The sequence below is a fragment of the Silene latifolia genome, chromosome 1 (genome assembly GCF_048544455.1).
Source record: "Silene latifolia isolate original U9 population chromosome 1, ASM4854445v1, whole genome shotgun sequence".
In the NCBI taxonomy this organism is placed as follows: Eukaryota; Viridiplantae; Streptophyta; class Magnoliopsida; order Caryophyllales; family Caryophyllaceae; genus Silene; species Silene latifolia.
In genome coordinates, this window is record NC_133526.1 from 84419080 (window position 1) to 84563258 (window position 144179).

Consider the following 144179-nt stretch of genomic DNA (forward strand, 5'->3'; position numbering starts at 1 on the left):
AGCTTGATTTCACTACTTTCGGATCCATACCTGCAAATAAGACATAATAACCCAAAGTAGCATATTCGGGGCATTTCGTAGCAATAAACCACGATAAAGGCATAGAAATACGTGCATAAAATAGGCTAAAAAGACTATATAAAATGCACGTATCAAATCTCCCCAAACCAAACCTTTACTCGTCCCCGAGTAAACTAAAATGCAACTAAAGGAACGGAAAAAGATAACTCAGAGCTAGCTACAAATGCCCTTTTAAGCCAATTTAATGCAAGCAAACTAACACTTATAGCAGATAGTCAAATGCAAACGAGTTATAGGATGTTTATAAATAAAGCTGAACCGTCGACCTTGCAAGACCTTTAATAATGGACTCTCACGGGTCACTCTTTCTCTCATGAAGCAAAGGGCAAGCATATATATGTAAGAGAGGAAGAAAAATAGTCGCTCACCTAGACTACGACCTACATAGCATGCATGCAACTAATATGATAGACAATTCTAGCTACCAAACGTACATTCCAACCAAACGAGGTCCTGTCACGGTAGGGCTTACAAAAATATGGTAAAGTGAGGCAATGGGTAAGAAAAGGCAAAACATTTATGGGAATGTGGAGGTATAGGTGATCAAGCTAGTACCTAAACAAAACCATATGAACCATATCCATTTCCAACTCAATTATGAATCTAAGCACATGCCCTTCAATTGGCACAAAAATCTCACCAAACCAAACTGAACATACTCCTCAAATGATATAAGATAGAACATAGGGGCAGAAACCGTCTCAAACAACATCTATTTTTTTTTCTTCTTTTTCGAATTTTCTATTTCTTCACATTTTTCATTTTTTTCCGATTCTTTTTTTTCTTCAACTTCTTTTTTTTTTCATCTCACGTCTTATTTTTCTTTTTCATTTCTTTTTTTCTCATCCTCCTTCTCTTCATAAATTACCAACTCCGAATCAATAGATATAAGCCGAACTTGATACAATAGACAATATACCGCAGAAACAATCTAAACTAGCTTGACAAGGCAGGCTAAATTTGGATGTAGCTAAGGGTCAACTGGCAAATTTGGCTAATGTGGAGTTTATGGGTAAAAATGAATGGAAAGGGAAATGTAAGCACCTCCCTGCATGTGACACCAACCACTAACCCGAATGTATGACGGCAAAAAGCAATTGAATTTCATATACGTGCAAATTAATGAACATGCTATGCAAGGAGTAACTACTCACAATCCTACATGAACCGGTCGTAAATGACACCAGTTTATAAGGCTCTAGTTCTTAGAAATTATAAGTAGGTTGCCAAAATTTCAGGTCAAGTCTATTCGTTCAGCGAAATTAAACATTAACTCGTAGATTATGCAATAAGACAAAGCTAAAAGGTAACAGTTCAATGCAAGGCTTAAGCAAAAAGACAAACGCAGTGCAATATCATCATGGAAATCTACCGTTCCGACTCAACCTATATGCTAAAATAAACGTGAATATTTTTGAATTTTTGAAAATTTTTCATTTTTTTTTTTTTGAGATTTTTGATTTTTATGAAAATAAACAACAATGCATACTGAAATTGAACGTGATAACAGAAATGCAATAAAAACAAGATGCAGACACAGATATGGATACATAACCTCCCCAAACCAAACCGTACAATGCCCCCATTGTACCAAAACATGGAAAGGAAATGCAAACTGAAGGAGAAAGAGAGTAAATGCGGAAAGACTCACAAAATAGCGCGAATAAGGGGACCTCCCCAAACCGACCATGAACATGGGAGGTTGCTAAAGGCCCGGAAAACCGTCTCAGGAAGCTAATCCAAGTCAATAGCACTCGATCAAGAGGAATAGTAGCTGATCGAGTGAACTGGGCATTCAAAACTGCTCGACCGAAAGGTAACTAGGTCGATCGAGTGGTTCTCCTTTTGCAGGTGGTCGATCGAGTAGAGGAAATGCTCGATCGAATGGATTTGGCAGCAAAAGTGCTCGATCGAGTACAACAAGTACTCGATCGAGTGATCCTCAGCGTATTCCTGCAAAATGCAATGAAAAACAGCCCGCAAACTAACAAGACAAGCATACTGAGATCGTCTATGGTATAAAAAACCATTTATTACAACTGAAATTAAATAAAAAGCAAAATAAAATCGCCGGGTTGCCTCCCGGGTAGCGCTAGCTTCAGTCAGGTCCCAGCTTGACCTTCTTTTCTTCAAGCCTTTGTAATCAGCTACAATCAAAACAGCTCAAAGCGCGCAAAGAACTTTGTCAAAAAAAGGCTGCGCATGTGCTACACAACAGCATAAGTAGCACCAAAGTGGAATAACAGAATAGGAAATAAAAATATGTAAATATTTAAGTCTAACAAATTTCCTATGGGCGCTCCTAAATTTATCCACCAAATAAAGGAGCGCGGGAGCAATTGTCAATAATTTAGGGCTCCAAATTAGATTAACAATTTTAAAATGACAAGGATGGTGAGAAATTGCTAATTTATGTGTCCATATATGAGGGGGTATAGCTTTGAAAAAGGAAGCATGAATAAGACGAGGCAATTTACAAATAATAATGAAATTACCGTTTACTACCTCAGGTTGATCACTCTTAATGACGGAATCATAGATAAAAGAATTCATTACCTCTTCCGTGCTAGGAGTAATTACCGACTCAGCTGTCCTTTTGTCATCCTTAGTGGAGTCTGTCCCGTAAATCTCGGCCTCAAGCGCATCTAACTCGGCTTTGAATAAGGGAGACTCACCATAACCGTTGTCATCGTCAAAATCGTCATCAAAATCAAGCCCAAATGACGAACCAAAGCTCCCAATGGCCAAACTACTCGATCGAGTAGAATCGTCATTCGATCGAGCGGTTTCCTCCGATTTCCACTCGATCGAGCAAAGCAATTTCACTCGATCGAGCGGTCTCTCTGGAAAATCACTCGATCGACTAATATAAGTCACTCGATCGAGTGATTCCTCCTGTACAGCGCTGAAATCTTCGCATGAGGCAGTGAAATATGATAGAAACTCGTCATCCGAGTCATAGAGGTCATCCTCAGCATTGGGCAACACGGTTTTCTCAGGGGAGAAACCGCTCTCAGCAAGGTATACCTCTTCTTCTTGCATCTCAGCTGCTAACTGAGCAACTACAGCCTCGAGCTCATGGAATCGAGCGTCCATATTTTTGTTGCACTCTTGCATTTGTGATACAAGCGTCGCCACTGAATAGTCCACTCCGCGATCTCTTCTATCTCCATCTCAGCTGCTAACTGAGCAACTGCAGACTCGAGTATATCAATTCGCGAGAAGTATTCTTGCGCTTGGAATGCAAGTGTCTACATCAAGGATTTCAGCTCCGCAATCTCTTCTTCTTGTATCTCAGGAGGATCTTGTTGCGGTGGCCATTGATAGGATGGATGTGGCGGCACAACTACAAACGCATTGTGCTCGGCGGACCACATCTCCCTTGACGAGATCACCTATGCTTCCATATAATGGGACATCGGTGACGGGTCAAAGGTACTCAAGCCTTCCCTTTGACGGTCTTTCACCTAGAACTGTCTAGGTAGTACCTGTAAGGCCTATCAAAACAGCACTCAAGGAAAAAGATCAGAACGGCCTCAAGGGAAAAATCCCCTGAGGCTAAAAACAGATAAAATTTAACAAAAAAATAAATAGATTGCCTCCCCGGCAACGGCGCCAAAATTTGATACTGTCGAGAAGGAAGTATGCTAAGAGTCGGTCCACCGTGGCAGCTATCAGATCTTATACTATCAGGAATACTAAGGTGATTAGACTATTGATAAGAAGAGCTATGGTCATCACCTTTCGGTCCTTAAACCGCCCTAGAGCGTAAACAGCTTAACTTTCGCCCTCACTGCAATACCCTATTGTACTTAAGCAAGCCTTCCCTTCCAATCTTTCGATCTAGGTCGGGGTTAACTAAATTTATGGTCTCCTGCATGCATTCATTCGACCGGATAACAATTAAATTGCCTAATACAATTCCTATCGCAAGACTAATCTATATAAGTCAATTAAAACATCGCTACCACGGCTTCCCTAATCCTAACATACTAGGGAGATTTAGGTAGACATGGAGTAAATAAGAACAATAAATAAAGAGGGAGAGGGAATAATAAACATTAAATAAAAAGAGAGAAATAAACATTAAATAAAAAGAGAGAAAGCAGAGAAGAAATTACTGATATAAATGATCCGGAAAACAAAGTAGAACAAAAGTAACAGTGTATGTGAAAGTGATAAAAGAGGAGAAAGGAGAGAGTCTCCGGATAAAAGTCTAACATAACTGACGACCTAACTCTTATTTATAAGAAATTAGGAGTTTAATTAAACCTAATGACGGAAAATAACTAAAAAGCCCAGCCCGTCAGCAAAATCCACTCGATCGAGTAACTAAATCACTCGATCGAGCAAAGGCATAAAAGGAACTGGTCGATCGAAAGGAAAAATAGTCGATCGAGTACTTATTCATCCTAAAACCACTCGATCGAGAAGAAGTGGCTCTCGATCGAGCAAATGGGCTCTCGATCGAATAGAAATAGTTCTCGATCGAGCACTTCTCAGCGCGTAATTCCTGCTTCGCGCACTGAACTTCAAACGGCTGCCATTTCTTCGTTACTTGGACAAATAAGGCGTGGTTAGTGGCGTTGGAAAGCTAAGAGGATAAGCTTTCACCTCCAACTGGAATTACCTTAATAACTGTTGTAGAACTCGAGATATGGCTCTTACAAGCAGGAACTAGCAAATTAAAGCACTCTCTTGGCTCGCCTAACTTCCTTACTCCAATGCGCATCTCAAAATAGCACTTTCCAAGCTCCGAATTATCTCTTCCTCTAAATGCATGCTAAACAGACGGTAAATAGCTTGATTTCACTACTTTCGAATCCATACCTGCAAATAAGACATAATAACCCAAAGTAGCATATTCGGGGCATTTCGTAGCAATAAACCACGATAAAGGCATAGAAACACGTGCATAAAATAGGCTAAAAAGACTATATAAAATGCACGTATCATGGGCCATCAAATGGGCTCAAAGGAACATATGGTTCTTGAATTCTTCTGTTAGTGTTCTATGGGTGTCAGATTCCTATCTGCGGTGGAGGAAAGCTAATACTCCGGAGGAGCGCGAGAGATTGAGGGAGCGCGAGCCTGTTGACTTCAAGGTTCGCGAGGTGGAAAAGGAGAAAGAGAAGCATCTGACTGAGGGAGAGGAAGAAGTCGGATTCCGAGTTGTTCATCCTTCGAAGAAACCGAAGACTTCTTCTGCCGTCGAGATGGTGGTTGAGAAGAATGGCAAAGCAAGACCATGAGAGAGACCATTGGTGATTAGGTCTGAAGTGGCGCAAGAGCGTCCGGCTCGAGGTCGGGAAAAGAAATTTGACAAAAATGACAAAGGCAAAGGGAAAATGGCGGAGTAACCTAAGTCTTTATTATTATTTATTATTATTATTATTGTAAGAAGAAGTTGGGGTTTTTAGAATCCTAGCCTATTTTATTTTAGCATTATTTTTATTACGTAACGTACTATTATTATTATTATTAGAAATGAAATAAAAAAGGTTAATTGGTTATGAAACCGTCGTGATTTTCTTTATATTATTCTTGTCGAATTTCAAATGCAATTGCAAATGTCCTTCTATTTACATTTAAAATAATTAAATGGGTTGTATCTCGTGAAGGATTGCCTACGTATTCATTTAAAAAAAAATGAAATCAAACCCTTGCGTGTAGTTCAAATAAATGTAAAAGAATAATTGTTCTAAGCAAGAGCTTGTAATGAACTTAGAAAATAAGCATGAGCTTTTACTTACTCCTAAAATGCAATTTAGTTTGTTTGATGATATGAGGATGACAAATTGTCAAAATAAAAGAGCAAGATGACATTAGTTTAATTCAGCTTGGCCAGGGGCCGTTTATTTCGTGCCGCAAGAGCGACACGTGAGGTTACGCGAGGCGCGTTTTTTTTTAGGCATAGTAACGTTTCAGTTGGTCAAGGTTTATCGGGTTGGCAAATTCGTTCCCATCTAGGTCTGTGATTCTAACCGTACCCCCTGGAAGTATGGACTTGACTAGAAATGGCCCGGCCCAATTGGGTTTGAATTTTTCTCGTGGATCGACGGGTAAAAGAGCTATAATTGATTGGAGGACCAAGTCTCCTTCTTTTATATTCCTTGGCTTAACCCTTTTGTTGAAGGCTCGTTTGATACGTGCTTGGTATGTTTGCACATTATGTAATGCACGTAACCTTCGTTCATCCAGGAGGATGAGTTCTTCATATCTATCCCTCTTCCACTCGGCTTCTGGGATTTGACTTTCGAGTAAAATACGCAAGAATGGTACTTCTAGCTCGACTGGTTGTACAACTTCCATGCCGTAGGTCAAATAGAAAGGGGTGGCCCCACTGGGCATCCTAACAGATGTACGGTATCCGCATAAAGAAAAGGGTATCTTGTTTGGCCAATATCTATAGTTGTCAATCATTTTCTTCAGAATCGTGACAACGTTTTTGTTTGCCGCCTCTACCGCGCCATTGGTTTGTGGTTTATATGGCGATGAGTGGTGATGCTTGATTTTGTACTTGGCTAGCAATTGTTCAGTCTCATATTGAATGTGATCCATTGTCACTGATGATCTCATGTGGGCAACCATATCGACAGATAACGTTGGTTTGTATGAACTTTGCCACGTTCTTGGCTGTAAGACTGGAGTAGGAAGCCGCTTCTACCCACTTGGTGAAGTAATCGATTGCTACTAGGATAAAACAATGACCTCCTGTTCCGGCTGGAGTGATCTTGCCGATGATGTCAATTCCCCAAGCAGAAAATGGCCAGGGAGATGTCATGGTGTAAAGCAATGAAGGAGGGACATGTTGTACATTCCCGAAGATTTGGCAATTATGGCAATGTCTTACATATTTGATGCAATCGGATTCCATCATGGTCCAATAATATCCCAAACGTGTGATTTTCTTTGCCATCATGGGTCCACTCATGTGAGGGCCACATTCTCCATCATGGACTTCTTCCATCACTTTCCGTGCCTGTGAATGATCAAGACATCGTAGGATTATACCAAGAGGTGTTCTTTTGTATAATTCTCCTTGCATGAGAACGTATTGGGAAGCTAGTAAGCGGATAGTGCGTTGTCCCGTTTTGTCCATTTCTGGTGGATAGGTACCATTGAGTTTGAAGTTTAGGATCGCTTGGAACCAAGGTTCCTCTGTGATTTCTTCTTCATCGGTGATTTAGTGCACATAAGCTGGCTCTGATCGTCATTCGATGCATAAAGGCATTTCTACCATGCTGTCCGGCATGTTAATCAAAGACGCGAGTTTTGCAAGAGCATCTGCAAATTGATTTTCTTCTCGAGGTACATTTAGGTAGGTCACTTAATCGAAGAATTGGGCAACTTGGTCTATTCTGGCTTGATAAGGCGCTAAGCTTTCACTCCGGATTTTCCAAGATCCCGTAATTTGGTTGATGATCAAAGATGAATCCCCTTGCACTCGAAGATTCTTGATGCCTAAACCTACTGCTGCTTGTAATCCAATGAGACAAGCCTCGTATTCTGCAGCGTTATTTGTCACCTCGAAGTCGAGTTTGACAGAGATTGGTGTATGCTCGCCTTCAGGAGAAATGAGCAACACTCCTATTCCGAATCCTCTTAAGTTCGATGCTCCATCAAAATAGAGGTCCCAGGAGTCTACATCGGTTTGGAGTATATCCCCATCCGGAAACGACCAGGTGTCTATCGTTTGTGTATCATTAATGGGATTTTCTGCGAAGAATTCGGCAACGGCGCACCCCTTTATAACTTTCAAAGGTACATACTTGAGATCGAACTCAGCATCAAAGTCCATCTCGCTAAACGTCCATTGAGAACGAGTTTCTCGAAGAGGTATTTGATAGGATTCATTTTGGAGTGTATTTTGACGGAGTAGCTAAGCATGTAATGGCGTAGCTTCTTCGTTGCCCACACAAGAGCGAGGCATGTCTTCTCAAGTGGCTTGTATTTGAACTTGTACTCCAAGAACTTATTACTAAGGTAGTAGATAGCTCTTTCTTCTTTCCTACGGTTTGAGCTAGCATGGCGCCCATGGCCGTTTCAGTTACCGTGAGATATAAACTAAGAGGTTAATCTCGTTGAGGTGGCATGAGCACTGTTGGTTTGTCTAGTATTTCCTTGATTCGGTCGAAAGCCTTCTGACAGTCATCATCCCACATGGTGTGATCTTTTTCTTTAACTTCTAGAAGATAGGTTCGCAGATCATGGTGAGTTTCGATAAGAATCGACTTATGTACTGCACCTTACCTAGGAATCCTCTAATTTCTTTCTCCGTTTGAGGTTGCGGCATTTCTATTAGAGCTTTGATTTTGGAAGGATCTATTTCTATATCTCGTTGGCTAACAACGTATCCCAGGAGTTTGCCAGATGTTACTCCGAATGCGCATTTATGAGGATTGAGCCTCATGTTGTACTTCCGCAGCCTTGAGAAGAATTTGCGAAGGTTCGCAATATGCCCCTTTCTATCCTTGGACTTGAAAATCATGTCATCTACGTATACCTCAACTTCTTTATGCATCATGTCATGTAAGAGCATAATTGTGGTGCGTTGGTATGTACCTCCGGCATTGATTAACCCAAATGGCATAACCGTGTAGCAATAGGTTCCCCACTGAGTGACGAAGGCAGTCTTATGCATATCTTCTATGGCAATCTTGATCTGGTTATATCCTGCGTATCCATCCATGAAGGATTGTAACGCGTGATCTGCTGTATTACCCACCAATATGTCAATATGTGGTAGAAGAAAGTCATCCTTAGGACTTGCTTTGTTTAAGTCTCTAAAGTCAACACAAACACAGATTCTCCCATCCTTTTTGGGTACGGGTACTATGTTAGCTACCCAGTCTGAGTACTCGGAAACTTTGATGAACCCGACTTTGAATTGTTTATCGACTTCTTCTTTGATCTTGAGAGCCCATTCTGTCCTCATTCGATGAAGCTTCTGTTTCACGGGTTTGAAACCTGGTTTGATTGGGATTCTATGCTCTGCGATGTCCTTGTTGATCCCTGGCATGTCTTTGTATGACCAAGCAAAAACGTCTTTGAATTCGTGCAGGAGGTCTACGAAATTGGCCCTTTCAGTAGGGCTCAAGGTCGTCCCTATCTTAAGTGCTTGGGGTTCTAGTTCAGTTCCTATGTTGATGGGTTCAGTATTTTCTATCACTGGTCCCCCTTCCCCCTCTTGTAGTATTTCTTTGGCTATGTAGGGAGGTATTTCGATTGAGTCTGGATCTGGGTCATCCTCATTATCATCGTAAACAGAATTGCATTCAAGATAACACGAAGAGTAAGTAGAACCTGATTTATTCATATTAAAATTTGAGAAAAGTTGAAACAAAGAAGCCATCAGATCTGTAGTCAGTGGCGGTAAAGGGACATCCGTTGGGACATTTCCCGAAAAATTGTTACTACTTGACACTAAGCTAGGAGAAACAAGGGGAGTGGGAATGACGACAGAAGGAGACTCTCTAGGATCTTCTCTAGACTCTGACTCTGACTCCGACTCTGACTCTGACTTGAATTCATCGTCTTCTGGTTCCCCTTTGAACATCTCTCCTTCTCCAGTGGTGAGCTTGAAGAGTCTTCCTTGATTGTTTGTCCACTTGATCGATTTTCTCCATCCTTTCTGCTAATTGGTGTTAGTTTCTGTGATTAACGCGCTAGGGTTGAAGTGATCGTCTTGAAGTATCGTGGTAATGATCTCATCCTACGCGGCTCTAACAAATCGATCTTCTCCAAATAGTAGACTCACAGCTTGTTCGTCTAAGCAAGGTGCTTGACGAGTCTTTACGGTAGGAACCGTTTCTGGAGGAATGAAGTAGCAATCGTGAAAGATCTCGATTTCGGCTAGCTTCCTTTCGAGATAGTGCCAAGGCTCAGGAAATCCGTGAAAGATATCTTGACTTCCTTCCCTAACGAAGTATCCATTTAGGGTAGGGAGGTAGGGTCGTATTTGGATTCCCACGTTCTTACTGTTTTGAACTTGAGCGAGCATCTCGAGAACTTCCTCTTTAGTGGGTTTGTATCTTAGTCCAAAGGGTATTCTTTGTGAGTTACCCTCTTTGTAGGGTGCAAAGGTGTTTCTTTGGATAGGATTCAAAGGCATTCCCGGGAAGTATCCCTGGGATTTGAGTATGTGGTTGACCACTAAATTAGAGTAGGGATTGAAGTACAAAGGTGCCAACTCACTTTCTATGACGCATATGCTATGGAAGCCCCCAAGTTCATGTACTGGATCCGCAAGGACTTGATTACTTGACTTCTTTTCGATTATTGCCTTGATGGGTGACGAAGTGATCGTCAAAACCTTACCATTTAATGGGATTTTGATTTTCTGGTGGAGGGTGGATGTTACTGCTTTGGAAGCGTGAATCCAGGGTCTTCCTAGAAGTATGTTAAAGGATGCATTAATGTCCACTATTTGGAAGTTAACCTTTCGCTCAATCGGCCTTGTGGCTATGGTTAGGTTAACAAGTCCTACTACCTTTCGTCGTGTACCATCATATGCGCGAACACCTTGATTGGTAGGGGTCCAATCCGACTCTTTCATGCCCAATTTGTATGCCGTTTTCAAGGGTATGACATTGACTGCGGAGCCATCATCTACCAAAGTCATTGACACATTCTTCTTTAGGCAAATGACAGTGATATAAAGAGCCAAATTATGACTGGCACCAAAGGGTGGCAAATCTTCATCCGAGAAAGTAATAGGATTACTTAGCTTTGGTGATTCTTGGAAGACCAAGTTGACCATGTCGTCGGGTGTGAAGTTATGTGCCACATTTAGTTTGGCCAAGGCTTGCAGTAAAGCTTGGCGATGTGGGAATGAGCTTGCCACTAGTTACCAGATTGAAAGATCAGCCTTTGTCTTCTATAGTTGCTTTGGCAAATGGTCAGTAGAGCCATCTTCATTATCATTTGGTGTGACCACATTGGTCGGATCATTTTCTATGGGGCCGCTTTGAGAAGTGTTTTGGTATGGGCATCCCGAACGAGTAAGGTGGTCTACATCTTGATCTTCACAATTTTGGACTATTTGCTCACTGATTTTAACTAGGTAGTGTTCAGTGAGATACTCGTCTTCATCATCATCGGCCCATATCCCATTGATGGCAGCAAGTTCCCTCATTCTTATGATTTTGGCCTCCACTTGGATAATTTGGTCGACTAGTTCATCAACCACAGCTACTACTTTTTGCATTATAGTGTTTTGAGAGAAGACTAGTGGTGCACGTTCTTTAGGTGTGGCGTTGGGATCACGTAGGGTTGCCACTGCATTCTCTAGTTCCATGACTTGCCTATTCACACTTTTTGCCCATGCAATGAAATCGGTGATGGTTGGAGAAATGGTAGAGTAGTTCCCTTCATTCTCTATTGCATGAATTTCATCTTCGACTGGAGAAATGAGGTGTGAACAATCTATGGTAGATTCTTCACTTTTAATCACTAGAATTCCAAGAGGATTCTGAGTGTTGTTAGGCTTACCTCCAGGTGGTATTGGTAGGCGACCGTCTTCAATCATATCTTGAAGTACATTTTTCAGTTTGTAGCATTTTTCTGTATCATGTCCCTTGCCTCTATGGTATTCGCAGTACGAATTCTCATCCTAGAACTTGGATTTCTTTTCTGGTTCGGGTGTAGGGCATATGGGTTAAAGTTTACCCACTTTCATCAACCTTTTTAGAGCGTTGGAATACGTGTCCCCTATATTTATGAATTTCCTTGGTGGGGTACTCTTCTTAGATGGCTCGAGAAGGTTAACTTCATCGGTTTTGCTAGTAGAGCCGTAAGAACGACTTGTTGAGCCTTGATATCCACGACCTACCGTTTTGGACAAGAGCCCTTTACGGATGTCATCTTTGATCCTTGTCCCTAGTACGGTTAAGTCTTTGAAGGTCTTAATGTTTTGATACCTCAAATGATTTGCATAGATGGGCTTTAGGTTGTCCACGAATTTCTCCACGAGGCTGTCTTCGTCTGGACGTTCAACAAGTTGAGTACTAGTCTTTCTCCACCTACTTAGGAAGTCGGTGAAACCTTCTTTGTCATTTTGGGTAAGAACCTCTAAAGTGCGCATGTTGACTTGGATTTCAGCATTATCCGCGTTTTGTTTGGCAAACTCAATTGCGGCATCATCCCAGGTAGCGATCTTCTTATGTTCTAGAGAATAGAACCATTGTTTTGGGATGGTGTCAAGAGATGAAGGAAAGATCCTTAATAACATCTCGGGTTTAATGCCTTTAATAGACATGTAATCCTTGAAAGCACGGATATTGTTCAAAGGGTTTTCATGCCCCTTGAATTTAGGGTATCTGTCATGTTGAAGTTGGTTGGCAACTTGGAACTCACGGCTTCATATTTGCGATTATTTTCCCTATAAATGTCATCCCCTTTGAGATACATCAATTGTTCTTCCAAGTATTTGAGTCGTTTCTCAGCTGTAGTCATTCCTATGGGAGGGTTTTCGTCTCCGAAGTTATTCACAAATTCATCAGACACTTCACTTTCTCGAGGAGGCATCCTCATTTCTACAGCATATATTCGGCCCTCGATTGTGTCAAGGCGATCGTATACTTGGTCTTGAGTGACTTGGAGACGAGATAGCGCAGCTAGGATTTGATCATTACCATTCAGGAGTTGGTTGAAGTTCACGTCGCTTGTTTCAGGCATCTTGGGAATTGGATAAGAGATCGACGACGAATCAAAACACGATCGACCATTCTAGCACACTTACTTGAAGAGAGATGTTTTGACTTGTGAAGTGGGAGTGTGCCACTTATGTCAAGTGAGTTTTGAGGAAATGACGATGTTTGAAAATGTTAGTCCTAGTCAACTTTAGTGTAGTTGTAGGAGGGGACTCGAAGTGAGGTTCTGAAATGGGTTTTAAGGCCCGAATTTTGACTCTACAATTGGACAGAATTTCGAGTGGTTTTGCGCTAATGTTAGGCCTAAGTTTCGAAATTTTTACATTTTAAAGAAGGATTTTGATTTTACAAAAATCGTCATGGTTTTATTTAAAAATGGTGATCACATAAGATACAAGCATTATAACGGGATGCTGAGTGCATTTAAAAGGGTTTTGGTTTAAAGGGTGGGTTGCCATACCGAACAATCAAACCCGAAGTCTGTGGAGAGGCTCGTACCAAACAAGAGTAAGGCCGATTCCTAGTCCATTTCCTCAAGTAGTGAAAGTCCTTGATACAAACAAGAGTAAGCACCATGGTATGGATGACGTCAATCGCTATCCATCCTTAGGCCCAAATAAGAATTAGGACCGTTTAGACGGGACGATTGGTCGAATGGGTTGGGTTGGGCCTAAGAAGGCCGAATGAAACGATCTAGGAAGACCGAGTTATGAAAACCGACAATTATCTTGTAGAAACCCTTCCCTAACCTTGTTCAATTTTCACCATTTTGGCTACACGTAAGTGTATTATCCCCAGCGGAGTCGCCAAACTGTGGACGCGGGCCTACGGTGGCGAAAAGCGAAGCAAGCTTTTCACTCTTTGGTTTATTTGCATTTGTGGAGTCGCCAACAATTTATTGTGAAAAATTGGAAACCGTTCGAATACCTCGTGTCATGTCAAGACACAAAGTAATGACATGAACACTAAGCACCCGTTAACCTTAGCATTCTATGTCTAGAATGACTCTCGTGAATGCCAATGAACACGGATATTCACATAGATCTGGAGTAAGGGGTGAGGGTACGTATTAGGAAGCTCTTTTGATCGAACACCTAATCCCGCCCGCCTCGATAGAGGCCTCTACTAATGATCAGGGAAGTTATTCATACTCGATATGTTGACGATTATATGCATGCAATGCAACATCCAACGTTTTAATCCTAACATGTGAGAATTAGACTAAGTCGGTTAACACGTAATTTATCATACAAGTGAGTCGAAGTAGAGATTTAAATCGATTACATGTGAAAACATACAAGCAATAATAAAAGGAATAAAATAATGAAAATTACAATAAAGAAAATTACAATAATTACATCGGATTAATGATTTATGTCGAAAATACTTTTAAAACGGATAATTTGAGAAAGAATAAATAAATAAATAAACGAACAGGAATTAGGGTGATAATACGATTAATAGTTAATTAATACGTAATTAATAAACTAGGTCAAGGCAAAACGGGAGTTCAGAGACAGAAATCAACCAGGAACAGGCGTAGCAGAGCTGCGTCCCTTAGAAGAGGCGCAGCAGTTGCTGCGTCCGTTCCTCGGCTCAGTTCTGGCTGTGAAGCCGGAATTGCAAATTGTTAATATTCGTTGGTGATTTTAATGATCTATTATGATTAATTGACTCAGATGAAAGTGATTAACAGATTATTTACATATGATTGGGGTGACAAAGCATGAACATGGATGGAATTAAACAATACGAGTTAATTACAAGATTAAAAGGTTAATCAATGAATTAATTAGGTTAAAACAAGTTGTTAATAATGAATTAATGATGGATATGATAAATAACAGATGGGAATATATCAAAGATCGAATTCCAGAGACTCAATATTAATGAATCGAATCTCTAAAACCCGGATTGACTTTAATGACGAAAACCCGCAAATATTGGTTATAAGGGATTTAAGTCGGGATTTAATGACGAATTCAATACTAATGATGATGAATAATATATTAAATTACTATGTTTAAATCGTTATATCAAATAATCGAAGAACAAACGAAAGAAAATAAAAGAAACGAATTGACAAAAGACGAAGGAAGAAAAAAGGAAGCAGGAACTGCGGCAGCCTCACGAAGAGGCGCAGCAGTTGCTGCGTCCTTTCTCGACGCCTGTCTTCTGATAATTCTTAAAAAAAAGGTTTTAAAACATGGTTTTACAAATCGGTTTTAAGAATACTTTCGACATAAACCTTACATTTACAATAAATAAAGAACAATAAATAGAATAGGATTTACACCCTCAGACTTACATGTTTGACGAAACGAGATGAACTAAGTTAACGTTTAGTGATGCTCGACTCGAATGTACGACGAAAGTGCCCTCTAGGAGGAAAACGAATAAGATTGATTAAAGTTGATTATTGTGGAGTTGGTCAAATTGGTCGGTCATGCAAAATGAGGCTGGTACTCAGAAAGATTCGAGCTTACGTGGTCGAATGTTCAAGCACGTAGACGCCAAAAAGTAAGAACGTGGTCTAGAATGCAAAGGGAGAAGAGAAGGGCGGACACTCGCGTGAGAAATATGTGAGATCGAAGGTCTCTATTTATACTAATTACACGACGGAAGTAGGGTTATTCGGAGAAACTTTGGAAGTGAATCTCGAAAAGATACGAAAAATACGCAGAAAAGGACTTGGGAAGAGGCGCAGCAGGCACTGCGTCTCTTGGAAGAGGCGCAGCACTTGCTGCGTCCTTTCCCAAGTGGTTTTCTCCTGCGGAAGAAAGATTTCCGTGTTTTGATTATGGAATAACGGATTAATCTTGTTTTCCTTAATATTTTGTGTGAATATTACGGGAAATTCTTTACCAAAGATTAAAAGATTGCAAAATATGGAATAGAAATATCCGGAACATTCCAGAACATTCTGACTCGGTTTTAGAAAATGAAGACGGTTTTTTACCCGGACTCCAAATGTACTCTAATTACTGCCAAAACGACCGTATCGGCGCGTAGCTGAAAATTAAGAGATAGACACAAGTGTTTGAACGATCACTTGACGATAAACTTACGAACTGTCACAAATCGTTTCGCGTACCAAACATGCGGCCCAATCATCACCGGGTGGTTTGCGGGAGGTGCAGAAATGAGGTATCTACATATAAGCAAATCTATGTTACCTGCAGAAACCAGGTACACATCTCTAGAAAAACTCGTTTTAGCACTTGTTACTGCTTCTTACAAATTGCGTCCCTATTTTGAGTCACGTACAATTTCATTCGTGACCAACTACCCCCTGAGAACCATAATGAGGAAACCCGAACTGTTAAGGAGAATGGTTAAGTGGTTTGTCCACTTAAGTGGGTACGACCTGAAATTTGAACCCCAAACAGCCATAAAGTCCCAAGCCCTAGCTGACTTTGTGTCAGACTTTAGTCCCACCCTTCAAGAACAAGCCGACAGTGAAATCTTGACCCTATGTGAGGCTAAAGGGGAGCAGGTATGGGAATCATGTTGATGGGGCATCCAATACGAAGGGAGCAGGGGTAGGGCTGGTCCTGAAATCACCTCAGAGGGAACAGATAATACAGGAAGTACGGTGTGAGTTCAAAGCAACGAATAACGAGGCTGAATACGAGGCCCTAATCTTAGGACTCCAATTAGCCTTAGAAATACAAATAAACCACATCAAGGTGTATAGTGACTCCCAACTGATTGTCAACCACGTGAATAACGTGTACATGGCCAGGGATCCTAAAATGGTAGCCTACCTGGAGGTGGCGAAGGAGCTCAAACTCCGCTTTGCCTCCTTTCACATCCAGCAGATACCAAGGGACCAGAATGTTGAAGCAGTTGCTCTCGCCACCCTGGGAGCAACCTTCACTCCAGGGGTAGTGGGCTCTATACCATTCATCATGTCATGAAACCTGCCATACGCCAGAAAGAACAACAGAGCGCCAATAAGGCTGCAACCACCCAGTGGACATACGAAGCAGGGATACTGAGTACTGCCACACCCCAGGAAGAACCTAATGATTTGCGCAAGCCTTACATTAGTTGGCTTCGTGATGAGGTATTACCACCTGACCAGAAAGACGCCAGGAGTTTCAAAATGAAATCCTCCGGATTCGTACTCATTAACGGTATCCTATTTAGGAAGTCCTCGGCAGGACCCTATCTGAGGTGCTTAAGCGCATAGGAGGCACAGGTAGTAATGTGTGATATCCACAGTGGTGATTGTGGAAATCACACATGGGGTAGGAGCCTGTCCAACAAGACACTAAGGCAGGGTTACTTCTGACCTACCATGAGGAAGGACGCCATAGATTACGTCAAGAAATGTGAAGAATGCCAGAGGCACTCCCCTATCAGCCACCAGCCAGCAGAACATATGCATCCGATCATCTCGCCTTGGCCTTTTATGAAATGGGGAATGGACATTGTGGGACCATTACCCCGTGCTTCTGGAAACAGGATGTACATGCTGGCAATGACGGACTACTTCTCTAAATGGATAGAGGCAGAAGCTTTCTCTCAGGTCCTGGAGAAGCATGTGATATCTTTCATCATGAGGAACATAGTCAGCAGATATGGCATCCCTTCAGAAATCATATGTGACAACGGGTCAAAATTCATATCCAACAGAACGGAAGACTACTGCGCCAGGTGGAACATCAAGCTGTTTAAGTCTACTCCTAGGAATCCACAGTCCAACGGTCAGGCAGAATCCAGCAACAAGATAGTTATGAACAGCCTGAAAAGAAGGTTGGAGGAGATAGGAGCCAACGGGGCCGATGAGCTTCCCTTCGTACTATGGTCTGATATAATCACCCCCAAAGTGGCAACAGGTCAAACACCATTCAGTCTGGTATATGGGGCCGAGGCAGTTATTCCCTCTGAGGTGCAAATGCCGACGCATCGATATGCCAATACCACCGAAAAAAGGAACCATGTAGAAATGGCCAGCAGCCTGGAAACCATTGATGAGCTAAGAACTAGCGCCCAAATTAGGATGGCAGCCTACAAGCAGACAGCAGCCATGAGTTACAACAAAAACGTAAGACTGAGAACATTGTAGGTAGGGGACCTGGTACTCAGGAAGGTATTCCTAAACACCAAGAATCAGAGTGCAGGTAAATTCGCCTATAACTGGGAAGGTCCCTACCGCATATAAGGCATTGTGGGTAATGGTGCATACAAGTTGATGACTATGGACGGGGAAGCTGTCCCTAGATCTTGGAACATCATTCACCTTAAAAAGTATTATGTCTGAGGTTCCAGGTGCAGGACCCAGAAGTTCCACCTCCAACAAGTACACCCCAGGACCCTTGAATCCCAGCATTCAGTACTCCAGAAACCTTTGAATAGGAACTAACTTGCTAAAAGTGTCTTTGACTAAGCAGCTATCGCTTGAAGGGGAACAACCCCAGAACCCACTTGCTGGAGCCACAGCTCACTCTCTCATAAGGTACATATGCAAAGAACTAATCATTTTGTTTCGTACCGCCTGACTGTACCACTTGCATTGGTCTAACAGCAACATCTCTTTTGACAGCAGGAACAACTAAGTCACCAGGCAAGGTCTTTCGTTCAGTACGCACGCGCTAAGTCTCCTGAATTCAGCAGGTACTACTAAGGAAATGACAACTTACAACGTATCTTTCAATCCTTTGAGTCAAAACCCTTTTTCTTATTTTCCCTTGGTGTCAACTTCACAGGTGTCACAAGGAGCAAAATGTGGAAGCAGCGTACTTAGTATTTTAAACGGCCAAAACGAAACTCTCTTTCTTTTAAGTTGTTGTAAAAATTCTGGGGGAACACACTTTGTGCTCCCTAAACTATTTTGGATTTATGAAATTGCTTCCATTTTTAAGTTTATCGTTGTTTTTGGATTGAATGTGGATATGGTAAGTTGAATATTAAGGCAATGTCCTAGTAGGCTAACTGATGAACAGGAACTAGCAAATTGTTCCTCCTGCAGGAAGTACCCAGTGTGCGCGTGGTCGAAACAGAGGGATCCGAGCATCCTGATAGACAGAAAGCTCCCTGAACCACCAAAGGCACCTCAACAAATATGAAGCCAGCACACAAACATAAATAACAAAAGAATTGCTAGCAAAACGACAGAAGGAACAAAACGAAAACTTCATAAAACACCCCCTCAATAGGGGGAACTTGAAAAGCAAATATTTTTGCCCCTCCTACGATGCAAAACAAAAGTACCAAAAGGTGCCAAGCACCAAGAGTCAGATTACAATGGGCCACCACACAGGGTGCCCAACAAAACGTCAAGATAAAAATTAAAATTTAAATGCCTAAACTAGGCAGCAGCAGCAGAATCTGGGGCGGCATCAGCAGGAACATCCACTGGGATGTTAGGCTCCACAGCAGCCTCTCCTCCAGATGGGCCTTCTCCTCCCTGGGCGACAGGGACCTCCTCCCTGACCTCCTCAACTGACACGACAGCTGGTTGCTCAGTCCTAGCACTGGTCTCTCCATCGTCACCACCCAGCGAGTCATTGACGAGGCTGAAATCCGGCTTGACTGGATATGCAGCGTTGAACAGCCGTTCTTCCTCAGCAAGGTCCCAGCTGGAGTGCTCACCCACCTCAAACTCCTTGATGCATTTGATCTTTGTTTCCCAGGCGGAAACCAATGTAGAGTCCAAGAGTAGGTGCTTCAACAGCCCCACCTCCTTGTGAGCCTCTTTCATGCGCCCTTCTGCCACCCTTTTCTCAGCATTCAGCTGCTTTTGGGTAGCTGCCTTCACCTCCGCCAGCTTCTTCTGAGCAGCCAACTTCTCCCTCCTAGCCAGCGCCAAATCTGCATCCACCTTAGCCAGGTTGACATTGAGGTTGTTCACCTCCCCCATCAATCTGGCGACCTCCCTGCGCTTGAATAGGCCGTCCTGCAAAACCTGCCAGAGGAACAATAAGCAGCACGAACAGAATAAACCAACAAAACATAAAGGGAATTAAAAGGTACCTGCAGGGCGCGCCCAGGAGCTTCATCTAGCACAACAGGGAGGGGAGTATTTTCCAGAGAATGGGCAGCAACCGGAAGCAGGAACTGTTCCATGTGAGGCCAGAGAGGTACCCCACTGGAGCCATACCCCTTGGGAAGGCGGATTAAAGTGGAAGTATTGGGCAGGGGTGGCCTAGGAGCCACTGCGGCCAGAGGAGCAATCTCAATAGGGACAGGCGTGCTAACCGGCTCCATTTCAGCAGGGAGCGATGGCCTCTTCTGTTGGGGCTGGTGTCCTCTACAGTTAGTGCAATAACATTTAAATCTCTAAAAGTATCAAAGGGTATACTTTTGTATTATTATCAGTTGGTCCACGTTTATCAATAACGGTTGGCTTGCTAGATAAGTTTGACGTTATTGTCATACTGATGGCGGTGATCAACTGGTCCCTAAAAGTCACACCTATAGGATACGTTTGAGAGATGTGACGGTATGAAAATACAGTCATGTTGATGCCTAATATGACTAAACAGTTAGTCGGAGTTATTGACTAATAATTAGTCAAACGCGATGTTGAGATAATTATTTAATACGGATTAAATAATAATGGCTAAGACGAATTAAGCGGTTAATTCGTAAATTGAATATAAACGATTATATTTAATTGATGTATATTGAATTAATTATACAATATTGTCTTTGTCGGACATGTATTAATATATCGACTGAGTCATGTTACTAGTTGATATTTTAATAACCGATAACCGATGACGATTTATAATAAAAACCCGTCATATACATTTTAGCAATTTCGAGTCGGACCATGGGTTAAAAATAAGGAGAAAGTGGAAAGCCCACTCCCTCCTCTTGAAGCTCACGGCTGAACCAAACAAAAGGAGAGGCTCCCTCTCCTTTTGACCTAATCATCTCATTTGCAAACAAATTAGGGTTTCGGGATAATTTTCTCTGAAATTTCTAGATCTCACATCGAAAAACCTCACAACAACTCTCTCAATATTGCAAGTCAATTAGAGAGTATTTCTAGCACAAGGGGCATAGTCTCAGACGGTCTTGGGTGCAACGATTAGGAGGAAATCTACTTTGATTTCTGTTCTTAGGCCGCATTCACAAAGCACCCGAGGTTGATTCTTGTTCTTTATCGTTTTCTCTTGTATTTTTGTTTTATGACGATAATCACATGTTAAAGATACGTTATAGTCCTAAAATTTAAGGGTTTTATACGGATATTACCCCACAAGTGGTATCAGAGCGAGGCCACGTAAATTTTTCATGTTGATTTTCATTAAACAAATTGAATCGATATTTTTTTTTTTTGCATAAAAAAACGTGCGGCATCAATTTTTTTGTCTCGGCTGAAATTTTTTTTACTCGGCTGTTGCGTTTTTTTGTCTTGGAAACCGTGCCATACGGTTCATGTCTGATCAGACGGTCTTTTGTTTTCGATTTGTTCTTTGCATATTGTTATTTTAAACGATTATTATTGCAATATGTTTATGTTTTATCAATTGTAAATTCATTTCTATACGGATTAGGTTTAATTTGCAATTGGTTTTATCAAATCGATTTTTGTTTGGGACTGTTGTGGCTCACGGTTTAGCTGCTGAAAATTTTTTTCTCTCTTTTTGGTCTCGGCATTTCTGCTGGAATTTAAAAAGAAAAAAAAAATTTTTGCTGTTTGTCACGGTTTAACCGTGAAAAAGAAAAAAAAAATTTCGTGTTTTTTTTTTTTTTCGGCCATGTTTTATGCATAATACGGACTTTATGCATTCGCTTAATAGTGAAACGGTTCACTCACGTACCATTTAGTTATTTTAAAGCGATTTAAAGTAACGGATTGTAATGAATTAAAATTAAGTTGATTAAAGCGGTTTTGTCACATAATTTTAATCATTAAAGGTGGTTTGGATAAATTTAACATAATTACGGAATTATGTCACGAATAAATTTTATTTTAGTTGATGCATTTTATTTATCGTTTTTTTGAATGCCTTGAATGTTTAATTACGTATTTAATTTTTACAAACGGTTGTAACTTAGTGTGGCCTTAGTAGAACGTGTTACCGTAATGATGGAACACGGTCTTGGTTGTATTTTGAGATCTTGTATCTCCGTTTTGGTTTTTCCTTGCAATTACAGTTTTTATTTAGAATGTAAATAGGTTTATATTTTGTAATTTTAAATTGTAATTTTGAGAAGACCAAAGATGGAGAATCGGATGCTCACTCCCGCTACATGGATCAAGATGGAACATCAAGACAAGCTTCTCGGGTCCAACGGTGGATTCCAAAGTTGTATTATGTTCTTTTTGCTAGGATAGGCCACACTAGGACGTTTATTTACGTATTGCATTTTATTTATGTTTTCATCGTAACGATAGTTTGCATCATATTCCGCCTAAAACCAAACCACCTAATAATTGCATGAAAACTGACTCATATAGAGGTCACGCGTTAGTTTTCTTTGATATACAGATATCACATGTTTTTAATTAAGCCATCACCTAAGTTAATTCATTCACGTAATGCTAGTTTTTCGTTCACTTAAAATGAATTAAAACTAAGTTGATGGGATCTTCCTCGTATAAACAAAAATTGAGAACAGTCTTTATAGGTCAAACTCCAATGAATCCCTTCTTTGTCGGTAGGCATAATATGACTCCTTCTACGTCGGGTAAGTTGGAACTGATTGACCTATTTTATCTCAACACTATGGTCACTCGTACGATCCTGTAATTATGGTGGACTATAGATAGGATTTACGGAAATCTATCGACCGAGAGTTCTAACGGTAGAACTAGCTAAACAGTTAGCTTATCAATTTACGGAAATTGAGTCTTGGGATCACTTGTATTATTCTTGAGGGAGATCAATTATGCAAGTGTAATGAGTCTACACGTTAAAATGAGTTTTAAATAGACTTAAATCACCTCGATGAGTTGCTTATTTCGTTTTGTTTTTCCTTTCTTTTTCAGTGTAGAACACGATCATTTAAACTGCTAATAACATAATGGCTGGCCGTTTGAACGACCCAATGCCAAGTGCCACATTGGACCGTGAGTCCTGGCTTCGGATCTTCATGAATCAGATGAATCAGTCTACTCGACTGAAGAATGATGGATCAAACTTCGCGGACTGGGAGGCGGCATTACGGAATGCTGCCGCCGCCGACGGAAGCTCAAATATCCGACGAGCCCATCCCGTCAAACCCAGGCCCCACGGCTGGAGCTAACGAGATCGCCAAGTATAACGATTTCGTCATGGAAGCGGGTGCACTTAAAAACGTACTCATTTTTGCAATGGAATCCAATTTGCAGAAACGCTTCATAGCCCAAGGTGCGAACAAGATTTTCACCACGCTCACTAAGGAATTCTCGAAAGCACCGAGAAACGTGACCTATGAGCATACCACTCGCTTCATTGATGCGAGACTCCAGAAGGGCCAACCGGTTAGCCCACACATTCTCAGCATGATTGAGAATGTCGAGAAACTGGAGGCGCTTGATTGTAAGATCAGCGAGAACATTGTGATTGACCGCATGCTTCATTCACTCCACGATGGTTTTGCGCTCTTTAGAGCGAATTACTATATGAATGATTTGAAGAAAAGTCCTCATGAACTACACTCCCTTCTCGTACAGACCGAGAAGGACATGAAGTTTAGTGGGAGCCTGAAACAGGATGTTCTCGTTGTGTCAAACAAGGGCAAGGGTAAGGGAAAAGCTCAGGCAGACCTAGCAGTAGGTAAACCGAAGTTCAAGAAGTCAGGGTCAGGTAAGAGTGGGCCTGGTGAGTCGAGCAACTCATCAGGCGCGACAAAGAGCAAGACTGGTAACATGGAATGCCATCATTGCCACAAGACTGGGCATTGGAGGCGTACATGTCCTGTATACCATGAGGACATAAAGGCAGGTCGCGTTAATCCTGTTGGTATGTCTTCTTCTTCTTCTTCTTTTATTCATATGATTGAGATTAACCACGCAAGTTACGGAACTTGGGTACTAGATACTGGTTGTGGTTCTCATCTGTGTAATCATGCGCAGGGCCTCCGAAACCTCGAGCCCCTCGTAAAGGGTGAGGTAGACCTGCGTGTCGGGAATGGAGCACGAGTGGCTGCCGTCTCGAGGGGAACATACGTGATCCAGCTTCCTAGCATATTTGAGTTATTTTTATATAACTGCTATTATGTACCCAGTCTTTAAAAAAACATTATTTCAGTTTCTGCACTTGACAAACTTGGTTTTTCATTTGTAGTAGAGAATAATAGTTGCATTTTCTCATTACACGATATGATTTATGGCAAGGCAGTCTCCATGAATGGAATTTATGTTTTAGATCAGACCACCGAAATATTACACGTAATGAATAAGAAGTTAAAGGTTGGTGACAAAGATCAAACGTATCTATGGCACTGCCGTATGGGACACATTAATGAGAAACGCGTAAAACAGCTCATAAAGAATGGAGTTATCTCGGCCTTTGATTTTCAATCGTTTGGCACGTGTGATTCATGTCTCATTGGCAAGATGACTCGGATTTCCTTCAAAGGTGTTGGAATGCGCGCTGCTGACCTATTAGGACTCATACATACGGATGTGTGTGGACCTATGTCAATCACCGCACGAGAAGGCTATAGGTATTTCATCACTTTCACGGACGATTTAAGTAGATATGGCTATGTCTACTTAATGAAGCACAAAAGTGAATCCGTTAAGAAATTCAAAGAATACCGAATCGGGTCGAAACCTCATGGGTAGAAAGATTAAAACACTGCGATCAGACCGTGGTGGCGAGTATCTTTCTCACGAGTTTGATAAACACCTTAAGGACTGTGGGATTGCCTTACAGTTAACTCCACCTGGAACACCTCAGTTGAAGGTGTGTCCGAACGGAGAAATCGAACACTACTTGATATGGTTCGATCCATGATAAGTCACACCGTGTTGCCTGACTCATTGTGGGGTTATGCTCTTCTCACCGCTCTAATACTTAACCAAGTCCGTCTAAAGTCATTGACAAGACTTCATATTAACTATGGAAGGGAACGGTCCCTAACTTGTCCTTTATACGGGTTTGGGGCTGCGAGGCTTATGTCAAGTGGAGACACGAGGATAAGCTCGGCCCGCGATCGGTCAAGACATACTTTATAGGTTATCCTAAAGGAACGCTTGGTCATTACTTTTACTCGCCAACCGAACAACGTGTATTTGTTGCGGCTAGTGTGACATTCTTAGAGAAGGAATTTCTCGAGAATGCAAAGAGTGATAGAACCTTCGAGCTGTCGGAGATTCCAGAACCAAATACCGAGCAACCATTGGAGGAACAAGTTCCTTCAATCCCGGCTGCGGTGGATATTCCTGAGGAACATAGGAGGTCGGGAAGAGTCTCTATTCCTCCGGACAGATACATTGGTATGGTCGAGGAACATGACATAGATGACATTCTACTCTTAACGAGTAGTGAACCCGCAACCTATAAAGGTGCCATGACTAGTTCCGACTCAAAGCTATGGCTTGAAGCCATGCAATCCGAGATGGACTCCATGTATGAGAACAACGTATGGGATCTTGTTGACTTGCCTGCTAAGGTTCGTCCCCTTCAATGCAAATGGCTTTACAAGATAAAGCATTCTGTGGAAGGTCAACAAGATATCTATAAAGCACGACTATTTGCTAAAGGTTTCACCCAAGTGCCAGGTTTGCACTACGATGAAATTTTTGCACCCGTAGTCATGCTGCGTTCCATTCGGATTATCTTAGCGATTGCCACTTTTCATGACTATGAAATTTGGCAGATGGATGTGAAAACCGCCTTCTTAAACGGTTATTTGGAGGAAGAGTTGTACATGGTACAACCCGAAGGTTTCATCGATCCTGAACATCCTAAGAAAGTGTGCAAGCTTAAGCGTTCCATTTATGGACTTAAGCAAGCTTCTCGGAGTTGGAATCATCGTTTCGACCAGGTGATAAAAGAAAATGGATTTACTCGATCGGTCGAGGAACCATGTCTATATATCAAGTCGAGTGGGAGCAATATTGTCTTCCTAATATTGTATGTTGATGACATACTCCTGATTGGGAATGACATACCTCTCTTAACTTCGGTAAAAGTATGGTTGAAGAACCATTTCCAGATGAAAGATCTGGGTGAGGCACAAAGAATTTTGGGCATCCGTATCTATCGAGATAGATCACGACGGATGTTATCTCTCTGTCAGGAGTCTTATATAGATAAGATACTAGAGAGATTCAGCATGACTAACTCCAAAAAGGGGTTTCTTCCTATGGCTCCAGGGGTGCATTTGAGCAAGTCTCAGGCACCAGAGACACCGGAAAAGAAAGAGCGCATGACACGGATTCCTTATGCCTCGGCTATAGGATCAATCATGTATGCCATGATATGCACACGTCCGGACGTGGCATATGCATTGAGTATGACAAGTCGATTCCAATAGCATCCTGGTGAACCACATTGGATGGCTGTCAAGAACATTCTTAAGTACCTACGGAGGACTAAAGATTGGGCATTGACTTATGGAGGCGAACAAAAGCTATGCGCAACCGGTTACGCAGATGCTAGCTTCCAAACGGATCGAGATGACTCGAAATCTTAGTCTGGATTCGTTTTTACTCTTAATGGCGCTGCATCACCGGAAGATTTCCAAACAAAGTGTTACAAAGAGATTCTACGATCGAGTCCGAGTACTATGCCGCGTCTGAAGCTGCAAAGGAAGCGATATGGATGCGTCAATTCTTACAAGGACTATCTGTAGTGCCTAGTTCGAATGACCCGATCACCATCTATTGCGACAATAGAGGTGCCATCTTCCAAGCTAAGGAGCCTAAGTATAGCAACAAGTCTAGACATGTACAACGGAAAGCTCATCTAATCCGAGATTACGTGGAGCAAAAGGAGGTAGTGATAGAAAAGATTGCTACAGATGATAACATAGCAGATCCTCTCACTAAACCATTACGACAAGATAAGCATGAAGGGCATGTTAATTCCATGGGAATTAAATGTGTTTCTGAGTTGTAGTACTCTTTTGTGGATTAGATTCATTCTCTTTTGTACTCTATACGACATCATCGTTTTGATATTTATATATTCTGTTTTTCATGTGGATTTGTACGATAATTTTGAACACCACAAAGTGAACTGAACAAACATTATATTTTTGGTCCTTAATTGCCCACGTGAGCTGATAACTCTGGCAATTATTTTGTGACGTTGGTTGATGGTGGGTTCAACGAGCCATAAGTCAAAAGGTTGACTGACCAATCACAGAGGCGATTTATACGGATATCTCGTAGGACACAATTGTGACATCGACGTGGAGTCCTAAATGTTTTATAACATTCGGTGCCAGGTCGTGGATAGGACCTCCATGGTGATCCTAAGAGTCGATTCTTTTGACTATCGACTGTCTCTTGAGACTAAGGCAGATTTTGGGTGACTTTGGTTTCTTTCTCACGGTCATCCGTAACAGGGGGCCAAGTAGATTTTTTCTGGGTCATTTCATGTTGTGCTTAGATCGGAAGGAGTCGAGTTGAAGGAAATATTCAGCCTTTATCAGGTACTCGATATTTCTCGGGGCCACTCGAGGAGTCAGAATCGAAATGCATGGCCATGCTCGAATACGAATTCGTTTTATCAGTTGAGTTACTCTCTAGTCGGGGTAACCACTCATGATACAGATCGATTGTAAAATACGACCTTTGCGGATCCGGATCTGCAAATTGTTTTACATTGAGTGGGAGAAATTTTAAATGAATATGAGAATCGGTTATCGCACATACACTTGTACGGACAAGTGGGAGTTTGTTGGAGCCGTGTCCTCCAATTAGTGCGGATAACGTTATTGCACATATACTTGTACGGACAAGTGGGAGCTTGTTGGGGCTGGTGTGCTCTACAGTTAGTGCAATAACATTTAAATCTCTAAAAGGATCCAAGGGTATACTTTTGTATTATTATCAGTTGGTCCACGTTTATCAATAACGGTTGGCTTGCTAGATAAGTTTGACGTTATTGTCATACTGATGGCGGTGATCAACTGGTCCCTAAAAGTCACACCTATAGGATACGTTTGAGAGATGTGACGGTATGAAAATACAGTCATGTTGATGCCTAATATGACTAAACAGTTAGTCGGAGTTATTGACTAATAATTAGTCAAACGCGATGTTGAGATAATTATTTAATACAGATTAAATAATAATGGCTAAGACGAATTAAGCGGTTAATTCGTAAATTGAATATAAACGATTATATTTAATTGATGTATATTGAATTAATTATACAATATTGTCTTTGTCGGACATGTATTAATATATCAACTGAGTCATGTTACTAGTTGATATTTTAATAACCGATAACCGATGACGATTTATAATAAAAACCCGTCATATACATTTTAGCAATTTCGAGTCGGACCATGGGTTAAAAATAAGGAGAAAGTTGAAAGCCCACTCCCTCCTCTTGAAGCTCACGGCCGAACCAAACAAAAGGAGAGGCTCCCTCTCCTTTTGACCTAATCATCTCATTTGCAAACAAATTAGGGTTTCGGGGTAATTTTCTCTGAAATTTCTAGATCTCACATCGAAAAACCTCACAACAACTCTCTCAATATTGCAAGTCAATTAGAGAGTATTTCTAGCACAAGGGGCATAGTCTCAGACGGTCTTGGGTGCAACGATTAGGAGGAAATCTACTTTGATTTCTGTTCTTAGGCCGCATTCACAAAGGACCCGAGGTTGATTCTTGTTCTTTATCGTTTTCTCTTGTATTTTTGTTTTATGACGATAATCACATGTTAAAGATACGTTATAGTCCTAAAATTTAAGGGTTTTATACGGATATTACCCCACATCTTCCTGGGAGAAGGACCGGAGGAGGCAGAAGCGACTTGCTTCCTCTTTCTATCCAGCAAGGAGAGGGAGGAAACAGGACTATTCCCTAGTACAGGAAAACAGTTAGAATATAAACACAAAATAACCAAGTAGCAAGAACAAATACCCAGGAAAAACAAAGCCTTACCAAACGACATCTGGAATTCGGCAGCTGGGGGTTCTTGCTGACTGGTGGAGGTACCAACTTCCTCTTCCTCTTCCTCTTCTTCCCCTTCTTCTTCTTCTTCTTCTTCTTCTTCTTCTTCTTCTTCTTCTTCTTCTTCTTCTTCTTCTTCTTCTTCTTCTTCATTCTCTTCTTCCTCTTCTTGCTCTCCTCCACTAATGTCAAGAGGTACGGAGGCAGATGCACCAACAAGGGAAGAAAGTACACCAGGTTAAGAACGAGTTGCAACAGGGAGAGCGAATAAACAATTAACCACACTATGATCTCTTGATAGAACTGGCTGCTTCAAACATGCAGCAGTACACCAGTAAGAGCATTAAGATAAAAGAAAAACAACAGACACCCAGAAATTAAAATTACCTTTAGAAGCCCCCCACTTATCAAATAAGTACTCGGAGGTGGGGGTAAGAGAGTCAATCTTAACAAAGATGAATATTGTGTTCCAACCTCCATCCCTCACTTTGGGAGGAAAGATAATGCTAGGGTTGCTGCGGTCGCAAGACTTCAAAGTAATGAGCCCGACAACGAAGGGCCTGAAAGTATAGAGCAGGGCAAGGTCACCCAGACCAATCCCAAGATCGTGATCCTCAACAAGGATACTGAGAGATACCAGGATGGGCCATGCATGTGGCGCAAGTTAGCAGATCGCCAACCTATAGTGGCGCAGGATCCTTTGCACCAAAGGAGGAAAGGGAAAAGACAAACCCTATTTAAAAGGGTACTCGTACAGGCACGCCCAACCGGGATTATGGGCATCCGGTGCCTCCCGAGGCTGAGGAATGTGAATCACGACCTCCTGCCCAAGGCCAAACCTTCTCTCTCACCTCCTCGGGAGGGTTGTCAGCAAAACTGAAATCACACAGATAGTGGTCTGCGAGAATCCCAGAGGATCGGAAGGGAGAGAGAGCAGTGGCAGATGGACCCCCGCGGGGAGAAGGAGGAGGAACAGTACGGAAGACGGACTTTTTGGCCATAATTGCGGAGTTTAGAGGTGAAAAAATTAAGGGAGAGAGTAAAAAGTGAAAAGTTACGTGGTAGATAGGGAGATTTTATAAGAGAGGGAAGGTAATATGGTTTTAGAAAAGAGGTTAATAAAAGACGGAAATAAGGGAAGTAAGAGGGGGAGAGGTGTATTTATAACAAAAAGAGGGAGTTAATAGAGGGAGGGGAGGTTAGCAGAAGAGAGTTAAGGAAGGAAGTTCGGTTGGGGAGCAATCGAGGAAAGGAGACGTGGAGGAGGTGGGGAGTTACTGAGAGAAACTGACTGATTGGACCGCTAACGGTTAGTCTCATTGGATAAGAGTGCAAATGAGCTAACATCACATTATAACATCACCACTACATGCAAACATCCATGAGGGAAGCAACTCCCAGCATCCATCGAGCAAGAACAGAACCTGACAGTTTCTTGGGGGTAATTGTATGGGTAAAAATACCCTCTCATTTTCATCATGACGTGGCAATTCACCATTGGGTAAAACAGAAGCACACGGATCAATAACAAAGCAGCAGGCTGATGGACGCAAGGAAGAACAAGGGGGGATGAACCTGGACATGCAAGTAGCACAAAGACCACGTTTGAATTAAGTAACAAACAGCCAGTAGGAACATTGAAATGGTCAATAGGAACATTGAAGTGATCGGCAGAAACATTACAGAGATTAGCAGGAGCTTTGACAAAGTCAGCAACCACCTCTTATTTTATAGGAGTGGAGCGTATGGTTGAGAAAATATAAGAGCACGTGCAACCACCCCGGGAACGGCTATAAGATAGCACCAAACATCATATTCTAGACACTCTAGATCCCCCATTCATACCACTCGAAGAAATATCACTCATCATCTGCAATACTCAACATCATTAACACACTAGAATTTTATCCATTGTCTATATCTTTTGTACTTAGTCATTTGGAGATCGCATCTGTACCTCCTGATCGTTCCAGCTAGGTTCACCCTCAAATACTATTACTACTAGTGGATCATTGGTGAGATACCATTCCCGCCGTGGTTTTTCTCACATTTTGGGTTTCCCGCGTCACCATTTTACTTGTGTCGTTTGTCTCTCTTTCTTTTCGTCTATTTCTCTTTCGTACTATCCGTTTACTTTCGTTCTCGCTATGTTCTTGCTACTTATCCACTTAAGTCTTCATCTTCGTATTTTAACTAGAATAGCCGCATTGACTCACAAATCTTTAGTCGGTAAAATCTTACCAAAACACCGAGCTCGAGCTTGAGCTGGAGCCGAGCTTGGCTAAACACGAGGCGAGCCCGAGCTCAGCAAGGCTCGGCTCGAAAGCTCGTTTATAATTCTTTTTGTATAACTGCAATATTATTTTTATTTCAAATTATATTATTAAACCCTTATAAAACTATATTATAATATAATATTTTTAGTATTTTATAATTTTATTTTTTTTAAAAAAAAATATTTATATTTAGTTGGTCAAAAATGAGAAAGTGAAAATATGTAATGACAAAATGAGATCGTGTATTTCTAATACAAAATAAATAAATTAATTTAGATTCAGAATTAATGTTTCATCACATTAATGTAATATGAAAGCTTTTGACGCCGTCTGTGGGAATCGAACCCACGACCACATGGTTAAAAGCCATGCGCTCTACCAGCTGAGCTAAGACGGCTGTTTGATTTAATATTGTGTTTTACTCCAAAGAAGATATTTTATTAAACTTAAGTGTAACATAACATAAATCTTTAGATTATGAGTATCATCTTTCATGATTCTTACCAACTAAGCTAATTGATTTCTTAGAAATTTCATTCATTAAATTCTCCTTTCTCGTTGATTACAAGATAAGAAAAACCTTAATTATATTAAATTGATTTTTAAAGTAGAGAACCAATGTCATTCATATAAGGAACTTTTTACTATTGACGAGAAAGAAGAATTTTGTTGTGTGACGAGGCGGAAGTGAAATAAAAAGGGATGAGGCTTCTAGCATTGTTATTTGGAAGTGAAATAAAATGGTGTGAGACTTCTAGCATTGTTGTTGTCCTTTAATTGTACAAACTGGGATTTACACTAATTTTATTGTTTGACAGTGATAGGGCGCCACCCGGTGACGCCCAAATAAGGTGCCACCCTCTTACATGCATTCTTAATTGAAGGGGTTCCCACTCACCCCATGTGAGAGGGTGACGCGCAAATTGAGTGCAACCCGGTGGCGCTATTTCATTTTCCAATTTTATTTAGTCTCGATACACTTATTTAGAGAGTCAAAATTTATTTATCATTTTTTAATCCCTTGATGATCAAGAGTAGAGGTGGACAAAAGTGTCGCTCAACTAGCCCGGCCTGATCCACCTCATAGACTGAAAAAAAAATTCACGGCCCATGATGATGGAAAAAGAACTCTTACCACTTGAGCTAACTCTTATTCTCAAGAAAACTTCAAAGCTTTGATATATCATCGAAGTGATAATTATCATAGAATTTAAAACTGTTTTATGCACTATCACAATGACATTTTATATTTGAATACGTAGAAGTAGGGATGTCAACAAAATCCAGATCCTACTCAGATCCTACGGAGTGGATATGGATCGCAATATTTAAGATCCAGTGGATAATGATATGGGTATGGAACGTGTGGTCGGAATCCAGATCGTACCCTTGGATCCATTTTTATTTCATTTTCTTAAACAAAATGTTAAGTTAAACAAATAGTAAAACTATATGCTTTGTTTTTCTAATGTTTTTTTTATAATCAAACCATGACTTTTTTTTATTAAGATTTTTCGGTTAAAAAAAAATACTTTTTTAGTGTTATTGTAATATCATAAGATTTTATTTTTATGTCTTTAGAATTTTAGTTTTATTATTTGTATTTAATAGAGAAAAATAGTATGTTAAGTTGCAATAAAATTCAAAAATTAATATTTTCATATTTTAAGGGAGAATTTTCTTTTACTATAAAAAAGATAGGATATATCCTGATCCAGCCCAGATCTTGCGGATCCGGATATGGATATGGTAATTTCAAATTTTGTAAATATGGACCGGATATGGATCTTATAGGATACTATTCAAATCCTATTCAATGCCATCCCTATGTGGAAGAGCTTAACGACCATCGATCACTTCAATTTTTTTTTATTCTTTTTAATAAAGGGGATATTCTTAACTCAGGAGCTTTCGATCCTAACACAATTACTCAATTAGTTTTAAAGTCCATGAAAATTCAAAGGGTTGATTACTACGTGTAGCAGAGATAGAGCTGTTAATAATATGAGCTACTCATTGAGCCCTCGGAGTGGGCTCGGTCAAACCGAGCTCGAGCTTGAGCCGGAGCCAAGCTTGGCTAAACACGGGCGAGCCCGAGCTCGTGAGGCTCGGCTCGAAAGCTCGTTTATAATTCTTTTTGTATAATCTTTATATTGTAATATTATTTTTATTTCAAATTATATTTTATTTAAACATTTATATAAGTATATTATAATATAATATTTTTAGTATTTTATAATCTTTTTTTGTTTTTTAAAAATATTTATATTTAGTTGGATGAAAGATGAGAAAGTGAAAATATGTAATGACAAAATGAGATCGTGTATTTCTAATACAAAATAAATAAATTAATTTAGATTCTGAATTAATGTTTCATCACATTAACGTAATATGAAAGCTTTTGACGCCGTCTGTGGGAATCGAACCCACGACCACATGGTTAAAAGCCATGCGCTCTACCAGCTGAGCTAAGACGTCTGTTTGATTTAATATTGTGTTTTACTCCAAAGAAGATATTTTATTAAACTTAAGTGTAACACAACATAAATCTTTAGATTATGAGTATCATCTTTCATGATTCTTACCAACTAAGCTAATTGATTTCATAGAAATTTCATTCATTAAATTCTCCTTTCTCGTTGATTACAAGATAAGAAAAACCTTAATTATATTAAATTGATTTTTAAAGTAGAGAACCAATGTCATTCATATAAGGAACTTTTTACTATTGACGAGAAAGAAGAATTTTGTTGTGTGACGAGGCTGAAGTGAAATAAAAAGGGATGAGGCTTCTAGCATTGTTATTTGGAAGTGAAATAAAATGGCGTGAGACTTCTAGCATTGTTGTTGTCCTTTAATTGTACAAACTGGGATTTACACTAATTTTATTGTTTGACAGTGATAGGGCGCCACCCGGTGACGCCCAAATAAAGTGTCACCCTCTTACATGCATTCTTAATTGAAGGGGTTCCCACTCACCCCATGTGAGAGGGTGACGCGCAAATTGAGTGCAACCCGGTGGCGCTATTTCATTTTCCAATTTTATTTAGTCTCGATACACTTATTTAGAGAGTCAAAATTTATTTATCATTTTTTAATCCCTTGATGATCAAGAGTAGAGGTGGACAAAAGTGTCGCTCAACTAGCCCGGCCTGATCCACCTCATAGACTGAAAAAAAAATTCACGGCCCATGATGATGGAAAACTACTCGGGCGGCCCCTATCCAACATGTGCATCCCTAGCCAGGTTCATCTTGTGGCCAACCCAACCATACCCGATATCCAGCGCTAGTCAAGTAATCTAATTTTTTTTTAGAATAGTTCTAACATGAGTTATCAATGACTTTTTTACGTGTTATTTTAATGAGAAACAACAATAATTTAGAAAAAAGTTTCAATAGGTAGACTACACCTTAGTTAACTAAATGAGGAAAATTTCGAAGTTTTTTTACACCATATATCGGATAAATAACGAACTGATATAATTAGGGAAAAAGAACTCTTACCACTTGAGCTAATTCTTATTCTCAAGAAAACTTCAAAGCTTTGATATATCATCGAAGTGATAATTATCATAGAATTTAAAACTGTTTTATGCACTATCACAATGACATTTTATATTTGAATACGTAGAAGTAGGGATGGCAACAAAATCCAGATCCTACTCAGATCCTACGGAGTGGATATGGATCGCAATATTTAAGATCCAGTGGATAATGATATGGGTATGGAACGTGTGGTCGGAATCCAGATCGTACCCTTGGATCCATTTTTATTTCATTTTCTTAAACAAAATGTTAAGTTAAACAAATAGTAAAACTATATGCTTTGTTTTTCTAATGTTTTTTTTATAATCAAACCATGACTTTTTTTTATTAAGATTTTTCGGTTAAAAAAAAATACTTTTTTAGTGTTATTGTAATATCATAAGATTTTATTTTTATGTCTTTAGAATTTTAGTTTTATTATTTGTATTTAATAGAGAAAAATAGTATGTTAAGTTGCAATAAAATTCAAAAATTAATATTTTCATATTTTAAGGGAGAATTTTCTTTTACTATAAAAAAGATAGGATATATCCTGATCCAGCCCAGATCTTGCGGATCCGGATATGGATATGGTAATTTCAAATTTTGTAAATATGGACCGGATATGGATCTTATAGGATACTATTCAAATCCTATTCAATGCCATCCCTATGTGGAAGAGCTTAACGACCATCGATCACTTCAATTTTTTTTATTCTTTTTAATCAAGGGGATATTCTTAACTCAGGAGCTTTCGATCCTAACACAATTACTCAATTAGTTTTAAAGTCCATGAAAATTCAAAGGGTTGATTACTACGTGTAGCAGAGATAGAGCTGTTAATAATATGAGCCGGCTCATTGAGCCCTCGGAGTGGGCTCGGTCAAACCCAGCTCGATCTTGAGCTGGAGCCAAGCTTGGCTGAACACGGGGCAAGCCCGAGCTCAGCAAGGCTCGGCTCGACAGCTCGTTTATAATTCTTTTTGTATAATCTTTGTATTGTAATATTATTTTTATTTCAAATTATATTTTATTTAAACATTTATATAAGTATATTATAATATAATATTTTTAGTATTTTATAATCTTTTTTTGTTTTTTAAAAATATTTATATTTAGTTGGATGAAAGATGAGAAAGTGAAAATATGTTATGACAAAATGAGATCGTGTATTTCTAATACAAAATAAATAAATTAATTTAGATTCTGAATTAATGTTTCATCACATTAACGTAATATGAAAACTTTTGACGCCGTCTGTGAGAATCGAACACACGACCACATGGTTAAAAGCCATGCGCTCTACCAGCTGAGCTAAGACGGCTGTTTGATTTAATATTGTGTTTTACTCCAAAGAAGATATTTTATTAAACTTAAGTGTAACACAACATAAATCTTTAGATTATGAGTATCATCTTTCATGATTCTTACCCACTCAGCTAATTGATTTCTTAGAAATTTCATTCATTAAATTCTCCTTTCTCGTTGATTACAAGATAAGAAAAACCTTAATTATATTAAATTGATTTTTAAAGTAGAGAAACAATGTCATTCATATAAGGAACTTTTTACTATTGACGAGAAAGAAGAATTTTGTTGTGTGACGAGGCTGAAGTGAAATAAAAAGGGATGAGGCTTCTAGCATTGTTATTTGGAAGTGAAATAAAATGGCGTGAGACTTCTAGCATTGTTGTTGTCCTTTAATTGTACAAACTGGGATTTACACTAATTTTATTGTTTGACAGTGATAGGGCGCCACCCGGTGACGCCCAAATAAGGTGTCACCCTCTTACATGCATTCTTAATTGAAGGGGTTCCCACTCACCCCATGTGAGAGGGTGACGCGCAAATTGAGTGCAACCCGGTGGCGCTATTTCATTTTCCAATTTTATTTAGTCTCGATACACTTATTTAGAGAGTCAAAATTTATTTATCATTTTTTAATCCCTTGATGATCAAGAGTAGAGGTGGACAAAAGTGTCGCTCAACTAGCCCGGCCTGATCCACCTCATAGACTGAAAAAAAAATTCACGGCCCATGATGATGGAAAACTACTTGGGCGGCCCCTATCCAACATGTGCATCCCTAGCCAGGTTCATCTTGTGGCCAACCCAACCATACCCGATATCCAGCGCTAGTCAAGTAATCTAATTTTTTTTTAGAATAGTTCTAACATGAGTTATCAACGACTTTTTTACGTGTTATTTTAATGAGAAACAACAATAATTTAGAAAAAAGTTTCAATAGGTAGACTACACCTTAGTTAACTAAATGAGGAAAATTTCGAAGTTTTTTTACACCATATATCGGATAAATAACGAACTGATATAATTAGGGAAAAAGAACTCTTACCACTTGAGCTAACTCTTATTCTCAAGAAAACTTCAAAGCTTTGATATATCATCGAAGTGATAATTATCATAGAATTTAAAACTGTTTTATGCACTATCACAATGACATTTTATATTTGAATACGTAGAAGTAGGGATGGCAACAAAATCCAGATCCTACTCAGATCCTACGGAGTGGATATGGATCGCAATATTTAAGATCCAGTGGATAATGATATGGGTATGGAACGTGTGGTCGGAATCCAGATCGTACCCTTGGATCCATTTTTATTTCATTTTCTTAAACAAAATGTTAAGTTAAACAAATAGTAAAACTATATGCTTTGTTTTTCTAATGTTTTTTTTATAATCAAACCATGACTTTTTTTTATTAAGATTTTTCGGTTAAAAAAAAATACTTTTTTAGTGTTATTGTAATATCATAAGATTTTATTTTTATGTCTTTAGAATTTTAGTTTTATTATTTGTATTTAATAGAGAAAAATAGTATGTTAAGTTGCAATAAAATTCAAAAATTAATATTTTCATATTTTAAGGGAGAATTTTCTTTTACTATAAAAAAGATAGGATATATCCTGATCCAAATCTTGCTTGGATCCTGGATATGGATATGGTAATTTCAAATTTTGTAAATATGGACCGGATATGGATCTTATAGGATACTATTCAAATCCTATTCAATGCCATCCCTATGTGGAAGAGCTTAACGACCATCGATCACTTCAATTTTTTTTATTCTTTTTAATCAAGGGGATATTCTTAACTCAGGAGCTTTCGATCCTAACACAATTACTCAATTAGTTTTAAAGTCCATGAAAATTCAAAGGGTTGATTACTACGTGTAGCGAGATAGAGTCAGTGTTAATAATATGAGCCGGCTCATTGAGCCCTCGGAGTGGGCTCGGTCAAACCCAGCTCGATCTTGGTGGAGCCAAGCTTGGCTGAACACGGGGCAAGCCCGAGCTCAGCAAGGCTCGGCTCTGACTCTGCGTTTATAATTCTTTTTGTATAATCTTTGTATTGTAATATTATTTTTATTTCAAATTATATTTTATTTAAACATTTATATAAGTATATTATAATATAATATTTTTAGTATTTTATAATCTTTTTTTGTTTTTTAAAAATATTTATATTTAGTTGGATGAAAGATGAGAAAGTGAAAATATGTTATGACAAAATGAGATCGTGTATTTCTAATACAAAATAAATAAATTAATTTAGATTCTGAATTAATGTTTCATCACATTAACGTAATATGAAAACTTTTGACGCCGTCTCGGGAATCGAACACACGACCACATGGTTAAAAGCCATGCGCTCTACCAGCTGAGCTAAGACGGCTGTTTGATTTAATATTGTGTTTTACTCCAAAGAAGATATTTTATTAAACTTAAGTGTAACACAACATAAATCTTTAGATTATGAGTATCATCTTTCATGATTCTTACCCACTCAGCTAATTGATTTCTTAGAAATTTCATTCATTAAATTCTCCTTTCTCGTTGATTACAAGATAAGAAAAACCTTAATTATATTAAATTGATTTTTAAAGTAGAGAAACAATGTCATTCATATAAGGAACTTTTTACTATTGACGAGAAAGAAGAATTTTGTTGTGTGACGAGGCTGAAGTGAAATAAAAAGGGATGAGGCTTCTAGCATTGTTATTTGGAAGTGAAATAAAATGGCGTGAGACTTCTAGCATTGTTGTTGCCCTTTAATTGTACAAACTGGGATTTACACTAATTTTATTGTTTGACAGTGATAGGGCGCCACCCGGTGATGCCCAAATTAGGTGCCACCCTCTTACATGCATTCTTAATTGAAGGAGTTCCCACTCACCCCATGTGAGAGGGTGACGCCCAAATTGAGTACAACCCGGTGGCGCTATTTCATTTTCCAATTTTATTTAGTCTCGATACACTTATTTAGAGAGTCAAAATTTATTTATCATTTTTTAATGCCTTGATGATCAAGAGTAGAGGTGGACAAAAGTGTCGCTCAACTAGCCCGGCCTGATCCACCTCATAGACTGAAAAAAAAAATTCACGGCCCATGATGATGGAATACTACTCGGGCGGCCCCTATCCAACATGTGCATCCCTAGCCAGGTTCATCTTGTGGCCAACCCAACCATACCCGATATCCAGCGCTAGTCAAGTAATCTTATTTTTTTTTAGAATAGTTCTAACATGAGTTATCAACGACTTTTTTTTTTCAGGGTATCTGGGTTTGCAGAAGGTACCTTACCTTTTAAATACCTGGGGATGCCAATTCAAACTACCAGATTGAAGAAGAAAGACTGTGAATGCTTGGTGGAGAAGATATGCAGTAGAATAAATGGATATGGGGCAAGGAAATTCTCTTACAGTGGGAGACTAGTCCTGGTGCAGGCAGTGTTGTCTTCCTTACATTTATACTGGGCTTCTATGTTTGTTCTACCAAAGCGGATCATCAATAAAATTGAGGCTACTTGTAGGAATTTCCTATGGGACAATAGTGCAGAATACAGAAGGGTCCCACTGGTGGCATGGGACAAGATCTGCAGGCCAAAAGAAGAAGGAGGTCTTGGGCTCAAGAATCAGGAAAGCATGAATAAAGCAATGGTTGGGAGACTAGTGAATTGGGTAGCAGAAAAAAAGGACACAATCTGGGTAAATTGGGTGCAACAAAACTATCTGAAAGGAACAGATTGGATGGACTACACTCCTGTTGCTCAGTCTAGTTGGGTTTGGAGGAGAATTTGTAGGGTAAAACAAGAGATACTCCCTTGTTATACTGATGGACAGTGGAATGTGCAGGGGAAGGACTTTACAGCTGCTGCCTGCTATGACTGGCTACAAGGGACTGCTCCAAAGGTCCCATGGGCTAGCTTAATCTGGAATGGGTGGGTGCTACCTAAGCATCAGTTCCTTGCCTAGCTGTATGCACAGGGAGCACTGAGAACAAATGATAAGCTAGTGAAGTTTGGAATGGATATAGATGCTACCTGTTTCCTATGTGCTCAAGATTCTGAAGGGGCTGAACATTTTTTTTTTGAGTGTATTTACAGTAAGCAAGTAATTGGTTGCATCAACCAAAGCCTGGACTGCCACATACCTGACAGACAAGTTCTTGAATGGTGTTTGCAAAGGAATGGGACGAAGGTGAGAAAGGGGGTTCAAGCTGCTACGGTCTGGGGGGCTATGTACCACATTTGGCAGGAAAGAAACAAGTGCAGACTGGAAGGGGTACTAGTTAGGCCAGGAAGATGTGCTGAGAAGGTCATAGAAGATGTGAAAGCTAGAATCAGGGGACGAGATTTTCAGCATGTGACTAAGGAAGATATAGCTTGGCTTAAGCATAAGAAGTATATGTAATAGAAAGCTCTTTATTGGCTACATGTAATCAACCTTCTTGATATATATAATACATACTCACATTTCACCAAAAAAAAAAAAAAAAAAAAAAAAAAAAAACAATAATTTAGAAAAAAAGTTTCAATAGGTAGACTACGCCTTAGTTAACTAAATGAGGAAAATTTCGAAGTTTTTTTACACCATATATCGGATAAATAACGAACTGATATAATTAGGGAAAAAGAACTCTTACCACTTGAGCTAACTCTTATTCTCAAGAAAACTTCAAAGCTTTAATATATCATCGAAGTGATAATTATCATAGAATTTAAAACTGTTTTATGCACTATCACAATGACATTTTATATTTGAATACGTAGAAGTAGGGATGGCAACAAAATCCAGATCCTATGGAGTGGATATGGATCGCAATATTTAAGATCCAATGGATAATGATATGGGTATGGAACGTGTGGTCGGAATCCAGATCGTACCCTTGGATCCATTTTTATTTCATTTTCTTAAACAAAATGTTAAGTTAAACAAATAGTAAAACTATATGCTTTGTTTTTCTAATGTTTTTTTTATAATCAAACCATGACGTTTTTTTTATTAAGATTTTTCGGTTAAAAAAAGATACTTTTTTAGTGTTATTGTAATATCATAAGATTTTATTTTTATGTCTTTAGAATTTTAGCTTTATTATTCGTACTTAATAGAGAAAAATAGTATGTTAAGTTACAATAAAATTTAAAAATTAATATTTTCATATTTTAAGGGAGAGTTTTCTTTTACTATAAAAAAGATAAGATATATCCTGATCCAGCCCATATCTTGCGGATCCGGATATGGATATGGTAATTTAAGATTTTGTAAATATGGACCGGATATGGATCTTATAGGATCCTATTCAAATCCTATTAAATGTCATCCCTATGTGGAAGAGCTTAACGACCATCGATCACTTCAAATTTTTTTATTCTTTTTAATCAAGGGGATATTCTTAACTCAGGAGCTTTCGATCCTAACACAATTACTCAATTAGTTTTAAAGTCCATGAAAATTCAAAGGGTTGATTACTACGTGTAGCAGAGATAGAGCTGTTAATAATATGAGTCGGCTCATTGAGCCCTTGGAGTGGGCTCGGTCAAACCGAGCTCGAGCTTGAGCTGGAGCCAAGCTTGGCTAAACACAGGGCGAGCCCGAGCTCAGCAAGGCTCGGCTCGAAAGCTCGTTAAAAATTCTTTTTGTATAATCTTTATATTGTAATATTATTTTTATTTCAAATTATATTTTATTTAAACATTTATATAAGTATATTATAATATAATATTTTTAGTATTTTATAATCTTTTTTTATTTTTTAAAAATATTTATATTTAGTTGGATGAAAGATGAGAAAGTGAAAATATGTAATGACAAAATGAGATCGTGTATTTCTAATAGAAAGATAAATAAATTAATTTAGATTCTGAATTAATGTTTCATCACATTAACGTAATATGAAAGCTTTTGACGCCGTCTGTGGGAATCGAACCCACGACCACATGGTTAAAAGCCATGCGCTCTACCAGCTGAGCTAAGACGGCTGTTTGATTTAATATTGTGTTTTACTTCAAAGAAGATATTTTATTAAACTTAAGTGTAACACAACATAAATCTTTAGATTATGAGTATCATCTTTCATGATTCTTACCAACTAAGCTAATTGATTTCTTAGAAATTTCATTCATTAAATTCTCCTTTCTCGTTGATTACAAGATAAGAAAAACCTTAATTATATTAAATTGATTTTTAAAGTAGAGAACCAATGTCATTCATATAAGGAACTTTTTACTATTGACGAGAAAGAAGAATTTTGTTGTGTGACGAGGCGGAAGTGAATAAAAAGGGATGAGGCTTTTAGCATTGTTATTTGGAAGTGAAATAAAATGGCGTGAGACTTCTAGCATTGTTGTTGTCTTTTAATTGTACAAACTGGGATTTACACTAATTTTATTGTTTGACAGTGATAGGGCGCCACCCGGTGATGCCCAAATTAGGTGCCACCCTCTTACATGCATTCTTAATTGAAGGAGTTCCCACTCACCCCATGTGAGAGGGTGACGCCCAAATTGAGTACAACCCGGTGGCGCTATTTCATTTTCCAATTTTATTTAGTCTCGATACACTTATTTAGAGAGTCAAAATTTATTTATCATTTTTTAATGCCTTGATGATCAAGAGTAGAGGTGGACAAAAGTGTCGCTCAACTAGCCCGGCCTGATCCACCTCATAGACTGAAAAAAAAAATTCACGGCCCATGATGATGGAAAACTACTCGGGCGGCCCCTATCCAACATGTGCATCCCTAGCCAGGTTCATCTTGTGGTCAACCCAACCATACCCGATATCTAGCGCTAGTCAAGTAATCTAATTTTTTTTTATAATAGTTCTAACATGAGTTATCAACGACTTTTTTACGTGTTATTTTAATGAGAAACAACAATAATTTAGAAAAAAGTTTCAATAGGTAGACTACACCTTAGTTAACTAAATGAGGAAAATTTCGAAGTTTTTTTACACCATATATCGGATAAATAACGAACTGATATAATTAGGGAAAAAGAACTCTTACCACTTGAGCTAGCTCTTATTCTCAAGAAAACTTCAAAGCTTTAATATATCATCGAAGTTATAATTATCATAGAATTTAAAACTGTTTTATGCACTATCACAATGACATTTTATATTTGAATACGTAGAAGTAAGGATGGCAACAAAATTCAGATCCTACGGAGTGGATATGGATCGCAATATTTAAGATCCAGTGGATAATGATATGGGTATGGAATGTGTGGTCGGAATCCAGATCGTACCCTTGGATCCATTTTTATTTCATTTTCTTAAACAAAATGTTAAGTTAAACAAATAGTAAAACTATATGCTTTGTTTTTCTAATGTTTTTTTAGAATCAAACCATGACTTTTTTTTATTAAGATTTTTCGGTTAAAAAAAGATAATTTTTTAGTGTTATTGTAATATCATAAGATTTTATTTTTATGTCTTTAGAATTTTAGCTTTATTATTTGTATTTAATAGAGAAAAATAGTATGTTAAGTTGCAATAAAAATCAAAAATTAATATTTTCATATTTTAAGGGAGAGTTTTCTTTTACTATAAAAAAGATAGGATATATCCTGATCCAGCCCAGATCTTGGCGGATCCGGATATGGATATGGTAATTTCAGATTTTGTAAATATGGACCGGATATGGATCTTATAGGATCCTATTCAAATCCTATTCAATGCCATCCCTATGTGGAAGAGCTTAACGACCATCGATCACTTCAATTTTTTTTATTCTTTTTAATCAAGGGGATATTCTTAACTCAGGAGCTTTCGATCCTAACACAATTACTCAATTAGTTTTAAAGTCCATGAAAATTCAATGGGTTGATTACTACGTGTAGCAGAGATAGAGCTGTTAATAATATGAGCCGGCTCATTGAGCCCTCGGTGTGGGCTCGGTCAAACCGAGCTCGAGCTTGAGCTTGAGCCAAGCTTGGCTAAACACGGGGCGAGCCCGAGCTCAGCAAGGCTCGGCTCGAAAGCTCGTTTAAAATTCTTTTTGTATAATCTTTATATTGTAATATTATTTTTATTTCAAATTATATTTTATTTAAACATTTATATAAGTATATTTTAATATAATATTTTTAGTATTTTATAATCTTTTTTTGTTTTTTAAAAATATTTATATTTAGTTGGATGAAAGATAAGAAAGTGAAAATATGTAATGACAAAATGAGATCGTGTATTTCTAATACAAAATAAATAAATTAATTTAGATTCTAAATTAATGTTTCATCACATTAACGTAATATGAAAGCTTTTGACGCCGTCTGTGGGAATCGAACCCACGACCACATGGTTAAAAGCCATGCGCTCTACCAGCTGAGCTAAGACGGCTCTTTGATTTAATATTGTGTTTTACTCCAAAGAAGATATTTTATTAAACTTAAGTGTAACATAACATAAATCTTTAGATTATGAGTATCATCTTTCATGATTCTTAACAACTCAGCTAATTGATTTCTTAGAAATTTCATTCATTAAATTCTCCTTTTTCGTTGATTACAAGATAAGAAAAACCTTAATTATATTAAATTGATTTTTAAAGTAGAGAACTAATGTCATTCATATAAGGAACTTTTTACTATTGACGAGAAAGAAGAATTTTGTTGTGTGACGAGGCGGAAGTGAAATAAAAAGGGATGAGGCTTCTAGCATTGTTATTTGGAAGTGAAATAAAATGGCGTGAGACTTCTAGCATTGTTGTTGTCCTTTAATTGTACAAAATGGGATTTACACTAATTTTATTGTTTGACAGTGATAGGGCGCCACCCGGTGACGCCCAAATTAGGTGCCACCCTCTTACATGCATTCTTAATTGAAGGGGTTCCCACTCACCCCATGTGAGAGGGTGACGCCCAAATTGAGTGCAACCCGGTGGCGCTATTTCATTTTCCAATTTTATTTAGTCTCGATACACTTATTTAGAGAGTCAAAATTTATTTATCATTTTTTAATGCCTTGATGATCAAGAGTAGAGGTGGACAAAAGTGTCGCTCAACTAGCCCGGCCTGATCCACCTCATAGACTGAAAAAAAAATTCACGGCCCATTATGATGGAAAACTACTCGGGCGGCCCCTATCCAACATGTGCATCCCTAGCCAGGTTCATCTTGTGGCCAACCCAACCATACCCGATATCCAGCGCTAGTTAAGTAATCTAATTTTTTTTTAGAATAGTGCTAACATGAGTTATCAACGACTTTTTTACGTGTTATTTTAATGAGAAACAACAATAATTTAGAAAAAAGTTTCAATAGGTAGACTACACTTTAGTTAACTAAATGAGGAAAATTTCGAAGTTTTTTTACACCATATATCGGATAAATAACGAACTGATATAATTAGGGAAAAAGAACTCTTACCACTTGAGCTAACTCTTATTCTCAAGAAAACTTCAAAGCTTTAATATATCATCGAAGTTATAATTATCATAGAATTTAAAACTGTTTTATGCACTATCACAATGACATTTTATATTTGAATACGTAGAAATAGGGATGGCAACAAAATCCACATCCTACTCAGATCCTACGGAGTGGATATGGATCGCAATATTTAAGATCCAGTGGATAATGATATGGGTATGGAACGTGTGGTCGGAATTCAGATCGTACCCTTGGATCCATTTTTATTTCATTTTCTTAAACAAAATGTTAAGTTAAACAAATAGTAAAACTATATGCTTTGTTTTCCTAATGTTTTTTTATAATCAAACCATGACTTTTTTTTATTAAGATTTTTCGGTTTAAAAAAGATACTTTTTTAGTGTTATTGTAATATCATAAGATTTTATTTTTATGTCTTTAGAATTTTAGCTTTATTATTTGTATTTAATAGAGAAAAATAGTATGTTAAGTTGCAATAAAATTCAAAAATTAATATTTTCATATTTTAAAGGAGAGTTTTCTTTTACTATAAAAAAGATAGGATATATCCTAATCCAGCCCAGATCTTGCGGATCCGGATATGGATATGGTAATTTTAGATTTTGTAAATATGGACCGGATACGGATCTTACAGGATCCTATTCAAATCCTATTCAATGCCATCTCTATGTGGAAGAGCTTACGACCATCGATCACTTCAAATTTTTTTATTCTTTTTAATCAAGGGGATATTCTTAACTCAGGAGCTTTCGATCCTAACACAATTACTCAATTAGTTTTAAAGTCCATGAAAATTCAAAGGGTTGATTACTACGTGTAGCAGAGATAGAGCTAATAATAATATGAGCCGGCTCATTGAGCCCTCGGAGTGGGCTCGGTCAAACCGAGCTCGAGCTTGAGCTGGAGCCAAGCTTGGCTAAACACGGGGCGAGCCCGAGCTCAGCAAGGCTCGGCTCGAAAGCTCGTTTAAAATTCTTTTTGTATAATCTTTATATTGTAATATTATTTTTATTTCAAATTATATTTTATTTAAACATTTATATAAGTATATTATAATATAATATTTTTAGTATTTTATAATATTTTTTTGTTTTTTAAAAATATTTATATTTAGTTGGATGAAAGAAGAGAAAGTGAAAATATGTAATGACAAAATGAGATCGTGTATTTCTAATACAAAATAAATAAATAAATTTAGATTCTGAATTAATGTTTCATCACATTAACGTAATATGAAAGCTTTTGACGCCGTCTGTGGGAATCGAACCCACAACCACATGGTTAAATGCCATGCGCTCTACCAGCTGAGCTAAGACGGCTGTTTGATTTAATATTGTGTTTTACTCCAAAGAAGATATTTTATTAAACTTAAGTGTAACACAACATAAATCTTTAGATTATGAGTATCATCTTTCATGATTCTTACCAACTAAGCTAATTGATTTCTTAGAAATTTCATTCATTAAATTCTCCTTTCTCGTTGATTACAAGATAAGAAAAACCTTAATTATATTAAATTGATTTTTAAAGTAGAGAACCAATGTCATTCATATAAGGAACTTTTTACTATTGACGAGAATGAAGAATTTTGTTGTGTGACGAGGCGGAAGTGAATTAAATTGGGATGAGGCTTCTAGCATTGTTATTTGGAAGTGAAATAAAATGGCGTGAGACTTCTAGCATTGTGGTTGTCCTTTAATTGTACAAACTGGGATTTACACTAATTTTATTGTTTGACAAGTGATAGGCGCCACCCGGTGACGCCCAAATTAGGTGCCACCCTCTTACATGCATTCTTAATTGAAGGGGTTCCCATTCACCCCATGTGAGAGGGTGACGCCCAAATTGAGTGCAACCCGGTGGCGCTATTTCATTTTCCAATTTTATTTAGTCTCGATACACTTATTTAGAGAGTCAAAATTTATTTATCATTTTTTAATGCCTTGATGATCAAGAGTAGAGGTGGACAAAAGTGTCGCTCAACTAGCCCGGCCTGATCCACCTCATAGACTGAAAACAAAAATTCACGGCCCATGATGATGGAAAACTACTCGGGCGGCCCCTATCCAACATGTGCATCCCTAGCCAGGTTCATCTTGTGGCCAACCCAACCATACCCGATATCCAGCGCTAGTCAAGTAATCTAATTTTTTTTAGAATATTTCTAACATGAGTTATCAACGACTTTTTTACGTGTTATTTTAATGAGAAACAACAATAATTTAGAAAAAAGTTTCAATAGGTAGACTACACCTTAGTTAACTAAATGAGGAAAATTTCGAAGTTTTATTACACCATATATCGGATAAATAACGAACTGATATAATTAGGGAAAAAGAACTCTTACCACTTGAGCTAACTCTTATTCTCAAGAAAACTTCAAAGCTTTAATATATCATCGAAGTGATAATTATCATAGAATTTAAAACTGTTTTATGCACTATCACAATGACATTTTATATTTGAATACTTGAAAGGAGGGATGGCAACAAAATCCAGATCCTACGGATCGGATATGGATCGCAATATTTAAGATCCAGTGGATAAGTATATGGGTATGGAACATATGGTCGAAATCCAGATCCTACCCTTGGATCCTTTTTTATTTCATTTTCTTAAACAATATGTTAAGTTAAACAAATAGTAAAACTATATGCTTTGTTTTTCTAATGCTTTTTCATAAATCAAACCATGATTTTTTGTAATTAACATTTTTCGCTTAAAAAAAAGATATTTTTTTTTAGTGTTATTGTAATATCATAAGATTTTATTTTTGTGTTTTTAGAATTTTAGCTTTATTATTTGTATTTAATAGAGAAAAATAGTATGTTAAGTTGCAATAAAATCCAAAAATTAATATTTTCATATTTTAAGAGAGAGTTTTCTTTTACTATAAAAAAGATAGGCTATATCCTGATCCAGTCCATATCCTGCGGATCCGGATATGGATATGAAAATTTCAGATTCTGTAAATATGGATCGGATATGGATCTTATAGGATCTTATTCAAATCTTATTCAATGCCATCCCTATGTGGAAGAGCTTAACAACCATCGATCACTTCAAATTTTTTTATTCTTTTTTTATCAAGGGGATATTCTTAACTCAGGAGCTTTTGATCCTAACACAGTTACTCAATTAGTTTTAAACTCCATGAATATTCAAAGGGTTGATTACTACGTGTAGCATAAATAGAGCTGTTAATAATATGAACCGGCTCGTTGAGCCATCGGAGTAGGCTCGGTCAAACTGAGCTCGAGCTTGAGCTGGAGCCGAGCTTGGCTAAACACGAGGCGAGCCCGAGCTCAGCAAGGCTCGGCTCGAAAGCTCGTTTATTATTATTTTTGTATAGTTCTTTATATTGCAATAATATTTTTATTTCAAATTATATGTTATCTAAACACTTATATAAGTATATTATAATATAATATTTTTAGTATTTTATAATCTTATTTTTTAAAAAAAATATTTATATTTAGTTGGATGAAAGATGAGAAAGTGAAAATATGTAATGACAAAATGAGATCGTGTATTTCTAATACAAAATAAATAAATTAATTTAGATTCTGAACTAATGTTTTGTCACATTAACGTAATATGAAAACTTTTGACGCCGTCTGTGGGAATCGAACCCACGACCACATGGTTAAAAGCCATGCGCTCTACCAGCTGAGCTAAGACGGCTGTTTGATTTAATATTGTGTTTTACTCCAAAGAAGATATTTTATTAAACTTAAGTGTAACACAACATAAATCTTTAGATTATGAGTATCATCTTTCATGATTCTTACCAACTAAGCTAATTGATTTCTTAGAAATTTCATTCATTAAATTCTCCTTTCTCGTTGATTACAAGATAAGAAAACCCTTAATTATATTAAATTGATTTTTAAAGTAGAGAACCAATGTCATTCATATAAGGAACTTTTTACTATTGACGAGAATGAAGAATTTTTTTGTGTGACGAGGCAGAAGTGAATTAAATTGGGATGAGGCTTCTAGCATTGTTATTTGGAAGTGAAATAAAATGGCGTGAGACTTCTAGCATTGTTGTTGTCCTTTAATTGTACAAACTGGGATTTACACTAATTTTATTGTTTGACAGTGATAGGGCGCCACCCGGTGACGCCGCCACCCGGTGACGCCCAAATTAGGTGCCACCCTCTTACATGCATTCTTAATTGATGGGGTTCCCACTCACCCCATGTGAGAGGGTGACGCCCAAATTGAGTGCAACCCGGTGGCGCTATTTCATTTTCCAATTTTATTTAGTCTCGATACACTTATTTAGAGAGTCAAAATTTATTTATCATTTTTTAATGCCTTGATGATCAAGAGTAGATGTGGACAAAAGTGTCGCTCAACTAGCCCGGCCTGATCCACCTCATAGACTGAAAAAAAAAATTCACGGCCCATGATGATGGAAAACTACTCGGGCGGCCCCTATCCAACATGTGCATCCCTAGCCAGGTTCATCTTGTGGCCAACCCAACCATACCCGATATCCAGCGCTAGTCAAGTAATCTAATTTTTTTTTAGAATAGTTCTAACATGAGTTATCAACGACTTTTTTACGTGTTATTTTAATGAGAAACAACAATAATTTAGAAAAAAGTTTCAATAGGTAGACTACACCTTAGTTAACTAAATGAGGAAAATTTCGAAGTTTTATTACACCATATATCGGATAAATAACGAACTGATATAATTAGGGAAAAAGAACTCTTACCACTTGAGCTAACTCTTATTCTCAAGAAAACTTCAAAGCTTTAATATATCATCGAAGTGATAATTATCATAGAATTTAAAACTGTTTTATGCACAATCACAATGACATTTTATATTTGAATACTTGAAAGTAGGGATGGCAACAAAATCCAGATCCTACGGATCGGATATGGATCGCAATATTTAAGAACCAGTGGATAAGTATATGGGTATGGAACATATGATCGAAATCCAGATCCTACCCTTGGATCCTTTTTTATTTCATTTTCTTAAACAATATGTTAAGTTAAACAAATAGTAAAACTATATGCTTTGTTTTTCTAATGCTTTTTCATAAATCAAACCATGATTTTTTGTAATTAACATTTTTCGCTTAAAAAAAAGATATTTTTTTAGTGTTATTGTAATATCATAAGATTTTAATTTTATGTTTTTAGAATTTTAGCTTTATTATTTGTATTTAATAGAGAAAAATAGTATGTTAAGTTGCAATAAAATCCAAAAATTAATATTTTCATATTTTAAGAGAGAGTTTTCTTTTACTATAAAAAAGATAGGCTTTATCCTGATCCAGTCCAGATCCTGCGGATCCGGATATGGATATGAAAATTTCAGATTCTGTAAATATGGATCGGATATGGATCTTATAGGATCTTATTCAAATCTTATTCAATGCCATCCCTATGTGGAAGAGCTTAACAACCATCGATCACTTCAAATTTTTTTATTCTTTTTTAATCAAGGGGATATTCTTAACTCAGGAGCTTTCGATCCTAACACAGTTACTCAATTAGTTTTAAAGTCCATGAAAATTCAAAGGGTTGATTACTACGTGTAGCATAGATAGAGCTGTTAATAATATGAGCCGGCTCATTGAGCCCTCGGAGTGGGCTCGGTCAAACCGAGCTCGAGCTTGAGCTGGAGCCAAGCTTGGCTAAACACGGGGCGAGCCCGAGCTCAGCAAGGCTCGGCTCGAAAGCTCGTTTAAAATTCTTTTTGTATAATCTTTATATTGTAATATTATTTTTATTTCAAATTATATTTTATTTAAACATTTATATAAGTATATTATAATAAAATATTTTTAGTATTTTATAATCTTTTTTTGTTTTTTAAAAATATTTATATTTAGTTGGATGAAAGATGAGAAAGTGAAAATATGTAATGACAAAATGAGATCGTGTATTTCTAATACAAAATAAATAAATTAATTTAGATTCTAAATTAATGTTTCATCACATTAACGTAATATGAAAGCTTTTGACGCCGTCTGTGGGAATCGAACCCACGACCACATGGTTAAAAGCCATGCGCTCTACCAGCAGAGCTAAGACGGCTGTTTGATTTAATATTGTGTTTTACTCCAAAGAAGATATTTTATTAAACTTAAGTGTAACATAACATAAATCTTTAGATTATGAGTATCATCTTTCACCATTCTTAACAACTCAGCTAATTGATTTCTTAGAAATTTCATTCATTAAATTCTCCTTTTTCGTTGATTACAAGATAAGAAAAACCTTAATTATATTAAATTGATTTTTAAAGTAGAGAACTAATGTCATTCATATAAGGAACTTTTTACTATTGACGAGAAAGAAGAATTTTGTTGTGTGACGAGGCGGAAGTGAAATAAAAAGGGATGAGGCTTCTAGCATTGTTATTTGGAAGTGAAATAAAATGGCGTGAGACTTCTAGCATTGTTGTTGTCCTTTAATTGTACAAAATGGGATTTACACTAATTTTATTGTTTGACAGTGATAGGGCGCCACCCGGTGACGCCCAAATTAGGTGCCACCCTCTTACATGCATTCTTAATTGAAGGGGTTCCCACTCACCCCATGTGAGAGGGTGACGCCCAAATTGAGTGCAACCCGGTGGCGCTATTTCATTTTCCAATTTTATTTAGTCTCGATACACTTATTTAGAGAGTCAAAATTTATTTATCATTTTTTAATGCCTTGATGATCAAGAGTAGAGGTGGACAAAAGTGTCGCTCAACTAGCCCGGCCGATCCACCTCATAGACCTGAAAAAAAAAATTCACGGCCCATTATGATGGAAAACTACTCGGGCGGCCCCTATCCAACATGTGCATCCCTAGCCAGGTTCATCTTGTGGCCAACCCAACCATACCCGATATCCAGCGCTAGTTAAGTAATCTAATGTTTTTTTTAGAATAGTGCTAACATGAGTTATCAACGACTTTTTTACGTGTTATTTTAATGAGAAACAACAATAATTTAGAAAAAAGTTTCAATAGGTAGACTACACTTTAGTTAACTAAATGAGGAAAATTTCGAAGTTTTTTTACACCATATAACGGATAAATAACGAACTGATATAATTAGGGAAAAAGAACTCTTACCACTTGAGCTAACTCTTATTCTCAAGAAAACTTCAAAGCTTTAATATATCATCGAAGTGATAATTATCATAGAATTTAAAACGGTTTTATGCACTATCAGAATGACATTTTATATTTGAATACGTAGAAATAGGGATGGCAACAAAATCCACATCCTACTCAGATCCTACGGAGTGGATATGGATCGCAATATTTAAGATCCAGTGGATAATGATATGGGTATGGAACGTGTGGTCGGAATTCAGATCGTACCCTTGGATCCGTTTTTATTTCATTTTCTTAAACAAAATGTTAAGTTAAACAAATAGTAAAACTATATGCTTTGTTTTCCTAATTTTTTTTATAATCAATCCATGACTTTTTTTTATTAAGATTTTTCGGTTTAAAAAAGATACTTTTTTAGTGTTATTGTAATATCATAAGATTTTATTTTTATGTCTTTAGAATTTTAGCTTTATTATTTGTATTTTATAGAGAAAAATAGTATGTTAAGTTGCAATAAAAATAAAAAATTAATATTTTCATATTTTAAGGGAGAGTTTTCTTTTACTATAAAAAAGATAGGATATATCCTGATCCAGCCCAGATCTTGCGGATCCGGATATGGATATGGTAATTTTAGATTTTGTAAATATGGACCGGATATGGATCTTACAGGATCCTATTCAAATCCTATTCAATGCCATCCCTATGTGGAAGAGCTTAACGACCATCGATCACTTCAAATTTTTTTATTCTTTTTAATCAAGGGGATATTCTTAACTCAGGAGCTTTCGATCCTAACACAATTACTCAATTAGTTTTAAAGTCCATGAAAATTCAAAGGGTTGATTACTACGTGTAGCAGAGATAGAGCTGTTAATAATATGAGCCGGCTCATTGAGCCCTCGGAGTGGGCTCGGTCAAACCGAGCTCGAGCTTGAGCTGGAGCCAAGCTTGGCTAAACACGGGGCGAGCCCGAGCTCAGCAAGGCTCGGCTCGAAAGCTCGTTTAAAATTCTTTTTGTATAATCTTTATATTGTAATATTATTTTTATTTCAAATTATATTTTATTTAAACATTTATATAAATATATTATAATATAATATTTTTAGTATTTTATAATATTTTTTTGTTTTTTAAAAATATTTATATTTAGTTGGATGAAAGAAGAGAAAGTGAAAATATGTAATGACAAAATGAGATCGTGTATTTCTAATACAAAATAAATAAATAAATTTAGATTCTGAATTAATGTTTCATCACATTAACGTAATATGAAAGCTTTTGACGCCGTCTGTGGGAATCGAACCCACGACCACATGGTTAAAAGCCATGCGCTCTACCAGCTGAGCTAAGACGGCTGTTTGATTTAATATTGTGTTTTACTCCAAAGAAGATATTTTATTAAACTTAAGTGTAACACAACATAAATCTTTAGATTATGAGTATCATCTTTCATGATTCTTACCAACTAAGCTAATTGATTTCTTAGAAATTTCATTCATTAAATTCTCCTTTCTCGTTGATTACAAGATAAGAAAAACCTTAATTATATTAAATTGATTTTTAAAGTAGAGAACCAATGTCATTCATATAAGGAACTTTTTACTATTGACGAGAATGAAGAATTTTGTTGTGTGACGAGGCGGAAGTGAATTAAATTGGGATGAGGCTTCTAGCATTGTTATTTGGAAGTGAAATAAAATGGCGTGAGACTTCTAGCATTGTGGTTGTCCTTTAATTGTACAAACTGGGATTTACACTAATTTTATTGTTTGACAGTGATAGGGCGCCACCCGGTGACGCCCAAATTAGGTGCCACCCTCTTACATGCATTCTTAATTGAAGGGGTTCCCATTCACCCCATGTGAGAGGGTGACGCCCAAATTGAGTGCAACCCGGTGGCGCTATTTCATTTTCCAATTTTATTTAGTCTCGATACACTTATTTAGAGAGTCAAAATTTATTTATCATTTTTTAATGCCTTGATGATCAAGAGTAGAGGTGGACAAAAGTGTCGCTCAACTAGCCCGGCCTGATCCACCTCATAGACTGAAAAAAAAAATTCACGGCCCATGATGATGAAAAACTACTCGGGCGGCCCCTATCCAACATGTGCATCCCTAGCCAGGTTCATCTTGTGGCCAACCCAACCATACCCGATATCCAGCGCTAGTCAAGTAATCTAATTTTTTTTTAGAATATTTCTAACATGAGTTATCAACGAATTTTTTACGTGTTATTTTAATGAGAAACAACAATAATTTAGAAAAAAGTTTCAATAGGTAGACTACACCTTAGTTAACTAAATGAGGAAAATTTCGAAGTTTTATTACACCATATATCGGATAAATAACGAACTGATATAATTAGGGAAAAAGAACTCTTACCACTTGAGCTAACTCTTATTCTCAAGAAAACTTCAAAGCTTTAATATATCATCGAAGTGATAATTATCATAGAATTTAAAACTGTTTTATGCACTATCACAATGACATTTTATATTTGAATACTTGAAAGTAGGGATGGCAACAAAATCCAGATCCTACGGATCGGATATGGATCGCAATATTTAAGATCCAGTGGATAAGTATATGGGTATGGAACATATGGTCGAAATCCAGATCCTACCCTTGGATCCTTTTTTATTTCATTTTCTTAAACAATATGTTAAGTTAAACAAATAGTAAAACTATATGCTTTGTTTTTCTAATGCTTTTTCATAAATCAAACCATGATTTTTTGTAATTAACATTTTTCGCTTAAAAAAAAGATATTTTTTTTTAGTGTTATTGTAATATCATAAGATTTTATTTTTGTGTTTTTAGAATTTTAGCTTTATTATTTGTATTTAATAGAGAAAAATAGTATGTTAAGTTGCAATAAAATCCAAAAATTAATATTTTCATATTTTAAGAGAGAGTTTTCTTTTACTATAAAAAAGATAGGCTATATCCTGATCCAGTCCAGATCCTGCGGATCCGGATATGGATATGAAAATTTCAGATTCTGTAAATATGGATCGGATATGGATCTTATAGGATCTTATTCAAATCTTATTCAATGCCATCTTTATGTGGAAGAGCTTAACAGCCATCGATCACTTCAAATTTTTTTATTCTTTTTTAATCAAGGGGATATTCTTAACTCAGGAGCTTTTGATCCTAACACAGTTACTCAATTAGTTTTAAACTCCATGAATATTCAAAGGGTTGATTACTACGTGTAGCATAGATAGAGCTGTTAATAATATGAACCGGCTCGTTGAGCCATCGGAGTAGGCTCGGTCAAACTGAGCTCGAGCTTGAGCTGGAGCCGAGCTTGGCTAAACACGAGGCGAGCCCGAGCTCAGCAAGGCTCGGCTCGAAAGCTCGTTTATTATTATTTTTGTATAGTTCTTTATATTGCAATATTATTTTTATTTCAAATTATATGTTATCTAAACACTTATATAAGTATATTATAATATAATATTTTTAGTATTTTATAATCTTATTTTTTTAAAAAAAATATTTATATTTAGTTGGATGAAAGATGAGAAAGTGAAAATATGTAATGACAAAATGAGATCGTGTATTTCTAATACAAAATAAATAAATTAATTTAGATTCTGAACTAATGTTTCGCCACATTAACGTAATATGAAAACTTTTGACGTCGTCTGTGGGAATCGAACCCACGACCACATGGTTAAAAGCCATGCGCTCTACCAGCTGAGCTGAGACGGCTGTTTGATTTAATATTGTGTTTTACTCCAAAGAAGATATTTTATTAAACTTAAGTGTAACACAACATAAATCTTTAGATTATGAGTATCATCTTTCATGATTCTTACCAACTAAGCTAATTGATTTCTTAGAAATTTCATTCATTAAATTCTCCTTTCTCGTTGATTACAAGATAAGAAAAACCTTAATTATATTAAATTGATTTTTAAAGTAGAGAACCAATGTCATTCATATAAGGAACTTTTTACTATTGACGAGAATGAAGAATTTTGTTGTGTGACGAGGCGGAAGTGAATTAAATTGGGATGAGGCTTCTAGCATTGTTATTTGGAAGTGAAATAAAATGGCGTGAGACTTCTAGCATTGTGGTTGTCCTTTAATTGTACAAACTGGGATTTACACTAATTTTATTGTTTGACAGTGATAGGGCGCCACCCGGTGACGCCCAAATTAGGTGCCACCCTCTTACATGCATTCTTAATTGATGGGGTTCCCACTCACCCCATGTGAGAGGGTGACGCCCAAATTGAGTGCAACCCGGTGGCGCTATTTCATTTTCCAATTTTATTTAGTCTCGATACACTTATTTAGAGAGTCAAAATTTATTTATCATTTTTTAATGCCTTGATGATCAAGAGTAGATGTGGACAAAAGTGTCGCTCAACTAGCCCGGCCTGATCCACCTCATAGACTGAAAAAAAAAATTCACGGCCCATGATGATGGAAAACTACTCGGGCGGCACCTATCCAACATGTGCATCCCTAGCCAGGTTCATCTTGTGGCCAACCCAACCATACCCGATATCCAGCGCTAGTCAAGTAATCTAATTTTTTTTTAGAATAGTTCTAACATGAGTTATCAACGACTTTTTTACGTGTTATTTTAATGAGAAACAACAATAATTTAGAAAAAAGTTTCAATAGGTAGACTACACCTTAGTTAACTAAATGAGGAAAATTTCGAAGTTTTATTACACCATATATCGGATAAATAACGAACTGATATAATTAGGGAAAAAGAACTCTTACCACTTGAGCTAACTCTTATTCTCAAGAAAACTTCAAAGCTTTAATATATCATCGAAGTGATAATTATCATAGAATTTAAAACTGTTTTATGCACTATCACAATGACATTTTATATTTGAATACTTGAAAGTAGGGATGGCAACAAAATCCAGATCCTACGGATCGGATATGGATCGCAATATTTAAGAACCAGTGGATAAGTATATGGGTATGGAACATATGGTCGAAATCCAGATCCTACCCTTGGATCCTTTTTTATTTCATTTTCTTAAACAATATGTTAAGTTAAACAAATAGTAAAACTATATGCTTTGTTTTTCTAATGCTTTTTCATAAATCAAACCATGATTTTTTGTAATTAACATTTTTCGCTTAAAAAAAAGATATTTTTTTAGTGTTATTGTAATATCATAAGATTTTATTTTTATGTTTTTAGAATTTTAGCTTTATTATTTGTATTTAATAGAGAAAAATAGTATGTTAAGTTGCAATAAAATCCAAAAATTAATATTTTCATATTTTAAGAGAGAGTTTTCTTTTACTATAAAAAAGATAGGCTATATCCTGATCCAGTCCAGATCCTGCGGATCCGGATATGGATATGAAAATTTCAGATTCTGTAAATATGGATCGGATATGGATCTTATAGGATCTTATTCAAATCTTATTCAATGCCATCCCTATGTGGAAGAGCTTAACAACCATCGATCACTTCAAATTTTTTTATTCTTTTTTAATCAAGGGGATATTCTTAACTCAGGAGCTTTCGATCCTAACACAGTTACTCAATTAGTTTTAAAGTCCATGAAAATTCAAAGGGTTGATTACTACGTGTAGCATAGATAGAGCTGTTAATAATATGAACCGGCTCGTTGAGCCATCGGAGTAGGCTCGGTCAAACCGAGCTCGAGCTTGAGCTGGAGCCGAGCTTGGCTAAACACGAGGCGAGCCCGAGCTCAGCAAGGCTCGGCTCGAAAGCTCGTTTATTATTATTTTTGTATAGTTCTTTATATTGCAATATTATTTTTATTTCAAATTATATGTTATTTAAACATTTATATAAGTATATTATAATATAATATTTTTAGTATTTTATAATCTTATTTTTTAAAAAAAAATATTTATATTTAGTTGGATGAAAGATGAGAAAGTGAAAATATGTAATGACAAAATGAGATCGTGTATTTCTAATACAAAATAAATAAATTAATTTAGATTCTGAACTAATGTTTCATCACATTAACGTAATATGAAAGCTTTTGACGCCGTCTGTGGGAATCGAACCCACGACCACATGGTTAAAATCCATGCGCTCTACCACCTGAGCTAAGACGGCTGTTTGATTTAATATTGTGTTTTACTCCAAAAAAGATATTATATTAAACTTAAGTGTAACACAACATAAATCTCTAGATTTTGAGTATCATCTTTCATGATTCTTACCAACTAAGCTAATTGATTTCTTACAATTTTCATTCATTAAATTCTCCTTTCTCGTTTATTACAAAATAACAAAAACCTTAATTATATTAAATTGATTTTTAAAGTACAGAACCAATGTCATTCATGTAACAACCCGGATTATAAAACAAGAGAAAAACTTATACGAAGAGAATATCAGAGTACGATACTGATAAAAGGGTCAAGGTGGCGGAAACACCTGACCAATCCGGTTCGCTACTAAATCCAAAACAACTAATACATTATTCGAAGGTTCTTTAAACATAAGACAAACTCCTAATTTATTATTAAGCTCGCTTCGCACATTCCCCAAGCAAGCATCATCTAAACAGCAACAAGCGTTCAACCTGAACAACCTGAGAAGGGGGTCGACAATTAAGTCGGGAATAACTAGATGCTCTTCCAGTCATGTTTACAACAATTGAATATAACTAACAATTATTAACAATTGAAATGCAAAACTAGTAAACATGTGAGACCATCTATACTCATGAAATCTTGACAACAACTCACTACCAAATCAATGGCATAAAAAGATAAGTATTCGAAATGTTTACTCCAAATCAGATAACATGTGACGACGCATAACACAAACCACATTATGACATCATGCACATCATAGAACCACTGTGACCATGTAGCATGTGACCAACCAACAACCTACTAGAGCGTATAACAACCGCCTCTAGTCACAAGCACGGTGTATAAAATGAACGTCGTTAGAGCGTATAACAGCTGCCTCTATCTGTCAGAGCGTATAACAACTGCCTCTGAACCGACGGAGCGTATAACAACTGCCTCCATCGGTGTGGACCGTATAACAACTGCATCCAAGGTACTATGTATAACGTATAACCACTGTCTATATGTCTAAGACCTGGCCAGACTCTCGGTGCAATAACTGTACACCGAACGACACTCGGGGAATAGAGCGTATAACAACTGCCTCCATTACCCCCCCCCCCCGGACCATAGACCATACACCAGACCCCGAAGGGTTGCATTAGTTCATTCCGTTCGGTATGTAACTGATACCTCACGTCATCTATACAACCAGCCAACAAACAATGCACAGTATAACTGACCATACATACATATGAATAACATCACTATCAAATCATAGGATAATATAACTGACTATCCTACAATCATATGAACAAGAGTAATAAACGATATATGCAAACAAAACGTTATATAATGAAACCAAATGCCACATAATAAGTGAAACAAGTATCAACCATTCAATGTTATAGTACTTCTGTTATAATTTTAACATTAACCATTCAATTTTATAGTAACCCTAACCATAACATGAACTCGGGATGCGAGGTTATAGTAACCTCGACTATAACTTCAACATATATGACTTGAAGTTATACTTACCTCCACTATAACCTTGACACAAAACTCAAAGTTATACTAGTTCCAACCATAACCTTGAGCCATAAATCTCAGGGTACGTTAGTTCCAGCTATAACCTTAATTCGTACTTCAATGTTATAGTAGCTTCGGCTACAACCTTGAATCATATTTCCAAGGTTATGCCTCAAACAGCTATAACTAGAGTAACAACCCAAAGTTGTACTAACTTCAGCTATAACACATGAATCATCATCAAGGTTATACTAGCTTTCGCTATAACTTTGCAGAGCACTCTTGGCCGAATATCATGCCGCCACTAGGGTTTATTCGTAAGCCCTAATTGCGCTCATGACACCCATAATTTAATGCATAAGCAACATATGATATATAATTAATGCATAAGAACATATACAAACATGCGAAACATATTTAATCATGATAACAAATAATCAAACATGTACCAATCATGCAAAACAATCATTAAATCATATTAATTACATCAATTGCCATAAACACAATTAAAAGAGAAACACCTAGTTACCTTATTAAGCAATTAAACCCTAGAGATCGTCTTCAACGATATAAACGTCTTCTCCAGGAGCAACTTCCACGCCTTCATAAAATCATCCACGTGCCAAAGATAACGAATCTAATAAATATATATATATATATATATATATATATATATATATAAACTATAAAAACTATAAAACTATGCGAAAACATAAAACTTACGAAGAAGATAGATAAATCCAAGAAGTAGGATCAATCTAAGCACGAAAGATGATGAAGGAGGAGGAAAGAGGCACACGAAAACCCTAAAAGAGGGGTAGGGCGTGCGGCACCAAGAGAGAGAGAAGAAGGAAGAGATTAGGTTTAGGGTTTTGAGAATTATGAGGAAATAAAAGCAAGGGTTTGGTTTCCCCTCATATATATAGAGAAGCTCATGGGTTTATTCTAGGTTTAGGCCCAAAACTCACCCACCTACACCAAGAAACACGTGAGACCCAAGGAAGGAGCGGGTCTTCACCGTTTTCGAGCCCAACGAGCCCAAAAGACAAGAGATGGATATTTTCCCGGAAAATAAAATATGAAATATGGGAAACGAAAATTAAAGAATTATATTATGGAAATTAGGGATGTTACAATCCAACCCCCTAAAAAGAAGTTTCGTCCTCAAAACTTTATAAGAGAACTACCTCACTCGAAAAGATGTGGATGCTTCTCTTGCATAGACACTTCGGTTTCCCAAGTCTCTTGCTCAAAGTTCTGACTCCTCCACAGAACCCGAACCAAAGGTACAACCTTATTCCTTAACCTCTTCTCCTGACGTTCCAAAATGCGAACAAGACGTTCCTCATAAGTCAGGTTAGGTTCAACCTCGATAACATCAGCCTGTAGAACATGAGAAGGATCACTGCGATAACGACGCAACTGCGACACATGGAACACATCGTGAACCTTCGACAGATTCAGAGGTAAAGCCAACCTATAGGCTACCTCTCCAACTCTCTTTAGCACCTCATACGGTCCAATGTACTTAGGACTAAGCTTGCCCTTAAGACCAAATCTCTTAACACCTTTCATCGGCGAAACCTTAAGAAAAACCTTATCGCCAACGTCAAACTCAATCGGCCTACGCCGCAAGTCTGCATACGTCTTCTGTCGATCCTGGGCTGTCTTAAGCTTCTCGCGGATCATCCTCACTTACTCAATCGATTCCTGAACCAACTCTGGACCAAGAACGACAGCCTCACTAGAATCGTCCCAACACAAAGGACTACAACACTTCCTTCCATAAAGTGCCGCAAACGGAGCCATCTGAATACTCGCTTGGTAACTGTTGTTGTAGGAGAACTCCACAAGCGGTAAACTCTTCTCCCAACTAACTTGAAACTCCAAAGCATAAGCTCGCGACATATCCTCGAGCGTCTGAATCGTATGCTCAGTCTGACCATCAGTTGCAGCGTGAAAAGCCGTACTCATCTTAAGCTCACTGCCCAAAGCCAACTGAAGCGTCTTCCAAAACTGAGAACAAAACCTCGGATCACGGTCAGAGATGATATCCTTAGGAACCCCATAAATATGAATGATCTCTCGCTGATAAGCATTCGCTAGTTCCTCGAGACTCCAAGTCTCCTTCATTGGAATGAAATGTGCGACCTTAGTCAAACGATCAACCACGACCCAAATCGCATTCATTCCTCTCGGCGACCTCGGCAAACCCATAACGAAGTTCGTTGAAATCGATTCCCATTTCCATGTGGGAATCTCCAAAGGTTGCAGTAGACCACCAGGTCTCTGATGTTCAAACTTAACCTTCTGACAAACCAAGCCACGGCTCACAAACTCGGCAATCTCTTTCTTCATACCCGACCACCAAAACTTTAGCTTCAGATCCTTATACATCTTATCACCACCAGGATGAACCGAATAGGGAGTACTATGAGCCTCTTTGAGAATATTACATTTTAAGACCTCACAGCTAGGCACACACCAACGACCTTGGAATCGTAGACCATCATCAGGTCCAACGTCGAAGTCTTTGGCGCGTCCTTCGCTTATAGCGACTCGAACTCCTTATAAGTATTCATCCTCTCTTTGCTTAACTCGGATCTCATGGAGGATCTCGGGTTCAACAACCATCTCACTCAAATCTAAAGTACCAGGAAGAACTACCTCAAGGCTCATCTTCTGGAACTCTCAACTCAAGTCATCAGGTAACACCAACACATATCTCATAGCATGACACACCTTGTGACTCAAAGCATCGGCAACCACGTTTGCCTTACCCTCATGATACTGTAGCTCAATCTTGTAGTCGTTAAGCAACTCCAACCAACGTCTCTGCCTCATGTTAAGATCCCTATGAGTGAAGATATACTTCAAGCTCTTATGATCCGTATAAAAGTTGCAAGAGACTCCATACAAGTAGTGTCGCCACAGCTTAAGTGCAAACACCACTGCTGCTAACTCAAGATCGTGAGTCGGATAATTCGGCTCGTGAACTTTCAACTGACGGGACGCATAAGCCACAACTTTACCCTTCTGCATCAAGACATAACCCAACCCAAACTTTGACGCATCGCAGAAAACATTGAACTCGACACCCTCTTCTGGTAGAGTCAACATAGGAGCGGTAGTTAACCTTTTCTTCAACTCCTGGAAGGCAGCTTCACAAGCCTCAGTCCAAATGAACTTGGATTCCTTCTTCATTAACTGAGTCATCGGTCTTGAGATCTTAGAGAAGTCATGAACAAACCGACGATGATACCCAGCTAGTCCAAGGAAACTCCGAACCTCGTTTACATTCTTAAGGCTTTCCCAATCAACCACAGCTCGGATCTTCGACGGATCAACCATAACTCCATCGCCAGATATCACATGACCCAAGAAGGTAACTTCCTTTAACCAAAACTCGCACTTTGAGAACTTAGCATACTACTTCTGCTTACGCAGAGTCTCCAAGATAACACGAAGGTGATTCTCGTGTTCAGCTTCATCTCTCGAGTAACTCAGTATGTCGTCTATGAACACCACGACACACTTATCCAAATACTCACTGAAAGTGCGGTTCATCTGATCCATGAAAACGGCAGGTGCAGTCGTCAACCCAAATGGCATCACCACGAACTCATAGTGGCCATACCTCGAACGAAAAGCAGTCTTAGGTATATCCTCATTCCTAACTGGAATCTGATGGTAACCTGACCTCAGGTCGATCTTCGAGAACACACTCGCACTACGGAGCTGATCAAACAAATCCTCGATCCTCGGCAAAGGATACTTATTCAATATAGTAACCTTGTTCAGCTCACAATAGTCGATGCACAACCGCATACTACCATCTTTCTTCTTGACGAACAAAACAGGAGCACCCCACGGCGAAGCACTCGGTCGGATAAAACCCTTATCAATCATCTCCTCAAGTTGCTTCTTGAGTTCCTGTAACTCAGCTGGTGCCATACGATAAGGAGCTTTCGAAATGGGACCGGTTCCAGGTAGCAACTCAATCGAGAACTCTACATCTCGTTCAGGAGGAATACCAGGTAGATCCTCAGGAAAGACATCGGGAAACTCCCTAACCACAGGGATATCCTCTAACTTAGGCTCAGCTGAAATACCATGAACACTACACAGATAGATCTGGTAACCCTTTCTACCCATGTTAACCATCTTCATAGCAGAAACCCACTTGACCGTAGGTGTAACCCTAACACCCTGATAAGAAACCCTCGAACTTGTAGGACTCTTAAGCACGATCTTATGATCACGACACAGGAACCTAGCGTCATAGCGAGATAACCAATCCATACCCAAAATCACATCAAACTCTCCGAGTTTGTATTCGACGAGATCGGCAGGAAGGATCGCCTCTACAATACTGACAGGTACGTCCTTGAAAAGAACGGAGCAAGAAACAAAATGTCACCAGTAGGAAGGGATATAGAGGTATGAACGGATGATGAGGAAGAGAGTCCAGCACGGACGGAAAAGGATTCGGATACGAAAGACATCAATGCACCCGTATAAAAAAAACAAAAACAGATAAAGAGTGAACGAGAAAGGTACCCGTAACCACATCAGGATTAGCATCAACCTCAGCACGACTCATAACAAACACTCGCCCAGTCTTGGGAGCATCAGCCTTCGGCGCACTAGTCTTCGGGGCATCAGTCTTCGGCTTTTGAGGACAGTCAACAGCTTTGTGACCCGGTGACTTGCATAGATAATATGTAAGAACATTACCATCGCAGTCCTTACCCGGATGGTAAGCATTTTCACACCGGAAGCAAGACCAGTCCTTCTTAGCTTGACCCTGAACACGCGGGGAAGACGAACGAGCCTCAAACTTCTGCTTCTTCTGGGAAGCATTGGGAGTCACATAAAGCCTCTTCACGAACTTACTCGTTGCACTCTCCTCAGCCTTGGTAGCAAGAACTGAATCATAGATACTAAGAGCACGATCATAAGCCTGCCGAAAAGAAGTTGAAGGAATACCAGACATAGCAGTCCAGACCTTAGGAGCTAGATTCTTCTCATAGCGACGAGTCCTCGAAACCTCGTCCATAGCTACAGAAGTAACGGAACGTGACAGCTTCACGAACTTGTTGGTGTACTCCTCAACGGTCATAGAACCTTGATGCAGACGAAGGAACTCCTGCTCCTTCTGCCAGCGCATCTCCTCGGGATAAAACCTTTTCTTCAGAGCCTCAGAGAAAAGAGCCCAACCATATCCTGGCTGAACTTCCAGACCAGCTCTAGCAAGAGCCCACCAGTTATCGGCCTCGTCCTTCAGATAATAGGTGGCGATAACCAGCATTTGATCTTCAGGACATCCAGTAGCAATGAACAACTTCTCGATCTCTCGAATCCAAGCCTCCAAAGCAGTAGGATCATTCGCACCATCATAAGTCGGAGGACGGTGACTAGCAAAGCGATCAAACACAGTCGGTTGCGGATGGTTGTTGTTGTTGTTGTTGTTGTTGTTGTTGTTGTTGAGGTGATTAGTGAAACCTTTTGCCATAGATGCCAAGGCAGCCTCAAGTCTCCTGATGCGATCAGTATCGGTCTCACCATTCACGTTAGGCACCATCTGCAAGAACGAAATCTCGTTATAAGTGGTAAAACCTAAGTACCACTTCAAACAACTACTCATACACTTTACAAACATAAGAAAACCAACCAATCCTATTGGTTTCTACCCCATTTACTCTCACTCATTAACAAGGTCATTTATTTTAGTCGTCAACTAAACGAGAGTTGGGAGCGTGTTCGCTCTGATACCAACTGTAACAACCCGGGTTATAAAACAAGAGAAAAACTTATACGAAGAGAATATCAGAGTACGATACTGATAAAAGGGTCAAGGTGGCGGAAACACCTAACCAATCCGGTTCGCTACTAAATCCAAAACAACTAATACATTATTCGAAGGTTCTTAAAACATAAGGCAAACTCCTAATTTATTATTAAGCTCGCTTCGCACATCCCCAAGCAAGCATCATCCAAATAGCAACAAGCGTACAACCTGAACAACCTGAGAAGGGGGTCGACAATTCAGTCGAGAGTAACTAGATGCTCTGCCAGTCATGTTTACAACAATTGACTATAACTAACAATTATTAACAATTGAAATGCAAAACTAGTAAACATGTGAGACCATCTATACTCATGAAATCTTGACAACAACTCACTGCCAAATCAATGGCATAAAAAGATAAGTATTCGAAATGTTTACTCCAAATCATATAACATGTGACGACGCATAACACAAACCACATTATGACATCATGCACATCATAGAACCACTGTGACCACGTAGCATGTCACCAACCAACAACCTATTAGAGCATATAACAACCGCCTCTAGTCACAAGCACGGTGTATAAAATGAACGCCGTTAGAGCGTATAGCAACTGCCTCTAACTGTTAGAGCGTATAACAACTGCCTCTGAACTGACGGAGCGTATAACAACTGCCTCCATCGGTGTGGATCAAATAACAACTGCATCCAAGGTACTATGTATAGCGTATAACCACTGCCTATATGTCTAAGACCTTGCCAGACTCTCGGTCCAATAATGGTACACCGAACGACACTCGGGGAATTGAGCGTATAACAACTTCCTCCATTACCCCCCCCCCCCCCCCCGACCATACAGCATACACCAGACCCCGAAGGGTTGCATTAGTTTATTCTGTTCGGTATGCAACTGATCCCTCACGTCATCTATACAACCAACCCACAAACAATGCACAGTATAACTGACCATACATACATATGATGACATCACTATCAAATCATAGGATAATATAACTGACTATCCTACAATCATATGAACAAGAGTAATAAACGATATATGCAAACAAAACGTTATATAATGAAACTAAATGCCACATAATAAGTGAAACAAGTATCAACCATTCAATGTTATAGTACTTCAGTTATAATTTTAACATTAACCATTAAATGCTATAGTAACCCTAACCATAACATGAACTCGGAATGCGAGGTTATAGTAACCTCGACTATAATTTCAACATATACGACTTGAAGTTATACTTACCTCCACTATAACCTTGACACGAAACTCAAAGTTATACTAGTTCCAACAATAACCTTGAGCCATAAATCTCAAGGTACGTTAGTTCCAGCTATAACCTTAATTCGTACTTCATTGTTATAGTAGCTTCGGCTACAACATTGAATCATATTTGCAAGGTTATGCCTCAAACAGCCATAACTAGAGTAACAACCCAAAGTTGTACTAACTTCAGCTATAACACATGAATCATCATCAAGGTTATACTAGCTTTAGCTATAACTTTGCAGAGCACTCTTGGCCGCCTATCATGCCGCCACTAGGGTTTATTCGTAAACCCTAATTGCGCTCATGACACCCATAATTTAATGCATAAGCAACATACGATATATAATTAATGCATAAAAACATATACAAACATGCGAAACATATTTAATCATGATAACAAATAATCAAACATGTACCAATCTTGCAAAACAATCATTAAATCATATTAATTACATCAATTGGCATAAACACAATTAAAAGAGAAACACCTAGTTACCTTATTAAGCAAATATTTCCCTAGAGATCGTCTTCAACGATATAAACGTCCTCTCCAGGAGAACCTTCCACGCCTTCATAAAATCATCCACGTGCCAAAGATAACGAATCTGATAAATATACTAACTATATATATATATATATATATATATATATATATATAAACTATAGAAACTATAAAACTATGCGAAAACATAAAACTTACGAAGAAGATAGATAAATCCAAGAAGTAGGATCAATCTAAGCACGAAAGATGATGAAGGAGAAGGAAAGAGGCACACGAAAACCCTAAAAGAGGGGTAGGGCGTGCGGCACCAAGAGAGAGAGAAGAAGGAAGAGATTAGGTTTAGGGTTTTGAGAATTATGAGGAAAGAAAAGCAAGGGTTTGGTTTCCCCTCATATATATAGAGAAGCTCATGGGTTTATTCTAGGTTTAGGCCCAAAACTCACCCACCTACACCAAGAAACACGTGAGACCCAAGGAAGGAGCGAGTCTTCACCGTTTTCGAACCCAACGAGCCCAAAAGACAAGAGATGGATATTTTTCCGGAAAATAAAATATGAAATATGGGAAACGAAAATTAAAGAATTATATTATGGAAATTAGGGATGTTACAATCCAACCCCCTAAAAAGAAGTTTCGTCCTCAAAACTTTATAAGAGAACTACCTCACTCGAAAAGATGTGGATGCTTCTCTTGCATAGACACTTCGGTTTCCCAGGTCTCTTGCTCAAACTTCTGACTCCTCCACAGAACCCGAACCAAAGGTACAACCTTATTCCTTAACCTCTTCTCCTGACGTTCCAAAATGCGAACAGGACGTTCCTCATAAGTCAGGTTAGGTTCAACCTCGATAACATCAGCCTATAGAACATGAGAAGGATCACTGCGATAACGACGCAACTGCGACACATGGAACACATCGTGAACCTTCGACAGATTCGGAGGTAAAGCCAACCTATAGGCTACCTCGCCAACTCTCTCGAGCACCTCATACGGTCCAATGTACTTAGGACTAAGCTTGCCCTTAAGCCCAAATCTCTTAACATCTTTCATCGGCGAAACCTTAAGAAAAACCTTATCGCCAATGTCAAACTCAATCGGCCTACGCCGCAAGTCTACATACGTCTTCTATCAATCCTGGGCTGCCTTAAGCTTCTCGCGGATCAACCTCACTTGCTCAATTGATTCCTGAACCAACTCTGGACCAAGAACGACAGCCTTACTAGAATCGTCCCAACACAAAGGACTACAACACTTCCTTCCATAAAGTGCCTCAAACGGAGCCATCTGAATACTCGCTTGGTAACTGTTGTTGTAGGAGAAGTCCACAAGCGGTAAACTCTTCTCCCAACTAACTTGAAACTCCAAAGCACAAGCTCGCAACATATCCTCGAGCGTCTGAATCGTACGCTGAGTCTGACCATCAGTTGCAGCGTGAAAAGCCGTACTCATCTTAAGCTCACTGCCCAAAGCCAACTGAAGCTTCTTCCAAAACTGAGAACAAAACCTCGGACCACGGTCAGAGATGATATCCTTAGGAACCCCATGAAGACGAATGATCTCTCGCTGAGAAGCATTCGCTAGTTCCTCGAGACTCCAAGTCTCCTTCATTGGAATGAAATGCACGACCTTAGTCAAACGATCAACCACGACCCAAATCGCATTCATTCCTCTCGGCGACCTCGGAAAACCCATAACGAAGTCCATCGAAATCGAATCCCATTTCCATGTGGGAATCTCCAAAGGTTGCAGTAGACCACCAGGTCTCTGATGTTCAAACTTAACCTTCTGACAAACTAAGCCACGGCTCACAAACTCGGCAATCTCTTTCTTCATACCCGGCCACCAAAACTTTAGCTTCAGATCCTTATACATCTTATCACCACCAGGATGAACCGAATAGGGAGTACTATGAGCCTCTTTGAGAATATTACTTTTTAAGACCTCAGAGCTAGGCACACACCAACGACCTTGGAATCGTAGACCATCATCAGGTCCAACGTCGAAGTCTTTGGCGCGTCCTTCGCTTATAGTGACTCGAACTCCTTATAAGTATTCATCCTCTCTTTGCTTAACTCGGATCTCATGCATAATCTCGGGTTCAGCAACCATCGCACTCAAATCTAAAGTACCAGGAAGAACTACCTCAAGGCTCATCTTCTGGAACTCTCAACTCAAGTCATCAGGTAACACCAACACAGATCTCATAGCATGACATACCTTGCGACTCAAAGCATCAGCAACCACGTTTGCTTTACCCTCATGATACTTGATACCGTCGTAGAGTACCAAAGATAAATTTATAATTCCAAACTACTACTATAGCTAGTGGCAGTCAGGGTCGAACCACAGAGAGGCGATGCAATTAATAGTTGTCCGATTTTAGTCTTAAAGTAACAAATGTATGGGGGCTTGTTTTGAATTGTTCTATAACTAAAGTAAATAAATGAGTGATGAAAGAAACTGAATGAAATCAAATATTAAAAAGGGATGCTAAGATGGTCGGTTCACTGTAATTTCGGCGGCAGTATCCTAGGTAAGTCTGAGTCGATCACGTGAGACAGGAAAATAAGAAGTCCTCTCGGTCCATTCTTAACAGGTAACATCTTTCGATCTAGCTACGGGTCCCTAATATCACTAATGCTGACTCTCGTTCTGAAAAGTGATTTACAAGTCTAAATTAACTTATCTCTCGATCTTATTAATTTAGTCGTCTTAATTAAGTAGTCTATTTCCCTCCCCTATCTTTCGATCTTATCGGGGCGGTCAATTCCTAAGCATTCAACTAGTCGCGTGCACTCGATTCGTCAAAAATAGCAATTAAATTAATTAAAACGAAGTTAATCTCACGGGAGCCAGTCGATCGACCAAGTAGGTCAGTCGATCGACCATGGCGCGATTTCAGCCTTCCTATTTTACGCCGCCTACACTACAGATCCCCTACATCTTAACACGATGGGTTTAGCTACTCATGATGAAACTAATAACAGCAATAAAATTAACTAGTAAAGCAAACGAATTCATACTTAAATTAACTAAATAAATAACTAACATGAAACGATAATTCGGCTTTGGGAGATCTAAACTAGCAAGTCTAACTACGGAGGAATTTAAAGCAATAAACTGAACAAAGAACAGAAGAATACCGTAAGAAGAATTGCAGAAAAAAGAACCAAAGCTTAATGTGAAAGGTAAATTTTATTGACGAAAACTAAACTAAACTAATGAATATTGAATTGTATGTTAAGAACTCAATGATAAACCTGGATGATAGATGCTGAGGAGGAGTTACGTTATATAGAAACATTCACGTAACCTAATCCTCATAACCTAATTACAATGGGCTTCTAACTTCTCGTCTTTTAATTCCCGTCAGATTAACGGTTTGGTCGATCGACCACTGGAACCGGTCGATCGACTGAAATGCACTGAACAGTAGCTTCTATAAGTCGTGCTCTGGTCGATCGACTGAAAACACCAGTCTATCGACTACTGCAACAGGTAGTTGGCTCCAAAAGCTTCGTAAATTCGTCTTTCAGGCCTCGATACGCGCACCAAGTTCGCTTCCCGAGTCTTTACTCCATGTCAAATGCAATGCTAAGTACCCGGGGACGGATTCGGCTTGATTTCTGCTGAATTCTTCACATTTCTGCAATATTATACAAAAACACGAAAGTAGACGGAAATAGGGAAAATAGTAGCTTAAACTACACAAATGAGCTCTGAAATGCGTGTAAAATAGGGTGTAAAACATCATATAAATGACACGCATCAAACTTCCCCAAACCAAACCCTTGCTTGTCCCCAAGCAAGAACTAGACTCGATCCTAAAACCTAATGGAACGAGTTCAATCTCAGAGCCAAATGCAAACCGAATAACCTAAACCAATTTAATGCAACAACTAACAATCAATTAGCAACATGAATCATGCAAACGAGTTATGTAGTCGTCAAAAACTGCTGAACCGTCAACTATAGAGACTTATCATCATGGACTCTCACGGGTCGCTCATATCACAATAAGCACAGGTGAAAATATTTAAAAGATAGAAAGAATTCATTTTGTAGTGACACTCACCTAACTACGACCTATAAGAACATGCCTGCAATCTAATATGAAAATGATCTCTACAACCGTACATATGCATTCCAACCAAACAAATGACCATGACACATGCCGAGGAAAATATGGATATGTGAGGCTATGGGCAGGAAGGGCTAAGATAAATTTGGATAAAAACAGAGTTAAAAGCCAAGCTAGAAACTAAGGGAACCAAATTATAACAACATCCAACTTCTTGCTCAAGATCAATCGAAACGGTGCTAATGATTAGCACGAATCTCACAATCTCCATAATTAATCAACTCCCCATAAAATACAAATATAACATGGGAGCAAAAATCATCAACCCAATATCTTTCACTTTACCGCATATGATTTTTTCCGTCTCGAATATTTCACGGGGTTCAGTCGATCGACCATTGTTTCCAGTCGATCGACTGCCCTTCTACAGTACACCACGAATTTCTTTTTTCCTTTTTTTTTCTTTTTCTTTCTTTTTATTCTTTCTTTGCCTTCAATCATTTCACCAATTCCTCAAAAAGAGCAATAGCTACCAAAAACGAAATAACAATCCCAAGAACATAAACTACTAGCTTGACGAGGGCAGGCTAAATGTAGGATGTATTAACGGGACAAAAAGGCCATTTTTGGCAGCGTGGAGCTTATGGGCAAAATGAATAAAAGGGGTGACCTCTTCCACATGTGTCAACAAACCACAAACCCGAATGCATACAGGTATTAAGCAGATCAAGTTCATATTTATGCAAATTGATGTAACATGTCTTACAAGGAGTAACTCTCACAATCCTAGGTAAACTGGTCATGAATGACACTAGTTATAGGCTCTAAATCTCAGAATATAATGTAGTTTGCCATAAATCTAAGTCAAGTTTAAAGTTCAGCAAGAAATTTAACAAAAACTCGTAGACTATGCAAATGATTCTACTAATAGCATGTCAATTAGCAAGGCTTAGGCATAAACAGATTGAAAATGCAATGTCATCATCGAAATACTACCGTTTTGACTCAACCTATATGCTAAAATAAACGTGCAATTTTTTGAATTTTTGAATTTTTTGAATTTTTTTGAATTTTTGAATTTCCTGTATATATATATATATATATATATATATATATATATAGGAAAATAAACAACAAATGCAAACTGAAGGGCAATAAACGTGAAACAGAAATGCAATAAAACATATGAATGCAACGCAAAACCCTTCCCCAAACCAAATCACACAATGTCCCCATTGTGCAAAATCATGTAATGAAATAAAAGGGAAACGGGAATTTGCGATAAAATTAACTAAATAAGACATGAAAAGGAACTCGGAAACTCACAAGTCTTTAAGCGCAGCAAAAGGAAACCTCCCCAAACCAGCGTGAGCTAGGAGGTTTCAGTAGCCAGCAGTGCTACCATAGGTACCTGAAAATAAACAAAAGTACCGCGCATAATTCCGAGAAAACAATTTATGAAACGCAAAATTATGTGCAAAATAAGGAAACGGAAGAAAACAGAAATGAATCGGAGAATAAAATGGAGAAAATACTCCCTCAACTCCGCAAATCGACCAAACACAGCAGGGGAATGATCGAAAACAGGTACAGCAGCGAACATGGTCGATCGACCATAGCATCCAGTCGATCGACCAGGATGACATGAACAGAAGCTCATGTAGTTGTAGCAGTCAGTCGATCGACCACTAAGACCAGTCGATCGACTGAGAAACCTGCTGTATGTTTCTGATTTCGTCTAATTAGCTCAATAAATTGAGCTAATATGGTCTATGAACATGCAAATACGCATAATTACGCGCCCAAAATTGCACAAAACCCAAAGTAACAGTCTAAAGTCCTTAAAAGACTTAAGCAAACTTATTAAAGCGAAGTCTCGCGCAAACCAAAACAATAAAAAAGTTCAACAAAAGCAATGAAACGTCTTTAGAAAAGTCTTAATTAACTAATAATTGATCAAGAATGGCCACGGAATGGCCCACTTGCTCGGCTTCTGGCTACAAAAAGTAGCCTCTACAGTGCTCATCTCCTCAGCTGCACTCCTATCAATTCCAATATCTGCAGAACTCAACGGATCAGCATCTCCAACATCTTCCCAATCAATAACCTCGTCTGGCTCATCAAAATCCAAATCGGACTCCGTCACCTTGACTGGCTCCTCATCAGGCTCCTCATCAGTGTCATAGCTAAGACATCCTAACCCGCCTCTTTGAACGATTGGCTCCTTCACAGCTGGAGCAACATGCGGCTCTTCCTTCCCCAAACCATTTCCTGCAATATCTAAAACAGAAGAATCTTCCTCCAATTTGCTCCCAATCAGGGGCGGATGTGTTATAACAGGTGTAGGCATAAGGGCAGGCATATCAGAAAGCAAAAAATAAGATTTCTTCTCAAAAATCGTATTACAAGGGACTGGCCACATAGGATCTTTCTTCTTAGCGGTCTGGGCAAAAATAATAGACTGTTTCCCTACTTTAAATGTCAATGTCCCTGAGCCAACATCTATAACTGCACCAGCAGTGTGCAGAAATGGTCTACCCAAAATGATAGGAATGTGAGCATCCCCGGGTATATCTAGTACAACGAAGTTAACTGGGAAAAAGAACTTTCCTATTTGCACAGGAATATCCTCTAAGACTCCTATAGGCAGGACCGCAGAGCGATCAGCCATCTGTACTGTCATGTTAGTAACTGCAAACCTAGTCAATTTCAATTTCTTAGCAAGATTCAAAGGCATAACGCTAATACTGGCTCCCAAATCACATAATGCCTTCTCAATTGAAAAGGTGCCAATATTACACGGGACTGAAAAACTACCTGGGTCTGCTAGCTTATGAGGTGCAATATGAGTTAAATAAGAACATGACTCCTCAGTTAGTGCGACAGATTGCACAGTATCAAGTGACTTCTTTTTAGACAAAAGCTGCTTCATAAATTTCGTGTAAGCAGGCACTTGATTAACTAATTCAAGGAAAGGAACTTGCACATTTAAACTACGAATAACATTTTCAAACTTGTTAAACAATACATGTTCCTTTGTCGGCACCAATCTCTCTGGATAAGGGGCTGTAAGAAGCAACTTAGCCCTCTCCTCTAGGTCTCTCATACCGGCATCAGTGGACTTAGGCTGAAAATCCACTACCTTGTCCTTGTTGTAGCTCGAACCTTCTTCAGACCGTCTCAAGAATGAACCATTAATCGTCATTGGGTCATACTTTGGAACCGGGACAGACCCATCAGCATTTGGATCTTGCCTCAATAATTTCGGAGTCGTCGTACCCCGAAATAAGTGGTCCCTCAAGTTATCTAGAATTGGAGGACGAAAAGGTTCACGATCAGTAGCGTTTTCAGTCGATCGACCATGTTGGTCAGTCGATCGACTAACTTCCTCAGAACCAGAAGCTGTACTGTTGCACGGACTGGTCGATCGACCGGGTATGTCAGTCGATCGACTGACATACCTGTTGATCGTCTTTTTCTTGCTACTGTTCGCCACGGCCTTTTTCTTACTCGGTTCCGCCTCATCCTTTTCAGTGCCATCTTCGACCATAGCGGGCCCATCAAGGGTAGTCCCACTCCTCAAAGTGATAGCATTTAAGGTCTCTTTTTGATCCGGCTGCGACGGTAATTGCCCCGGAGCTCGAGTTGCACTTTTGCTTACCAGTTGGGCAATTTGACTCTCCAACATTTTTGTAGAAGTCTCTCTAGCTTTAGACTCCTTTTGCAGCAAACCCGACAGATTTTGAACCATGTTTTTCAACTCAGAAATGTCAGAATTTTGAAATTGCTGCTGTTGAGGCACATAAAGAGGCTTTTGAAACTGCTGTTGCTTATGAGGGGGCAGATAGCTTTGCTGCTGCTGCTGCTGCGGACCCGTATTAAGGACATTCTGGTTAGTCCACCTCAAGTTGGGGTGGACATTGGAGGGATCGGGATAAGTATCAGTCTGCCTATAATGTTGAAAGGCAGCACATGTTTCATTCGAACTAGGACAGAACTCCGAAACATGTCCCTCTGCTCCACATCTTTTGCATGTAAAGGGACCATCTGAAACTGCATTAACTTTATAAATCCCCCCTTTTTGGGATCCCCCAAAATCTATCTTGTCGAATCTCGCAGTAAGGGCTTCTATTGCAGCTACAAGGGAGATTCACCGATCTTCTCGATTTCCTCTAGAATTCCCATGCTCAACTTTATGGATGGCTATGTCATCAATGATTTTCCACCCCTTTGTCTCACCACTATTTTCTTGAAATCTCCCATTAGCTGCAGCATCTAGGATAGCTTTTTGATCGTCATAAAGATCATTGTAGAATTGGTTGCACAGAAACCACTTCTCAAACCCATGGTGCGGAATGGTTCGCACTAGTCTCTTGAAACGGACCCATGCCTCATGAAAATCTTCATCAGGACCCTGTTTAAAGCTCGTGATCTGAGCCCTAATCGCATTGGTCTTCGAGGCAGAGAAATATTTCTTGTAAAATGCTAGGGCCAGCGAATTCCAATCGCAATCCCGTTAGCGGCTCGATCCAAATCTCAGTACCATTCCCTTGCAGCATCACGAAGCGAGAATATGAACATCGTCTCCTTCACCTGGTCCTGGGTCACACCTGCTGGTGGGGGTATGGAGCAGCAGTAGTCAATGAATATCTCCATATGTTTAGCTGCATCTTCATTTGCAGCTCCCTCAAATTGGTTTCTCTCAACCAAGTTAATATAAGACGGTTTTGGCTCGAATTTCCTTTCCGTCCTGGCTGGCAATGCGTATCCCTTATAGATATTCTCAGCTTTTGGCTCGGAGTGACTAGCTATACTTGCTTCTTCAGCCATATCTGGAGATGTAACGGTCTCAGCTGAGGAAGTAGAAACAGGAGATGAAGGCGAATCCTCCTCAAATAGCTCGTTCTCGTAGTAATCGGACGAGTTCTCGGCTTCCTCCCTCGTCGGCAATACTCTAGATGATCGTCTCAACTCACGCAAAGTCCTTTCGATCTCAGGATCTAATGGTCTCAATTCACCAGCCTGTGACCTATGCATAAGAAGAAACTATAAGTAGAATATGAGAAAAATTTAAGGAACAGATGTCCCTTAAACTAAGATAGAGACTAAAATAAAAACAACTAAAGATTAAACAATTGCCTCCCCGGCAACGGCGCCAAAATTTGATACCGTCGTAGAGTACCAAAGATAAATTTATAATTCCAAACTACTACTATAGCTAGTGGCAGTCAGGGTCGAACCACAGAGAGGCGATGCAATTAATAGTTGTCCGATTTTAGTCTTAAAGTAACAAATGTATGGGGGCTTGTTTTGAATTGTTCTATAACTAAAGTAAATAAATGAGTGATGAAAGAAACTGAATGAAATCAAATATTAAAAAGGGATGCTAAGATGGTCGGTTCACTGTAATTTCGGCGGCAGTATCCTAGGTAAGTCTGAGTCGATCACGTGAGACGGGAAAATAAGAAGTCCTCTCGGTCCATTCTTAGCAGGCAACATCTTTCGATCTAGCTACGGCTCCCTAATATCACTAATGCTGACTCTCGTCTTGAAAAGTGATTTACAAGTCTAAATTAACTTATCTCTCGATCTTATTAATTTAGTCGTCTTAATTAAGTAGTCTATTTCCCTTCCATATCTTTCGATCTTATCAGGTCGGTCAATTCCTAAGCATTCAACTAGTCGCGTGCACTCGATTCGTCAAAAATAGCAATTAAATTAATTAAAACGAAGTTAATCTCACGGGAGCCAGTCGATCGACCATGGCGCGATTTCAACCTTCCTATTTTACGCCGCCTACACTACAGATCCCCTACATCTTAGCACGATGGGTTTAGCTACTCATGATGAAAGTAATAACAACAATAAAATTAACTAGTAAAGCAAACGAATTCATACTTAAATTAACTAAATAAATAACTAACATGAAACGATAATTCGGCTTTGGGAGATCTAAACTAGCAAGTCTAACTACGGAGGAATTTAAAGCAATAAACTGAACAAAGAACAGAAGAATACCGTAAGAAGAATTGCAGAGAAAAGAACCAAAGCTTAATGTGAAAAGTAAATTTTATTGACGAAAACTAAACTAAACTAATGAATATTGAATTGTATGTTAAGAACTCAATGATAAAAACTGGATGATAGATGCTGAGGAGGAGTTACGTTATATAGAAACATTCACGTAACCTAATCCTCATAACCTAATTACAATGGGCTTCTAACTTCTCGTCTTTTAATTCCCGTCAGATTAACAGTTTGGTTGATCGACCACTGGAACCGGTCGATCGACTGAAATGCACTGAACAGTAGCTTCTGTAAGTCGTGCTCTGGTCGATCGACTGAAAACACCAGTCTATCGACTACTGCAACAAGTACTTGGCTCCAAAAGCTTCGTAAATTCGTCTTTCGGGCCTCGATACGCGCACCAAGTTTGCTTCCCGAGTCTTTACTCCATGTCAAATGCAATGCTAAGTACTCGGGGACGGTTTCGGCTTGATTTCCGCTGAATTCTTCACATTTCTGCAATATTATACAAAAACACGAAAGTAGACGGAAATAGGGAAAATAGTAGATTAAACTACACAAATGAGCTCTGAAATGCGTCTAAAATAGGGTGTAAAATATCATATAAATGACACGCATCAATACTGTAGCTCAATCTTGTAGTCGTTATGCAACTCCAACCAACGTCTCTGCCTCATGTTAAGATCCCTCTGAGTGAAGATATACTTCAAGCTCTTATGATCCGTATAAAAGTTGCAAGAGACTCCATACAAGTAGTGTCGCCACAGCTTACGTGCAAACACCACAACTGCTAACTCAAGATCGTGAGTCGGATAATTCGGCTCGTGAACTTTCAACTGACGGGACGCATAAGCCACAACTTTACCCTTCTGCATCAAGACACAACCCAACCCAAACTTTGACGCATCGCAGAAAACATCGAACTCGACACCCTCTTCTGGTAGAGTCAACATAGGAGCGGTAGTTAACCTTTTCTTCAACTCCTAGAAGGCAGCTTCACAAGCCTCAGTCCAAATGTACTTGGATTCTTTCTTCATTAACTGAGTCATCGGTCTTGAGATCTTAGAGAAGTCATGAACAAACCAACGATAATACCCAGCTAGTCCAAGGAAAATCCGAACCTCGTTTACATTCCTTGGGCTTTCCCAATCAACCACAACTCGGATCTTCGACGGATCAACCATAACTCCATCGCCAGATATCACATGACCCAAGAAGGTAACTTCCTTTAACTAAAACTCGCACTTTGAGAACTTAGCATACCACTTCTGCTTACGCAGAGTCTCCAAGATAACGCGAAGGTGATTCTCGTGTTCAGCCCCATCTCTCGAGTAAATCAGTATGTCGTCTATGAACACCACGACACACTTATCCAAATACTCGCTGAAAGTGCGGTTCCTCTGATCCATGAAAACGGCATTCGTCAACGCAAATGGCATCACCACGAACTCATAGTGGCCATACCTCGAACGAAAAGCAGTCTTAGGTATATCCTCATTCCTAACTGGAATCTGATGGTAACCTGACCTCAGGTCGATCTTCGAGAACACACTCGCACCATGGAGCTGATCAAACAAATCCTCGATCCACGGCAAAGGATACTTATTCTTGATAGTAACGTTGTTCAGCTCATGATAGTCGATGCACAACCGCATACTACCATCTTTCTTGTTGACGAACAAAACAGGAGCACCCCACGGCGAAGCACTCGGTCGGATAAAACCCTTATCGATCATATCCTCAAGTTGCTTCTTGAGTTCCTGTAACTCAGCTGGTGCCATACGATAAGGAGCTTTCGAAATGGGACCAGTTCCAGGTAGCAACTCAATCGAGAACTCTACATCTCGTTTAGGAGGAATACCAGGTAGATCCTCAGGAAAGACATCGGGAAACTCCCCAACCACAGGGATATCCTCTAAATTAGGCTCAGCTGAAATACCATGAACACTACACAGATAGATCTGGTAACTCTTTCTACCCATGTTAACCATCTTCATAGCAGAAACCCACTTGACCGTAGGTGTAACCCTAACACCCTGATAAGAAACCCTCGAACCTGTAGGACTCTTAAGCATGGTCTTCTGATCACGACACAGGAACCTAGCGTCATAGCGAGATAACCAATCCATACCCAAAATCACATAAAACTCTCCGAGTTTGAATTGGACGAGATCGGTAGGAAGGTTCGCCCCTGCAATACTGACAGGCACGTCCTTGAAAAGAACGGAGCAAGAAACAATCTCACCCGTAGGAAGGGATATAGAGGTATGAATGGATGATGAGGAAGAGAGTCCAGCACGGACGGAAAAGGATTCGGATACAAAAGACATCGACGCACCCGTATAAAAAAGAACAAAAGCAGATAAAGAGTGAACGAGAAAGGTACCCGTAACCATATCAGGATTAGCATCAGCCTCAGCACGACTCATAACAAACACTCGCCCAGTCTTGGGAGCATCAGCCTTCGGCGCACTATTCTTCGGGGCATCAGTCTTCGGCTTTTGAGGACAGTCAACAGCTTTGTGACCCGGTGACTTGCATAGATAATATGTAAGAACATTACCATCGCAGTCCTTACCCGGATGGTAAGCATTTCCACACCGGAAGCAAGACCAGTCCTTCTTAGCTTGACCCTGAACACGCGGGGAAGACGAACGAGCCTCGAACTTCTGCTTCTTCTGGGGAGCATTGGGAGTCACATAAGGCCTCTTCACGAACTTACTCTTTGCACTCTCCTCAGCCTCGGTAGAAAGAACTGAATCATAGATACTAAGAGCACGATTATAAGCCTGCTGGAAAGAAGTTGAAGGAATACCAGACATAGCAATCCGGACCTTAGGAGCTAGATTCTTCTCATAGCGACGAGTCCTCAAAACCTCGTCCATAGCTATAGAAGTAACGAAACGTGACAGCTTCACGAACTAGTTGGTGTACTCCTCAACTGTCATGGAACCTTACTGTAGACGAAGGAACTCCTGCTCCTTCTGCCAGCGCATCTCTTCGGGATAAAATCTTTTCTTCAGAGCCTCAGAGAAAAGAGCCCAACCATATCCTAGCTGAACTTCCAGACCAGCTCTAGCAAGAGCCCACCAGTTGTCGGCCTCGTCCTACAGATAATACGTGGCGATATCCACCATTTGATCTTCAGGACATCCAGTAACAAGGAACAGCTTCTCGATCTCTCGAATCCAAGCCTCCAAAGCAGTAGGATCATTCACACTATCATAAGTCGGAGGACGGTGACGAGCAAAGCGATCAAACACAGTCGGTTGCGGATGGTTGTTGTTGTTGTTGTTGTTGAGGTGATTAGTGAAACCTTCGGCCATAGATGCCAAGGCAGCCTCAAGTCTCCCGATGCGATCAGCATCGGTCTCACCATTCACGTTACGCACCATCTGCAAGAACGAAATCTCGTTATATGTGGTAGAACCTAAGTACCACTCCAAACAACTACTCATACACTTTACAAACATAAGAAAACCAACCAATCCTATTGGTTTCTACCCCATTTACTCTCACTCATTAACTAGGTCATTTATTTTAGTCGTCAACTAAACGAGAGTTGGGAGCGTGTTCGCTCTGATACCAACTGTAACAACCCGGATTATAAAACAAGAGAAAAACTTATACGAAGAGAATATCAGACTACGATACTGATAAAAGGGTCAAGGTGGCGCAAATACCTGGCCAATCCGGTTCACTACTAAATCCAAAACAACTAATACATTATTCGAATGTTCTTAAAACAAAAGGCGACCTCCTAATTTATTATTAAGCTCGCTTCGCACATTCCCCATGCAAGCATCATCCAAACAGCAACAAGCGTTCAACCTGAACAACCTGAGAAGGAGGTCGACAATTCAGTCGGAAGTAACTAGATGCTCTCCCAGTCATGTTTAAAACAATTGAATATAACTAACAATTATTAACAATTAAAATGCAAAACTAGTAAACATGTGAGACCATCTATACTCATGAAATCTTGACAATAAATCGCTACCAAATCAATGGCATAAAATGATAAGTATTCGAAATATTTACTCCAAATTAGATAACATGTGACGACGCATAACACAAACCACATTATGACATCATGAACATCATAGAACCACTGTGACCACGTAGCATGTGACCAACCAACAACCTACTAGAGCGTATAACAACTGCCTCTAGTCACAAGCACGGTGTATAAAATGAACGCCGTTAGAGCGTATAACAATCGCTTATAATCACGAGCGTATAACAATCGCCTTTCGAATCGACGGAGCATATAACAACTGCCTCCATCGGTGTGGACCGTATAACAACTGCATCCAAGGTACTATGTATAGCGTATAACCACTGCCTATATGTCTAAGACCTGGCCAGACTCTCGGTGCAATAATTGTACACCGAACGACACTCGGGGAATAGAGCGTATAACAACTGCCTCCATTACCCCCCCCGACCATAGACCATACACCAAACCCCGAAGAGTTGCATTAGTTCATTCCGTTCGGTATGTAACTGATACCTCACGTCATCTATACAACCAGCCCACAAACAATGCACAGTATAACTGACCATACATACATATAAATAACATCATTATCAAATCATAGGATAATATAACTGACTATCCTACAATCATATGAACAAGAGTAATAAACGATATATGCAAACATAACGTTATATAATGAAACTAAATGCCACATAATAAGTGAAACAAGTATCAACCATTCAATGTTATAGTACTTCAGTTATAATTTTAACATTAACCATTCAATGTTATAGTAATCATAACCATAACATGAACTCGGGATGCGAGGTTATAGTAACCTCGACTATAACTTCAATATATACGACTTGATGTTATACTTACCTCCACTATAACCTTGACACGAAACTCAAAGTTATACTAGTTCCAACCATAACCTTGAGCCATAAATCTCAAGGTACGTTAGTTCCAACTATAACCTTAATTCGTACTTCAATGTTATAGTAGCTTCAGCTACAACCTTGAATCATATTTCCAAGGTTATGCCTCAAACAGCCATAACTAGAGTAACAACCCAAAGTTGTACTAACTTCAGCTATGACACATGAATCATCATCAAGGTTATACTAGCTTTAGCTATAACTTTGCAGAGCACTCTTGGCCGCCTATCATGCCGCCACTAGGGTTTATTCATAAACCCTAATTGTGCTCATGACACCCATAATTTAATGCATAAGCAACATACGATATATAATTAATAAATAAAAACATATACAAACAGCGAAACATATTTAATCATGATAACAAATAATCAAACATGTACCAATCTTGCAAAACAATCATTAAATCATATTAATTACATCAATTGGCATAAACACAATTAAAAGAGAAACACCTAGTTACCTTATTAAGCAAATAAACCCCTAGAGATCGTCTTCAACGATATAAACATCCTCTCCAGGATCAACTTCCACGCCTTCATAAAATCATCCACGTGCCAAAGATAACGAATCTGATAAATATACTAACTATATATATATATAAACTATAGAAACTATAAAACTATACGAAAACATAAAACTTACGAAGAAGATAGATAAATCCAAGAAGTAGGATCAATCTAAGCACGAAAGATGATGAAGGAGGAAGAAAGAGGCACACGAAAACCCTAAAAGAGGGGTAGGGCGTGCGGCACCAAGGGAGAGAGAAGAAGGAAGAGATAAGGTTTAGGGTTTTGAGAATTATGAGGAAAGAAAAGCAAGGGTTTGGTTTTCCCTCATATATATAGAGAAGCTCATGGGTTTATTCTAGGTTTAGGCCCAAAACTCACCCATCGACACCAAGAAACACGTGAGACACAAGGAAGGAGAGGGTCTTCACCGTTTTCGAGCCCAACGAGCCCAAACGACAAGAGACGGATATTTTCCCGTAAAATAAAATATGAAATATGGGAAAATAAAATTAAAGAATTATATTATGGAAATTAGGGGTGTTAGAATTCATATAAGGAACTTTTTACTATTGACGAGAAAAAAGAATTTTGTTGTGTGACGAGGCGGAAGTTAAATAAAAAGGGATGAGGCTTCTAGCATTGTTATTTGGAAGTGAAATAAAATGGCGTGATACTTCTAGCATTATTGTTATCCTTTAACTGTGCATAATGGGATTTACACTAATTTTATTGTTTGATAGTGATAGGGTGCCACCCGATGGCGCTCAAATTGGGTGTCACTCTCTCACATGCATTCTTAATTGAAGCGGTCCCAACTCACCCCATGTTAGAGGGTGACGCCCAAATTGAGTGACCCGGTGGCGCCCTTTCCTTTTCCAATTTTATTTATTTTCGACACATTTATTTACAGAGTCCAAATTTATTTATCATTTATTAATGCCTTGGTGGTCAAGAGTAGAGGTGGCCAAAAGTGTCGCTCAACTAGCCCGACCTGATCCACCTCATAGACCGAAAAAAAAAGTCACGGCCTATGATGGTGGAAAACTACTCGGGCGGCCCCTATCCAACATGTGCATCCCTAGCCAGGCCCATCTTGTGGCCAACCCAATCATACCCGATTTCCAGCGCCAGTCAAGTAATCTAATTTTTTTTTAGAATATTTCTAACATGAATTATTAACGACTTTTTTACGTGTTATTTTAATGAGAAAAAGCATTAGTTTAGAAAAAAGTTTCAATAGGAAGGCTACAGTTTAGTTAACCAAATGAGGAAAATTTCGATGTTTTTTGACACCATATAGCGAATAAATATCGAACTGATATAATTAGAGTAAAAAAACTCTTACTACTTGAGCTAACTCTTATTCTCAAGAAAACTTCAAAGCTTGAATATATCATCGAAGTGATAATTATCATAGAAATTAAAATTGTTTTATGCACTAACACAATGACATTTTATATTTAAATACGTAGAAGTAGGGATGGCAACAAAATCCAGATCCTACGGAGTGGATATGGATCGCAATATTTAAGATCCAGTGGATAATGATATGGGTATGGAACGTGTGGTCAAAATCCAGATCCTACCCTTGGATCCATTTTTATTTCATTTTCTTAAACAAAATGTTAAGTTAAACAAATAGTAAAACTATATGCTTTGTTTTTCTAATGTTTTTTTATAATCAAACCATGACTTTTTTTACTAACATTTTTCGGTTAAAACAAGATACTTTTTTAGTGTTATTCTAATATCATAAGATTTTATTTTTATGTCTTTAGAATTTTAACTTTATTATTTGTATTTAATAGAGAAAAATAGTATGTTAAGTTGCAATAAAATCCAAAAATTAATATTTTCATGTTTTAAGAGAGAGTTTTCTTTTACTATAAACAAGAAAGGATATATCCTGATCCAGTCCAGATCCTGCGGATCCGGATATGGATATGGTAATTTCAGATTTTGTAAATATGGACCGGATATGGATCTTATAGGATCCTATTCAAATCCTATTCAATGCCATCCCTATGTGGAAGAGCTTAACGACCATCGATCACTTCAATTTTATTTTATTCTTTTTAATCAAGGGGATATTCTTAACTCAGGAGCTTCCGATCCTAACACAATTACTCAATTAGTTTTAAAGTCCATGAAAATTCAAAGGGTTGATTACTACGTGTAGCAGAGATAGAGCTGTTAATAATATGAGCCGGCTCATTGAGCCCTCGGAGTGGGCTCGGTCAAATCGAGCTCGGGCTTGAGCTGGAGCCAAGCTTGGCTAAACATGGCGCGAGCCCGAGCTCAGCAAGGCTCGGCTCGAAAGCTCGTTTATACTTCTTTTTGTATAATCTTTATATTGTAATATTATTTTTATTTCAAATTATATTTTATTTAAACGCTTATATAAGTATATTATAAAATAATATTTTTTGTATTCTATAATCTTATTTATTTTTTAAAAATATTTATATTTAGTTGGATGAAAGATGAGAAAGTGAAAATATGTAATGACAAAATGAGATCGTGTATTTCTAAATCAAAATAAATAAATAAATTTAGATTCTGAATTAATGTTTCGTCACATTAACATAATATGAAAGCTTTTGACGCCGTCGGTGGGAATCGAACCCACGACAATATGGTTAAAAGCCATGAGCTCTACCAGCTGAGCTAAGACGGCTATTTGATTTAATATTGTGTTTTACTCCAAAGAAGATATTATATTAAACTTAAGTGTAACACAACATAAATCTTTAGATTATGAGTATCATCTTTCATGATTCTTACCAACTAAGCTAATTGATTTCTTAGAAATTTCATTCATTAAATTCTCCTTTCTCGTTGATTACAAGATAAGAAAAACCTTAATTATATTAAATTGATTTTTAAAGTTGAGGACCAATGTTATCATATAAGGAACTTTTTACTAATGACGAGAAAGAAGAGTTTTGTTGTGTGACGAGGCGGAAGTGAAATAAAAAGGGATGAGGCTTCTAGCATTGTTATTTAGAAGTGAAATAAAATGGCGTGAGACTTCGGTTATTGTTGTTATCTTTTAATTGTACAAAATTGAATTTACACTAATTTTATTGTTTGACAGTGATAGGGCGCCACCCGGTGATGCCCAAATTAGGTGCCACTCTCTCACATGCTTCTTAATTGAAGGGGTCCCCACTCACCTCATTTGATAGGGTGACGCCCAAATTGAGTGAAACCCGGTGACGCCATTTCATTTTCCAATTTTATTTAGTTTCGATACACTTATTTAGAGAGTCCAAATTTATTTATCATTTTTTAATGCCTTGATGATCAAGAGTAGAGGTGGACAAAAGTGTCGCTCAACTAGGCTGACCTAATCCACCTCATAGACTGAAAAAACAAAAGTCACGGCCCATGATGGTGGAAAACTACTCGGGCGGCCCCTATCCAACATGTGCATCCCTAGCCAGGTCCATCTTGTGGCCAACCCAACCATACCCGATATCCAGCGCTAGTCAAGTAATCTAATTTTTTTTAGAATAGTTCTAACATGAGTTATTAGCGACTTTTTTACTTGTTATTTTAATGAGAAACAACAATAATTTAAAAAAAGTTTCAATAGGTAGACTACACCTTAGTTAACCAAATGAGGAAAATTTCGAAGTTTTTTTACACCATATATCGGATAAAAATCGAACTGATATAATTAGGGTAAAAGAACTCTTACCACTTGAGCTAACTCTTATTCTCTTGAAAAATTCAAAACTTTAATATATCATCGAAGTGATAATTATCATAGAATTTAAAACTGTTTTATGCACTATCACAATTACATTTTATATTTGAATACGTGAAAGTAGAGATGGCAACAAAATCCAGATCCTGCCCAAATCCTACGAACCGGATATAGATCGCAATATTTAAGATCTAGTGGATAAGTATACGGGTATGGAACGTGTGGTCGAAATCCAGATCCTACCCTTGGATCCTTTTTTATTTCATTTTCTTAAACAATATGTTAAGTTAAACAAATAGTAAAACTATATGCTTTGTTTTTCTAATGCTTATTCATAAATCAAACCATGATTTTTTGTAATTAACATTTTTCGGTTAAAAAAAAGATACTTTTTTAGTGTTATTGTTATATCTTAAGATTTTATTTTTATGTTTCTAGAATTTTAGCTTTATTATTTATATTTAATAGAGAAAAATAGTATGCTACGTTGCAATAAAATCCAAAAATTAATATTTTCATATTTTAAGAGAGAGTTTTATTTTACTTTAAAAAAGATAGGCCATATCCTGATCCAGTCCAGATCCGCATGATCCTGCGGATCTGGATATGGATATGAAAATTTCAGATTCTGTAAATATGGATCGGATATAGATCTTATAGGATCCTATACAAATCTTATTCAATGCCATCCCTATGTGGAAGAGCTTAACAACCATCGATCACTTCAATTTTTTTTTATTCTTTTTTAATCAAGAGGATATTCTTAACTCATGAGCTTTCGATCCTAACACAGTTACTCAATTAGTTTTAAAGTCCATGAAAATTCAAAGGGTTGATTACTACGTGGAGCATAGACAGAGCTGTTAATAATATGAGCCGGCTCGTTGAGCCCTCGGAGTGGGCTCGGTCAATCCGAGCTCGAGTTTGATCTGGAGCCGAGCTTGGCTAAACACGAGGGAGCTCGAGCTCAGCAAGGCTTGGCTCGAATGCTCGTTTATAATTCTTTTTGTATAGTCTTTATATTGCAATATTATTTTTATTTCAAATTATATGTTATTTAAACACTTATATAAGTATATTATAATATAATATTTTTAGTATTTTATAATCTTATTTTAAAAAAAAAAATATTTATATTTAGTTGGATGAAAGATGAGAAAGTGAAAATATGTAATGACAAAATGAGATCGTGTATTTCTAATACAACATAAATAAATTAATTTAGATTCTGAATTAATGTTTCGTCACATAACGTAATATGAAAGCCTTTGACGCCGTCTATGGGAATCGAACCCACGGACATGTGCTTAAAAGCCACGCGCTCTATCAACTGTGCTAAGACGGCTGTTTGATTTAATATTGTGTTTTACTCCAAAGAAGATATTATATTAAACTTAAGTGTAACACAACATAAATCTTTAGATTATGAGTATCATCTTTCATGATTCTTACCAACTAAGCTAATTGATTTCATAGAAATTTCATTCATTAAATTCCCCTTTCTCGTTGATTACAAAATAAGAAAAACCTTAATTATATTAAATTGATTTTTAAAGTAGAGAACCAATGTCATTTATATAAGGAACTTTTTACTATTGACGAGAAAGAAGAATTTTGTTGTGTGACGAGGTGGAAGTGAAATAAAAAGGGATGAGGCTTCTAGCATTGTTATTTGGAAATGAAATAAAATGGCGTGATACTTCTAGCATTGTTGTTGTCCTTTAACTGTACATAATGGGATTTACACTAATTTTATTGTTTGATAGTGATAGGATGCCACCCGATGGCGCTCAAATTGGGTGTCACTCTCGCACATGCATTCTTAATTGAAGCGGTCCCCACTCACCCCATGTGAGAGGGTGACGCCCAAATTGAGTGACCCGGTGGCGCCCTTACATTTTCCAATTTTATTTAGTTTCGACATATTTATTTAGAGAGTCCAAATTTATTTATTATTTACTAATGCCTTGGTGGTCAAGTGTAGAGGTGGACAAAAGTGTCGCTCAATTAGCACGACCTGATCCACCTCATAGACCGAAAAAAAATGTCACGACCTATGATGGTGGAAAACTACTCGGGCGGCCGATATCCAACATGTGCATCCCTAGCCAGGCCCATATTGTGGCCAACCCAATCATACCCGATATCCAGCGCTAGTCAAGTAATCTAATTTTTTTTTTAGAGTAATTTTAACATGAATTATTAACGACTTTTTTACATGTTATTTTAATGAGAAAAAGCATTAGTTTAGAAAAAAAGTTCCATAGGTAGGCTACACCTTAGTTAAACAAATGAGGAAAATATCAATGTTTTTTGACACCATATAGCAGATAAATATCGAACTGATATAATTAAGGTAAAAGAACTCTTACGACTTGAGCTAACTCTTATTCTCAAGAAAAATTCAAAGCTTTAATATATCATCCAAGTGATAACTATCATAGAAATTAAAATTGTTTTATGCACTAACACAATGACATTTTATATTTGAATACGTAGAAGTAGGGATGGCAACAAAATCCAGATCTTACTCAGATCCTACGGAGTGGATATGGATCGCAATATTTAAGATCCAGTGGATAATGATATGGGTATGAAACGTGTGGTCGAAATCCATATCCTACCCTTGGATCCATTTTTATTTCATTTTCTTAAACAATATGTTAAGTTAAACAAATAGTAAAACTATATGCTTTATTTTTCTAATGTTTTTTTTATAATCAAACCATGATTTTTTTTATTAACATTTTTCGATTGAAAAAGATACTTTTTTTGTGTTATTGTAACATCATAAGATTTTATTTTTATGTCTTTAGAATTTTAGCTTTATTATTTGTATTTAATAGAGAAAAATAGTATGTTAAGTTGCAATAAAATCCAAAAATCAATATTTTCATATTTTAAGAGAGGGTTTTCTTTTACTATAAAAAAGATAGGATATATCCTGATCCAGCCCAGATCCTGCGGATCCGGATATGGATATGGTAATTTCAGATTTTGTAAATATGGACCGGATATGGATCTTATAGGATCCTATTCAAATCCTATTCAATGCCATCCCTATGTGGAAGAGCTTAACGACCATCGATCACTTCAATTTTTTTTATTCTTTTTAATCAAGTGGATATTCTTAACGCAGGAGCTTTCGATCCTAACACAATTACTCAATTAGTTTTAAAGTCCATGAAAATTCAAAGGGTTGATTACTACGTGTAGCAGAGATAGAGCGGTTAATAATATGAGCCGGCTCATTGAGCTCTCGGAGTGGGCTCGGTTAAACCGAGCTCGAGCTTGAGCTGGAGCCAAGCTTGGCTAAACACGGGGCGAGCCCGAGCTCAGCAAGGCTCGGCTCAAAAGCTCGTTTATAATTCTTTTTATATAATCTTTATATTGTATTATTATTTTTATTTCAAATCTTATCTTTATTAATTCAGAAGACAATACTCAATCCAGGACGTGCCACCTCATTAACTAAGAATTTTTTTTTTAAATTCATGTTATGGTGGGACCCGTTAGTGTGCAAAGGAGTATATTTCTTCAGAATTCCGCCAATACAAATATCCTACAAATTCCGTCATAGAACAAATACTATGAATTAATTTTATACATTCCGAATAAATGAAATTAATGGCATATAAGCGGTATGAATCACAAATCGGAATAAATGAAAATAATACTACGAAATAATTTTATACATTCCGAATAATTTGATAAAACTATATTTATACATATGCAATAAATTTACTAACAACGAGTCCAAAGCGATTATAGCCCAAGCTTTACACTTGGATTTTATTTGTATACGGATTATTAATTTTATTTTAACAATTTGAAATTTTATAATAAATAGGGCATCTTTGAATTTATTAGTTAAAAATAAGAAATATTTAATTATCAAAACAAAATACGAAATATTATTTATCGATCCATGTACTTAATTGTATATGGGTTTACTAGCACACACTAATTTCACCAATAAATCATATAAGCTTTGACATTCTGATGTTACACTAAGTGGTGTTAAAGTAGATTATTAAATTATATTTCTTTATTCGGGGTGTAAAGTTTTTTATGTATGCAAATTTTATTTACAATAGTATATTACGTTATTTCCTCTTAAACTATTGCATTTGAACACGTATTTAAAACAAGTGTAACCATTTTACACTAATAATTACAATAGAAATGCAAAAAAAAAAAAAAACATCCAAAATCATTAATACCGGCCTAAATACATACCCGTGCAATTTTGTACGGGTTTAAACTACTTATATTTTATTTAAACACTTATATAAGTAATTTATAATATAATATTTTTAGTATTTTATAATCTTATTTGTTTTTTAAAAATATTTATATTTAGTTGGATGAAAGATGAGAAAGTGAAAATATGTAATGACAAAATGAGATCGTGTATTTCTAATACAAAATAATAACATTAATTTAGATTCTGAATTAATGTTTCGTCACATTAACGTAATATGAAAGCTTTTGACGCCGTCTGTGGGAATCGAACCCACAACCACATGGTTAAAAGCCAAGCGCTCTGCCGGCTGAGCTGAGACAACTGTTTGATTTAATATTGTGTTTTACTTCAAAGAAGATATTATATTAAACTTAAATGTAACACAACATAAATCTTTAGATTATGAGTATCATCTTTCATGATTCTTACCAACTAAGCTAATTGATTTATTAGAAATTTCATTCATTAAATTCTCCTTTCTCGTTGATTACAAAATAAGAAAAATCTTAATTATATTAAATTGATTTTTTAAGTAGAGAACCAATGTCATTCATATAAGAAACTTTTTACTATTGACGAGAAAGAAGAATTTTGTTGTGTGACGAGGCGGAAGTGAAATAAAAAGGGATGAGGCTTCTAGCATTGTTATTTGGAAGTGAAATAAAATTGCGTGAGACTTCTAGCATTGTTGTTGTCCTTTAATTGTACAAAATGGGATTTACACTAATTTTATTGTTTGACAGTTATAGGGCGCCACCCGGTGACGCCCAAATTAGGTGCCACTCTCTCACATGCATTCTTAATTGAAGGGGTCCCCACTCACCCCATGTGAGAGGGTGATGCCCAAATTGAGTGCAACCCGGTAGTGCCATTTCATTTTCCAATTTTATTTAGTTTCGATACACTTATTTAGAGAGTCCAAATTTATTTACCATTTTTTAGTGCCTTGATGATCAAGAGTAGAGGTGGACAAAAGTGTCGCTCAACTAGCCCGACCTGATCCACCTCGTAGGCTGAAAAAAAAAGTAACGGCCCATGATGGTGGAAAACTACTCGGGCGGCCCCTATCCAACATGTGCATCCCTAGCCAGGTCCATCTTGTGGCCAACCCAACCATATCCGATATCCAGCGCTAGTTAAGTAATCTAATTTTTTTTAGAATAGTTCTAACATGACTTATGAACGACTTTTTTACGTGTTATTTTAATGAGAAACAACAATGATTTAGAAAAAAGTTTCAATAGGTAGACTACACTTTAGTTAACCAAATGAGGAAAATTTCGAAGTTTTTTTACACCATATATCGGATAAATATCGAACTTATATAAATAGGGTAAAAGAACTCTTACCACTTGAGCCAACTCTTATTCTCAAGAAAACTTCAAAGCTTTAATATATCATCGAAGTGATAATTATCATAGAATTTAAAACTGTTTTATGCACTATTACAATGACATTTTATATTTGAATACGTGAAATTAGGGATGGCAAAAAAATCCAGATCCTACGGACCAGATATGGATCGCAATATTTAAGATCCAGTGGATAATTATATGGGTATGGAACGAGTGGTCAAAATCCAGATCCTACCCTTGGATCCTTTTATATTTCATTTTCTTAAACAATATATTAAGTTAAATAAATATTTAAACTATATGCTTTTTTTTTCTAATGCTTTTTCATAAATCAAACCATAATTTTTTGTAATTAATATTTTTCGGTTAAAAAAAAGATACTTTTTTAGTGTTATTGTAATATCATAAGATTTTATTTTTATGTTTTTAGAATTTTAGCTTTATTATTTGTATTTAATAGAGAAAAATAGTATGTTACGTTGCAATAAAATCAAAAAATTAATATTTTCATATTTTAAGAGAGAGTTTTCTTTACTTTAAAAAAGATAGGCTATATCCTGATCCAGTCCAGATCCTACGGTTCCCGATATGGATAAGAAAATTTCAGATTCTGTAAATATGGATCGGATATGGATCTTATAGGATCCTATTCGAATTTTATTCAATGCCATCCCTATGTGGAAGAGCCTAACGACCATTGATCACTTCAATTTTTTTTTATTCTTTTTAATCAAGGGGATATTCTTAACTCAGGAGCTTTCGATCCTAACACAGTTACTCAATTAGTTTTAAAGTCCATGAAAAGTCAAAGGGTTAATTACTACGTGTAGCATAGATAGAGCTGTTAATAATATGAGCCGGCTCGTTGAGCCCTCGGAGTGGGCTCGGTCAAACCGAGCGTGTTTCTAATACAAAATAAATAAATAAATTTAGATTCTGAATTAATGTTTCGTCTCATTAACGTAATATGAAAGCTTTTGAAGCCGTCTGTGGGAATCGAACCCACTAAGCTGAGCTAAGACGGCTGTTTGATTTAATATTGTGTTTTACTCCAAAGAAGATATTATATTAAACATAAGTGTAACACAACATAAATCTTTAGATTATGAGTATCATCTTTCATGATTCTTACCAACTAAGCTAATTGATTTCTTAGAAATTTCATTCATTAAATTCTCGTTTCTCGTTGATTACAAAATAAGAAAAACCTTAATTATATTAAATTGATTTTTAAATTAGAGAACCAATGTCATTCATATAAGGAACTTTTTACTATTGACGAGAAAGAAGAATTTTGTTGTGTGACGAGGCGGAAGTGAAATAAAAAGGGATGAGGCTTCTAGGATTGTTATTTGGAAGTGAAATAAAATGGCGTGATACTTCTAGCATTGTTGTTGTCCTTTAACTGTACATAATGAGATTTACACTAATTTTATTGTTTGATAGTGATAGGGTGCCACTCGATGGCGCTCAAATTGGGTGTCACCCTCTCACATGCATTCTTAATTGAAGAGGTCCCCACTCACCCCATGTGAGAGGGTGATGCCCAAATTGAGTGATCCGGTGGCGCCCTTTCATTTTCCAATTTTATTTAGTCTTGACACATTTATTTAGAGAGTCCAAATTTATTTATCATTTATTAATGCCTTGGTGGTCAAGAGTAGAGGTGGACAAAATTGTCGCTCAACTAGCCCGACCTGATCCACCTCATAGACCGAAAAAAAAAGTCACGGACTATGATGGTGGAAAACTACTCGGGCGGCCCCTATCCAACATGTGCATCCCTAGCCAGGCCCATCTTGTGGCCAACCCAATCATACCCGATATCCAGCGCTAGTCAAGTAATCTAGTTTTTTTTTTAGAATAATTCTAATATGAATTATTAACAACTTTTTTACGTGTTATTTTAATGAGGAAAAGCATTAGTTTAGAAAAAAAGTTTCAATAGGTAGGCTACACCTTAGGTAACCAAATGAGGAAAATTTCGATGTTTTTTTACACTATGTAGCGGATAAATATCGAACTGATATAATTAGGGTAAAAGAACTCTTACCACTTGAGCTAACTCTTATTCTCAAGAAAACTTCAAAGCTTTAATATATCATCGAAGTGATAATTATCATAGAAATTAAAATTGCTTTATGCACTAACACAATGACATTTTATATTTGAATACGTAAAAGTAGGGGTGGCAACGAAATCCAGATCCTACTCATATCCTACGGAGTGGATATGGATCACAATATTTAAGATCCGGTGGATAATGTTATGGGTATGGAACGTGTGGTCGAAATCCATATCCTACCCTTGGATCCATTTTTATTTCATTTTCTTAAACAAAATGTTAAGTTAAACAAATAGTAAAATTATATGCTTTGTTTTTCTAATGTTTTTTTATAATCAAACCATGACTTTTTTTTATTAACATTTTTGGGTTAAAAAAAAGATACTTTTTTAGTGTTATTGTAATATCATAAGATTTTATTTTTATGTCTTTAGAATTTTAGCTTTATTATTTGTATTTAATAGAGAAAAATAGTATGTTAAGTTGCAATAAAATCCAAAAATTAATATTTTCATATTTAAAGAGAGAGTTTTCTTTTACTATAAAAAAGATAGGATATATCCTGATCCAGCCCAGATCCTGCGGATTCGGATATGGATATGGTAATTTCAGATTTTGTAAATATGGACTGGGATATTGATCTTATAGGATCCTATTCATTGCCATCCCTATATGGAAGAGCTTAACGACCATTGATCACTTCAATTTTTTTTTATTCTTTTTAATCAAGGAGATATTCTTAACTCAGGAGCTTTCGATCCTAACACAATTACTCAATTAGTTTTAATGTCCATGAAAATTCAAAGGGTTGATTACTATGTGTAGCAGAGATAGAGCTGATAATAATATGAGCCGGGTCGTTGAGCCCTCGGTGTGGGCTCGGTCAAACCGAGCTCGAGCTTGAGCTGGAGCCAAGCTTGGCTAAACACGGAGCGAGCCCGAGCTTAGCAAGGCTCGGCTCGAAATCTCGTTTATAATTCTTTTTGTATAATCTTTATATTGTAATATTATTTTTATTTCAAATTATATTTTATTTAAACATTTATATATGTATATTATAATATAATTTTTTTAGTATTTTATAATCTTATTTGTTTTTTTAAAATAATTATATTTAGTTGGATGAAAGATGAGAAAGTGAAAATATGTAATGACAAAATGAGATCGTACAAAATAAATAAATTAATTTAGATTCTGAATTAGTGTTTCGTCACATTAACGTAATATGAAAGATTTTGACGCTGTCTGTGGGAATCGAACCTGCGGCCACATGGTTAAAAGCCATGCGCTCTACCAGCTGAGCTAAGAAACTGTTTGATTTAATATTGTGTTTTACTTCAAAGAAGATATTATATTAAACTTAAGTTTAACACAATATAAATCTTTGGATTATGAGTATCATCTTTCATTATTCTTACCAACTAAGCTAATTGATTTCTTAGAAATTTCATTCATTAAATTCTCCTTTCTCGTTGATTACAAAATAAGAAAAACCTTAATTATATTAAATTGCTTTTTAAAGTAGAGAACCATTGCCATTTATATAAGGAACTTTTTACTATTGACGAGAAAGAAGAATTTTGTTGTGTGACGAGGCGGAAGTGAAATAAAATGGGTTGAGGCTTCTAGCATTGTTATTTGGAAGTGAAATAAAATGGCGTGATACTTCTAGCATTGTTGTTGTCCTTTAAATGTACATAATGGGATTTACACTAATTTTATTGTTTGATAGTGATAGGGTGCCACCCGATGGCGCTCAAACTGGGTGCCACCCTCTCACATGCATTCTTAATTGAAGAGGTCCCCACTCACCCCATGTGAGAGGGTGACGTCCAAATTGAGTGACACCCGGTGACGCTCTTTTATTTTACAATTTTATTTAGTTTCGACACATTTATTTAGAAAGTTCAAATTTATTTATCGTTTATTAATGCCTTGGTGGTCAAGAGTAGAGGTGGACAAAAGTGTCGCTCAACTAGCCCGACCTGATCCACCTCATAGACCGAAAAAAAAAGTCACGGCCTATAATGGTGGAAAAGTACTTTGGCGGCCCCTATCCAACATGTGCATCCCTAGCCAGGCCCATCTTGTGGCCAACCCAATCATACCCGATATCAAGCGCTAGTCAAGTAATCTAATTTTTTTTTTTTAGAATAATTCTAACATGAATTATTAAGGACTTTTTTACGTGTTATTTTAATGATAAAAAGCATTAGTTTAGAAAAAAGTTTCAATCGGTAGGCTACACCTTAGTTAACCAAATGAGGAAAATTTCGATGTTTTTTTACACTATGTAGCGGATAAATATCGAACTGATATAATTAGGGTAAAAGAACTCTTACCACTTGAGCTAACTCTTATTCTCAAGAAAACTTCAAAACTTTAATATATCATCGAAGTGATAATTATCATATAAATTAAAAAAGTTTTATGCACTAACACAATGACATTTTATATTTGAATACGTAGAAGTAGGGATGGCAACAAAATCCAGATCCTACTCAGATCCTACGGAGTGGATATGGATCGCAATATTTAAGATCCCGTGGATAATGATATGGGTATGGAATGTGTGGTCGAAATCCAGATCCTACCCTTGTATCCAATTTTATTTCATTTGCCTAAACAAAATGTTAAGTTAAACAAATAGTAAAACTATATGCTTTGTTTTTCTAATGGTTTTTTATAATCAAACCATGACTTTTTTTTATTAACATTTTTCGGTTAAAAAAAGATACTTTTTTAGTGTTATTGTAATATCATAAGATTTTATTTTTATGTCTTTAGAATTTTAGCTTTATTATTTGTATTTAATAGAGAAAAATAGTATGTTAAGTTGCAATAAAATCCAAAAATTAATATTTTCATATTTTAAGAGAGAGTTTTCATTTACTATAAAAAAGATAGGATATATCCTGATCCAGCCCAGATCCTGCAGATTTCGATATGGATATGGTACTTTCATATTTTGTAAATATGGACCGGATATGGATCTTATAGGATCCTATTCAATGTCACCCCTATGTGGAAGAGTTTAACGACCATTGATCACTTCAATTTTTTTATATTCTTTTTAATCAAGGGGATATTCTTAACTCAGGCGCTTTCGATCCTAACACAATTACTTAATTAGTTTTAAAGTCCATGAAAATTCAAAGGGTTGATTACTACGTGTAGCAGAGATAGAGCTGATAATAATATGAGCGGGCTCGTTGAGCCCTCGGAGTGGGCTCGGTCAAACCGAGCTCGAGCTTGAGCTGGACCCAAGCTTGGCTAAACACGGGGCGAGCCCGAGCTCAGCAAGGCTCGGCTCGAAAGCTCGTTTATAATTCTTTTTGTATAATTGTAACACCCCCATACTCCAAGTGCCTTACCAGGACCACTCAGGTATAAGGATACTACCATCTCGGTTGCCCGAGGTACTGAATATCATAAGACAATAAAGAAACGTACTTTTAAAGTAATTATAGATTAAGTGATTACATGTTATAACCAAAACTAATAAAAGGAATTACAAGCTTATCATACGGTTTACAACTAAACTATCAAAGCTACTAGACTTCGTCTGACACAGCGGAAGACTTCTAACAGCCACGTGATGACTCATCCCAGCTATCCCATACGCGTCATATCATACCTGCTCAATAACTGCTCACCACCCCCGAATGGATCACCACAGCTTTTAAAACAATTAAACGGGGTCAAGATTAATCACACAATTCAATACATATATCAACAATAAGATAAACAGACATGCTTAATCACACACACACACACACACACCACCAATCAATTCCCATCATCTCGAGATCGATCGTCCACTTTGGACCACCACCGCCCGGGGGGGACCGCAGCCGTTCCCACCTAAGCCCCGCTCATCATACCGAGCGATAACCCTGTCCCATTAATGTGCACATCCCCTTTCGTGGCGGGTTCCACGAAGGGCGAAACTAGGGCGTGAAGTCACTCCCGCAAGTGACCCCACTCAGCCGAGAACGCATCTCGAGAGCCATAGAAACCAATCACAATCACAATCACAATCACAATCATCATATCAACAACTAACTACAAAGACATCATCAATATCCCATTATGGGACTAATACCGAGTAGGGAATCCTACCCGGAAAGCACAACACGCAGACGGTATCTACAAATTGTATCAAAACGGCTCCTCTACGAATTCTCCTCCTACCATACAACACATAGATGCTACCATTCAAATACTACTCATAAAAACCCCCAATTCCTAAATTAGGGTTTCATCAATCTTAACAAAACATTATAGAAATTATATTAAAAGTTTACCCTCGACGCAAGGAATCCAACGACACGAACTACGATACGAACTGACCGTCTGAACTCCGGGAATTGTCAAGAACGCGATTAGGAAGAAGAACTAGTTGCTTTCTCTCTTAAACAGGTTTTAGGTTTGTAAAAAGTGATTTAAAACAATTACGAATATGTTTAAATACCTTAATCGCGTAATTAACAAAACCCGAGAAAACTCCCCCGTAAAACCGGACACTCGATCGAGTACCCAAGGCACTCGATCGAGTACCCCCCTACTCGATCGAGTGCCCCAGCTACTCGATCGAGTACCCAACAGGTCAGAAACTATGTTATTCCGCAACTTGCCCATACTCGACAGAGTAAGGGCTACTCGATAGAGTACCCAAAGACTCATAAATACGGAGTATTACAGTCTTCCCTCCTTAAAAGGAACTTCGTCCCCGAAGTTCAACCCATACATAAAAACAACCATACAGACTCGACCAAGACACAACAACTTAGCTAAGGACTCAAGAACTCGACCGAACATAGAGCATGAACCCTTAACACCCACTCCACCAACTATGTTTACTTCCACAACATGACTCACTATACCGTATCCACCACATATATATCTCTCACGACACCAACTCCATACATAACCAACTACCATCCTCTAACGCTGCTAGCTCCATAATATCATCCACTATCAAATCCAAAATCAAGACACTCATAGACATCAAACGGAATGTTACATTCTACCACCCTTAAAAGGAACTTCGTCCTCGAAGTTTACTCACACTCATAATCTCATCATCCAACTGTCAATACTATCGAAGTATTCTCGCATTCCTAACATCAAACTACTACAAGCACGTCCGTGACCTTTAACACTATCAACCACAACATATACAAATCCGTATCTTATGCTACACCAACACTCTACTTCCAAATATACTACCATATGAACAACCATCAAAATCTCTTTTATCGCATCCTACTCCTCTTAAGATAAATGTTACGTCCTCGTAACCTACTAATACTATATCCTTAGTTATATCTTCTCATTATTCTCATCATCATCACATGACATAGATAACCACCTATACTCTAAACACTCGCCATGCATGTATCCAAGGCTCTCTTACTTAAACAATTCTCATACTTCAATTCACTCGTCACACCACCTAACCTATACCTCAATGTCTTTATCTTAACCCAAAACTTCAACTTTTCCACATTACCGCAACATGACATACCTTTCTATATAAACTATATGAAACTCCCATCATCAAAAGCATAACTCACGATCCACACTTGTTACGTGCACTCATTCCAGATCCTCAAGTTCTTTCCTTCATTACTGCAAAACTCATACATAACTTAATATGACACTAATTCCCCCAACACCCTACACTCACTGTCCCAACAAAAGATTATGAACTACCTGCCGCTTTCAGATCATTACAACACATGTTCCACGAATCATTTTCCATTACCATGTCTACTAAAGCCTTATCTAGAACAAGATCAAAATTACTGTAACAACCTCTCACAACCGTGTCCCATCAATAGAACATCACTATACCATGACAACAACGAAAACATATTCAACTCTATTTCATATCATACTCTACCTCATTCTTAACTTAACCTGGTAAAGAAAACATCAATAAGCAAGACAACTGTCTATCAGCACAAACTGACACTCGCAGAGAGCAATATCAAACAAAACAACAATCTATGTATAACTGGTATGTACTTTCGAAACCCGAATCATAATCATCCCGCCTACTCCACCACAACCGGTGACGGCATCACAACACCGCCACCAACAGCCACACCGTAGTGCGAAAATACCCGCATCACAAAGACAATGTACCGTACCGGATCACCACCCGAGGCACCATAACCACACCGATAGACATCACAACCGCATACAATTCCCATAAATACGACTCAAAGATAACTTCTCGGACAAGAAAAACTTGCTCAAATCCACTTTATTAAATCACCACGCAACATATTATATGGATAAACAGATAAGCATCTCATGAACATCCTCTCTGCCATTTCCCGGAATACACATGTGTTATCAATACACATAAAATTATAATTAGCCATGTCAAATCAATCAAGTTATTACCTTTTTGGATATCATTCAATTAAATTACCGTGTCCAACATATATATTACAGAACATTCATAAAACAACTTTATAATTATCACACCATACCACTTCTTGTGAGGTCAGAACCTCACACAAACATTTACACATATCATAGACCCGTAATCACGACCAACTAGTCAATCCTGACCACGTAAGTTACCACTCGATAAAGGTTACCTGTCGCCCGAGTTTAACTCATATGCCCCTCATAACATATTCCCCCATTCGCACAACCATCACTTCCTGCCAAATATAACCATACCTTTACTATTCAACTATTAGCATCCGCCTCATCTAACCACGTCTTATACCCTCTCACAATCATACACAACAATCAGGTCCCTACCAAATCAACCTCTTTAGGATTGCTACCTTTCTAATATACCATCACTCTTAACCACTAGTGACAACACCACAATACCACCACTGCTCGTATATCAAATCTCTTACACTCATATCAAAATAACACGGTTTTTCTCCTATCTTTGGTTATCATTCCAAATAACGAACATCAAACTCATCCACAAAATTACCTCAACATTATTCCCAATATTATCTTATTTGTGTTGTCATCCAACTCTCCACCAAATACCTCGTATCGTGCCAATACTCCACCAACTTCTTGCTCCCTTAATTCCTCGAAACTCATTATCAATCATGTTGTCCTGAAACTCCTATATAACCTTTAGCTAACATCCTCGTGACGCTATCACACATTTCAATGATTCCTTACCTTTATATCACATAACTCCGGTGAATATTTTCCTCAGCTTACTTTTGTCCTTCTTTTCTCTTTACACTCAATAATACCAATTAATAGTTCAACTCCTTATTTCTTCTAGCTAACTCTTTAGAAATCCAGTTACCCCTTCGTTGCTCCAAAACTCAAATTCCATTATTTTCTACCGACATCATCTCACTCTTTCTTACCATGGATCTTCTCTTATTATGCTATCACTCATACTTGCCACTAATCTATCCATAGAACCAACGTTTAATGTTCAAACAATTGCATCTCCCTTTTTACATCTCTAGAAATCAGAATTCATTTAATACCGTTAATTACCCAAGGAACTCACACAGTAGTTTCATCCTTTAATAAACCAAACCTCCCAAACTCACTCACTGTCTACAAATACACCTCGCGACATGTCTCCACAAAGTTCACTATATATTACTCTTCTCAACCCCTTTAAACGAACTTTCACTACATGAATCCATAACCCACACGACTCCTAACCATTTCCCTCCTTAACTCTTTACACATCTCAAGGTGCCACTATCCACATTCTTACTTTCAATCTTTTCATTCTCACGTTCATTATACTCACATCATCCCTTGTCTATATTCACTTATTTTCACATTACTCAACACACAATCATATCACTCATCCCGTCTCGCAAAACGTGCGCCATGCCTCAATAAACTATACCAATCTTCCTTTTCTTTTTCCACCATCTATCATAATCACATATAACTCATGTCCTCCCCACCGAACTCATACTCGTCATAGTGCCACTCTTTACATCATAAGATTGGGTAACTTACGCTTCAGGACCAACACATACGTAAAACAATGCATAAAGAAGTAATACAACACCTTTGAATTAAACATAATATGCAACGAATGTCAAAAGACAAACATATGACCCGAAATACGCATATGACCTGCACAGACCCCACTCGATCGAGTACCAGAACCTACTCGATCGAGTTGAGGCTACTCGATCGAGCGCCCAACATGCTCGATCGAGTGCCCCGACTCCAGAACCCAAACAGACCTTCTGATCTCTGACTTACTCGACCGAGTAGCCCGGCTACTCGATCGAGTGACCCCATACTCGATCGAGTGCCCGAGGTACTCGATCGAGTGCCCAAAAACACGATTCTGGTCAACATAACGATAAGTACCCACTCGATCGAATCAAACCCACTCGATCGAGTCATGCAGACTCGCGAATACTACCCAAATGTTATCTCACCTATCCTAACGTACTATGCATTCATTATTATTTCAACATTATGATTACAACTACGCATTCAAATCTGCGCGACTCCTCATACAATTAACAAAATAATCTACTTCGTGTTATCAAGTGCCACGTTATAAACAACCATCATGCTTTTCATCCAATTCGTCATATAAAACACATATCATTGAACCTCTATTCTTCATGTTACCACTTACCAAAAGTCAAACATTACCATCTATCATGCTCATATAACATTCAACTTTCAATCATGTATTACCCGCATGTTTTAAATTTTCACAACTTTTCAGAACACAAACCACACCCATACACTACAAATCCTATTTCCATGTTGCTAATACAACAACATTACAAATCCACTTCATCACACATCATCATATACGAACTACTTTCTTTTTCTACCATATCATTCATCATTCTCATATACTTTTCCAACGATTCCAACCAACATGTCAACCAACTATCATGCAACATGCTTTCAACAAACCATATACAGCACAATTAACGTACACGTCGCACATATACACACGGACTCCACGTTCCCATACCATGTGACTGGCTTAAGTATCATGGGGCCAAGATTTTGAAGTGAGGGCGCCTACTCACCCAAAACCTAGCATCAGCTGGGGCTCCCATTACACATACACCAGGTTCATTTTATTAGACTCCCTATGTTCATTATGTTCATTTGTTACAGGTTCCAAAATCGTCGCTCTGATACCATTTGTAACACCCCCATACTCCAAGTGCCTTACCAGGACCACTCAGGTATATGGATACTACCATCTCGGTTGCCCGAGGTACTGAATATCATAAGACAATAAAGAAACGTACTTTTAAAGTAATTATAGATTAAGTGATTACATGTTATAACCAAAACTAATAAAAGGAATTACAAGCTTATCATACGGTTTACAACTAAACTATCAAAGCTACTAGACTTCGTCTGACACAGCGGAAGACTTCTAACAGCCACGTGATGACTCATCCCAGCTATCCCATACGCGTCATATCATACCTGCTCAATAACTGCTCACCACCCCGAATGGATCACCACGCTTTTAAAACATTTAAACGGGTCGAGACTAATCACACAATTCAATACATATATCAACAATAAGATAAACAGACAGCTTAACTGTCACACACACACACACACACCACCAATCAATTCCCATCATCTCGATCGATGGTCCACTGGACCAGCCACGCCATGGGGGACCGCACCGTTCCCACCTAAGCCCCGCTCATCATACCGAGCGATAACCCTGTCCCATTAATGTGCACATCCCCTTTCGTGGCGGGTTCCACGAAGGGCGAAACTAGGGCGTGAAGTCACTCCCGCAAGTGACCCCACTCAGGCGAGAACGCATCTCGAGAGCCATAGAAACCAATCACAATCACAATCACAATCACAATCATCATATCAACAACTAAGTACAGCACATCATCAATATCCCATTATGGGACTAATACTGAGTAGGGAATCCTACCGGAAAGCACAACACGCAGACGGGATCTACAAATTTGTATCAAAACGGCTCCTCTACGAATTCTCCTCCTACCATACAACACATAGATGCTACCATTCAAATACTACTCATAAAAACCCCCAATTCCTAAATTAGGGTTTCATCAATCTTAACAAAACATTATAGAAATTATATTAAAAGCTTACCCTCGACGCAAGGAATCCAACGACATGAACTACGATACGAACTGACCGTCTGAACTCCGGGAATTGTCAAGAACGCGATTAGGAAGAAGAACTAGTTGCTTTCTCTCTTAAACAGGTTTTAGGTTTTGTAAAAAGTGATTTAAAACAATTACGAATATGTTTAAATACCTTAATCGCGTAATTAACAAAACCCGAGAAAACTCCCCTGTAAAACCGGACACTCGATCGAGTACCCAAGGCACTCGATCGAGTACCCCCCTACTCGATCGAGTGCCCCAGCTACTCGATCGAGTACCCAACAGGTCAGAAACTATGTTATTCCGCAACTTGCCCATACTCGACAGAGTAAGGGCTACTCGATAGAGTACCCAAAGACTCATAAATACGGAGTATTACAATAATCTTTATATTGTAATATTATTTTTATTTCAAATTATATTTTATTTAAACATTTATATAAGTATTTTATAATATAATATTTTTAGTATTTTATAATCTTACTTGTTTTTTAAAAATATTTATATTTAGTTGGATGAAAGATGAGAAAGTTAAAATATGTAATGACAAAATGAGATCGTGTATTTCTAATACAAAATAAATAAATTAATTTAGATTCTGAATTAGTGTTTCGTCACATTAACGTAATATGAAAGCTTTTGACGCCATCTGTGGGAATCGAACCCACGGCCTATGGTTAAAAGCCATGCGCTCTACCAGCTGAGCTAAGATGGCTGTTTGATTTAATATTATGTTTTACTTCAAAGAAGATATTATATTAAACTTAAGTGTAACACAATATAAATCTTTAGATTATGAGTATCATCTTTCATGATTCTTACCAACTAAGCTAATTGATTTCTTAGAAATTTCATTCATTAAATTCTCCTTTCTCGTTGATTACAAAATAAGAAAAACCTTAATTATATTAAATTAATTTTTAAAGTAAAGAACCAATGTCATTCATATAAGGAACTTTTTATTATTGACGAGAAAGAAGAATTTTGTTGTGTGATGAGGCGGAAGTGAAATAAAAATGGATGAGGCTTCTAGCATTATTATTTGGAAGTGAATTAAATTGGCGTGATACTTCTAGCATTGTTGTTGTCCTTTAGTTGTACATAATGGGATTTACAATAATTTTATTGTTTGATAGTGGTAGGGTGTCACCCGATGGCGCGCAATCTGGGTGACACCCTGTCACATGCATTCTTAATTGAAGGGGTCCCCACTCACCCCATGTGAGAGGGTGACGCCCAAATTGAGTAACACCCGGTGACGCCCTTTCATTTTCCAATTTTATTTAGTTTCGACACATTTATTTAGAAAGTTCAAATTTATTTATCATTTATTAATGCCTTGGTGGTCAAGAGTAGAGGTGGACAAAAGTGTCGCTCAACTAGCCCGACCTGATTCACCTCATAGACCGAAAAAAAAAAGTCACGGCCTATGATGGTGGAAAACTTCCCGGGCGGCCCCTATCCAACATGTGCATCCCTAGCCAGACCCATCTTGTGGCCAACCCAATCATACCTGATATCCAGCGCTAGTCAAGTAATCTAATTTTTTTTTTATAATAATTCTAACATGAATTATTAACGACTTTTTTACGTGTTATTTTAATGAGAAAAAGCATTAATTTAGAAAAACATTTCAATAGGTTGGCTATACCTTAGTTAACCAAATGAGGGAAATTTTGATGTTTTTTGACACCATATAGCGGATAAATATCGAACTGATATATTAGGGTAAAAGAACTCTTCCCACTTGAGCTAACTCTTATTCTCAAGAAAACATCAAAGCTTTAATATATCATCGAAGTGATAATTATCATAGAAATTAAAATTGTTTTATGCACTAACACAATGACATTTTATATTTGAATACGTAGAAGTAGGGATGACAACAAAATCCAGATCCTAGTCAGATCCTACGGAGTGGATATGGATCGCAATATTTAAGATCCAGTGGATAATGATATGGGTATGGAACGTGTGGTCGAATTCAGATCCTACCCTTGTATCCATTTTTATTTCATTTTCTTAAACAAAATGTTAAGTTAAACTAATAGTAAAACTATATGCTTTGTTTTTCTAATGTTTGTTTACAATCAAACCATGACTTTTTTTTTATTAACATTTTTCGGTTAAAAAAAGATACTCTTTTAGTGTTATTGTAATATCATAAGATTTTATTTTTATGTCTTTAGAATTTTAGCTTTATTATTTGTATTTAATAGAGAAAAATAGTATGTTAAGTTGCAATAAAATCCAAAAATTAATATTTTCATATTTTAAGAGAGAGTTTTCTTTTACTATAAAAAAGATAGGATATATCCTGATCCAGCCCAGATCCTGCGGATTCGGATATGGATATGGTAATTTCAGATTTTGTAAATATGGATCGGATATGGATCTTATAGGATCCTATTCAAATCCTATTCAATGCCATCCCTATGTGGAAGAGCTTAACGACCATTGATCACTTCAATTTTTTTTTATTCTTTTTAATCAAGGGGATATTCTTAACTCAGGAGCTTTCGATCCTAACACAATTACTCAATTAGTTTTAAAGTCCATGAAAATTCAAAGGGTTGATTACTACGTGTAGCAGAGATAGAGCTGATAATAATATGAGCCGGCTCGTTGAGCCCTCGGAGTGGGCTCGGTCAAACCGAGCTCGAGCTTGAGCTGGACCCAAGCTTGGCTAAACACGGGGCGAGCCCGAGCTCAGCAAGGCTCGGCTCGAAAACTCGTTTATAATTCTTTTTGTATAATCTTTATATTGTAATATTATTTTTATTTCAAATTATATTTTATTTAAACATTTATATAAGTATATTATAATATAATATTTTTAGTATTTTATAATCTTATTTATTTTTTAAAAATATTTATATTTAGTTAGATGAAAGATGAGAAAGTGAAAATATGTAATGACAAAATGAGATCGTGTATTTCTAATACAAAATAAATAAATTAATTTAGATTCTGAAATAGTGTTTCGTCACATTAACGTAATATGAAAGCTTTTGACGCCGTCTGTGGGAATCGAACCCACGGCCACATGGTTAAAAGCCATGCGCTCTACCAGCTGAGCTAAGACGGCTGTTTGATTTAATATTGTGTTTTACTTCAAAGAAGATATTATATTAAACTTAAGTGTAACACAATATAAATCTTTGGATTATGAGTGTCATCTTTCATGATTCTTGTAACACCCCCATACTCCAATTGCCTTACCAGGACCACTCAGGTATAAAGCTGTTACCATCTCGGTTCCCCGAGGCAATGATAATCATAAGACAATGACGAAACAACATTTAAATAGTATAAGTTTAGTGAAAGAATACAATCCAAAACCAAATGCTCAAAATACGGGTTACATGTTCTCCAAAACAACTGTCTAATCAACTAAATAAAAATGTCTGACAACTACTAAAGCTACAGCGGAAGACTCTATCATCTGAAGGTGACACATTCCAGCTGGCCCATGTATCTCGACTCATACCTGCTCAACAATTGCTCACCATCTCCGAATGGATCACCACAGTTTTTAAAACAATAAACGGGGTCAGTACTAACCACACAATTTATAAAACTCAACAATACAACAAACAACACAGCTCAATTGTCACAGATGTACTCCGAACTCAATCACCAACTCCACAATGCTGACTACACACTAAAGTGTGTAGCCTTGCCAGAGGACCCATCGCAACAGGTTACTCCTCGCCGCCAGTGGGGGGACCGCGGCTGTTCCTACCTAAGCCCCGCTCATCTCCGTCGAGCGATAAACCCAAATCCATTAATGTGCACATCCCTTCTGTGGCCGGTTCCACAGAAGGCGAATAATGGGCGTGAAGCCACTCCCGCAAGTGACTCCACTCAGCCAGGGACGCACCCCGAAGAACACAGACAGATACAATCAATCACAACTACTAAACAGCAATCAGAACCAACAACCGTCACAATACTCGTATGATAACAATCAACAACCACAAATCACCACCAAAACATTGTGGGACTAATACTGAGTAGGGAAACCCTACCTGGAAAGCAACACAGTCAGACGATCTCAATAGCTGTTATCAAAAGGCCTCCTCTACGAATCCTCCTCCTAACATAACATCACATATATCACTAACCACACAAAACTAACACAAATCCCCAATTCCCAAAATTAGGGTTTAACGAAACTTAATTAAATATAACAAATTCGGTACGTAGATCTTACCCTTGACGCAAGAATCACAAAGATGTAAAGAAAGGTGAATTCCGACCTTCCAAGCGCTGGGATTTGTCAATAATGCGATGAATGCGAAGTACGTAGGTTGAAATCTCTTTTTTCAAAGTAATTAGGATTGTTAAGCGTATTATGAAAGTGACGGAAGTGTTTATATATTAATTCGCATTATTAACAAAACCCGACAAAACATTACTCGCAAACCGGGCTACTCGATCGAGTAACTGACGTACTCGATCGAGTGCCGCCTACTCGATCGAGTACCAAGGCTACTCGATCGAGTACCCTACATGTCAGAAACTATTTTAAATCGCAAAACACCCTTACTCGACAGAGTAAGGCCCACTCGATAGAGTACCCTGAGACTCATAAAACCATAGTATTACAGTCTTCCCTCCTTAAAAAGAACTTCGTCACCGAAGTTTAAACCACAACAAAACAAAGACATACTACCACACTTCCGACACAAAAACTAAAACAAAACTCAACATAAAAACTTGCTACTAACCAAACTTAACCCGACTCAACCCCAACAAAACATACTGACACATACCGACACAACACCAAAAATGGTATAAAAACTCTTAAAAACTCTTTGCGATCATCTCCTACCCCCCTAAAAGAAACAAGGTTACGTCCCCGTAACCATACATACCTGATCAAAAAGGAAAGGGTAACGCGCTCTCATGGCCTCCTCTGCCTCCCATGTAGCTTCCTCAGTCTCGTGATTAGACCAAAGGATCTTGAGCAAAACTGTCTCACCACTCCTAGTCTTCCTAACCTTCCGGTCAAGAATCTTTTAGGCACCTCAAGATAAGACAAGGACTCATCTAGTTCTAGGCTCTCTGCCTCTAACACATGTGATGGATCACTCACATACTTGCGCAACTGGGACACATGAAACACATTATGCACCCTCTCCAACGCATCTGGTAAAGCCAAACGATAAGCAACCTCTCCAACCCGTTCTAAGATCTCATAAGGCCCGATGAATTTCTGACTCAGCTTGCCTTTCTTCCCAAATCTCATAACCCCACGCATAGGAGACACTTTCAGAAGGACCTTGTCCCCAACCTGAAACTTTATATCCCGGCGATGTAGATCTGCATAACTCTTTTGTCTATCCTGAGCTGCTCTCATCCTTTCCCTGATCATCTTAATCTGCTCAACCATCTCATGTACCATGTCCGTTCCTAGAACCACTGCCTCAGCACTGTCGTCTCAACAAATCAGACTCCTACATCTCCTCCCATATAAGGCCTCAAACGGTGCCATACCAATACTAGAGTGATAGATGTTGTTGTAAGAAAACTCAATCAAATCTAGCCTCTGTTCCCAGCTACCACCAAAGTCCATCACACAAGTTCGCAACATATCCTCAATAGTCTTGATTGTTCTCTCAGTCTGACCGTCTGTCGCAGGATGAAATGTTGTACTCATCTTCAAAGTTGTTCCCAAAGATTCCTGCAACTCTTTCCAAAACTTTGAGATAAACCTCGCATCTCTGTCCGATACTATGTCCTTAGGGACTCCATGCAATCTCAACACATGCCTCCGATAAGCCATAGCTAATTGTGCCTTAGTCCATGTATCTTTCATTGGCACAAAATGAGCTGACTTGGTCAGTCGATCCACTATTACCCATATCATGTTGTTACCCTGTTGACTCTTCGGCAAACCCACAATAAAATCCATAGAAATGGATTCCCACTTCCACTCAGGTACCTCTAAAGACTGAATCTTACCTTGTGGTCGTCGCTGTTCCCCTTTAACTCTCTGGCATGTCAAACAACGGGCCATAAACTCAGCTGTCTCTTTCTTCAGCCCAGGCCACCAGAACGTGTTCTTTAAATCCTTGTATAGCTTATCACCACCTGGATGTACTGAATATGGTGTACAATGTGCCTCTGTCATGATTGTCTTTTTCAGCTCCTCATCATTAGGGACACACCACCTCCCATCAAACCTTAAACTACCATCTGAATGAATAGAGAATCTGGACATTGTCCCTTTCTCTATTCCAGCTCTCCACTCTACCATCTTAGGATCCAACGCCTGTTTACCTTGAATATCATCATAAAGATCAGGCTGTACTGTCAAATCTCCCATGGCATCCCCTCTCTGCATCATATGTATCCCAAACTTCCCCACCTCATCTCTCAACCTCATCAAAGATAAAGTTGTACACAAAGAATGTACATTCTTCCTACTCAAAGCATTTGCAACAACATTGGCTTTCCCTTCATGGTAGATAATATCCATGTCATAATCGCCAATCAGCTCCATCCACCTCCTCTGTCTTATGTTCAACTCCTTTTGAGTGAAGATGTACTTGAGACTCTTGTGATCAGAAAATACCTTAAAGGTCACCCCATAAAGGTAATGTATCCAAATCTTGAGAGCAAACACCACTGCACCCAACTCTAGATCATGTGTAGGATAATTCTCCTCATAAGGCTTCAATTTCCTAGAAGCATAGGCAATCACTTTACCGTTCTGCATCAACACACATCCCAACCCATTCTTTGAGGCGTCTGTATAAACCTCAAAGTTCTCAATCCCTTCAGGCAATGCTAAGATAGGAGCTGTGGTCAAACGCTCCTTTAATGTTTGGAACGCCATCTCACAACTCTCATCCAAACGAAACCTGTTCTCTTTCCTCATCAAAGCTGTCATAGGTCTAGCGATCTTGGAGAAATCCTTCACGAACCGTCTGTAATATCCAGCTAAACCCAAGAAACTCCTGATCTCAGCAACATTCTTTGGTGCTTCCCACTTTGTCATTGCCTCAATCTTTGCCGGATCCGCAGCTACCCCATCCTTAGAGATCACATGCCCCAGAAAAGCAACTTTATCTAACCAGAACTCACACTTGGACAGCTTAACATATAGCTCGTGCTCCCTCAAGGTCTGCAACACAACCCTCAGATGCTCCTCGTGCTCCTCCTTAGTCTTGGAATAGACTAAGATGTCATCTATAAACATCACCACAAACTTGTCCAAAAACTGTCTGAAGATTCTGTTCATCAAATCCATAAACACAGCCGGTGCATTAGATAACCCAAAAGGCATCACCACATACTCATAATGGCCATACCTCGACGTGAAAGCTGTCTACGGTATGTCCACCTCTTTAATCTTCACCTAATGGTACCCCGACCTCAAATCAATCTTGGAAAAGACTGATGCACCACTCAACTGATCAAACAGGTCGTCTATCCTTGGCAAAGGATACTTGTTCTTCACCGTCACTCGGTTCAGCTCCCTGTAATCTATACACAATCTCAAGATCCCATCTTTCTTCTTCACAAAAAGAACCGATGCTCCCCACGGTGATACACTAGGTCTAATGTATCCCTTCTCTATCATATCATCTAACTGTTTCCTGAGCTCTTCCATCTCTTTAGGACCCATCCGGTACGGTGCCTTAGAGATTGGCCCCGTCTCCGGTTTCAACTCAACTGTGAAATCTATCTCCCTCTTCGGTGGCAACCCCGGAATATCCTCTGGAAAGACATCTGCAAACGCACCCACCACCGGTATCTGCTCAACTGTCGGACTCTCTATCCGGTCATCTCTCACATGGCACAAGATCAAAGGGCATCCCTTCCTCAGATAGGACTTCAGGGTTACACCTGCAATCAACTTAACTTTGGGTTTGACCACAAACCCACGATAAGACACACTAATACCCTTAGGACCTCTCAAAGACACTTTCTTTTGATGACAGTCTATCTTAGCTTTGTACTTCCCCAACCAATCCATCCCGACTATAATCTCAAAACCGTCTAAAGGAAACTCTAGCAAGTCCACTGGTAGGTCAACTCGCCCAACTATCATAGATACATCTCTATACAACCTCCCACATGATACAGACTCACCCGAAGGTATAAAAACTTTCTCACTTACAGACTCATATACCCTAAGACCCAACCGTTTAACATGACTCGAAGATACAAATGACTGAGACGCCCCCGAATCAAACAAAACAAAGGTATGAATACCGTTAACAAGAAAAGTACCAGTGATAACATGTGCGTCGTCCTCAGCTGCTTTCTTGTCCATCATAAACAGCTTTCCACTGGTCTTCTGTCCACCTCCCTGGACAGTACTGGCTAAAGTGGTCGGCTTAGCACCCGACCCCTGATTGTTGTTGTTGTTCGTAGCTGGTTTCTGATAAGAATTACCGCCATTGTGGTTACCTCCCCCCTGGTTGCTCTGACCTCCCCGGTTAGACCATGACCCAGTCGGTCTGTTACTCGCATAACTCTGTGTCGGCCCCTGAGAATAGCTCCCCTAAGCCGATCTCTGAAAAGCTCTAGGTACACTCGTGCACTCATGTCTCTTGTGGCCTATACCGCCACAGCCAAAGCAGGTCATCCCCCAACTACCACTACCGCTCCCTCAGCCACGCCCAAAGGAAACCCCAGCACTGAACCCCGAGCCAGGAGAAAACGCTCTAGCCTGACTGTGGTTGCCTTTCTTGTAGTTAGATTGGCCACCAACCTTACTCTCAGCCTTCCTTTTCTCACTACCTCTCTCTCGGGCCATCTCCACCAACCTCTCAGCTCTCCCAGCCCTCTCATAAGCTTCCTTAACATCGGTAAGGACTCCCACGGGTAACTTTTCCATAATCCTGGGGGTCAACCCCCTCTCAAATCTCAGCGCTAGGTTCTCCTCACTCAAACCCATGTCCTCAGCATACCTAGACTTCTCATTAAACTGCTTGTATTACTCAGCAGCCGACATGTCAGATGTCATCCTAAACCCATCAAACTCTTCCCTCAGCTTACTCCTCACATGCTCAGGTACAAATTCTCTCCTCAGAGCCCTCCGGAACTCTTCCTAAGGTATAGCAGGCAGACCCTGCTTCGTATACATCTTTCTAGCACTCGCTTTCACCTTATCCCACCACTCACCAGCCGCCTCCCTCAAGTAGAACGCACCTTGTTCTACCTTCATCTCATCAGGACAATGTACCAGGTCCAGAATGTTCTCCATCTCACGATGCCAATTATCAAGAAGAATTGGCTCCCTGGTCCCCTTGTACTCTTTCGGGTTGAACCTCGCTATATAAAGACTGATCTTAGAGTGATCAACCTCCTTATCCTTCCCCACTCTCTTTAGGGCCTCCGTAAGAGCATCTTGATGCTCCAACATCTTAACTATATCGTCGATGTTCATGCTCTCAGCTCTCGCATACAAAATGGTTTTCTTTGGCGGCATCTTGAAACTATATAAGAAAAGGTAGATATAAACATACATACTATATCCCAAAACAAGAAAACAACCTGCCCAGAACCCACTCGATCGAGTGCCTAAACCTACTCGATCGAAGAGCGGCTACTCGATCGAGTGCCCCACGTACTCGATCGAGTGCCCCGACTCCAGGCCCAAAACAGACCTTCTGATCTCTGACATACTTGACCGAGTAGTCTAGCCACTCGATCGAGTGACCCCCTACTCGATCGAGTGCCCTATGTACTCGATCGAGTACCCAAAAACACGATTCTGGTCATAAAAACGTCAAAATATCCACTCAATCGAGTCAGACCCACTCGATCGAGTACCTCACCTACTTGATCGAGTGCCCCCTACTCGATCGAGTCATGCTGACTCGTACATACTACCCGCATGTTATCTCTCACAACCCAACATACTATGCAACTTCATAATCTCAACATTATAATATAACTAAGCATGAAATTCTACACAATTCCTCATACAATCAACAAATAAACTACTTCATGTTATCAAATGTCACATAACAAATAACCATCATGCTTCTTTATGCAAACCAACCTATATACACACCCCACCAAATTTTCAATCACAATTTCAATCCTCTAGTCCCAACATCCAGCAATTCACAACATATATCGTTACGTTCATATACAAGCTAACAGACACCACATACGATCTTGACATATATCCCCCCATGTGACCGGTTCAAAATTGTAGGGCGAGGTCGCGACTTTAGGACGTCTCCCAAGCCTTTGCATTAGCTCTTACAACCTTTACCCCAGGTTCATTTTAATTGACTCCCTATATTCATTAGATTCATTAGTTATAGGTTTCAGGATCGTCGCTCTGATACCATTTTGTAACACCCCCATACTCCAAGTGCCTTACCAAGACCACTCAGGTATAAAGCTATTACCATCTCTGTTCCCCGAGGCAATGATAATCAAAAGACAATGACGAAACAACATTTAAATAGTATAAGTTTAGTGAAAGAATACAATCCAAAACCAAATGCTTAAAATACGGGTTACATGTTCTCCAAAACAACTGTCTAATCAACTAAATAAAAATGTCTGACAACTACTAAAGCTACAGCGGAAGACTCTATCATCTGAAGGTGACACATCCCAGCTAGCCCATGTATCTCGACTCATACCTGCTCAACAACTGCTCACCATCCCCGAATGGATCACCACAGTTTTTAAAACAATAAACGGGGTCAGTACTAACCACATAATTTATAAAACTCAACAATACAACAAACAACACAGCTCAATCGTCACAGATGTACTCCGAACTCCATCACCAACTCCACAATACTGACTACACACTAAAGTGTGTAGCCCTGCCAAAGTACCCATCACAACAGGTTACTCCTCGCCGCCAGTGGGGGACCGCAGCCGTTCCCACCTAAGCCCCGCTCATCTCCGTCGAGCGATAAACCTAAATCCATTAATGTGCACATCCCTTCTGTGGCGGGTTCCATAGAAGGCGAATAATGGGCGTGAAGCCACTCCCGGAACTGACTCCACTCAGCCAGGGACGCACCCCGAAGAACACAGACAGATACAATCAATCACAACTACTAAACAGCAATCAGAACCAACAACCGTCACAATACTCGTATGATAACAATCAACAATCACAAATCACCACCAACACATTATGGGACTAGTACTGAGTAGGGAAACCCTACCTGGAAAGCAACACAGTCAGACGATTTCAACAGCTGTTATCAAAAGGCCTCCTCTACGAATCCTCCTCCTAACATAACATCACATATATCACTAATCACACAAAACTAACACAAATCCCCAATTCCCAAAATTAGGGTTTAACGAAACTTAATTAAATATAACAAATTCGGTACGTAGATCTTACCCTCGACGCAAGGATCACAAAGATGTAAAGAAAGGTGAATTCCGACCTTCCAAGCTCCGGGATTTGTCAATAATGCGATGAATGCGTAGTACGTAGGTTGAAATCTCTTTTTTCAAAGTAATTAGGCTTGTAAAGCGTATTATGAAAGTGACGGAAGTGTTTATATATTAATTCGCATTATTAACAAAACCCGACAAAACATTACTCGCAAACCGGGCTACTCGATCGAGTAACTGACGCACTCGATCGAGTGCCGCCTACTCGATCGAGTACCAAGGCTACTCGATCGAGTACCCTACAGGTCAGAAACTAATTTAAATCGCAAAACACCCTTACTCGACAGAGTAAGGCCCACTCGATAGAGTACCCTGAGACTCATAAAACCGTAGTATTACAATTCTTACCAACTAAGCTAATTGATTTCTTAGAAATTCCATTCATTAAATTCTCCTTTCTCGTTGATTACAAAATAAGAAAACCCTTAATTAAATTAAATTGATTTTTAAAGTAAAGAACCAATGTCATTCATATAAGGAACTTTTTATTATTGACGAGAAAGAAGAATTTTGTTGTGTGACGAGGCGGATGTGAAATAAAAAGGGATGAGGCTTCTAGCATTGTTATTTGGAAGTGAAATAAAATGGCGTGATACTTCTAGCATTGTTGTTGTCCTTTAATTGTACTTAATGGGATTTACACTAATTTTATTGTTTGATAGTGATAAGGTGCCACCTGATGGCGCTCAAACTGGGTGCCACCCTCTCACATGCATTCCTAATTGAAGAGGTCCCCACTCACCCCATGTGAGAGAGTGACGTCCAAATTGAGTGACACCCGGTGACGCCCTTTCATTTTATAATTTTATTTAGTTTCGACACATTTATTTAGAAAGTTCAAATTTATTTATCATTTATTAACGCCTAGGTGGTCAAGAGTAGAAGTGGACAAAAGTGTCGCTCAACTAGCCCGACCTGATCCACCTCATAGACCGAAAAAAAAGTCACGGCCTATGATGGTGGAAAAGTACTCGGGCGGCCCCTATCCAACATGTGCATCCCTAGCCAGGCCCATCTTGTGGCCAACCCAATCATACCCGATATCCAGCGCTAGTTAAGTAATCTAATTTTTTTTTTAGAATAATTCTAACATGAATTATTAATGACTTTTTTACGTGTTATTTTAATGAGAAAAAGCATTAGTTTAGAAAAAAGTTTCAATAGGTAGGCTACACCTTAGTTAACCAAATGCGGAAAATTTTGATGTTTTTTGACACCATATAGCGGATAAATATCGAACTGATAAAATTTGGGTAAAAGAACTCTTACCACTTGAGCTAACTCTTATTCTCAAGAAAACTTCAAAGCTTTAATATATCATCGAAGTGAGAATTACCATAGAAATTAAAAAAGTTTTATGCACTAACACAATGACATTTTATATTTGAATACGTAGAAGTAGGGATGGCAACAAAATCCAGGTCCTACTCAGATCCTACGGAGTGGATATGGATCGTAATATTTAAGATCCAGTGGATAATGATATGGGTATGGAATGTGTGGTCGAAATCCAGATCCTACCCTTGTATCCATTTTTATTTCATTTTCTTAAACAAAATGTTAAGTTAAACAAATAGTAAAACTATATGCTTTGTTTTTCTAATGTTTTTTTATAATCAAACCATGACTTTTTTTTATTAACATTTTTCGGTTAAAAAAATATACTTTTTTAGTGTTATTGTAATATCATAAGATTTTATTTTTATGTCTTTAGAATTTTAGCTTTTTTATTTGTATTTAATAGAGAAAAATAGTATGTTAAGTTGCAATAAAATCGAAAAATTAATAATTTCATATTTTAAGAGAGAGTTTTCTTTTACTATAAAAAAGATAGGATATATCCTGAACCAGCCCAGATCCTGCGGACTCGGATATGGATATGGTAATTTCAGATTTTGTAAATATGGACCGGATATAGATCTTATAGGATCCTATTCAAATCCTATTCAATGCCATCCCTATGTGGAAGAGCTTAACGACCATTGATCACTTCAATTTTTTTTATTCTTTTTAATCAAGGGGATATTCTTAACTCAGGAGCTTTCAATCCTAACACAATTACTCAATTAGTTTTAAAGTCCATGAAAATTCAAATGGTTGATTACTACGTGTAGCAGAGATAGAGCTGATAATAATATGGGTCGGGTCGTTGAGCCTTCGGAGTGGGCTCGGTCAAACCGAGCTTGAGCTTGAGCTGGAGCCAAGCTTGGCTAAACACGGGGCGAGCCCGAGCTCAGCAAGGCTCGGCTCGAAAGCTCGTTTATAATTTTTTTTGTATAATCTTTATATTGTAATATTATTTTTACTTCAAATTATATTTTATTTAAACACTTATATAAGTATATTATAATATAATATTTTTAGTATTTTATAATATTATTTGTTTTTTAAAAATATTTATATTTAGTTGGATGAAAGATGAGAAAGTGAAAATATGTAATGATAAAATGAGATCATGTATTTCTAATACAAAATAAATAAATTAATTTAGATTCTGAATTAGTGTTTCGTCACATTAACGTAATATGAAAGCTTTTGACGCCGTCTGTGGGAATCGAACCCACGGCCACATGGTTAAAAGCCATGCGCTCTACCAGCTGAGCTAAGACGGCTGTTTGATTTAATATTGTGTTTTTTTTCAAAGAAGATATTATATTAACTTAAGTGTAACACAATATAAATCTTTAGATTATGAGTATCATCTTTCATGATTCTTACCAACTAAGCTAATTGATTTCTTAGAAATTTCATTCATTAAATTTTCCTTTCTCGTTGATTAGAAAATAAGAAAAACCTTAATTATATTAAATTGATTTTTAAAGTAAAGAACCAATGTCATTCATATAAGGAGCTTTTTATTATTGACGAGAAAGAAGAATTTTGTTGTGTGACGAGGCGGAAGTGAAATAAAAAGGGATGAGGCTTCTAGCATTGTTATTTGGAAGTGAAATAAAATGGTGGAAAAGTACTCGGGCGGCCCCTATCCAACAAGTGCATCCCTAGCCAGCCCCATCTTGTGGCCAACCCAATCATACCCGATATCCAGCGCTACTCAAGTAATCTAATTTTTTTTTTAGAATAATTCTAACATGAATTATTAACGACTTTTTACGTGTTATTTTAATGAGAAAAAGCATTAGTTTAGAAAAAAGTTTCAATAGGTAGGCTACACCTTAGTTAACCAAATGAGGAAAATTTTGATGTTTTTTTACACCATATAGCGGATAAATATCGAACTGATATAATTAGGGTAAAAGAACTCTTACGACTTGAGCTAACTCTTATTCTCAAGAAAACTTCAAAGCTTTAATATATCATCGAAGTGATAATTATCATATAAATTAAAATTGTTTTATGCACTAACACAATGACATTTTATTCTTGAATACGTGGAAGTAGGGATGGCAATAAAATCCAGATCCTACTCAGATCCTACGGAGCGGATATGGATCGCAATATTTAAGATCCAGTGGATAATGATATGAGTATAGAACGTGTGGTCGAAATCCAGATCCTACCCTTGAATCCATTTTTATTTCATTTTCTTAAACAAAATGTTAAGTTAAACAAATAGTAAAATTATATGCATTGTTTTTCTAATGTTTTTTTATGATCAAACCATGACTTTTTTTATTAACATTTTTCGGTTAAAAAAAGATACTTTTTAGTGTTATTGTAATATTATAAGATTTTATTTTTATGTTTTTAGAATTTTAGCTTTATTATTTGTATTTAATAAAGAAAAATAGTATGTTAAGTTGCAATACAATCCAAAAATTAATATTTTCATATTTTAAGAGAGAGTTTTCTTTTACTATAAAAAAGATAGGATATATCCTGATCCAGTCCAGATCCTGCGGATCCGGATATGGATATGGTAATTTCAGATTTTGTAAATATGGACCGGATATGGATCTTATAGGATCCTATTCAATGCCATCCCTAGGAGGAAGAGCTTAACGACCATCGATCACTTCAACTTTTTTTATTCTTTTTAATGAAGGGGATATTCTTAACTTAGGAGCTTTCGATCCTAACACAATTACTCAATTAGTTTAAAGTCCGTGAAAATTCAAAAGGGTGATTACTATGTGTAGCAGAGATAGAGTTATTAATAATATGAGCCGGCTCGTTGAGCCCTCGGAGTGGGCTGGGTCAAACCGAGCTCGAGCTTGAGCTGGAGCCGAGCTTGGCTAAACACGGGGCGAGCCCGAGCTCAGCAAGGCTCGGCTCGAAAGCTCGTTTATAATTCTTTTTGTATAATCTTTATATTGTAATATTATTTTTATTTCAAATTATATTTTATTTAAACACTTATATAAGTATATTATAATATAATATTTTTAGTATTTTATAATCTTATTTGTTTTTTAAAAATATTTATATTTAGTTAGATGAAAGATGAGAAAGTGAAAATATATAATGACAAAACGAGATCGTGTATTTCTAATACAAAATAAATAAATTAATTTAGATTATAAATTAATGTCTCATCACTTTAACGTAATATGAAAGCTTTTGACGCCGTCTGTGGGAATCGAACCCACGACCACATGGTTAAAAGCCATGCGCTCTACCAGCTGAGCTAAGACGGCTGTTTGATTTAATATTGTGTTTTACTCCAAAGAAGATATTATATTAAACTTAAGTGTAACACTATATAAATCTTTAGATTATGAGTATAATCTTTCATGATTTTTACCAACTAAGCTAATATTTCTTAGAAATTTCATTTATTAAATTCCCCCTTCTGGTTGATTACAAAATAAGAAACTCCTTAATTATATTATTTTGATTTTTAAAGTAGAGAACCAATGTTACTCATATAAGAAACTTTTTTACTATTGACGAGAATGAATAATTTTGTTGTGTGACGAGGCGGAAGTGAAATAAAAAGGGATGAGGCTTCTAGCATTGTTATTTGGAAGTGAAATAAAATGGCGTGAGACTTCTAGCATTGTTGTTGTCCTCTAATTGTACATAATGGGATTTACACTAATTTTATTGTTTGGTAGTGATAGGGCGCCATCCGGTGGCGCTCAAATTGGGTGTCACCCTCTCACATGTATTCTTAATTAAAGCGGTCCCCACTCACCCCATGTGAGAGTGTGGCGCCCAAATTGAGTGACACCCGGTGACGCCCTTTCATTTTCCAATTTAATTTAGTTTCGACACATTTATTTAGAAAGTCCAAATTTATTTATCATTTATTAATGCCTTGTTGGTCAAGAGTAGAGGTGGACAAAAGTGTCGCTCCACTAGCCCGACCTGATCCACCTCATAGACCGAAAAAAAAAGTCACGGCCCATGATGGTGGAAAACTACTCGGGCGGCCCCTATCCAACATGTAATACTACGGTTTTCTGTATTATTGGTTACTCTATCGAGTGAGGCTTACTCTGTCGAGTAAGTGTGTTGTGATTTTGAAACAGTCTTCTGCTGATGGGTACTCGATCGATTAAGTGGGTTACTCGATCGAGTAAGTGGCACTCGATTGAGTAAGTGACATACTCGATCGAGTAAGTCAGTTTTTACGGGTTATTTGTCGGGTTTGATAGCAACGCGTGAAAAGGTTATATAAGCTTTTCCGTCAGTTTCTTTTTACTTTTACCAAGTTCTAAACATTTTTACAAGAAAACACACATCGTTGCATTCTCTCTTCGCATTGCTATCAAATCTAAGGGGCTAGAGTCGTTGGAATTCAGAGTTATTTATACCGTTGAGACCGTCGTATTGTGGGTAAGATTCTTGTACAGTTTTTATGTCGTTTTATTGATATTAGTTGAAACCCTAATTGGGTAATTTGGGGGTTTTGGGAGTATTTTGATACTAGATGGTGATTGTATGATTGTGTATTTGATAGGAGGTGATTTCGTAGAGGAACTTTGCTGATTCGCTATTGTGACGGTATTGGTGATTGCTTTTCCAGTTAGGGTTTCCCTACTTGGTTATTGATTACATAGTTGTTGGTGATGGTTGTGTTTACTGTTGATCTATAACGTATTGGTTTTGTATTGATGTTGTTATTGTATAATTAGTTGTGTAATTATCTGTGGTTCGCGAGGCGTGTCCTCGGCTGAGTGGAGTCACTTGCAGGAGTGGATTCACGTCCTTGATTTGCCCTATGTGGAACCCGCCACAGAAGGGGATGTGCACATTAAGGAACATGTGTTATCGCTCGGAATAGATGAGCGGGGATTTGGTTGGTAAGGTTGCGGTCCCTCACTGGCGGCGTGGAATATCTGTTGTGATGGGTATTCTGGCAGGGCTACACACTTAGTGTGTAGTCAGGTGTGTGGAGATATGACGGAGTTGGGTGATCTGTGTTTGGTTGTCTTGTGTATCTTGTTTTGTGTAATCAGTAACTAACCCCGTTTAAATGTTTTAAAAACTGTGGTGATCCATTTGGGGTGGTGAGCAGTTGTCTAGCAGGTATACTAAGGATGCGCGTTGGAATTAGCTGGGAATGGAGTCGTCACGAGTCTGATAGTAGTCTTACGCTGTTTTATGATCATACTTCTTGTTACTTTAGTTGTATTTTGGTTTTAGAGCAGTTGTACTTTGATTTACAGTCGGTTTTGATGTAATCACTTTAAACTTATTTATCTAAAGTATGTCCTCTTATGGACAATTTCATATACTTTGCCTTGGGTAACCGAGATGGTAGCACTTCCATGCATTAGGTGGTCTTGGTAAGGCACCTTGGTGTATAGAGCTATTACAAAGTGGTATCAGAGCGACGATTTTGGAACCTGTAACTAATGAACCCAATGAATCTAGGGAGTCAAAATAAAATGAACCCGGGTAGGATTTGTTAGGAGCTAAGAAAAGGCTTGGAGAGGTCCTAAAGTCACGATATCGCCCTACAACTTTGAACCGGTCACTATGGGGTGTCATGGGATCGCTATGTGCTTGTTAATGTCCTATTGCATACATATTGAATGATGTTTTGTATGAGTATGTTGGATGTGTGTTATGTGGTTGAATGGAGGTGTGGTGGAAAAGATGAAGTAATTATTTATATACATATGATTGGATGAATATGGTGGATGAATATGTTGGATGAATAAATTGTATGAATACGTTGTATGAATATGATCTATGAATTGGTTTGAAAAGATGAAGTAAGTAATAGCATGAGAATATAAAATTCATGTGGAGAACATGTTTATGTGATGCAAGTGGATTTTCTACTGTTTATATGTTAATAACATGTGAATAGGGTATTTTATATCGTATATTATGTCATTGTTCTTACGTATGGTTATAGAATAAAAGCATGCGGGCATTACATGGGTGGTAAGTTCAATATTATATGATCATGATGGATATTATTGTTTGGCTTTTATAGATAGTAACATGTGGTTAGAGATACTAGTTTTATGAGTATTGAGTTGTTTTTGTTTACTTTGTTGTTGTTTAAGTTGTTTGGAAGAAAGAATCAAGTAGTTATGTTGTCCGATTACAGAGATGTTGTCTTTAAACTGTTATAACTTGAGATGCATAATTGATATTTATGTGATTCCACTTGGAGGTGATAGCTTGTTATTTGACGATTCTAACGATAGGTCACACGGCCAAAATGACCAAGAAACGAGTGAGATATGACCGTTTTACGAAAATTAGGCAGTATTGAGAACTGCGTATGTGTGGACAATGGGCCACGGGGGCGCTTGGGAAACAAGTGTTTGCATTTGTGGAGTCGCCACCAATTTTTATGGGAAATTGGAACCGTTCGAATACCTCGTATCATGTCAAGACGCAAAGTAGTGACATGAACACCAAGAACTCGTTACCCTTAGCATTCTATGTCTAGAATGACTCTCGTGGATGCCAATGAACACGGATGTTCACAGAGATCTGGAGTAAGGGGTGAAGGTACGTATTAGGAAGCTCTTTTGATCGAACACCTAATCCCGCCCGCCTCGATAGCGGCCTCTACTAATGATTAAGGAAATCGTCTATACTTGATATATCGTTGATTATATGCATGCAATGCAACATCCAAGTTTTAATCCTAGCATGTGAAGATTAGACTAAGTCGGTGAACAATTAATTAGCACACAATTTGGTCAAAGTTGGGATTAAGGTTCAATTACATGTGAAAACATACAAATGTGACAAAATACAATGATAAAAGAAAATTACAATAAAAATTATTACAATAATTACAACGGGTTTAGCGATTTATGTCGAAAATACCTTTAAAACGGATAATTTTAGAAAAGAATAAAGGAATGAATTAACGAACAGAACAGTAGGCGATAATACGAATAATAGTTAATTATACGTAGACTAATAAACTAGGTCAAGGCAGAACGGAAGTTCAGAGACAAAAATCAACCTGGAACAGGCGCAGCAAGACTGCGCCCTTTGGAAGAGGCGCAGCAGATGCTGCGTCTGTTCCAAGGGTGAGTTTTGGCTGTGAAGCCGGAACTGCAAATTGTTAACATTAATTGGTGATTTTAAGGATTGATTAATGTATTTACTCGGGTGGAAGTGATTTAATTCATTAATTACATATGAATGAGTCATAAAAGCAACGAAACATGGATGAGACGGAATTAAGATGAATTATTTACATGAATGAACGATTGATTAGCGACATAGGTGAACTAATTAGGTTAAACATGATGAATTAATGATAAATTGACGACGAATATGACAAAAGACAGATGAAAATATGTCAAAGGTCGAATTCCAGAAACTCAATATGAACGAATTGAATCTCTACAACCCGGATTGATTTTGATGACGAAAACCCGCAAATATGAGATTATTAGGGATTTAAGTCGGATTTTAATGACGAATTATATACTAATGAATGATAAATTATGTACATGTTAAATTACTATGTTATTGTAACAAAGAATTAGCGAAAACAAATAAAGAAGACGAATTACAGAGGACGAAGGAAGAAGAAAGGAAGCAGGAACTGCGGCAGCCTCACGAAGAGGCGCAACAGGCACTGCGCTCCTTCAAAGAGGCGCAGCAGTTGCTGCGTCCTTTCTCGACGGTTATCTTCTGGTAATCCGAAAAAAGGGTTTTAACGAGGTTTTATAAATAGGTTTTAACGAGTATTTTCGACATAAATCTTACATTAATGATACAAAAAGTAAATAACAATAATAAAAGAAGGATTTACACCCTCAGACTTACATGTTTGACGAAACGAGATGAACTAAGTTTACGATTAGTGATGCTCGACTCGAATGTAACGAAAGTGCCCTCGTAAGAGGAAAACGATTAAGATTAGTTAAGTTGATTGATTGTGGAGCTCGTCAAATTGGTCGGTCATGCAAACGAGGCTGGTACTCAAGGGATCCGAGCTTACGTGGTCGAATGTTCAAGCACGTAGACGCCAAAAAGTAAGAACGTGGTCTAGAATGCAAAGGGAGAAGAGAAGGGCGGACACTCGCGTGAGAAATATGAGGAGCGAAGGCTCCTATTTATACTAATCACGTGAAGGAATAGGGTTTTCGGAGAGACTTTGGAAGTGAATCTCGAAAAGATATGAAAAAGATACGAAAAATACGCAGAAAAGGACCTGGGAAGAGGCGCAGCAGACATTGCGTCTCTTGGAAGAGGCGCAACACCTGCTGCGTCTGTTCCCAAGTGGTTTCCTCCTGCGGAAGAAAGATTTCCGCGTTCAAGTTATGGAATGACGGGATAATTTGGTTTTCCTTAATATTTTGTATGAATATTACGGGAAATTGTTTACCAAAGATTAAAAGATTGTGAAATATTTATAAAATATGGAATAGAAATATCCGGAACATTCCAGAACATTCTGACTCGGGATTTAACGATTATCAGAAAATGAAGACGGTTTTAGGCCCGGACTCCAAATGTACTCTAATTACTGTCAAATCGACCGTATCGGCGCGTAGATGATATCTAAGAGGTAGACATCAGTGTTTGAGCAATCATTTTTTGACGATAAACTTATGAACTGTCACAAATCGTTCCGCGTACCAAACATGCGGCCCAATCATCACCGGGTGGTTTGCGGGAGGTGCAGAAGCGAGGTATCTACAGAGTCCTCACTTTGACTGAGGCTTGGACAAGGCGAAAGTCAAAGTATAGCCATCAGGTCAATCGGAGATTACAACCTGACAACTATGGCGACGTGAGGCGGCTCGAGGGGTCTGAGCCAAGGACCTGTCGTCGGGAACATTTTAGAGTCTGTCGACTATCGGGGAGGGTTGTTAAAGTCCATTAGACTACGTAAGGAAGCTCGCCAGCCATAAGAAGAGACCATACCTGAGATACCCCTGGGTGAAATGGGACTGAAGACGCTTCGGCAAAACTCTTTGGTCTGAAGATAGCTTGGTATCTGAAGGCATTAGGTGTCACAAGGATTCTGAAAGGGGTCGTCTGAAGGATTTACGGTAAATTTCTGAAAGATTTGAAGGGTTTATCCTGAAAAGGGTTACCTAAGAGATACGAAGGTTTGCCTGAGGAATAAAAAAGAAACGATGATTTTTAGGGAAGACAAGAGACACGATGAATCTGGCTGGAGAAATCTGTTTGTGTTCAGCTTCAAACAAACTTCGGAAGAATTCGGGGTCGATGTTGATCTCCATGTCTCGAGAGGAAGTGACTGTCGGTCGTGAACTCTCGTTGGGAACTTAATCGGGAACTGATCTCCATGTCTCAAGAGGGAAAGTCTATCCGTGTACTCTCGCTGGGGGAATATAATGAAGGCGTGTCGAAACACCTGTGAAGGAATACTGGCTCGTTGTGACAAGCAAAAGTCTTGGGAGCGATAAATAACGTATAATAGTCTGCAGTTGGCTTAGAAATGCGGGTCTGAACGAAGAATAATCGTCAAACGGACCAAAAAAGATAAAATGGCATCGAGGAAGAGGCGCACCAAAGATGGGCCCACAAATAACGAACTCATAACGAATTTTTGAAAACTCGTATGAAGGGAACATCAGGAAGAGGCGCAGCAAGAGCTGCGTCTCTTGGAAGAGGCGCAGCACCTGCTGCGTCTCTTAGAAGAGGCGCAGCACCTGCTGCGTCTCTTAGAAGAGGCGCAGCACCTGCTGCGTCTATTCCTGAGTGTGTCTTTTCTGCGTAAAAACGCGATAAACAGAGGGATTAAATTCATTTGTTCGAAACACAAATTAACAATTTCTCTCTCAAATCTTAACCATTTCCGCCAAAATTTGATCCAAAATCTTGCATTCATCATGACTAATCGAGGTATGTATATCATTCTTGCATTAATCTTCAATAATGGATGAATTTGACCGACAAAATCTAGGGTTTTCAACCCTAAAATGTCGAAAATTTGGGGCTTTTCCCCCAAATGATCTTGCCTTGCAAAATTGATCACGTAAATGGCTAATTGGTAGTATAAGGATCATAACCATGTATTTGTTTCGAATTTTCGTTGAGTTTTGAGCATTTGAGCGAAATTGAGACGGTTTCACAGCTAAACCGTAAATTGCTTCGAAAATGGCCTTAGGATTGCCCATTTGCGATGAAACTTGACATTTGGGATCCTTGGATGATGGGTAAACTTCTTACCATCTCGGAATTTTGGTTGGTGACGGCTTTTTCAGGACACTTTTCTAGGGCATAATCGCCGTTATAACGAAATGCTGCCAAAATTTCGACTCGAACCCATGACTAGGCCTCAACTTAGGCTTGACTTGACCCTAACTACCACATAAGTGATCGGGTTTATGAGAATATAGCCAAAGATGGCGAGAAAAGAGCGATTTCAGGGCTTCCGAAGGCTCGTAAGTCCCCTAATCCAGGCTTGTCGTCACGTGACGCGGCCTAAAATACTTTAACGTTGCAGGTGATGATGCTTCTACTTCTGGGAGGGCTCCCATGGAGATAGACACTGCTGTTGACCCTTCTCGTGTTATCGAGGAGGCTTTGGAGGAGGCTTTCACCGCTGCGGTGATGGCTGCTGGCGACGAGGTCCACGAGGAGGAGGCCCCGAGGCAGGCCAACGTGGGACGAGGAGGTCGTCAGCTGAGGGGAGCACCCGCGTGGGCTGAGACCTGGGACAGCAGGCACTTGCTTTGGGCTGCGAAGGGTCACCTGTCCTACAGGACGGCGAAGAGCTTGGTAATCTTGAATTGATTACTCATTACTCATCTTCTTTCATTCCACTTGCTCATATCTTTTCCAATTTTCATTCAAAACTAAATATAGCTTTTGTTTCAAATCACAATAGGAGGTCGGGAACATCAGGTCGTTCTCGGGTTACACGATAGCGATGGGGTGCTACGAGAGGCTATCGGCGGAGGAGCGTGCCATGATCGAGCGTGGAGCGTTCGGTGCCTTGGTGCAGGCTTGGAGGGATATCGCGAAGAGGAAGCTGCGGGCTAACATTAGCCTGGTCCGCGCTTTTTTGGACCGATTCTGGGACACGACTTCCACTTTTCACACGCCTTTTGGTGAGGTAGGAGTCACGTTGGAGGACTACGGCATGATTTCTGGTCTGCCGTGTGGGACTTAGGAGGTGGAGTGGTCGGAGACTGCCATGAGGGTGGACTCGGCCGAGGCTAGGAGGTTGATCGGCTGGAACTTGTTGTCGAAGGCTGCTACAGTGCCTGGTTTGGTGCCCAGTTCCTATGTCTGAGACTACTTTGCGGGGAAGACCCCGGCGCTGGTGGTGATTGACGGGAGAGAGACGGCTCCTCCTCCCCGTCAAACGGTGAGCGAGGGCCCGTTTGTGGCTTTGGTGGTTTCTGCCTTCGATCTACCTCGGAGACAAGGGAGAGAGGCTGTCGACGAAGCTTCTTCCCTTCCTTTCTGACCTGAGCTCCCTAGGGTATTGGGACTAGGTCACTGCTGGCTTTGTGGTCCTCATCCGCTTCATGAGGGCCATGGTTCGTCCGGAGTTTATGGAGAAGGGAACTTCTCCTGGCACTGTCGGCTCTGGACTACTGTTGGAGGTATGAACCTTCATTTAGACTAAAATCAATTCTTTTTTCCTTACCAAGTTACGAAAGATCATTATTGACTATCTTGCTTTTACAGGCGTGGGTGTACTCCTACTTTCCGAGCCTCTCGCCCAAGAGGACGGAGCCGCTGGAGAAGACACATCCCGTCGTGAGGGATTGGGTGATGTGTCGGACGAGGAGCAAGCGTTCCTCTCACGGTGTTTACCGGCGGGACGTGAACGCTCTTCAGCTGGACAGCGTGAGCATCTCACTTGTATTCGTTTTGCTTCTTCATTACTTTTAACCGATCATAAGAATGATTCCTTGTTTGTTTTGTCCAAGTGGGTGCCCAGGCCTTGGGCGGAGTACGCTGGAGCGCCTACTTTTGTGGCTGAAGTCCTTCGACCTAGGAGCTCGAGCCGGCTGCTGTTGAGGACGTCGATGGGTCCTGTGTGGTACTTGGGCGAGCACTTGGCTCGTCAGTGCTCTCGGGACGTATTGACGGTTCCCATTGATCCTCCTAGGACGATGTTCAGGGAGCCTTCAGAGGCTGAGAGGGAGGTTGACTTGGCTGGCGTTGGTGGTGACGCCCTCCTTCTTCCTGGTGAGGACTACTCGGCGTTCCTCTACGGGAGGTTGGCGTACTGGCCGGTTGTGGTGAGCATCTTACTCTCCTTTATTTTTGATTTTGAGAATACGATGAAAGATCATCGATTAATGAGAAACATTTGACTTTGCAGGAGGTTGAGGCGGCGGGCATCGAGCCCCCAGAGTACCCCGAGACCCTCGAGTACACTGACACGACTGGGAGGACGACGATCTCCGAGCTGCGTGACTTTGACGTGGCTGTGATGGATGCTGGCCTGGACGATTGGCAGCATCTGATTCGGAGGGTGAGCCTCTAATTTGCATGATTTTTTGTGTAAGAACACGTTTGATAGAACTTATTCAATTATTGAGAACTTCTTTTTGAAAATGCAGGTTGCGCCGTCTCGGTTTGTGGCGTTATGGAGGGTGGCCAACCGGCTGCGAGCTACTGCCATCGAGGCACTTGTCGGCGGTCGAGGTCGTCAGGTATGAACCTTTCGTCTATTTCATTTTTGAACTTTGATTTTACGACTTTTCTTGTAATTGCTTAAAATGATTGACATGAGCCAATTTTGCTGTTTGCAGGGGGATCGCGAGCTGGAGCGAGAGTTGGCCCAGTCTCGGGAGGAGATAGCTCGCTTGTTGAGGGAGCTCGAGGTTCGCGACGCTGAGGTTGCTGCTCTTGCGGCAAGAGTTGCGGAGCTAGAGGGCGACCGACAGTAGTTTTGTTTAGTGGTTGTTTGTTTTGCACATTCGTACATTTTTTGGACCTACATTTTGGACATTTTGGACTTTGCTTGGGGCTCGAGCCTCCAGTTTTTTTGTACATTTCCCTTTTTTGGCTGTATATATGATGGCCTGAGTGCCTTTGCTGCTGGGTTGCGTTGCTTGTATCTGCAGGTTAGCTCTGAACAGGTTTGGTAGATGACGGTTTATGCCGTCATGCTGCTGAAATTTACATAGAAATCACGCAAAATAAACATTTGTATATACATATGGCCTAAATTAGCGCAAAACGAAAGACTCAAAAGTGCAAAAAATGCAAAAGAAAGTGTCAAAGTGCAAAACAATTGCCGGAAATGACCGGACGGTAGGGAAGGTTACCCATAAAAAAATGAAAAAAAATAAAAACCTATAAGTTAGAGATGAAATGATTACAAAGAAGTATATATAATTTTTTTTGAAATAAATGACATTAAAAAATGAAAATTATTTCCTAAAATGAAAATATACAAGTGTGTTAAAATGACGAAAATGCTGATATTGCCTCGAAATGCGTGTCCGCGGATTTAGGAAACACGAAATATGGCAATTTTCACGTATTTACCAAAACAATAACCCGTAGGAATAGGAAATTATTTGCCAACGAATTTAGAAAAGATCCAACGCGGAAAATCACAGAAACCTTGCAGAGGAAGAGGCGCAGCACGAGCTGCGTCCCTTTGAAGAGGCGCAGCAAGTGTTGCGCCTGTTCCCAGGCGTGTCTGTTCTGACAGATTTTAGGAAACAGAGTTTAGTATAAATAGAGACGTTGATATAGGTTTTAATCACACAATTATTCCGTCTCTTCTTCGTCTTATTACATAAAACTCTCAATATAATCACTCATCATGAATACTTTGGAGATTCGCCTAAAAGAGTGGACCAATGAGTTTTCAAACATGGAGAAGCACGACATGGGCCCTTATAATCTTGGATCGTTGTTGAGTTTGAAGCTTATCAAGGTTGTCAAACCATTCCTAGATGCTTGTCTTGATTATTGGGACCCGAATTATCATGTTTTTGCGTTCCCCGGAGGCGACATTTGCCCATTTCCTGAAGAAATTGCTGCGATCGGTGGGTGGGACCCAGAACACTTGCCTGCCATTCCTTCTAATTCACAAGGGTATAAAAGCAAATTTAGAGACTTGCTTGGATTGACAAGGCTCGAGGTGGACCGTTTAGTGACCTCGAAAGGAGTGTGAATGTTGGACTTCATTGACCGCTTCATTAACAGATCCGACCCCACCGTTTCTTATGTTGCTAGGCGAAGGGCATTCGGATTTTGTCTGTTGCATGTATATGTCCTTCAAGGGCATGTTGATGAAGACTTGAGAGGTGATCCCCGTCTCCTGGGCCTAGTTGAGCAAATGGAGCTGCGCAGGAGCCCAGCTTGTTTATGCTTAGGGGAGATCCTTTTGGGCTTGGATAATAGGAAAGCCAATCGCAACCTACCGTATTTGGGAAGTCCCATTATCTTGCAGGTAAAAGAACACTTTTCTCTCTTTTTGTCTTCTTTTTTTTTCGTTTTTTTTTTCGTTCGTTTTTTTTTTCGTTTTTTTTTTTTTTTTTAATGTCTAATACCCGCTTTTGGTAGGGTTGGCTTATGGAGCGCCTTCGATTGATCGAGCCCCCAGTTCATGTTCCTTCATATCATGCTCGTTCGATTGCAATGAGGACCAGGCTTTACATGGTGGACTTCACTCGGGTTTGCAATTATTGGGAGAATAAATTGAAGAGTGATGATGGCCCCTTGATTAGGTGGGTTTTACTATGGTGGTATCTCAAATTTGTCACTGGAGTATCTTCCTTGGATCCTACCCGATCTGTGCGCATTCCTGGCTTGGAATTCATGGTATGCATCTTCCCGAGAGGTTGATGAGGCAAGTTGGAATGAAGCAGATGATCCCGAAGTTAGACACTGTCCCATAGACTGCCGCGGCGCTTACTACTGAGAGCCGAATGGAGTGGGCCATTAAATGGGCTCAAAGAAATGTGTGATTCTTGAACTCTTCTGTTAGTGCCTTATGGGTGTCGGATTCCTACCTGCGATGGAGGAAAGCTACTACTCCGGAGGAGCGTGAGAGATGGAGGAAGTGCGAGCCTGTTGACTACAAGGTGCGCGAGGTGGAAAAGGAGAAAGAGAAGCATCTGACTGAGGGAGAGGAGGAAGCCGGGTTTCGAGTTGTTCATCCTTCGAAGAAACCGAAGACCTCTCCTGTCGTGGACAAAGTGATTGGCAAGAATGGGAAGGCTAGGCCTCGAGAAAGACCGTTGGTGATTAGGTCCGAAGTGGCGCAAAAGCGTCCGGCTCGAGGTCGTGACAAGAAATATGACAAGAATGACAAGGGCAAAGGGAAGATGGAGGAATAGCCCAAGTCTTTATTATTATTTATTATTATTATTATTATTATTGTAATAAGAAGGTGGGGTTTTTAGAATCCTAGCCTATTTTTATTTTTATTATGTGAAGTATTATTATTATTAGAAAATGAATGAAATAAAAAAGGTTAAATTGGTTATGAAACCGTTGTGATTTTTCTATTTATTATTCTTGTCGAATTTCAAATGCAATGCAAATGTCCTTCTATTTACATTTTGAAATTAGTGGGTTGTATCCTGTGAAGGATTGCCTACGTATTCATTAAGAAAATGAAATCAAACCCTTGCGCGTAGTTCGAGTAAATGTAAAAGAATAATTGTTCTAAGCAAGAGCTTGTAATGAACTTTAGAAAATAAGCATGAGTTTTTTACTTACTCTTAAGGTGCAAATTTAGTTTATTTGATGATATGATGATGACAAATTTGTCAAAATGCAAGAGCAGAGTGACTTTAGCTTATTTCAGCTTGGCCAGGGGCCGTTTATTTAGTGCCACAAGAGCGACACGTGAGGTTACGCGAGGCGCGTTTTTATTCCTATTCTAGGCATAATACCGCTTTAGTTGGTCAAGGTTTGTCGGGTTGGAAAATTCATTCCCATCTAGGTTTATAATCCTAACCGCACCCCCTGGAAGTATGGACTTGACTATAAATGGCCCGGCCCAATTGGGTTTGAACTTTCCCCGTGGATCGACAGGTAAAAGAGCTCTAACCGATTTGAGTACTAAGTCTCCTTCCTTGATGTTTCTTGGCTTAACCCTTTTGTTGAAATCTCGTTTGCTACGTGCTTGATATGTTTCGACATTGTGCAAGGCGCGTAGCCTACGTTCATCCAGGAGGATGAGTTCTTCATATCTATCCCTCTTCCAATCGGCTTCCGGGATTTGACTTTCGAGTAAGATACGCAAGGATGGTATTTCTAACTCGACTGGTTGTACAGCTTCCATGCCGTAGGTCAAATAGAAAGGTGTGGCCCCAGTGGGCGTCCTAACTGATGTGCGATATCCCCACAAAGCAAAGGGTATCTTGCTTGGACAATCTCGATAGTTGTCCATCATTTTCTTGAGAATTGTGACAACGTTCTTGTTTGCTGCCTCTACCGCGCCATTAGTCTGTGGTCTATATGGCGAAGAGTTGTGATGCCTAATTTTGTACTTGGCTAGTAATTGCTCAGTCTCGGCTTGGAAAAGTGATCCATTATCGCTAATGATCTCATGTGGGCAACCGTATCGACAGATGATGTTGTTCTGTATGAACTTTGCCACGTTTTTAGCCGTGAGACTAGTGTAGGAAGCCGCTTCTACCCATTTGGTGAAATAGGCGATTACCACTAGGATGAAACAATGACCTCCTGTTCCGACTAGGGTTATCTTCCCTATTATATCAATTCCCCAGGCATAAAATGGCCAAGGAGATGTCATTGTATAGAGTAATGAAGGAGGGACGTGTTGTACATTCCCGAAGATTTGGCAGTTGTGGCAATGTCTTACATATTTTATGCAATCGGATTCCATTGTGGTCCAATAGTACCCCAAACGTGTGATCTTCTTTGCCATCATAGGCCCACTCATGTGAGGACCGCATTCTCCATCTTGAACTTCTTCCATCCCTTTCCGTGCCTGTGAATGATCAAGGCAACGTAGGATTACACCAAGAGGTGTTCTTTGTATAGTTCTCCTTGCATGAGGACGTATTGGGAAGCTAGTAGGCGTATAGTGCGTTGTCCCCTTTTGTCCATATCTGGTGGATAGGTACCGTTGAGCTTGAAATTTAGGATTGCTTGGAACCAGGGTTCCTATGTGATTTCCTCTTCATCGGTGATTTGGTGAACATAGGCTGGCTCTGACCGTCGTTCGATGCATAAAGGCATTTCCACCATGTCATCTGGCATATTAATCAAAGATGCGAGTTTTACAAGAGCATCCGCAAATTGATTTTCTTCCCGAGTAGGTGTAGATAGGTCACGTGATCAAAGAATTGGGCAACTTGGTCTATTCTGGCTTGATAGGGTGCTAAGCTTTCGCTTCGGATTTTCCAAGATCCCGTAACTTGATTGATGATCAGGGATGAATCCCCATGTACTCGGAGGTTTTTAATGCCTAAACTCACTGCCGCTTGTAGTCCAATGAGACAAGCTTCGTATTCTGCAGCATTGTTTGTCACCTCGAAGTCGAGTTTGACAGAGATTGGTGTATGCTCACCTTCAGGAGAAATAAGCAACACTCCTATTCCAAATCCTCTTAAGTTTGATGCTCCATCAAAATAAAGGTCCCAGGAGTCTACATCGGTTTGGAGTATATCCTCGTCTGGAAATGACCAAGTGTCTATTGTTTGTGCATCATTGATGGGATTTTCTGCGAAGAATTCAGCAACGGCGCGCCCTTTTATAACTTTCAGGGGCACGTACTTGAGGTCGAACTCGGAGAGCATCAAAGTCTATCTTGCTAGGCGTCCGTTGAGGACGGGTTTTTCGAAGAGGTATTTGACTGGATCCATTTTGGAGTATATTTTGACGGAGTAGCTAAGCATGTAATGTCGTAGCTTCTTCGTCGCCCACACAAGAGCAAGGCATGTCTTTTCGAGTTGTGAGTATTTGCACTCGTACTCCAAGAACTTCTTACTAAGGTAGTATATAGTCCTTTATTCCTTTCCTACGGTTTGAGCTAGCATGGCACCCATGGCTGTTTCGGTTACTGTGAGATATAAGCCAAGAGGTTGATCTCGTTGAGGTGGCATGAGCACTGGTGGTTTAGCCAATATCTCCTTGATTCGGTCAAATGCATTCTGACAGTCATCATCCCACATGGTGTGATCCGTTTTCTTGAGCTTCTTGAAGATAGGTTCACAAATCATGGTGAGTTTCGATATGAATCGACTTATATATTGCACTTTCCTCAGGAATCCTCTGACTTCTTTTTCTGTTTGAGGTTGTGGCATTTCGATCAGAGCCTTGATTTTGGAAGGGTCTATTTCTATACCTCGTTGGCTAACGACGTATCCCAGGAGTTTGCCAGATGTTACTCCGAATGCGCACTTCTGAGGATTGAGCCTCATGTTGTATTTTCGCCGCCTTGAGAAGAATTTGCGAAGGTTCGCAATATGCCCTTCTCTATCCTTGGACTTGACAATCATGTCGTCTACGTATACCTCAACTTCTTTGTGCATCATGTCATGTAGGAGTGTGGTTGCGGTGCGTTGATATGTAGCTCCGGCGTTGATTAACCCAAACGGCATGACCGTATAGCAATAGGTTCCCCATTGAGTGACAAAGGCGGTCTTATTATAATGTGATTAAATGAGATTTTATTTAGTAATTTAAGAAGTTATATTACTAAAATTAATCGGTGTTTGCGAAACACGCGAGATGAGAATGATAAGTTAGTTATAATTACAAGATATTGTGAATTATACTAACTAGTAATTAAATGACCATTTTATGAGAAAGTAATTTTATATTACTAGTCAATTTGTTAAATATGATTTATTTAATTTATAAATGATGTTTAATTAGTTAAATATGCATTTTAAATTAAAACATGACATAAGACATGTCACATGTCACATGACATACAATTGTACAATTGACAAAAATAAAATGGACTCCATATTACACTATAGAAACCAAAATATTGGAGGTAGTATGGGTGAGTGGGTGTTTTGTTTAATGGATAAATAAAACACTATGATTACCTACAATGTAGGGTAGTCTTACACCTATTTTACTTAATAAGAACAAAAGTAAAAAGCAAAGACCATGCATTGGTCTTAGAGGACTCCTCCAACCGGTTTTGTGGGCATTAGTAAAGAATTTTATTCTCTTAATTACTACTAGTATTCATTCTAATATGACATACAAAAGGTTCATGTATTTTCTCTCTTCTCTCACTTTAATCTTCATCAAAAAGATGAGATTTTAATTCAAATTGTTCATGGAAGATTACTAAAATTATTAATGTAATATATGAGTATTAGTAATTGATTTTAAGGTAAACTACACTACAAACATCTAGTACATGTTAGTTTGTGGGATTAAGGGATAGTTTTGGGTGCTACTAATTGGAGGGCTTCTAATTTGAAGTCAAGGATGTTCATCCATTAATGGAAAGCTCAAGAACTAACAAGAAGGAGATCTTGTTGGTGCCCAATATGACCGAAATCATTATAGTAAGGAACATGATTTCTTCTCTTACTTTTTAGTTTGCATGCATAAGATTTGTAATTAATTTTATGACTAAATTAATTAGAACATATATGAATATGTTGTATAATGAGATCTAGATTTCTAACAAGTGGTATCAGAGCACAAGGTTGTTTGCATGCAAATCGGTTATTGTTTTTCCGAGTTATATGATTAACAAACAAAACTTATAAATTTGTGTTATTATGATATATCACGAAATTTATTATGCATGTTAAAGTTTCTGATCCTAAAATGTATTTAGGATATTTTGGTTAATTTATGGATTTTTATTGTTCATTTTATATAATATTGGCATTAAAATGTGATTTTTATGATAAAAATGTCATTTTTGGACGAAAATTAGCTAAACTTCAAATTTTCCAGTGCTTTTTGGATATGTTTTCACATATATTATTTTTAGATGATCTGGAAATTTTCATAATTTTATGAGTTTTTATGCTCGAAATATGGATTTTTCATGTTAAAAATCGAATTTAAATGAAAAATAGGTTAATATGAGAAATATTTCGAATATGGTCATAGAAATTTAGTATGTTGTCACATGCAATTTTAAAATATGTGTGTAAAATAATAGGCTATAATGAAGTCTTCATGCATGATTTATGGATTTTTGATGAAAAATAGCATAAATAGTGACTTAATTAGTGAATAATTGCTATAACATACTTCATGACTAAGGAAAAACGTCACATGTTGCATTTTATTATCTTTTTCAGATCTAAAATTGAAAAGTTGATGAATATAATTTTTCTCGTGTTTTTTATGATTTTTATTGATAAATCCGATAAACTGCAACATTGTTTTTCCGATAACTTTCGAAATTTTTAACCTAAGTTTTTTTAACATTATGAGTGTCATGGTATTTTTTTAGAATGTTCATGAGATTAAATTTCAAATTTCAAATTTATTTGAAATTTTTGTGATTTATTTGAAGTTTATAGCATTTTTTATTGTAATTTTATGTCCATTAATGAACAATTTTAGAAATATGAGTTAATTATGGTCAAATTGTTAGTGGAGACTAATTTTGAATCCTAAGTTGGTTAGGGTAATTAACTTGTGCATAAATATGAATTTATGTAATTTTTGTGATTATAAAACGTTGAATCACGCAAATCCGTAAAAACCGTGTAATATACGATATTGGCTCCTTAAAGGCGATTTAACATAAAATTGGGCATGTTCATACATATTATAATGCAGCATTTTATTTATGATTGTCATAATTTTATTTTATGTAATTTTGAATTATGTAATTTTACTTAGTATGGCCTTAGTTTTTAATTGGAATTACCCGAAATATATGGGAATATCGATTCGGTTGTAATTTATTGTGATCTCGTATCACCGTCTTGTAATTTAATAGATTTTTATTTATTTTAATTACATATGTATAATAGGAAATTATGTAATTTGTTATGTAATTTAATTATTCCGGAGTTACATAAAGACGGATTCATTCAAGACGGCGATACATAAAGACGGTGTTACCTCGAGATGCGTGCCAAAACCGAAGTTCAAGGGACCAATGGAGTTGGTTTCCGAATATGTAATAGTTAATTAGATTTTCTATTTAGGAAGGCCATACTAGGATTTAATTTATGCTTTGCATTTTATTTATATGTCGCATGCATCGCTAAATCGCCATAACTAAAACATGCATTATCATTTTAATCGAGTTAATCGACCGTGTCAATTATAATTATCGTAGTTCACCGCTTTCGTTCACTTAAAACGTGATAGATGATAAATTGACATGACCTCTCACTAAAACAATCAATTGAGACATAGCCTTACCAAAAAGTAGAAACCATGAAAACCTATTTCATGAGGGAGTGCACTCGGCCATCCCGGGGTACAAACCATGTTACGTAGGGTAAGTGGGTGATAAATGTCTATCCACCGAATTCGTGTTGATGAGGGTTTCATCGGCTATCCCGTGCCCAAGTTGATGTGGATTTGGATCATGGACACATTTATTCGAAATTTGGATTGAGCTCAACGGAAGTATTCGTGACCGTAGTAGCATGTGTTTCGGGCTATAGATAAATATTAGAGTAATTTTATCGACCGAGAATTCTAAAAGTAGAATCGATTAAAGAGTTAGTCCACCGAGTTATATTGATAAGGGTTCCATCGGCTATCCCGTGCCCAAGTTAATATGAATTTGGATCTCGGAATCATTTATCATAGTTGGGTAGAGGTCACTATGTAAATGCTTTACTTGTTATTTACAAGTATTAATAAAACGATAAATGTTGAGTTTTCCACTATTCCGTTATCATATTGTTCTATTTCTTTACCGCATTTTTATACGATATCATTTCGTTTTTGATTCAAATCTCCATTAAAACATCGTAACTAAAGACAAATATGAATTTTCTTCTAAAAACCTCGAATTAACCATTGCTAAGGATCTCTTGAAAAGAGTATAGATTAAAGTTATTCATTATCAAACAGGTTTTTGATTCTTGACTAACACATCTACTTACAATGGATTGTTTTTCATATACTTAATTAAATTAAGTACCTTGAAACGATAAATTGTTTTGGTAATTAGATTTGCTGGAAATCAAAATGACCAAAATAACGCAACCACTTCAATGAAAGTTTTAAGATTAAAACGAACAAATGAAGAGTAATCTTCATGAATTCAATTTTGCTTCTCAAAGCAAAGACTCATTGAAATGAGTGGGAGCATTCTCTTAAACCGTTAAGAAAAGGGCGAGGTTCAAGAAGTAAAGATTATAATGGAATTGATACAAGGTGATGTTAAAAGTAAAGTTATTGAAAATAACGATACTAAACCTATCAATCCCGACCGATAAAGTTTCCATTGTCTTAAATGTTAGACACTAGAAAGGAAACTACCCCAAATTATTGAAGAATTAACAAGTTAGTTGTGGGACATCTAATGGGATCTTCTTCTTTAAATGTTTATTTGATTGACATATATTTTGCTAGTACCACTTCGTCAATATTAGAAACCAGTGGAGGTTTTCATCATTGTATTCGACACATAAGATGATTAGAATATGACGACTAGTAACAATAATCTCGAGAGATAGAGTAATTGTGTACTCAATCTAGTTTTTGGATTTAAAGTTATACTTAATTGTGACTATTAAGTACATAAACTCTAAATAAGAATACAAACTTGTTAAGATACAAAAGAGGTTTCACTTTTGTGACCCTATACACCACGATTTGATGTATGGCTAGCCCATTATCAAGGTGATTATATTCTAAACCAAACTAGAATGATGTATCATGAAGATGATGCAAGACTCAAATTGGTAACCCAAGATTAAACCTTAAATTCTGGAATGATTAACGCAAAGAGTTATCGAGTACTCTTGAAACCATTAGATTGTTAATGGTATATGCGTATCTTGTATTCAAAGCAAGATATCTCGTGCCTTTTGGTTGAAAAGGAGATCGAGGTTGTAAATCATTAATCCAAAATAGGTTGATCATTTTCTTTTACCAACGATTTAGGTTGACACTAATGTGTTCACTTAATAAGGTAAATAGAGAAATCTTTGAAGAAGTTCAAAAGTTCAAAGAAGCACGATTTAGTCGTGATGGGATTATCAAAGTGAAGACTTTGATATAAGCCAAAGGAAATGTGATATAGTATCACAAGTTAATCTCTCTTAGCACGCATTATGGAATAATGTGTGATTGGATAAGAAATCAAACGCTATTTGATATGGTTTGGACTTCAATCAAGTTACTTTGAGTTACTTGATCCTTTTGGGGATTTTATCATTTTGTCTAAATTATTTTTCCACTAAATCGAATCATATGAGATATGAACTGGTAAGGGTACCATGCTTGTAAGTTTTCACAAGAAACAAATGCTCATTTTTCCCTTTTCAATTATCACGAGTACACCGAGTTTGTGGCTCGTGAAGCTGTCTTTCTAAAATACAAGTTTATTTCTAGAAGACAGAGTGGGAGAAGATTATTCAAGAGCCACAAAGAATGTTATGTCGCAAGAAACTGGTCTTTCTTGGCTACATGAGACGTTTTGTAAGATGTTGTTTCTTTAAAACCTAGGAGGTTAAATTCGTCACTTGTTAAAGATGATGCATTTATGCTACTTTTAAAGTAAAGAGCTTATAACTTACAAAAGAAATTGTTTGATTCAAGTTGATTACTTCTGGAAAGTAATGAATAAATGACTTACATAAGAATGTTTAAGTCACAACTCACTACAGGGCTTAGAGCCATGAAAATCCGAAATAAAAAGGCTTGATTAGTGACAAAGGGTTTTGCACTAATAAAGAGAGATTTCAAAGCTTGATTGGTGGCAAAGAGTTTTGCACTAGTTGAAATGCTTAAGTCTATTTGGATCTTCTTAGGGATTGTGTTTCATTATTATGAAATACATAGCAAGTGAAATCTAAAACCCACTTCTTCCATTAGAAGGAATGTATTCAATACATGTCATGGGTTTTATAGATTCTTACAATCCTAATATAATGTGAAAATTAAGAGAGGATCTTAAGTAGGACATCAATGAGTTGGAATCAACATTTTGATCATGTGATAAAACTTTCTCAATAAGTCGAGAAGTTATGTTTGTACATGAAGTTTAGTGGGAGTTACGGTAATTTTAATTAGTCTTATATGTGGATGACATATTGATCATTGTGAATGATCTAAGACTTTTGGAGTAATATAATACATCTTGAATATCCGGTTTTATGAAGATAAATCCACATGATATTAGCGTCAATAAGAAGTCTTATGTTGATAAGATTCATGACTAGTTCAATTAAATTGAACGTATTTGATTGATTCCATTTGCTTCCGCTGCCGGATCAATTAAATCAGTAATGATGTATAACACTTCATATACTTTGAGTATGATGAATTGTTTTCAAAATCGAATTTAAGTAATCTTTACCAAGTAAGCCATAAAGATTACCCTTAAGTGCTTGCAGAAGCATTAAGGAAGTAAAGCAAAGTGTTTATGATGCAATTTTGTGTAAGGGTGTTACACAAGTGACAATTGACAATTGAGATTGCGCATGGTTTCCGACAAAACCATAATCAAAACACATTAGGATGGTTAAGATACCATTGTGGCTATGATATTTAAGAAATAGATTTTCTAGAATCGTTCTAGGCAATAAAGAACAATGAGAAATGTTTACAACGGAAATTGAGTACACTTGCAATCATGAGATGTGCAAGAAGGATGAGTCCCGCACACTGTGAAAACAGTGGGAGCTATTCTAAGGCTAGAGGGTCTATGTCTTGATTAGATCTCGACACGTACTCAGAAAGTTTTGTAATGAAAATGTATACATTACAAAGGAAAACGAGTATGTAGTAAGGTTGAGTAAGGTACAAGAAGTTTATAAAACCTACTAACCAAAGCCTTCTCATAGGCTTAACATGATGAGTCATGTCATTTCAATTAAATTGAGATGAATAACTACATAAAATATCAAATTAGATTATAGAATATGAAGTAGTAATCAAGCATTGACTATTCATATGTGATAATCGCATTTGTCGTTTGAGTTTTACTTTAAAACTCTTCTTTTATACTTTGTTACATCCAAAAGGGTTGTAGAGACAACATTGAACCCCGTTAAAGTAAACACGGATTAGCATTGTATTCGCCCATAGTCACTTGTATGAGGTAACGTCTCGAAGTGACTAGAGTGTGATGCGATTAATGGCAAGTTCAAGTGCCATAGAATCATGTGAGATGACTAGTCGATCACATAGGCAGACTGTTAGGAACACTTTGTCGGGCAGTGACCGCTTATAGAGTTCTGGCAAATTTATATAGCCTGGTCGTGGCGAGAGCTACTATAGTATTCTAATGAGTCGATTCTTTTGACTAAAGACTGTTCGCCTAAGATGGCACAGTTTCAGATTAACTTTGATTTGTGTTACTATGACCTTCGTAAATGGGGTCAAATGGGCATATTTTGGGTTATGATGGTTGTGGCTAGTCGAAGGGAATAAGTGCGATAGGAATTGTCCACCCCTTGTCAGGGTTAAAACAATATCTCAGGGCCACTCGAGGAATAATGAACTGGAAATGCGTGGCCACGCTCGGAAGGTATCTATGATAGATAAATCCGGTCAATCAGTTATTCTCCAGATCGAGGAAACCACTCTCGATATGATCACTTGCAAGTACGACCCGAAAGACACCTTGCATTGAGTGGGAGATAGTAATAGGACAAGAGAATTGGTGATGCACACTTGTCGAGGACAAGTGGGAGATTGTTGGGAAATGTTTCCTCAACAATAGTGCGATCACATGATTTAAATATCATTATTAAATCTCATTTCAAGAATACGGAAGGGATGATACATACTTCCTCCATTCAACTCCACTCTACCACTTTCTTTTTTCACGTTTGCCAACGCGTGTTTTACGCGTTAAATATCATTAGCTACGTATTTGCAAAAAATATAAGAGTTAGATATTTTTAATATACTCGTAAAGACGAATCAAACAAGATCCCACATGAATATATTTCAACTTACGTATCGAGAGAAAATCGAAATTGAACACATAATTGTGAATAGTGTACAAAAGTGAAATAGGTAGAGTGGAGTTGAATGGAGGAAGTATATATATAGTCAACTGGTCCACACATATCGGTAATGATTGGCTGGCTAGAGTTTGACATTACTGTCGTGCGACGGTGGTGATCAGTTGATCCCTTGAGGTCACACCTAAAGGACGATTCCCTTAATTGAAAAGGTTAATTGGTTGTATGCCGATACATATTAATTAATTCCTTAAAATTGAACAAATTATTATCATAAGAGAGAAAAATGACATCTTATTATAATGTGATTAAATGAGATTTTATTTAGTAATTTAAGAAGTTATATTACTAAAATTAATCGGTGTTTGCGAAACACGCGAGATGAGAATGATAAGTTAGTTATAATTACATGTAACACCCCCTCATACCAAGGTGCCTTACCAGGACCACCCTACCATGAGAGTGCGTTACCATCTCGGTTGCCCGAGGTTAGTACATATCAAAAGCGTCTGAACTGAGCACATTTATTAAGGTAATGTAAAAGTAAAGTTTACAAAATCCCAAAACCAAATACTGTTTACTGAACTACAACTTCAAGGTCTTAATAACCAAAAGAAAACTCGCTAAGAACTCAGACAGTGATGCTAAGACTCGTGATGGCGATTCTCCCAAGATAATCCCCAAGCTCTCACTAGCAAAACCTGTCAAGCCTGCTCACCATCCCCGAATGGATCACCGCAGATTACACAAACAACAACGGGGTCAGTGTTATGTAACAACAAGACAAACAAATGCAATACTCGTCTGATCATCGTCAACTCCCAATCACCCTGTCTCACATAGTAACCGACTA

General features: G+C 38.1%; 18 non-coding genes across 18 annotated transcripts; all 18 read right to left on the reverse strand.

Annotated features, from left to right (window-relative positions):
• Positions 1 to 31359: 31359 nt before the first annotated feature.
• TRNAK-UUU (transfer RNA lysine (anticodon UUU)) lies at positions 31360 to 31432 on the reverse strand. The gene has a single exon. It is a non-coding gene; the product is annotated as a tRNA-Lys (tRNA).
• Positions 31433 to 33440: 2008 nt separating this feature from the next.
• TRNAK-UUU (transfer RNA lysine (anticodon UUU)) lies at positions 33441 to 33513 on the reverse strand. The gene has a single exon. It is a non-coding gene; the product is annotated as a tRNA-Lys (tRNA).
• A 2300-nt stretch (positions 33514 to 35813) lies between these two features.
• Positions 35814 to 35886, reverse strand: TRNAK-UUU (transfer RNA lysine (anticodon UUU)). The gene has a single exon. It is a non-coding gene; the product is annotated as a tRNA-Lys (tRNA).
• A 2299-nt stretch (positions 35887 to 38185) lies between these two features.
• Positions 38186 to 38257, reverse strand: TRNAK-UUU (transfer RNA lysine (anticodon UUU)). The gene has a single exon. It is a non-coding gene; the product is annotated as a tRNA-Lys (tRNA).
• Positions 38258 to 41770: 3513 nt separating this feature from the next.
• On the reverse strand, positions 41771 to 41843 carry TRNAK-UUU (transfer RNA lysine (anticodon UUU)). Its single transcript has one exon. It is a non-coding gene; the product is annotated as a tRNA-Lys (tRNA).
• A 2289-nt stretch (positions 41844 to 44132) lies between these two features.
• On the reverse strand, positions 44133 to 44205 carry TRNAK-UUU (transfer RNA lysine (anticodon UUU)). Its single transcript has one exon. It is a non-coding gene; the product is annotated as a tRNA-Lys (tRNA).
• Positions 44206 to 46503: 2298 nt separating this feature from the next.
• Positions 46504 to 46576, reverse strand: TRNAK-UUU (transfer RNA lysine (anticodon UUU)). Its single transcript has one exon. It is a non-coding gene; the product is annotated as a tRNA-Lys (tRNA).
• A 2292-nt stretch (positions 46577 to 48868) lies between these two features.
• On the reverse strand, positions 48869 to 48941 carry TRNAK-UUU (transfer RNA lysine (anticodon UUU)). The gene has a single exon. It is a non-coding gene; the product is annotated as a tRNA-Lys (tRNA).
• A 2308-nt stretch (positions 48942 to 51249) lies between these two features.
• On the reverse strand, positions 51250 to 51322 carry TRNAK-UUU (transfer RNA lysine (anticodon UUU)). The gene has a single exon. It is a non-coding gene; the product is annotated as a tRNA-Lys (tRNA).
• A 2300-nt stretch (positions 51323 to 53622) lies between these two features.
• TRNAK-UUU (transfer RNA lysine (anticodon UUU)) lies at positions 53623 to 53695 on the reverse strand. The gene has a single exon. It is a non-coding gene; the product is annotated as a tRNA-Lys (tRNA).
• A 2294-nt stretch (positions 53696 to 55989) lies between these two features.
• Positions 55990 to 56062, reverse strand: TRNAK-UUU (transfer RNA lysine (anticodon UUU)). Its single transcript has one exon. It is a non-coding gene; the product is annotated as a tRNA-Lys (tRNA).
• A 2292-nt stretch (positions 56063 to 58354) lies between these two features.
• On the reverse strand, positions 58355 to 58427 carry TRNAK-UUU (transfer RNA lysine (anticodon UUU)). The gene has a single exon. It is a non-coding gene; the product is annotated as a tRNA-Lys (tRNA).
• Positions 58428 to 85651: 27224 nt separating this feature from the next.
• Positions 85652 to 85724, reverse strand: TRNAK-UUU (transfer RNA lysine (anticodon UUU)). The gene has a single exon. It is a non-coding gene; the product is annotated as a tRNA-Lys (tRNA).
• Positions 85725 to 91254: 5530 nt separating this feature from the next.
• Positions 91255 to 91327, reverse strand: TRNAK-UUU (transfer RNA lysine (anticodon UUU)). Its single transcript has one exon. It is a non-coding gene; the product is annotated as a tRNA-Lys (tRNA).
• Positions 91328 to 105195: 13868 nt separating this feature from the next.
• TRNAK-UUU (transfer RNA lysine (anticodon UUU)) lies at positions 105196 to 105267 on the reverse strand. Its single transcript has one exon. It is a non-coding gene; the product is annotated as a tRNA-Lys (tRNA).
• Positions 105268 to 107567: 2300 nt separating this feature from the next.
• Positions 107568 to 107640, reverse strand: TRNAK-UUU (transfer RNA lysine (anticodon UUU)). Its single transcript has one exon. It is a non-coding gene; the product is annotated as a tRNA-Lys (tRNA).
• Positions 107641 to 118497: 10857 nt separating this feature from the next.
• On the reverse strand, positions 118498 to 118570 carry TRNAK-UUU (transfer RNA lysine (anticodon UUU)). Its single transcript has one exon. It is a non-coding gene; the product is annotated as a tRNA-Lys (tRNA).
• A 1910-nt stretch (positions 118571 to 120480) lies between these two features.
• TRNAK-UUU (transfer RNA lysine (anticodon UUU)) lies at positions 120481 to 120553 on the reverse strand. The gene has a single exon. It is a non-coding gene; the product is annotated as a tRNA-Lys (tRNA).
• Between the last annotated feature and the right edge of the window lie 23626 nt (positions 120554 to 144179).